Raw genomic sequence first — 107147 nt, forward strand, 5'->3', positions numbered from 1 at the left:
GAACAAATATTACAACAAATATTATGGCTGAACTCAAATGTGCTGGTTGATAAAACACCTGTATTTATGGGAAAGATGTTTGAAAAGGGTATATTGTTCTTAAATTATATTGTGAATAGGAATGGTAGCGCGTGTATGTGACAAATAAAATTTGATTTGATTTAGAGTTATGTCCTTCATGGAGTTATCAGAATTGTACGGAAAGGTCTGCTCAATTCAAGAGTACAACCAATTGATTACAGCATTACCCCAAAAATGGAGGAGGCGGGTGGCAGCGGGAGGAGGTAGGGAACTGGTCTGTCTGCCCAATATAAAGGATCAAAACTGGCGGAGGAATAAAAATAGCATAAATAGGAAAGTATACCAGTTTCATTTGAGGACCAGGATGTTGACAACTGCGCCATACAGATTGAAAAATAGTTGGGAAGAGATTTTTGATGTACCAATTCCATCGTACAGGGTGTATGAGTTGATATATAAAACAACGCAAGATTCAAGACTTCGTGCTTTTCAGCAAAAATTATTGTGTAGATTCTTGCCACCAACAAAATGTTGAATATTTAGTCCCTAGGCAAAAGGTGTGTCAACCCAATTGTAAAGCAGTCTCTTAAAATTTGGAATCAGTTCCGTTTAGCCTTTGGCCTCCGAGGCTTTTCTCTATCAGGCCCAATCAATCAGAACATTTTATTTCCTCCATCTTTGAATGATGGGGCTTTTGGCATCTGGCACTCACTAGGCCTCTCCTCACTAGCCCAATTATTCTTTGATGATACATTTGCCTCTTTTGCTCAGCTACAGGAAAGGTTCAACCTCCCCCAATCCCACTTTTTCCGCTATCTCCAGACTAGGAACTTTATCCGAGCTAACACACCTGAATTTCCCCATAGGCCTGCGAATACAGCTATAGAGAGCATCCTGGAGCTGAACAAGCTCTTTTAGCACTAGACACAGCCTCATTCAATTCAAGGTGGTTCACCGTATCCACTGGTCTGGGGCCAGACTTGGAAGAATATTCTCTGATTTTGATCCTACCTGTGTCAGATGTAAAATTGAACCAGCTACACTGTTGCATATGTTCTGGGGCTGTCATAAACTGTCAGGTTTCTGGGAATTAATATTTAAATGTTTCTCTGATATATATAACACTGTTATAGATCCCTCTCCCCTTACAGCCCTTTTTGGAGTACTGCCCATAGGTACCCCCCTGTCAAGAATCCAGTCGGACACTGTTGCTTATACAACTCTTTTAGCTAGACGGCTAATACTACAGAACTGGAAGATGGCAGCTCCCCCATCTTATAAATATTGGGTGAGAGATGTGTTGTGCTCTCTGAAACTAGAAATGTTTTAATTCAATTCACGTGGGAACCCCAAACTGTTTAATGAGGCTTGGGCTCCATTCCGGTCTTACTTTAAACAGTCCATCCTTTAATGGCACTCCTATTAAAACCAAATAAGTCTGTATTTGACCCCCCTGTGACTTAGGGGTTGGATGAGCATTTCTCTGTGTTTTTTCTGGGGTGGGGGTGGGGGGCATTAAGGTTGATGTGCTTATTGATTGTGACCTGCGGATGCCTTGTTCATCTTGCCCGGGCAGAGACTAAGTGTGAGCTTGTTTTTCCCAGTTATTTTTATTTTTAAATTTTGTTCACGCCTACATAAAATTATTATTATTCATTTTTTATTTTAAAGCATTGTAAACTTTTTATTTCTGGTCCAGTGGATGGTTGGTCTGTGGCCTTGACTGTCTGTGAGTGGTTGCATTTCTCCACCCCATCCCTTGACTGTTTACAGGAACAATGGTGAGGTGTTTGCTCTGTCCCTATACTATAGATTGCCCTTTAACCTTTGTAGCCTTCTGCCTGGTGTGTTTAACTTGTCTAAAGTATGGTATCTTTAAAGCTATTTTTTTATATTTATTTTATGTATTATTTGTATTTTTTCTAGTTGAGTATATTATTTATATTGCTTTGTCTTGTCTGTGTGTGTAAAACTTAATAAACAGAGTTTTCCCCAAAAAATATTTGGGGCTTAAAATCATCGAAGCTCTGCAGATTTTGTTGTGAGGATAGAGAATCAATAGACCATTTATTTTGGTATTGCCCTCAGGTTGCCTGTTTCTGTTTTCAGGTTCAAGAATAGCTGAAAATGCATATCATTGATCTAATATTGACCCTAGAAATAGTACTGTTAGGAGATCTGGAGAGACCGGGTCAGTCAATTACTAATATACTAATATTCTTAGTAAAAGTATTTATCTTCAACTCGCAATCTATGGATTCTATTCGATTAGATAGATTGAAATTGTATGTGTTGCGTAGAAACCTGAAGTGGGTGGCCAGCAGAGATAGATGGGATAGGCTGAGGGAAGCTGAGGGTTGGTATGTGGAATTGGAGACAAGTGGGAGTGGAGTTGCTGTGTGGGAGATAGAATGATGGTCAAAGATAAAAGTTGTAAAAAATAATTTAAAACAAGTCAAAATAAAACATAATAAAAGTACATTTCAATAACACTAAGTGTCAGTGTTTTTACAACTAATGCCGGTTTGCCTGAGGCTGATGCCGTGCAGGTGTTTGTACACATGCATGAACACACACTCTCATTAAAATAAACCCATACAAGAACACACACTTGCCTCCCGGGTGGCGCAGTGGTCTAGGGCACTGCATCGCAGTGCTATGCTGCGCCACCAGAGTCTGGGTTCGCGCCCAGGCTCTGTCGCAGCCGGCCGCGACCGGGAGGTCCGTGGGGCGACGCACAATTGGCTTAGCGTCGTCCGGGTTAGGGAGGGTTTGGCCGGTAGGGATATCCTTGTCTCATCGCGCTCCAGCGACTCCTGTGGCGGGCCGGGCGCAGTGCGCGCTAACTGAGGGGGGCGGGTGCACGGTGTTTCCTCCGACACATTGGTGCGGCTGGCTTCCGGGTTGGAGGCGCGCTGTGTTAAAGAAGCAGTGCGGCCTGGTTGGGTTGTGCTTCGGAGGACGCATGACTTTCGACCTTCGTCTCTCCCGAGCCCGTACGGGAGTTGTAGCGATGAGACAAGATAGTAATTACTAGCGATTGGATACAACGAAAAATTGGGGAGAAAAGGGGATAAAATTTAAAAAAAAAAAAAAAAAAGAACACACACTTACATGTAATCGTGCCAGACATGCACACAAACATATACAGTTGCCATTGCTGTCATGATTTTAGTTGACCTTGATGTCCTTTGTTTAACTTGAGGGACAGCTATTGGGGAACTGTGGGGGGATCTTGGAGGGTTCGTGTTCACGTTTTTTGGCCTCGTGGTAGATCGGTCAACATGCCCTTGAGCAGGGCATTGACCCTGGATGCTTCTGTGTGTCGCTCTGAATGGGAATCTGTTGGATGACTGATATGATGTAGTTGTTGAGCGGCTTCACTGCAAGTATATTGTATGTTTCGAATATTCAATAAAAAATAAAATAAATAAATAAAAGAAACACGAGCAATGGACATTAGACCTGTGGAAATTTGTCCTTTGGTCTGGAGTCCAAATTGGAGATTTTTGGTTCCAACCACACTTAACCAGCATGGCTACCACAGAATTCTGCAGTGATACGCCATCCCATCTGGTTTGGGCTTAGTGGGACTATCATTTGTTTTTCAACAGGACAATGACCCAACACACCTCCAGGCTGTGTAAGGGAGAGTGATGGAGTGCTGCATCAGATGACCTGGCCTCCACAATCACCCAACCTCAACCCAATTGAGATGGTTTGGGATGAGTCGTACCGCAGAGTGAAGAAAAAGCAGCCAACAAGTGCTCAGCATATGTGGGAACTCCTTCAAGACTGTTGGAAAAGCATTCCAGGTGAAGCTGAGAGAATGCCAAGAGTGTGCAAAGCTGTCATCAATGCAAAGGGTGGCTATTTGAAGAATCTTAAATATAAAATATATTTTGATTTGTTTCACACTTTTTTGGTTACTACATGATTCCATATGTGTTATTTCATAGTGTCGATGTCTTCACTATTATTCTACAATGTAGAAAATAGTAAAAATAAAGAAAAACCCTTGAATGAGTAGGTGTTCTAAAACCTTTGACCGGTAGTGTATGAATCCAGAGAGTGTGTTCAAGTTCAAATATAGTGAGAAACAAAAGGTCTATGAATGAAAAACATACAAATTTTTTCTTTCTTCTTTCTCATTGACTATATATTAAAAATTAATTTGTCATAGCAGATGTTTTTGATTACACAGTATACTTTCAATTGAATTTGAATGAAATTATGCAATCATCGATATTCCAGTGCATAAAGGACATCAAAGATTTCTGTCAACTTTTAACTTGACCTCACTTGCCTCTTGAAATGGAGTCTCCAGAGAGTGATGCAGATCATTTTTCATGGTCAGTTAGTCATAGCACTAGAGCTTGAGGCTCTTCTTCATCTCTGTTCTGTTAGTGCTGTATCTCCCTGTTACACTGAGATCATGTAAAAACAGAACATGGTCCCAACCAGCATCACTCCTAACACACCTAATCGACTCAGTAAGAAGTCCTAGCCCTTTGCTAGAATGACCCTGTATTATTTATGACTTTTAAATACAAAGACAGCTTGATCGTTGACAGGTTCTTGTAGATGTATGGTTGAAGTCAGAAGTTTACATACACTTAGGTTGGAGTCATTAAAACTCATTTTTCAACCACTCCACACATTTCTTGTTAACAAACTGTAGCTTTGGCAAGTCGGTTAGGACATCTACTTTGTGCATGACACAAGTAATTTTTCCAACAATTGTTTACAGACAGATAATTTCACTTATAATTCACTGCATCACAATTCCAGTGGGTCAGAAGTTTACATACACTAAGTTGACTGTGCCTTTATACAGCTTGGAAAATTCCAGAAAATGATGTCATGGCTTTAGAAGCTTCTGATAGGCTAATTGACATAATTTGAGTCAATTGGAGGTGTACCTGTGGATGTATTTCAAGGCCTACCTTCAAACTCAGTGCCTCTTTACTTGACATCATGGAAAAATCAAAAGAAAAGAAAATCGAATGTAGTTTGGTGCGAAAAGTGAAAATCAATCCCAGAACAACAGCAAAGGACCTTGTGAAGATGCTGGAGGAAACAGGTACAAATGTATCTATATCCACAGTAAAAAGAGTCCTATATCGACATAACCTGAAAGGCCGCTCAGCAAGGAAGATGCCACTGCTTCAAACCCGCCATATAAAAGCCAGACTACGGTTTGCAACTGTACATGGGGACAAAGATCGTACTTTTTGGAGAAATGTCCTCTGGTCTGATGAAACAAAAATAGAACTGTTTGGCCATAATGACCATCATTATGTTTGGAAGAAAAAGGGGGAGGCTTGCAAGCCGAAGAACACCATCCCAATCGTGAAGCACGGGGTGGCAGCATCATGTTGTGGGGGTGCTTTGCTGCAGGAGGGACTGGTGCACTTCACAAAATAGATGGCATCATGAGGATGGAAAATTATGTGGATATATTGAAACAACATCTCAAGACATCAGTCAGGTAGTTAAAGCTTGGTCGTAAATGGGTCTTCCAAATGAACAATGACCCCAAGCATACTTCCAAAGTTGTGGCAAAATGGCTTAAGAAAAACAAAGTCAAGGTATTGGAGTGGCCATCACAAAGCCCTGACCTCAATCCTATAGAAAATTTGTAGGCAGAACTGAAAAAGCGTGTGCGAGCAAAGAGGCCTACAAACCTGACTCAGTTACACCAGCTCTGTCAGGAGAAATGTGCCAAAATTCACCCAACTTATTGTGGGAAGCTTGTGGAAGGCTACCCGAAACATTTGACCCAAGTTAAACAATTTAAAGGCAATGCTACCAAATACTTCTGACCCACTGGGAATGTGATGAAAGAAATAAAAGCTGAAATAAATCCTTCTCTCAACTATTATTCTGACATTTCATATTCTTAAAAATAAGTGGGGATCCTAACTGACCTAAGACAGGGAATTTTTACTAGGATTAAATGTCAGGATTTGTGAAAAACTGAGTTTAAATGTATTTGGCTAAGGTGTATGTAAACTTCTGACTTCAACTGTAATTCCACACCTCTGAAATTTGACATGTCCTTCTTTAGCAAACAGTATGTCAGATGTTTTGGGATAATGGAAAAATAAAAATCTCAGTGTCTTTGTGACAATTGACAACAAACTGACAATAAATACTTTTAAGACGAGCCAGTCTAGATACTGCAAGCATGTTGTGGTAGGCCTACATACAGGGAGGTCTGGTAGCAACCTACTGCTGTAGGCCTAGTTCTTACAATGGTCTTGACTCAAATCAATAACATGCTTTGATGCTAAAGAGGAAAAACCTATGCCTATAGCCTGTGTAAAGTATTCTCAATGGGCTGTGTGTGGTTTGGAAGGATGGCACTTTAGAGCTATCTCAGGCTATGGTCTACGGAGGTTTATTTGGCATACTTTATGTGACCCATTGAAGGACGTACATTGTGTTGGATCTAGTTTAATTTGATAGGAAATGGTTTAGTATCATCACATTGAAAAACACAGCAATAAAATAATACAGCATAGAAATGCAATGGAAAGTACCTTTTACATACAGTGGAAGGTGGAGTCAAACAGTGTTGAGGTAAGTCCCACACCCTTTCCCGTAAGAGCGTCAGCATGCAGCCATCTTGTGTCTGTATATCCTCAAACCTGAGATGGCCGACACACTGAAGCATCATCTAGTTCTAGTAAACTAGGATGGTTTAACATAATCAAACTGCTGAGTGGGATGCTTTACGTTGAAACATTCTTTGCTTGTTAGCTCACATTCTTTTCATTTAAAAAGTGTTTTTGTTTCGCAAAGACTAGGCTACTGATTTTCTTTTAAACAGTGCCAGTGGATACTAGCTGAAAACTCCTTGACCATAACTACAGTAACAAGCCTACAGGTCCAACCAAGTCATCTTTGATCATATTTTCTCATTTTCTCTCCCCAATGAAAATGTGTTGTGGAATTGTTCAACACTCCCACAGTGTGTTCTGATATGTGTGTGGAGGGGATAACCAAATCAAGTTCAGTTAGTTAATAAGTCTGTGAATGGAAAGTCCCTGATAAGATTCATAAAATGGATCAAACCATCAGTAACATAGGCTACAGTGAAGGATAAACAATGCCACAGTGCCATCTATAGGTAGACTGTAACTCTCCTCACTACTGTTTCAAAGAAATCACATGATGAGTCACTTGATTTTTGGGTGTCTTTGTCGCTCGAGGGTAAAGATTCCTCTAGGACCTAGGTACAGATCTAGGATCCGCTTCCCCTCCCCCAATCCTTAATCATTATTGGGGAAAATGCAAAACTGACCCAAGATCAGCGTCTTAGGGCAACTTCACCCTACTCCGTCTCGGTCATGCTCAATGTAGGAGTTGCCTCTCATCCCAAATCTTGGATCAGATTACCCTACTTCCAATCCTAACATAAAAAATGGGTGGTGAAAAAAATATCTGACACTGTATCAGTGGTTGGTGGAAACTTCTATCGACTCCCTCTGGCAAAGCCAGTTGTTATGTCAACAGAGAACTGGAATTTGGCACATGCACCAGGAAGTAAGATCATCAGAGCAGAAGCCATAGCTTGTTAATCAGATGAAAGTATCAGGTCATGGAATCCGTCTTGTTACCTTGTTTCTCTGCATTCTGCAAACAGTCAGTATATTCTGTGACATTCCGACCCGGGAAGACTGAAAAATAAGATATTTTCTATTCAAAAGTTAGCTGATTTTATCTGTTGAATGGATATATAAAACATATTAGGCAATATTCGAATGGCATTAGAAGTTGAATAGGATCTCTTCATTATAACAAAAAACATGTTTTAGCAATAAAGTCTTTATGGTTCAAATGCTTGCTGTGGTGTTGTGGATGTTATTTCACACATAAAAAAGAAAACATCATGGAATAATGAGTGACTTCTGGGTATGATGCTGTAGGTGACATGAAAACACACCATGGAGGAATTATGATCCAATAGGAGATGAAAGAATTACGATGTCATCAGGCACCAGGCAGAACTGAGAAACATAAGTTGAAATAGAAAGTGCAAGTAAATGTCATTGATTATTGAGATGTTTTAATGGTGATACTAGTGAATAAATAACATTATATATTGTTTATAGTTATATACAATAAATATCTGTGTGATATATATATAGGCCTCACTAATAGCCTACACCAGTTCACAAGTCTTTCTCCATTAGGTAACTGGTCATTCAAATCCTGTCTATGACAGGTCTGGCTGGTCTGCCATGTTTGTTCCCATGGGTGAACTATAATGAGGGTTGTAGATGTGTGTTTTCTTTTTCATACACGTATGATTAGTGATGACAGTAACTGTGCCTTAACAGCCCTGTTGGTGACTGGCCTGAGGGGTCAAAGGTCAAGTAACTAGATGAGAGGACTACAGTATAGCCTACAGTATGTACCAGAGAATGAAGGGGTATGAAGTCCAGTATGTAATATCTGTCCATTCCCAGTAGCAAACACTAGTGAATTAAGTATTTTCAGAACTACATCATGTGACCAGGGTGCATGTTCTGTTTGGCTGCTGATTGAAGCTCCTCAAAGCTCATTGACAACAATATGAAGCACAAACACATTTAGTAAGTTAGCAACCATTTATTTCTGAAATTAAACCGTATATACACATTTATGATTGCAATCCTCCACCCAAGAATTCTATTTATAGAAATTGTAATTACACAAAATATATAAAATAAATAACCTCCTCCAACATAGCCTGAGTGCCAGTCGGTACCTTCAACTGAAATGTGTCTTCCGCATTTAACCCAAGCCCTCTGAAATCAGAGAGTCAACATACTGGCACTCAGGCTACCTCCAATATGTCTGTTATAAAATTGTAAAGATCTGAGAAAATAATTTGTACAGCATTGTTAAGAGTAAAACAACTATACAATGATGTAGCAGAGCATTGCTGGACACCATGGAGTATGTATCACAAAAACCCAGGGATATATTTTGAGGGGATTAAAATGTGGCATCATTTTAGTTTTATCACTAGTTTTACATTGATGTTAACACTTTCCAGGTTTCCATTTTCTGATTGGTATACCTGTGTAGCAGAAAGATAATCCTAAAGCTTGAAGTTATTAATATAGTCTTTATTAAGACAGTAGTGATACTCCTTATTCCAGGGTGTTGACAGTGTGTTACAGCATAACTTAAGGACTTAGTTTGTAACAACTTCAGTGTTACAGGTTAGTAAAAGTGAAAACCATTTTTTCCTGTAGCACCAGTAGCCTAAAATCTGGGTGGAACCAACCAGCAGAGCTTGATTTAAAAAATACAATGTTTTACGTAGCTGAAAGTAAGTTGTATGAATTTCAATCAACCGTTAGGCCCAAAACAGTGTCTCCAGAGAGTGCATGCGGGTTCAAATATAGGGACAAACTAAAGGCCTATAAATGAGCAACGTCAATAATGTTAATTATTATTTATGTCAATATCTATGTCATTACCTCACATGCCTCTCTGAAGTCTAGATTAGAGTATGCTGATTCATTGTCATGGTCATCAGCACTAGAGTTTGAGGTTGTTGTTCATCTCTGTTCTATTCCTCCTTCTGTTAGACTGAGATCATGTATATTAACAGAGCAGTGTCCCAAACAGCATCACACCAGCACGGATATGAGTTTGTAGGTTTCAGTATCAACTTGTCATGAAAACACAGCACGTGTTGCAGGGGAAAATGAGGACAGACATACAGACAAGCAAACTAATGTAAAGCTGTATTTGATCTGAAACAGAAGAGAATGTCTGATGTCATAATGTAATTAAGTCTATGATAGTTATTTGGCGTTAATGCAGAAACATACAGTAAAAGACCACCCCCTCACTGAGAGGACCTAACACTGTTTAGAATGACCAGTATTATGGGCAGACTTGTGAATGAGAAGCCATATCTGCAGCTGTACACAGCCCATCTGTAAATAGCCCATCCAACTACCTACCTCATCCCCATATTGTTTTTATTTGCTTTTTTTTGCTCTTTTGCACATCATCATCTGCACATTTATCACTCCAGTGTTAATTTGCTAAATTGTAATTACTTTGCTACTATTGGCCTATTTATTGCCTTACCTCCTTACTCCATTTCCACACACTGTATATAGATTTGTCTATTGTGTAATTGACTGTACTTTTGTTTATTCCATGTGTAACTCAGTTTTTTGTCGCACTGCTTTGCTTTATCTTGACCAGGTTGCAGTTGTAAATGAGAACTTGTTCTCAACTGGCCTACCTGGTTAAATAAAATTAAAAAAATGTAATCTTGATCTTTGCCAAGTTCATGTAGTTATACTGTAGGCCCCCACATCTAAAATGTACCACAAAGTGTTGACAGGTCATCTTTGGCATATATCAGATTTATTGGGATAAAGGAAAAAGACAAATAGTCTGTGACAATTGACAATAAAGTAATATATTTCTAATCTAAGACAAGCCAGTCTAGATAACCTGCAAGTGTATTGTGGTAGGCCTACATACAGGGAGGTCTTCCAGCAATCTGCTGCTGTAGGTTTAGTTCTTACAATGGCCTTGACTCAAATCAATAACATGGGAGGAGGATGACTTTGATGAGAAAGAGGAGAAACAATGTATTCTTCCTATAGTATTCTCAGAGGACTTGTGGTTTGGGAGGATTGCACAATAGAGCTATCTTAGGTCATGTCTACACTTGACACTTACATGCAACTTCTGCTATCAGAATACGAAGATCACATCGAAAAGACGGGTCTAGACGCACAAAAGTCGCTTTGTGGTCAGATTGTGTTCAGATCTGGCTGACCACTTCAGGAGGTGGTCAGGGATGCATTGAGTGCAGATTACTCCTCAGTCTGGATGAAATCAGGCTACTGATCAGCACTCCTCCCACAAGTCTCCAGAAAACTTATAACGTTGGAGGAAATATGTTCCTAGCGTGTGAGGAACATGTTAGCTGGCCTCATAAATGCTAGCCAGCAAGCTAATATTTAGAAAAAAAACACTTTTTTGTTTGGCTAGAGTTATCCTAACCTGTTTGCAATCCCTTTAGCGTTGCTTGCTAGCTTGCTGGCTAGCTACAGAGGTTAGCTGGCTAGTTAGCTACAGTAGTTAGCTACTGCCATCCGTTGTTGTTGTGTAAGTATGATATTTAGCCTATTCCTGTTATGCTGGTGAATGAGGACCCAAAAGCGACGTAATAGAAACAGAGTCTTTATTCCAGTCTTAAACAAACAATGATTCTCCTGGATATTATCAAAGGTAAATCCAAAACAGGAAACTGAAATCCTCTCGTCAGAAGAGAGGAACGACTGGAGACGCGACCACAGACTGCAGGTCGCTTCAGGAAGGCACAGGCCGTAGCTGACATAGACACCTGCTCACACGCAGCATCTGAAGAAGGCAAAAACACGACAGGGCGGAACAAGGACACAGAACAGCAAACATCAAACAAGAATCCGACAAGGACAGAAGCGGAAGACAGAGGGAGAAATAGGGACTCTAATCAGAGGGTAAAATAGGGGACAGGTGTGAAAGAGTAAATGAGGTAGTTAGGAGAATGGGAAACAGCTGGGAGCAGGAACGGAACGATAGAGAGAGAGAGCGAGAGAGGGAGAGAGGGAGGGGGAGAGAGAGGGATAGAAAGAGGGAAAGAACCTAATAAGACCAGCAGAGGGAAGCACAGGGACAAGACATGATGATCAATGACAAAACATGACAATTCCAGCGTTTGTAGAATGCATACTGTCATTTGAATATAGTGCGGGAAAAGGGAATCCGAACACACTGTGGACACGGTAGACACATTTAAATGTAGTTGTAGAAGCATGACACGTTCTGAATTCCATGATCAGAACTCTATGATCAGAATAATAAATCTCCATGAACTGTCAAGTCTAAACACGGCCTCAGGCTATGGTCCATGGAGGTTTATTTGGCATACTTATGTAACCCATTGAAGGAGGTGCATTGTGTTGGATCCAGCTCCATTTGATAGGAAATGGTTTTATATCATCACATTGAAAAACACAGCAATAAAATAATACAGCATAGAAATGCAATGGTAAGTACCTTGTACATACAGAGGTGGGAGGAGTCAAACAGTGTTGAGGTAAGTCCCACACCCTTTCCAATAAGAGCATCAGTATGCAGCCATCTTGTGTCTGTCTATCCTCAATCATAAGATGGCCAACACACTGAAGCATCATCTAGTTCTAGTAGCCTATACATGGATGGTTTTACATATCCATACTGCTGACTGGGATGCTTTGCATTGATAAATATGATTTGTTTGTTATTGTCATGAACATACAATATTGCTATTCAACAAGGGTTTTTTGTCTCACTCTATGTAAAACGTATATACTAAATGAAATACAGTGGCAGTAGATAATAGATGTAAACTCTTTGACCATGTTGTAAAGTAACTACAGCACTAACCAGGTCTCATGTTATTGTTCACCAATAATTACACATTCTCTACCAGATGGAACCATGTTCTGGAATTCTTGTCCACTCCCACAGTGTGTTCTGGTATGTGTGTTCTGGTATGTGTGTGACGGGAATAACCAAAGCAAGTTCAGTTTGTGAATGGAAGTCCCTGGAAAGAACAATAAAAGGGTCAAAAACCAGCCGCAGCATAGGCTACAGTGAAGGATAAACGATGCCACAGTGCCATCTATATGTAGACTGTAACTCTCCTCACTACTGTTTCAAAGAAATCACATGATGAGTCACTTCACTTTTGGGTGTCTGTCAGGTGAAGTTTCCCCTAGTTAGATCTAGGATGAGCTTCCCCTCCCCCAAAAGGGGTCAATTTTCTACTGAAAAGGCACCTGATTTCTTCTGTTAATTGGATGTGTAAAAGTATTTCAGCAAGATTACATTTTGAATGACATTAGAAGCTTAATAGGATCACTTAATTATATAGAGTGTAACGACCTTGGGTTCTTAGGCGCTGATATCGGCTCTGCCGTTCGAGCATGCTTTTGCGGCAAAGTCGATAGCGCGCTGGACTTCTGGCTAGAAGGTCGAGGGTTCGAGACCAGTTTCGCTGCCTGTTTCATTACAATACTGCATAATTTCTATTCTTTGCCAATACAGCCACCAAATGTTTGCTATGGTGTTATCTTCATTTCACACATAAAACATAATAATGAGTGACTGTTGGGTATGATGCAGTAGATGACATGAAAACACACCAGTGGAGGAATTATGATCCAATAGGAGATGAAAGAATTACAATGTCATCAGGCACCAGGCAGAACTGAGAAACATAAGTTGAAAGAGAAAGTGCAGGTAAATGTCATTGATTATTGAGATGTTTTAATGGTGATACTGATGAATACATTTAATCATAGGGGTTCCTGGGGAGAGGCTTGAGAACCACTGATATGTAGGCATCACTAATGCTTACATAGTCTACACCAGTTCACTAGTCTTTCTCCAGTAGACAACTGGTCATTCAAATCCTGTCTATTACATAGGTCTGCCTTGTCTGCCATGTTTGTTCCCATGAGTGAACTATAACGAGGGTTGTAGTTGTGTGTTTTCTTTTCATACATGTCTGATTAGTGATGACAGTAACTGTGTTGTAACAGCCATGTTGGTGACTGGCCTGAGGGGTCAAAGGTCAAGTAACTAGATGAGCTGTGAGGGCTACAGTATAGCCTGTGTACCAGAGAATGAAGGGGACGGTATCTGATGAGGTGTGATGTCATCAGATAGTAAATCAACCGTATATACAGATTTATGATTGTAATCCTCAACCTAACAGTTACATAGAAAAATAAATCACACAAAATATATTTTTTTAAATAGCCTGGGTACTGTTTCTGCTCTCTTACCAACTCTTTGGCATGATAGCACAAACCTACTGGCACTCAGGCCACCTCCAATGTGTCTGTTATAAAACTGTAACGATATGAGAAAATAATTTGTACAGCATTGTTAAGAATAACGGCTCCGGCCTCCCGGGTGGGGCAGTGGTCTAGGGCACTGCATCGCAGTGCTAACTGCGCCACCAGAGTCTCTGGGTTCGTGCCCAGGCTCTGTCGCAGCCGGCCGCGACCGGGAGGTCCGTGGGGCGACGCACAATTGGCATAGCGTCGTCCGGGGTAGGGAGGGTTTGGCCGGTAGGGATATCCTTGTCTCATCGCGCTCCAGCGACTCCTGTGGCGGGCCGGGCGCAGTGCGCGCCAACCAAGGGGGGCCAGGTACACGGTGTTTCCTCCGACACATTGGTGCGGCTGGCTTCCGGGTTGGAGGCGCGCTGTGTTAAAACAGAATGGATATGTTCAATAAACAAGTAACACACAACAAATAGACAAAGGCAAAACATTGAAAAATGACAAGAGCTGCTATACAATTACTCTATTACCATCTGACAATAGACCATTACCGAAACCGAAACAAGTTCAGAAACAGCAAAAAATAAAATGTATTATTGTGTTTGCCTATATGAGTTGAAGCCACTACTGGTGGGGGACCATCGGTGGAGGATGCTGTTCTTCCTCTCCACGCCTTTTCTGTCATCAGAAAGGTTCTAAATACTTTTACCAGGGAGATCAATTATATTCATTGATATAACAATATTGCACTGTTCCAAACTAACTGAGGAAGTACCTATTGATCTGCACAAGCAGACCAACAGCAGTCCCATTGCCACTTTCCTGCTATGCCCTGAAAATAAAAATGGATGCCTGTAAAAAAATAACTGTTCAGTCATCTGAAATTAATTACATACGTTGCAATTGTATGTTGCTGGAGAATTGCAACATATTGCCTCTCAAGTGTGACACTGACATTTCTGACACAATCCCCAATGGTGTCCAGTGTTGTTTCTAAAACATAAAAACATTGACAGATGTGACAACAAATTCTAATCAATACTGACAATCTATGCTTAGAGAATTGAAACAATGGCGTACCTGTTAGACTGTGCAATACCTTTCAGCCTCTGTTGCAACTTCTGTTGCTGGGGAAAGCCTCTGTGGCAGAGTCCACTAAAACAGAACAGGAAATGTTAGGAACATCACTAGTAGAAGGCTGGACTGTCACAGCCGTTGAAAGAACTGGACCAAGGTGCAGCGTGGTGAGCGTACATTTTCTCTTTATTAGAAAAAAACACAGAACAAAACAATAGACACTACAAAACAAACCGTGAAGCTGAAGGCTAAGTGCCATAAACAAAGTCAACTTCCCACAAAGACAGGTGGGAAAAAGGGCTTCCTAAGTATGGTTCTCAATCAGAGACAACGATAGACAGCTGTCCCTGATTGAGAACCCTACCCGGCCAAAACATAGAAATACAAATAATAGAACGTAGAATACCCACCCCAACTCACACCCTGACCAAACCAAAAGAGAGACATAAAAAGGATCTCTAAGGTCAGGGCGTGACATGGACACTTTTTTCTGATGAAAGATAGTTCATTGCATCCACCGTGGAGCCCAATTTCCTAATATGACCATATTTCCTAGTTGCTTCCGTCGAGTTTTGAAGTGATCACGAAAAAACAGGCCTTATTGTAGGGCGTTTTTCACCCTGCCAGCTCCTATTAGTTCTATTGAGCACTGTGTCACCAACTCACCTTCCGAAAAATCTATTCCCAGATTATTGTTCTACGTCACAATGCCTGCTTCGCTATTGTCGACAATCAGACCTGCTCACATTGTTTATAGTTAAATGTAAACAACAGCAAAAAATCACTCATGGAACTCTGAGGTCGTCACATTGTTTCCTATAGGGGAAATTAAGGCATGTCTGTCTATTTCGCCAAATATCTCGCAATGTGTACATTTAGATCATGAGAATCTCCTCTTTCTAATTATGTAAGTCTGGGCAGCGAGCTCGTTTGTCATCAAATGCTAGTGTCATGACTGTCTTCGTCCTCCTCATCTGACGAGGAGAGGCGAGAAGGATCGGAGGACCAATACGCAGCGAGGTAAGTGTTCGTCATTATTTAATGAAAGAAACTGAACACTACAAAAAACAACAAAGTGACAACCGTGAAGCTAAATAACAATAGTGCTGACACTAACACTACACATAGACAATCACCCACAACCCACAATACAAAACAGGCTACCTAAATATGGTTCCCAATCAGAGACAACGCAAAACACCTGTCTCTGATTGAGAACCATATCAGGCCAAACACATAGAAATAGACAAACCAGACATACAACATAGAATGCCCACTCAGATCACACCCTGACCAAACAAAACATAAAACATACAAAGCAAACTATGGTCAGGGCGTGACAGTTAGTGCCAAAATACTTTTTTCCCTTGGAACGCTGAGCTCCCCCCATTGTTTTCCAATGGAGAGGCATGCCGGTCTATTTCGCCAAATATTTCACAATGTGTATATTTAGATTTTTTTTACGTCGGGCATCATTTTAATCAGGAGAATCTCCTCTTTGTAATTATGTAAGTCTGGGCAGCGAGCTCGTTTGTCATTGATCACTAGACCAGAAATAGTCAGAAGTTTTCATTTTTCCCCCTACTTTCTCATTACGCAGACATAAGCACAGTTGACACCATCGAGGTGCGGATGTTTACTTTCTACACAAGTTGTTTTTTTACAGTTTCGTCCGACGAACAGATTGTAGTGGTAAAATAAAAAGGATACATTTTGTGCCATTTAGGCAAAATTGAATTCTAAGCATCACTCCAGTCAAAACAGGCAAAAGTTTGATTCCATTCATTTGCTATGGGCTTGCGCTAGTGTTCCAGCTTAGCCAAAGTTCTTTTGCCGTTTTTCAGCCTTGGGTGAATTGTGACTCGTTCTATTGTCCAGCCTACAATTCCAAGTGTACTAACATTGCCTCTGGTGCATCTTTTTCCCATGGTGGAGAAGGGCATCAATCAGGAGGTCAATACAATGGGACAGCGACATCCCTTTGGTGACATTCCCAAAGCACCTCAGATACGACCACAGCCTCTCCATCTGCTCCCCATCTGCCAGTCCAGCACCTTCCACATATCTTGTGTTGAATTTCATTTAGAAATAAAAGATCATGTAATACCATGGTAAAAGGGTTATTTGGTTAAAACTTATAAAATTTGAATAAATACCTACTGATCATATTAATGATCATGTTCAAATACCTGACATGGCAAGTCATGTCCATCAGCATGGAAAACTGGCACAATGAATTTGGTCCCAAGCTTCAATTCAGGAAAGTTTCTTTAAAAATGATGGACACAATGTAAATGTAAAATAATATTTTGGGTGAAAACTGCTATTCAAATGTTAAAGTAAACGAGATCTTGAATAAAAAAGGTGAATTACTTGCACATGTGGTTGCATCTTACATACAATGTCATACATGAAGATGAGATTGATGTTCTTGCCTCTCATCCCCTCCTCTCGCAGCAGGTACACTGCATTTGACAAACTACTGAAGAGATGCATCTTTATTTGCATACTAAATTAACCAAACACTGAAAAAAATAATGAAAAAGAAAAAAAACAACTCATTATTACTGCATTCCACCTTTCACCCTTTTTCATGTTCAGGAAGTGAAGCGGTGCTCATGCTCGCAGGAAACTCCCAACACGCCTGTCTCATCGAATTTCGTTGTTTTGGGTTTGGACCTGATCGCGTTGCCTGCTTCAAATCCCTGACAACCCTACATATTTTTTTAAATATCAAGTACAGTACAGGTATAACCTACTTAGCTGCTGCCTGAAGCAGATCAAACACAGTGGTGCCAGGTTCAGTGCCTAAATGGATGTTGCATGAGACATCCAATAATATTACATTCAACATACGCAATACCGACACACCGTCTCCAACCATAAAACCACTGAGTCAAACAGATGAAGTGGAGGGAAAACTGCATAATTTACATTTGAATTAGTAGCAATGTTTGATATCATGAGTTAAAATAATTCTAGATTTCGTTCACATTCCCTTCTAGGGAAGTTGTGCATAAGGTAACAATGCATGTTATCCTTAAAATGCAGTGCATATTACATTCAGGCATTTTGTTACCACTTTACCCCTGTTGGTGGCATGGGCTTACAAATGAATCAATCCACATCAACTTGGTTTGCAAAGTACTTTTCCTCATGTTTTGGTGGCTCATAACTTGATCCAGACAACTTTTTCCAAGGCAAACCAAAAAGCCCATCCACTGCTACCAACACTGTTCAATTGTCCTGTAAAGACATGTCAAATATACTTGGATACAACTTTATAGTTTTTGGACCCCATGAAGAGTAGCTTCTGCTTTGTAACAGATCGTGGGGATCCCAATAAACAAATAAAATGAAAGACTTGAAGTCTGTTAGTCTGTGCAACTTTTTGACAAAAATGTAACAGAGATGTTTCTAATAGATCATTTGTGTTTATAAAAGAGGGACACATCAGAATTGATATTATGCATTGAAGTGTTTTTTGAGGGTGATTAAACATTTAATTGGCCAAAAAAATAAAACAAACCTTGGGAGAGAGTGGCACTGGGTTCCATCTGCAGTTTCTGGGGCCAGATGGCGCAACATATCAAGTTCCGGCATGACAGAACTCCTCATAGGCCTCATTTGTCAGGGCAGAATAAGCAGAGTCACTTAAAGGCACTGATTCATTGCTGCATTCCAACAGAGTAGGACATCAACACTCTGATTCATTACTGCATTCCAACAGAGTAGGACATCAACACTCTGATTCATTACTGCATTCCAACAGAGTAGGACATCAACACTCTGATTCATTACTGCATTCCATCAGAGTAGGACATCAACACTCTGATTCATTGCTGCATTCCATCAGAGTAGGACATCAACTCTCTGATTCATTACTACATTCCATCAGAGTAGGACATCAACACTTTGATTCATTGCTGCATTCCATCAGAGTAGGACATCAACACTCTGATTCATTGCTGCATTCCATCAGAGTAGGACATCAACTCTCTGATTCATTACTGCATTCCATCAGAGTAGGACATCAACACTCTGATTCATTACTGCATTCCATCAGAGTAGGACATCAACACTCTGATTCATTACTACATTCCATCAGAGTAGGACATCAACACTCTGATTCATTACTACATTCCATCAGAGTAGGACATCAACACTCTGATTCATTACTACATTCCATCAGAGTAGGACATCAACACTCTGATTCATTACTACATTCCATCAGAGTAGGACATCAACACTCTGATTCATTACTACATTCCATCAGAGTAGGACATCAACACTCTGATTCATTACTACATTCCATCAGAGTAGGACATCAACACTCTGATTCATTGCTGCATTCCATCAGAGTAGGACATCAACTCTCTGATTCATTACTACATTCCATCAGAGTAGGACATCAACACTCTGATTCATTACTACATTCCATCAGAGTAGGACATCAACACTCTGATTCATTACTACATTCCATCAGAGTAGGACATCAACACTCTGATTCATTACTACATTCCATCAGAGTAGGACATCAACTCTCTGATTCATTACTACATTCCATCAGAGTAGGACATCAACACTCTGATTCATTACTACATTCCATCAGAGTAGGCCATCAACACAGCAAATGCATCTTCACATACAAGTAGCACTTGGTTTCTATGACAGATCCTTTTTTATCAAAACAGAAATTTGGTTATGAACTTTTGCAGACAAAGTAGACACATTATAGAATCAGATTATAAAAGTGGTTACTTAGTGTCCTATGAGGATAATTGAATGACAGGCATATGGCCCTTAGTGAAACAGCACTCTCAAGCTGCAGGCTGGTTATCCGCTTGAGTAGTGAGCAGACAACTTCAGTCTGAGGCTGGTGGGGTGTGCAAGGCCAAAGCATGCACCTGACCAATGACACTGCTTCTGGCTCACACTTGCAGAGCTCTACCCGCACATCATGCACTCAGCCTGAAAAATAGTTAGTCATTAAAAGTTCCATTAGAAAGACACAAATAAACTGTTAACAGAATGGAGCAAAAACTACACATTTTCCATTGCAATTATCAATTGTTTTCTTTGACTTATCTGTGATGCGTAACGGCACAATCCGCAGTCGGGATTTCAGTTTCACAATAAGTCGGGGTCAACAACGTAGAAAGCTTTGCGTTTCACATACAGTAGTAAACATAATCTCCTGTTTCAGTAGCAAGAGGCAACTTGATATACAAGTATAACACCTGGACAGGACGCTAGTCTATCGCAATGCGTTACCCCAAATCTATCTGTTTAATGCAGAGTGCCAAGTAGAGACGCATTGAGTCCTGCTTTTTATAGTCTCTGGCGGTGCTTCATTTGAGCCGGATACTGCCGGAACCTCTCTCGGCATTATTTATTAATTGTTTCACTGCTCGCTCTTAGACATTCTAATAAAAGCGATCAACATTAAATAAAGTTGCCTCGTTATCTCTCCCGCCTGTGTGGTAATCCTTCTGTGTAATCATCCTATCATGCCACACTGATTTCAGAGCACCCCTTGATTGACCTGGGCAGTCTACAGTATGTCATGGTAAGAGCATGTTTTGTATACTCAGTGAATATCATTCGAAAATGAAAACAAAATTGCCTTGAACTTGTCACGTAAGAACAACATTTTGAAAAACACCAAAAATGTTATGTAGAGAAAGGTTTTTGTTTACTGTTAGATATTATTAAACAAATGTCATCAAATACACTCAGAAGTCTACTGTGGTAGAGTGATCACTTATGGCCAACTCTCCGCCCTCAGTGCCATTAGAAAGCAAACGGAAGGGTCCTTTCAAATTGACCATCCTTAAGCGGAAGAGTATTGGTTAAGAGGTTTCAATGATTTAGCCATGGCTAAAAAGCATGACCTGGGGAAAATAAGTAAGTTGTGGGTGAAAATATGTATCAGATAGACAGAGAGACAGATAGAGACAGAGATAGAGAGCAAATACAATTAGTTGATCAGTTTAAGTGTAACTGCAAATAGTACAAATGCTTGGTTTTAAGGTGATGACAGTGATCCTTTGTGGGAGAAACCTCTGCGAAGGCCTCTGACAATGACTATTTAACTAAACTTATGTTTGAGAAATTGGTTTATTTGTCAATTGGGCACATGATCAAACATTGCAAATGATAATTACACGCCAGATCTCCATGTAGTGGACAATGTTTTTGTTTTTATGGGTAGCCACCACACATTCAAGAGCAAAATATTGTCTCAGCCCCACAGTCAGTGAACCGCCATATTATCTCTGTCTTGATCCCACACACAGAGCAGATGGATTTTACTGGGGGGGCCATGTTCTCCACAAGGATTTTGTGCAGCTTTTCCCTCATCTCTCTCCATGCAGCCACTGTTTCCCCTTTTCTCCTCGGAGCACTGGTAGTCTGGGTATCACTCGTAGCCGGACGTAGTCCTCTCTTTGGGCCTGAGGAGGTTCAAAGCTGGAGGTACAGCATTGAGGGACAATGGGCCTCTTTTGCCTCAGAGTCTTGCCTCTCAATGGAATTTCCTTTCCCACAATACATTTGGGCGTTGTTGCATAATTCTGAAACAAAGACAGTTATGAAGAATCAGATAAAATACGTATAGTTGGTCACAAACTCAAGGAAAGCAAGAAGCCAGCAAATGTCCACTTTAAAATAATACTTTCAAAAGGTATTCACCATATGTCTCTGATGTTTCACAAATCATTTGATAAGGATTATGCAACATTTAGGGCAGGGATCATCAACTAGATTCAGCCACGGGCTAATTTTTTCTGAAGCGAATGTTCATGGGGCTGGAACAAAATAAAACGTTAAAACGGGTGGCCTGACTCTCTGTGGTCATTCATAATAAAACGTTAAAACGGGTGGCCTGACTCTCTGTGATCATTCATAATGAAACGTTAAAATGGGTGGCCTGACTCTCTGTGGTCATTCAATATAAAACGTTAAAACGGGTGGCCTGACTCTCTGTGGTCATTCATAATAAAATGTTAAAATGGGTGGCCTCACTCTCTGTGGTCATTCATAATAAAACGTTAAAATTGGTGGCCTCAGTGCTAGCTGTGCCACCAGAGACTCTGGGTTCGAGCCCAGGCTCTGTCGCAGCCGGCCGCGACCGGGAGGTCCATGGGGCGACGCACAATTGGCCCAGCGTCGTCCGGGTTAGGGAGGGTTTGGCCGGCAGGGATATCCTTGTCTCATCGCACACTAGCGACTCCTGTGGCGGGCCGGGCGCAGTGCATGCTGACATGATCGCCAGGTGTACAGTGTTTCCTCCGACACATTGGTGCGGCTGGCTTCCGGGTTGGATGTGCATTGTGTCAAGAAGCAGTGGTTGGGTTGTGTTTCGGAGGACGCATGGCTCTCGACCTTCGCCTCTCCTGAGTCCGTACGGGAGTTGCAGTGATGAGACAAGACTGTAACTACTACCAATTGGATACCACGAAATTGGGGTGAACAAAATGGGTGGCCTGACTCTCTGTGTTCATTCAAAATCCCTAAATTCCCAACCTGACCACATTCCATCATGGGCACCTAATCATCCCCCTCATTCCTAATTGGCAGATATCACTCCTCACCTCTACACCTGATAGTGTGGTAAGCGTTCTGGTCAGGTGATACACATTGATGGTGGATGAGGTGAGTTTCCCCTGACTATGTAAAGCGCTTTGAGGACCTCAGTTGGTAGAAAAGCGCTACTTAAATCCAATCAATTATTATTTATTATTATTATTTGTATATGATCACATACAGTATGTCTCTGTATTATGAATGGGAATATTTGTGAACAGATTTCCAAAATTAACATCACTTGGAGCTGATTTCCTGGTGTTTTAACACTCTTTTATGTCCGAAAATGAAAATTCAACTGGTGTTTTAACACTCGTTCGTATATGTCCGACAATGAAAATTCAACAACAACAAACAACGTCTTGGTCCCATGTTTCATGAGCTGAAATAAAATATCCCATACGCACAAAAAGCATATTTCTCAACAACAAAAAATGGCACCATTTTTTTTACATACCTGTTAGTGAGCATTTCTCATTTGCCAAGATAATCCATCCACATGACAGTTTTGAGGGAGCTTGCAATTGGAATGCTGACCGCAGGAATGTTCACCAGAGCTGTTGCCAGAGAATTTACGTTGTTTTAGAGAATTTGGCAGTACGTCCAACAAGCCTCATAACAGCAGACCACGTGTAACCACGCCAACTCAGGACCTCCACATCCGGCTTCTTCATTTTTGTTCAGAATATACAGTTTTGTATTTTTTATTTATTTTTGCTCAGAAAACTTGGGGGGCCAAATAAAACCACCTTGGATTCAGCGCATCCAGTAGGTGGCAGTAACACATCTGTTTGGGTTGTAGTCCGCTATAAAACCTCACTGGAAGAAGAAGAAAAACCAAGCGAAAGCAAAAAGGGACTTACTAGTAAGTGAATCTGTGCAATAGAAACTCTTGTTTTCGTTGCAAAACCCCCCAATAATAAACACATCCCAACCCCCCTTACCCCATGTAGCCAAGACAGCAAATGGAAGCCTAGTAATGCCAGTTGTTGGGGGGGAGCTAACACAAGCTTGCTCTATGCTGCTAATAGTGAGAAAGGACAACTTCCCGAAAACCCCACAAATTTGAACTTTGGCCTTCTATGACGAACATACGCACTCAGTCTCAGTTGAAATGGTAAAAAATCATAATTGAAAGGGTCGCGTATAACACAGTACACAGTGTGGTTCTGAATCACCATTCAAAGGTAACACATACCTTTTTTAATTTTACCCCCTTTTTTTCTCCCCAATTTCGTGGTATTCAATTGGTAGTTACAGTCTTGTCTCATCGCTGCAACTCCCCTATGGGTTCGAGAGCCGTGTGTCCTCCGAAACACAACCCAACCAAGCCGCACTGCCTCTTGACACAATAGCCACTTAACCCGGAAGCCAGCCGCACCAATGTGTCGGAGGAAACACCGTACACCTGGCAACCGTGTCAGCGTGCACTGCACCCGGCCCGCCACAGGAGTCGCTAGTGTGTGATGGGACAAGGATATCCCTGACAATTCCTGACATTTAATCCAAGTAAAAATTCCCTATCTTACGTTTTTCACCCGTTTACGTTTTTCACATTTTGTTACATTAATCCCTTATCATAAAATGTATTTTTTTTAAATCCCCTCATCAATCTACCCATAATACCCCATAATGACAAAGCAAAAACAGGTTTTTAGATTTTTTTGGCAAAAAAACAAACATTTCCATTAGTATTTAGACCCTTTACTCAGTACTTTGTTGAAGCACCATTGGCAGCGATTACAGACTCGACTCTTCTTGGGTATGACGCTACAAGCGTGGCACTCCTGTATTTGGGGAGTTTCTCCCATTCTTCTCTGCAAATCCTCTCAAACTCTGTCAGGTTGGATGGGGAGCGTCGCTGCACAGCTATTTTCAGGTCTCTCCAGAGATGTTCGTTCGGGTTCAAGTCTGGGCTCTGGCTGTGCCACACAAAGACATTCAGAGACTTGTCCCGAAGCCACTCCTGCGTTATCTTGGCTGTGTGCTAAGGGGTCTTTGTCCTGTTAGAAGGTGAACCTTCGCCCCAGTCTGAGGTCCTGAGCGCTCTGGAGCAGGTTTTCATCAAGGATCTGTCTGTACTCCGTTCATCTTTCCCTCGATCCTGACTAGTGTCCCAGTCCCTGCCGCTGAAAAACATCCCCACGGCATGATGCTGCTACTACCATGCTTCCCTGTAGGGATGGTGCCAGGTTTCCTCCAGACGTGACGCTTGGCATTCAGGCCAAAGAGTTCAATATTGGTTTAATCAGACCAGAGATGTGTGTCATGTGCCTTTTACTGAGGAGTGGCCATAAAAGCTTGATTGGTGGAGTGCTGTAGAGATGGTTGTCCTTCTGGAAGGTTCTCTAATCTCCACAGATGAACTCTGGAGCTCTGTCAGAGTGACCATCGGGTTCTTGGTCACCTCCTTGACCAAAGTCCTTCTCCCCATATTGCTCAGTTTGGCAGGGCGCCCAGCTCTAGGAAGAGTCTTGGTGGTTCCAAACTTCTTCCATTTAAGAATGATGGAGGCCAAGGTGTTCTTGGGAACCTTCAATGCTGCAGAAATGTTGTGGTACCTTTCACCAGACCTGTGCCTCGACACAATCCTGTCTCAGAGCTCTACGGACAATTCCTTTGACCTCATGGCTTGGTTTTTGCTCTGACATACACTGTCAACTGTGGGACCTTATATAGACAGGAGTGTGACTTTCCAAATCATGTCCAATCAATTGAATTTGGACTCCAATCAAGTTGTAGAAACATCTCAAGGATGATCAATGGAAACAGGATGCACCTGAGCTCAATTTCGAGTCTCATAGCAAATGACCCTAATACTTATGTAAATAAGGTATTTCTGTTTATTTAGTTTGAATAGATTTGCTAAAATGTAAAAAAATCTGTTTTTCCTTTGTCATTATGGGGTATTGTGTGTAGATTGATGAGGATTTTTTATTTTATTTAATCCATTTTAAAATAAGGCTGTAACGTAACAACATTTGGAAAAAGTCAAGGGTAATCTTTGATCATATTTTCACATTTTCTCTCCCCAATGAAAATGTGTTCTGGAATTCTTGCCCACTCTCAGTGTGTTCTGGTATGTGCGTGACGGGAATAACCAAAGTGAGTTCAGTTTGTGAATGGAAAGTCCCTGAAAAGAGTCAAAAACCAGCCGCCGCATAGGCTACAGTGAAGGATAAACGATGCCACAGTGCCATCTATATGTAGACTGTAACTCTCCTCACTACTGTTTCAAAGAAATCACATGATCACTTTTGGGTATCTGTCGGTCTGGGGTAAAGATTCCTCTAGTAACAGATATGGGATCAGCTTCCCCTCGTCCATTCCAATACTTAACCATTAGTAGGAAAAATGCAAATCTGACCCAAGATCAGCGTTTTAGGGCAACTTCACCCTACTCCGTCTCGACATCAAAGTAAAAGTTGCCTCACCACAAATCTTGGATCAGATTACCTTATTCCTTCTTGCCATCTTGTTTCTCTAAATTCTGCAAACAATCATGCAACTCTGTGACATTCTAATTCAGGAAGAATGAAAAACAAGCTATTTAATTTTATATTTAAAAGGTAGCAGATTTCACCTGTTGACTGGAAATAGAAGACAGGTAGGGGCTAACTCTTTCATAAAATAATGACCCATCATGTATTAATTCATGCCACTGTACCGAAATCCATGTGACGTTCGTAATTTCGAACAGAAGCAGCCAGCCAGGTATAAACTCTAATGGTGTGCATGTCCCCTGATTCCAGTTTCAAAGAAATCGAGTGATCTTGACAACTCTGGGGCACGTTTGAAATTAACGTCAGTGTTGGTGCACCATCTAGTGTTGAGTGTGCATTTTGCAATGCGTTGACGTCGTCGTATTTCTTTGCGCGGCAAATCATGTTGTGCACGAAGCTCTCTGAGTTTGTAAAACAGTATATTTTTCACAACATGTTTATGCAATTTGTGCCTCATAAAATCAGTGTATTGACTTAACCTAATATTGGACACCGTGATGGTATATCATTATCTATGCCTCGTCTAGCTATGCAAATGTCGGTCTGAAAAATGAAAGTGAAAGCAGTTTCTGCAGGCCACAGGGGAAGGCCGAAGAAAACATAATATTTCTCCATGCGTTAACAACTCCAAACTACACCAGAACAGTCGATAACAAACAGTCGATAACACTGTCGAAGACAACCATGGACAATATTTCAACAATTTACAAGCTATCGTTTCTCGCCTTTACTTGCTTCATACACGGTAAAATGGTCGACTTTTTCTTACTGTATTTCCTTTCAACTCTCCGGCATTTGTGCTGTAGTTTAAAAAATATATATATATTGAAGAATATTGAACATGACTTAATATATGATACAATTTGAAACAACTGCTGCTACCGTATCTACTTAATCTGTATTGATCTGTGATACTTTGTTACTTTGTAGCTTGTATATGCATTGCACTTGGTTGATTAATTTAGATCATTGTGTGAAATGACAAGCACACATAAACAGCCTTACAGCAAATATGTATTCATACGAATGCAATTGTTTTTTAAATTGATTACAGTTCAATAATAGAGATTTACAGTAATAGGGACTTACAATATTTTTGTTTTCACTGTCTGAATACTAAGCATCTCCATTTGCTCTTTTGATTGCCTTTTCATATCTATTCTTACCAAGCTAATCTACAGTAGTTTATCTTCTCACCTATCCACATTGATGGTCTCACATATTCACACAACTTTCTCATCCTTCTCTCTTCCAGTCTATGGGACAAGCTGTCCAGTTCTGGAGTGCTGGTTTGTCCAGGAGAAACCAGGTCGAGGTGGTGGATTCCCTGCTGCAATGATTCAGGAGAAGTCACTACTGTATATCAATACAGACTCAGAAACCAAGTCACAGCAGGAACCATCTGCAGACATCAACCATGATAGAGTCTACTACATCACTGGTCAGTACTTATTATTATACATTATATAGGACAATCTCTTTAGAAATGATGTAGGATTTGAATGACAAACCAGTCGCTGTTAAAGGTGCACTCAGTCAGTTTGGTAAAAAAAAAAAAAAAGTTATTTCATTGAAAGGATAACTTCTATAGACAAATCTCCCTCTCTCTCATCAGACCCAGCAGCCATCCTCTGCAGTTCCTCTCTGCACCCACCAGAGGGCTCAGTCCATAAACCACAGTGTGAGATAAACCCCTTCATGCCCCAGCCCTCCACCGTTCAATGGGCAGTCCCGCTCACTGACTCTGCCCACAGTCCTATCTACCTGCAAGCTGACTGGTACTCTGCAGCCTTGCAGGGCCTTGACGGACAGCTGGGCCTGTCCAGTGTCATGCGTGCTCCCACGGCAACCAAGGAACCCACTGGTAAAGAGCCCTATGATTGAAAAACAATTACATTCTTCTTGAGCAAGGGTTGTTAAAGTCAGATTGTTGTATTTAACCATTACAAGTGTTAAAGATGGACTTCTAATCAAAATTGTATACAGTTACCAACACAACAGTGATAATGACTTATTATTAACCGGGGCTCCCGAGTGGCGCAGCGGTCTAAGTCACTGCATCACTAGTGCTAGAGGTGTCACTACAGACACCCTGGTTCGAATCCAGGCCGTGATTGGGAGTCCCATAGGGCGGCGCTCAATTGGCCCTGTTGTAGGCCGTCATTGTACATAAGAATTTTAGGCCGTCATTGTACATAAGAATTTGTTCTTAACTAATTGAAATGAATTTGTCATATGCCATGAAGAAGTATATAATCCGGTGATGTTTATTACTACGCAATGTCACAGATAAAGTAGTGTGAAAGTTTAATGTCTCTCTCCTACCCCTCTCTCTCCCAGTGGTGCTCAGTGTGTCCAGTCGAACCCCCTTGGTCCGTTCCAGACTCGGGGAACCGGTGGTTCTAGACTGTGGGTTCTGGATGGAGGCCACTTCTCCTCTCTCTGGCTCTGGCTTCGCCGTGGAGTGGCGCTACCAGTTCAGGGGCGATGGACGTCTGGTCCTGGCCTACGACGGAAAGACTGACCGATTTGCCGAGACCAAGGAAAAGGGAGCGGGGCTAGACTTCACGGCTCTGCACGAGACAGGAAATGCATCACTGATCCTGCAGGAAGCTGAAGTGCGCCACACAGGAACCTACATCTGCACGGTGTACTTGCCATATCTCCTGGCTCAGGTGGCAGTGGAGCTGGAGATTGTAGGTGAGGAGAGATGAATACGCTTGATTAGTCTGCCAATACTAAAGCGTTGCAATGTGTAGAATCTCAACCACTATGTATTTACATGTATAGTATAGTCACTGTAATAACTACTGTAACTTTATATACAGTACATTCTTATAATGGTATGTCATGGTCAACTAAATAGCATTAGAAAACATGCCATATATGTGTATCTTACCTCATTCTCTCACTCCTATTTCTTACCTCATTCTCTCACTCCTATTTCTCCCTCTATCTCTCCCAGAGCCTCCGTCCCTCTCCATCTTCCCCTCCCCGCTCCCTCTCTCCGTGCCCGGCCAGGTGGTGAAGGTGCAATGCGAGGCGTCAGGATTCTTCCCCCTCTCCCTGGAGTTCCACTGGGAGTTAACAGGGCCTGACGGTAAGGTCAGGCCCCTGGGTCAAGGCAGCGTGACAGGCCACAGGCAGGGCCCAGACAACACCTACAGCCAGACCACCCGTCTGGAGTTAGACTCAGCCAAGCTGGACCTTGGCCGTGGAGGGGAGGTCACCTGTGTGGCCGTCCATCCTGGAGGCACCCGGCGGGCCAGCGTCACCCTCAATGTCATCGGTGAGAGATAATTTAATAGAGCTGCATTGAGTTGATGGATGTTGCCCCTGGGTTCACTGATTCAGAGCCTGATATTTGTATCCCTGTAAAGGTAAAGGTTAGAATTGGGGTAAGGGAATCTGTGGTTAGGGGCAATTTCTACCTCAAACAATGTTCTTTACATTCCATACATGGGTCCATAAAGCAATAAGGCCCTATGGGGTGTGGTATATGGCCAATATACCACGGCTAAGGGCTGTTCTTAAGCACGACACAATGCAGAGTGCCTGGACACTGCCCTTAGCCGTGGTACATTGGCCATATACCATAAACCCCAGAGGTGCCATATTGCTAATATAAACTGGTTACCAACGCAATAAAAATAAATGTTTTGTCATACCCGTGGTATACGGTACTGATATACCACGGCTGTCAGCCAATCAGCATTCAGGGCTTGAACAGCCCAGGTTATAATTTCTGATATGCAGTTACTTTGATCTGAAAAGTCAAATACATTTGACTTGACACAACACAACTTATCCTGAGTATGTCTTAAATTTACTCTCTATCTCTTCATCCCAATCAGGTGTTAATGGTCCCTCCATTGAAGACTCCATGGCGATGGTTGCCGTGGCCCTGGGGCTCTATGGTTTGATCAAGATCGTCTCCTGGACATTTAACTCTGGTAACTACAATCAGTTTGAACTAAGATACACAAAAAACAATGTTGAAGCCGTGAAGCTACAGTGTGAATTTGGATCTTGCGAATTCATTTGGATCTTGTGTGTCAATCTAATGCTTGACCTTTTCTTGCCTTTATAGGGTCCGATGATACTAACTCACAAGAGAAGGTAATTTCGCTTTCGTAAATGTCATCAGACATATTTTGTAGTTAAGTGTAACTACTATGTGTCTATGTATATTTCCCAGCTAACACTGTCTTGCCCAAATTTGTTTTATCTCAAGCTGTATCCCTCTAGTTAAAACTCCAGCCCCTGGATTATCAATCAATCAAATGTATTTACTATGGATTACTATGTAATATGATGACATTATCTGTTATGTATTAGTGAGTTTTGAATTAGGCCCTTGGATTTCTCCCATTGTCTGTTTTGTTAGTTTACACACGTTGGGCTCATCCTTATCCTCTCAATTACAGAAAGTGAAGTAAATGTGGAAACACCTGGGATTCCCAGGTGAGTGTGTAATGGAACCAACAAAGCTGGAATTTCAGGAATAAAAGTGCACCGTTTGTGGAAGGTTGTGGAAGGTGGTACATGGAAAGAAGATATTGAGTTTCTGACAGCAGTTGACAATGAATGATCTAACAAGTGGTCGGGGAATAAAAATATTTGAATAGGTGACCGATTTAAATATTGACATATTTAAATACGGTTACACAACTGTGAATTCCTCTCTAGAAGAACTCAAGAGACTTGTGCACATGAGCGTATGTACATATGGATATAGATAATTGTGTGTTGTGTTATTAGTGGTTCTATTGGGTTAATTGACCCAGGAATTAAAGATTGAACCCTGTCATTATTTGCTTTTCTATTGATTCTGAAGGTGAATATAAGACAAAATCCTTTCAATTGGAATTAGTAATTCCCTGGAAGTGTGTTTATATATTGTTTTCATTTTGTTTGTTTTGGGTTATATTTAATTTTATCTTGCCTTCTATAGACGGTATATAGGCTATAGTGATTTTTTGTTTTTTGCTATTGATGTTCCTACCACCACATCAGAATTGTTAGATTAGTGTATTTGCCACCAATGAGCAACAGCTTTGAGCAAATGAGGACTATTTGTGATGGGATGTAATAAATTCTTAATCTTCAAAGCAGTTTCCCCGTTGTTGAATGTGTGTTATTTGTCATGTGATAAGTAGATAAGAAGTATTTATCATAAGAAAATCCTAGGATCTTTTGATTAGGGGTGCTTCTACTTCCACACAACTTGACTCAAGGATGTGAATACTTGATGTTTTCCTTGGTCATAACCTAGCTGACTAAACTCAACTCCACGATTTAGAATGGAGTTGAGCGGCGACGAGTGTGTGCATCAAGTTTCAGTCAGTGGATTCTTGTAAAAATGTACATTCTTTAATGCCTACCCTGTACATGTTTGTCCTGTGTCACTGTGTTCTTTTTTGTGTGTGCTGTAATCCATCGTTTTTAATAAAAGTACCGTTTTATGTGATGTCTGTCAAACTGCACCCGTATCCACTGTTTTTCAATGGAGTAGGAAGTTACTTTATGCACTACCACTCCATACTCTTATATATATCATATATTTACTGCTTACTGTGTTTCTGTGCTTTTCATGATTGTAATAGATTGTAAAAATGCATTATAGCCTATGCCTCCCCAGCCAAAACAAAATAATCTAGTTCAATGACTGGTTGCTCCTTCTCTGTTAAAACAATGGCACCCTTGGCAGAGGTCGCGTAAAACACAAATTTTTTTCATCACCAAAAAAAAAAAAAAGCTGATACACAGAACGAACACAGTCACAAGGTAGGCATTAAAGAATGGACATTTTTTACAAGTATAGACTGACAAGTGTAGTCAGCCCAAACTCGTCGCTGCTGGAGTTGAGTTATTGGCCTAGTTTTAACCATATGGTTGTACTCTCAGTTGCAAGGAGCGCAACTGTATTCGCCTAATCACTTACTCCAAATGAAAGACACATATTTTTTATGTTAATGCTATCAATATTTATCGTATGAGCCTCAGAAACACAAAATAACGAATTGGTTTAGGTAAATGCACTATGCAGAAATCGCTCCGCCATTTCATGGTTGCTAAAAATTCTAATAGTTTCAGTTTATGTGATTAAACAAGCAAGTATAATGTAGAAAATCATTTTACCATCTATTCTTAAACCGTTGTGAAATATATTTACCATAACAAAAAATATTGTATTTTCAGCTGTTTGAAGCTGGTGTACAAAACCGAAAGTAAAACACAAAAAAACTTAAGAACGAGAAGCATAGAAATAGCGCACATAGAACAGATCTAGCACTTCTTAAACTTGCTTTCAATGAAGAATGACAGATCCATAACACACATTTATATGTGAATTTGGTCGGGTCGACCAAAAAGTGACATATACAGCTTTAAACAAGCTGACGGGCAAATGTAGACAATTTGGACAAAACACCTGACATGTGAAACTAGAGTAAAGTGAATAGCCAATGATCGACGATGTTACTGAGCGACAACCAACCAACAACCAATGGTAGGCTTGAATGTTCCCGAGCTCTTCGGGGCGAGACATTTCGGTATCAAGCGGGTAAGTTGACTATCATTGTTTTGTCCATAGCTAACTGTCTAACCACGGTCTTAAAATAGTAGCTATATTATATACATCTGCATTTCATACATAAAGCTAGTAAAAGTATTTGTTTACAAGTTGTCTTTGTCATACCCCTACCATTTTACCCGGAGAGATTGGCGCTTTCCTGAGCAGCCAGCTAACATTAGCTTGTTGCTAACTGAGGTTAGCTAGCTAGCCAGCCAACAAGGAAACAACAAACACAACAGTGGTGTTTGGAGTGTTTTTGTAGTAAACAATCTAGTAAATGTGTTGTTTTTTACCTGACAGAAGTTTCGACCAGCTCAAATCTTGTTTAATCAAAAAAATACTTAGTAAATGAACTAGTTAGCAAGAGTCCCAGACGTTAGCCTAGCATGCTAGCTCACGTTACTGTCTGAACTGGCGGGCAGTGTCTGTTTTCGTTGTAGATAAGCCTACAAAATATAAACAATGTTTGTTGTTATAACATTTGTTTTAAATCGTGCTGGTGAAAAGGGACAGGGTGGAGTTTACAATGGATAATAGGTAGCAGTGGTGTTTGTACCTGATACTGTGTAATTTTCGTATTGTAAAAATGGTTGACCATAAATATGATAAAACTTTGAAAGGCATAATCATTGTATTGGATAGACTCACTAAACCAGATGGCATGACAGTGGTATGTTACTTTTGAATTTGCCCAAGGCATCATTTTGACACTGTTGTTTTTGCCTTCCCTCAGCAAAGAATAGTCCCTATCTGATGGCGGTTGCCTCAGCAGCAGTGATGGACAGCATTGTAATCCTTGATGATGATGAAGAGGAGAGGCCTCAACCCTCTTCCTCCACCTCCTCTAAACCCTCAGCCAATCATCGTACTCCCCCCAAAATCCAACAGCCCGCTCCTACTCACATCACCCAATCTCCTTTTGCCACAGTGAAGAAAGAAAGCCATGTTCTTAAAGCAGAGAACCAGAAGCTATTTACTGAGGTAAGAGGGTACATGGATGGATGGTGGAGATGTTTGGTGCAGTCACATTACAAATATGTCAGTGGAGCTGCAACACTGGAAAGCACAACTACGGCTGTGGCTTTGAGTCTTTGCAGGCTATTAGTCCATCGCGATCATGTCAGATCATGGAAATCATAACGAATTTGTGCGTGACCCTTTCGAATTTGGGCCATCCCACATCACTCTTAATCAGTGTTTTTCAAATCCCATAGTTTTGCAGGCTTTGCTCCATCCCAGCACTAACACACCTGATTATAACTAACCTTTAAGCCCATGTATTGAGCAGGTACAAAAGTCTGCACCAACCCTCTGTCCCCCCCAGTGGAAAGATTGAAGAACATTCTTCTAAACCCTTCTCCCTCGTTCACTCCCCTCCTTCGCTTTGTTCAGTTTGTAGAGTACTGCTCGGCCCACACACAGGACTGCCCCGAAGTCATGACCTTCCTGCACGCCAAGCACTCCAAGGCCTCGCCGAGCTTCCTGGCCTCGGTGGAGTTCCGCAACACGCTGGGCCGCTGCCTGACGCGCGCCCAGGCCCGCCGCACCAAGACCTTTGTCTACATCAACGAGCTGTGCACCGTCCTCAAACAGCACTCGGACAAGAGGAGGCAGACTGTCGTGAAGGTGGAGCCTACCGCCGGGGAGAAGAAGGAGATGAAAGAGGAGAGGGAAGAGGAGGCACAGACAGAGGAGCTACCGTCTACCTCGGGGCAGCAGGAAGAGGAGGAGAAGAAGACGAAGAAGGCTTCCCGGAGACAGGTCAGCAGCACCAAGAATGGACAGAGTCCATGACTTCTCTATAGCTTTATTCCTCTTCTGCCCAAAGTGTGCACTTGGTCAACCCTCAAGGGTTTAAAAGCATTGATTTGGTGTAGATTACCGTAATGTTTTGCATCTGATAGTTCATCATAAGGAGCAATGTGCCAGGCATATCTTCATATCTCGCTCTCTCTCTCTCGCTCTCTCAGATTGCGTACCTGGAGAACCTGCTGAAGATGTACAATGATGAGATCCGGCGGCTGCAGGAGAGGGAGCTGAGTGTCAACGAGCTAGAAGAGGAGGACTCCAGCTACATCCAGGAGCACAAGCTCAAACGCAAGGTCAGATCACCGAGGCCTATTGGTTCCAATGGCTCAGTTGGTTTGAGTGTGACGCTTGTAACGCCAGAGCTGTGGGTTTGATTCCTGCTTGAGCCACATACTAAATGTGTTAACTGTACATGACTTTGATAGATAGAAGCCACTGAAGTCCTCTCTCTCCTCTCAGATGATGAAGATCTATGATAAGCTCTGTGAGCTGAAGGGCTGCAGCAGTCTGACAGGCAGAGTGATCGAGCAGAGGATCCAATACAAAGGGACACGCTACCCTGAGGTCAACAGAAAGGTAACCAACACATTGTTTATTGACAACCCAATGCTTTTTGACCACTGCTTATTTATGTTATATAGACTATGGATGAAAATGAGATTTAAAACTAACCCCAGTATGAGATAAAATCGAGGAATAAGAATAAATGGGTAATAAATGCATGAAAACAATAACCATTCAAATTTTATTGGTCGCATGCAGATGTTATTGCGGGTGTAGCGAAATGCTTGTGTTCCTAGCAATTGATTTGGCTGTCCTTAGTGTTTGCTCATGGCGATACAGTACACTCTGACCCCTCCTCCTCCTGCTCTCCCCACCCGCAGATTGAGCGTTTCATCAACAGTCCCGAGGCCCAGCTGAATCCCCCCGACTACACAGACATCCTGCAACATATCCGCCGGGCCAACGAGCGCCACGGCCTCAACCTCAGCAAGAAGCAGCTGACCCAGATCGCCCAGGACGCCTTCCGCGAGACCGGCAACCGCCTGCAGGAGAGGCGCCACCTCGACATGGTCTACAACTTCGGCTCGCACCTCACAGACCTCTACAAGCCCGGTAAGAGAGCGTAATACACACACCTCTACAAGCCTGGTAAGAGAGCGTAATACACACACCTCTACAAGCCCGGTAAGAGAGCGTAATACACACACCTCTACAAGCCTGGTAAGAGAGCGTAATACACACACCTCTACAAGCCCGGTAAGAGAGCGTAATACACACACCTCTACAAGCCTGGTAAGAGAGCGTAATACACACACCTCTACAAGCCCGGTAAGAGAGCGTAATACACACACCTCTACAAGCCTGGTAAGAGAGCGTAATACACAGACCTCTACAAGCCCGGTAAGAGAGCGTAATACACACACCTCTACAAGCCTGGTAAGAGAGCGTAATACACAGACCTCTACAAGCCCGGTAAGAGAGCGTAATACACACACCTCTACAAGCCTGGTAAGAGAGCGTAATACACAGACCTCTACAAGCCCGGTAAGAGAGCGTAATACACAGACCTCTACAAGCCTGGTAAGAGAGCGTAATACACACACCTCTACAAGCCTGGTAAGAGAGCGTAATACACAGACCTCTACAAGCCCGGTAAGAGAGCGTAATACACACACCTCTACAAGCCTGGTAAGAGAGCGTAATACACACACCTCTACAAGCCTGGTAAGAGAGCGTAATACACACACCTCTACAAGCCCGGTAAGAGAGCGTAATACACACACCTCTACAAGCCCGGTAAGAGAGCGTAATACACACACCTCTACAAGCCTGGTAAGAGAGCGTAATACACAGACCTCTACAAGCCTGGTAAGAGAGCGTAATACACACACCTCTACAAGCCTGGTAAGAGAGCGTAATACACACACCTCTACATTCCTGGTAAGAGAGCGTAATACACACACCTCTACAAGCCTGGTAAGAGAGCGTAATACACACACCTCTACAAGCCCGGTAAGAGAGCGTAATACACACACCTCTACAAGCCCGGTAAGAGAGCGTAATACACACACCTCTACATTCCTGGTAAGAGAGCGTAATACACACACCTCTACATTCCTGGTAAGAGAGCGTAATACACAGACCTCTACAAGCCTGGTAAGAGAGCGTAATACACACACCTCTACATTCCTGGTAAGAGAGCGTAATACACAGACCTCTACAAGCCTGGTAAGAGAGCGTAATACACAGACCTCTACAAGCCTGGTAAGAGAGCGTAATACACACACCTCTACATTCCTGGTAAGAGAGCGTAATACACAGACCTCTACAAGCCTGGTAAGAGAGCGTAATACACACACCTCTACATTCCTGGTAAGAGAGCGTAATACACAGACCTCTACAAGCCTGGTAAGAGAGCGTAATACACACACCTCTACAAGCCCGGTAAGAGAGCGTAATACACACACCTCTACAAGCCCGGTAAGAGAGCGTAATACACACACCTCTACATTCCTGGTAAGAGAGCGTAATACACACACCTCTACATTCCTGGTAAGAGAGCGTAATACACACACCTCTACATTCCTGGTAAGAGAGCGTAATACACAGACCTCTACAAGCCTGGTAAGAGAGCGTAATACACACACCTCTACATTCCTGGTAAGAGAGCGTAATACACAGACCTCTACAAGCCTGGTAAGAGAGCGTAATACACACACCTCTACAAGCCTGGTAAGAGAGCGTAATACACACACCTCTACAAGCCCGGTAAGAGAGCGTAATACACACACCTCTATAAGCCTGGTAAGAGAGCGTAATACACACACCTCTACAAGCCCGGTAAGAGAGCGTAATACACACACCTCTACAAGCCTGGTAAGAGAGCGTAATACACAGACCTCTACAAGCCCGGTAAGAGAGCGTAATACACACACCTCTACAAGCCTGGTAAGAGAGCGTAATACACAGACCTCTACAAGCCCGGTAAGAGAGCGTAATACACACACCTCTACAAGCCTGGTAAGAGAGCGTAATACACAGACCTCTACAAGCCCGGTAAGAGAGCGTAATACACACACCTCTACAAGCCTGGTAAGAGAGCGTAATACACAGACCTCTACAAGCCCGGTAAGAGAGCGTAATACACACACCTCTACAAGCCTGGTAAGAGAGCGTAATACACACACCTCTACAAGCCTGGTAAGAGAGCGTAATACACACACCTCTACAAGCCCGGTAAGAGAGCGTAATACACACACCTCTACAAGCCCGGTAAGAGAGCGTAATACACACACCTCTACAAGCCTGGTAAGAGAGCGTAATACACAGACCTCTACAAGCCTGGTAAGAGAGCGTAATACACACACCTCTACAAGCCTGGTAAGAGAGCGTAATACACACACCTCTACATTCCTGGTAAGAGAGCGTAATACACACACCTCTACAAGCCTGGTAAGAGAGCGTAATACACACACCTCTACAAGCCCGGTAAGAGAGCGTAATACACACACCTCTACAAGCCCGGTAAGAGAGCGTAATACACACACCTCTACATTCCTGGTAAGAGAGCGTAATACACACACCTCTACATTCCTGGTAAGAGAGCGTAATACACAGACCTCTACAAGCCTGGTAAGAGAGCGTAATACACACACCTCTACATTCCTGGTAAGAGAGCGTAATACACACACCTCTACAAGCCTGGTAAGAGAGCGTAATACACAGACCTCTACAAGCCTGGTAAGAGAGCGTAATACACACACCTCTACATTCCTGGTAAGAGAGCGTAATACACAGACCTCTACAAGCCTGGTAAGAGAGCGTAATACACAGACCTCTACAAGCCTGGTAAGAGAGCGTAATACACACACCTCTACATTCCTGGTAAGAGAGCGTAATACACAGACCTCTACAAGCCCGGTAAGAGAGCGTAATACACACACCTCTACAAGCCCGGTAAGAGAGCGTAATACACACACCTCTACAAGCCCGGTAAGAGAGCGTAATACACACACCTCTACATTCCTGGTAAGAGAGCGTAATACACACACCTCTACATTCCTGGTAAGAGAGCGTAATACACAGACCTCTACAAGCCTGGTAAGAGAGCGTAATACACACACCTCTACATTCCTGGTAAGAGAGCGTAATACACAGACCTCTACAAGCCTGGTAAGAGAGCGTAATACACACACCTCTACAAGCCTGGTAAGAGAGCGTAATACACAGACCTCTACAAGCCTGGTAAGAGAGCGTAATACACACACCTCTACAAGCCTGGTAAGAGAGCGTAATACACACACCTCTACAAGCCCGGTAAGAGAGCGTAATACACACACCTCTACAAGCCCGGTAAGAGAGCGTAATACACACACATCTACATTCCTGGTAAGAGAGCGTAATACACACACCTCTACAAGCCCGGTAAGAGAGCGTAATACACACACCTCTACAAGCCCGGTAAGAGAGCGTAATACACACACCTCTACAAGCCTGGTAAGAGAGCGTAATACACACACCTCTACAAGCCTGGTAAGAGAGCGTAATACACACACCTCTACAAGCCCGGTAAGAGAGCGTAATACACACACCTCTACATTCCTGGTTGGAGCTGTGTGTATACTTAGGTGCCGATTTAAAATATGTATTGGGATTCTCATGATTCTATATGTATAGCAATTCGATACTGTGATTTATTGCGATTCGATGTTTCCAAACATATTGCTCACCATGGGTGTGTTTGTAAATTCGCTCTGGCTATCTACTCAGATTTCTGAGCACTCTCATCTGAGAGTGCCAGAGCGCAGAATAACTGATGAATTCACGAACGTGGGCAAAAACGCGTAATTATATTGTTGCCAGCAGCACAGTTACAGTCACCAACACTCTGGATAACATGAAAACAGCCTGACCAGCTCTGCTAGGGGGATTAAAATGGTCAGTGAGCTGTTCCCACATTTGTGTCTGGAAGTAGCTAGCCAACGTTAGCCAGTTAACGTGGGTTCTTGACTGGCATTGTGAGGTCAGAACGCTCAGATCAACCCTACTCCTCGGCCAGAGTGTCCAGTGTGCGCTCTGAACGCTCCGAGAGCGAAACGCTCTGAATTTACGAACGCCCTGAGGGCACTCTGGCACTCAAGATTGAATTGACGAACACACCCCCATACACACTAGGGCGGCAGGTAGCCTAGTGGTTAGAGCATTGGGCCAGTAACCGAAAGGTTGCTAGATCGAATCCCAGATCGAATCCCTGACAAGGTAAAAATCTGTTCTGCCCCTGAACTAGGCAGTTAACCCACTGTTCCTAGGCCGTCATTGTAAATAAGAATTTGTTCTTAACTGACTTGCCTAGTTAATTAAAGGTAAAAAATATATATATATATATATATAATGTGTGTATGTGTACTCTCGTATCAACCCTACTCCTATCTATATATGTATGTGTGTGTGTGTACACACCCCATATATATGTCTGCTGCAGAGAGACAAGAGCCATAAATTAGAAAAATTGTGTGTGAAGCTGTGAGAACCTGGTAGTTGACACACAATTACAGAAAGAGTGACACCAGTATGCTGCTTTGTGGATATCAGGTTGGATGTGTGGGAATTATTTAGGAAGATGGACTAAAAAGTCACTAACTCTCTCACCCCCCCCCCCCTTTTTTTCTTTTTCATTTTGTCCACCCATACCAGCCACTGACCCTGCCCTGTTGGACCCCACGTTGGCCCGTAAGCTGCGCTCTAACCGGGAGGTGGCTCTCTCCAGCCTGGAGCAGGTCATCTCCAAATACGCCCTGAAGCAGGACGACACCGAGGAGGAGGAGAGGGCTAAACGGATAGAGAGAGAGAGGCAGAAGAAAGAGGTAGGAGGAGGAGAAAGGTGTTGGAGACCAATTTACATTTTAGAAATGACTGGAGATGACATTTAAAAAATAAATGTTCTGTAATTCTGACCTGTTATAGTCAGCCAATGCTTTTCCACGTCTGCTTTTAAAATACATGGTATTTATTTACATAAATGACTATCTGTCACCACTCACTGACTGTTTTTTCTGTGTGTGTCAACGGAAGGGTCAGTCATCGGCGCTGGAGGCCACCACAGCCGATGACAATCCCCTGAAGAAGGGAGAGGATGGTGAGGGTGAGGAGCAAGCTGAGGAGGAGGAGGATGATGAAGACGACGAGTCGTCTGATCCAGACATCGAGGAGGAGATCCAGGCCAGCAAATCACAAGCAGGGCCAGGTGATGAGGATGATAATTTGCATTTACACAGCACCTTTCTCAAATTCAGTGTTTTAACCCGGTTTATCCTGGTTTCAACTGATTTGGGTTTTCTTTTTTTTCCAGAGGATGATGAGGAGGAGGACAACGAGGTAGAGGCAGCAAACGAGAGTGAGAACGAGGTGGATGGTGGGAGTGACGGAAACCAGGATGGAGGAGAGGAAGAAGAGAACGCTGAGGTGGACAAAGACTCCGTGATAAGCGGAATCAGCCCCATTTCCCGGGGTGACATCCCACGGATCTCCTCCTTAGTCGACGAATCCCCCACAGACAGCCCCAGCCAATCAGAGGCGATGGAGGTAGACAAGGGGAACGACTCACCCAATACCAACCTGACAAATGAGGACATTGTTTCCTCCAATCACATTTCAGCTGTGTCCATAAGCACTAGTGTGGAAACGAAGGACTCCTCAGCCTCCCCCATGGCGGCGAATCAGGTCTCTTTGCCACCGTCACCGGTGCTGATTTCGACCAATGAGGACTCCTGCACGGTCATCACTGAGACGAGGTCAGCGAATTGCAGCCCCAGGCCACCCAGTCCCAGAGACACCTCCAGAGGCAGGAAGAGAAAGAGGAAAGAAGAGGTGAAATCCAGGAAGTCTTACAACGGGGTTCTAAGGCACCACAATGGGAGGTAAGGATGTAGCACCTAAATTAATGATGGGGGAAAAATCTGTGGAGATGCCTATCCATTTTCAAATGTCGAGACTTGAATGAATGAATTCTCTCTGTCCGTATGCAGTGACCGTGACCTCCCTCTGGACATGGACGTGGTGACCAGTAGCCCCCTGCAGGCGGACTCCACCAGGGCAGACACTCCCACCCAGGAGATGGTCACCAGCTCCCAGTCCACCCCGCCTCCCAAGAAAAACAAGGTGAGGGTAAATGACGATTGCTGATGTTTAAGTATCATGACACTATACCTTTTTTTCCACGTATACGCAGCATATCAAACACAGTGCATTCGGAAAGTATTCAGACCCCTTGACTATTTCCACATTTTGTTACGTTACAGCCTTATTCTAAAACAGATTCATGTATTTTTTTTACCCCATCAATCTACACACAATATACTCCATAATGACCAAGCGAAAACAGGTTAATTTAAATAGAAATACCTTATTTACATAAGTATTCAGACCCTTTGCTATGAGACTCAAAATTGAGCTCAGGTGCATCCTGTTTCCATTGATCATCCTTGAGATGTTTCTACAACTTGATTGGAGTCCACCTGTGGTAAATTAAATTGATTGGACATGATTTGGAAAGGCAGACACCTGTCTATATAAGGTCCCACAGTGGACAGTGCATGTCCAGTGTTTCCGCTGCACTCATTTTAAATCATTGCAGCAACAACAACATGGAACATGAACAAATATTTCTGCTGAGGTGCATTTTGAGGATGCTAGAACATTCCACATGTCCTTTTCCTCTGCAAATAAAACAACCCCATAGTAGAACAGCTTATATATATATATATATATATATAAGCTGTTCTACTATATATAAGCTGTTCTACTATATATAAGCTGTTCTACTATATATAAGCTGTTCTACTATATATAAGCTGTTCTACTATATATAAGCTGTTCTACTATATATAAGCTGTTCTACTATATATAAGCTGTTCTACTATATATAAGCTGTTCTACTATATATAAGCTGTTCTACTATATATAAGCTGTTCTACTATATATAAGCTGTTCTACTATATATAAGCTGTTCTACTATATATAAGCTGTTCTACTATATATAAGCTGTTCTACTATATATAAGCTGTTCTACTATATATAAGCTGTTCTACTATATATAAGCTGTTCTACTATATATAAGCTGTTCTACTATATATAAGCTGTTCTACTATATATAAGCTGTTCTACTATATATAAGCTGTTCTACTATATATAAGCTGTTCTACTATATATAAGCTGTTCTACTATATATAAACTGTTCTACTATGGGGTTGTTTTATTTGCAGAGGAAAAGGACATGTGGAATGTTCTAGCATCCTCAAAATGCACCTCAGCAGAAATATTTGTTCATGTTCCATGTTGTTGTTGCTGCAATGATTTAAAATGAGTGCAGCGGAAACACTGGACATGCACTGTCCACTGTGGGACCTTATATAGACAGGTGTCTGCCTTTCCAAATCATGTCCAATCAATTTAATTTACCACAGGTGGACTCCAATCAAGTTGTAGAAATATATATATCACACACACATACATACCTAAATATTCCTCTTGTGGCACATTCATGTTATAAGTGCTATATGGAGGGAAACATGCATTCTGACAAACAGTCAATGCACAACAATTCTTACAATCGCGAAAATAAGTCGTTTTAATGGCTTTTGCTAAAAGAGGGGTTTCCCAGCTTTCCATTCTTACTTTCTTTATTTCTCAACTCCTAAATATGCTTGAACTTTTAAACCCGTAATTTTAAAAAATGTGCATAGGGGAGAGTGGGGCTAAATGTAACACCGGTCAATTGTAGAGTGACTTGGGGTACAACGTATATTTACGTCAAAATAATTTCTCTGGATTGCCTAAAAAAATTGTAATGAGACAGAAAATATTTTGGTTGATCAAGAGTAGTGGAAACCAGGGGGAAAAGGTGACGAAGTGGTTTCTGTGAGAAGTACAGGCAGGGGGCTTATTACCCCGGGTGGCAAGTTACCCCAACAGGTAGACCTACATAATATTCTGTGTTTATGCAAGTTTTTTTGTGGACATACAATTAATCAATATGATAATAACTAGTTAAATGAAAACATTTGAGATCTGGCTAATGATTAGCCCAATAGGGTAAATGCAGGTAGGCAACACCATGCTTCAGCCTACTTTGCTGCATCAGTTGGTCTACAGTTGATAATGTTTATTGCTAATAGCACACCTGATAATATGGACCATGCATAGGCTATATACTGTACATGGCCCAATATGTTAATTATTTTACCAATGTGTTTTTGGGCTAATTTCTGGAGGTGGAAATTCTATTTTAGATGGTGTCAGCATACTTATTTTCATTCATTTTGGAGTAGAATGTCCTTTTTAAAAAGTTACCAGATCTTAGTTCCTCAGTCCGTCTACATAAGAATTATGAGGGACCCCTTCAACCCCCTTCCAACCTTTCCCCCCCCACTGCTACACATTTTTCCAGAGGGAACACTGGCATGTCAGAGCAAAAACCAAGCCATAAGGTAGAAGGAATTGTCCGTAGACATCCGAAACAGGATTGTGTCGAGGCACAGATCTGGGGACGGGTACCAAAAGATTTCTGCAGCATTGAAGGTCCCCAAGAACACAGTGGCCTCCATCATTCTTAAATGGAAGCAGTTTGGAACCACCAGGACTCTTCCTAGAGCTGGCCGCCCGGCCAAACTGAGCAATCAGGTGATAAGGGCCTTGGTCAGGGAGGTGACCAAGGACCCGATGGTCACTCTGACAGAGCTCCAGAGTTCCTCTGTGGAGATGGGAGAACCTTCCAGAAGTACAGTCGTGGCCAAAAGTTTTGAGAATGACACAAATATTTATTTTCACAAAGTCTGCTGCCTCAGTTTGTATGATGGCAATTTGCATATACTCCAGAATGATCAGATGAATTGCAATTAATTGCAAAGTCCCTCTTTGCCATGCAAATTAATTGAATCCCCCAAAAACATTTCCACTGCATTTCAGCCCTGCCACAAAAGGACCAGCTGACATGTCAGTGATTCTCTCGTTAACACAGGTGTGAGTGTTGACGAGAACAAGGCTGGAGATCACTCTGTCATGCTAATTGAGTTCGAATAACAGACTGAAAGCTTCAAAAGGAGGGTGGTGCTTGGAATCATTGTTCTTCCTCTGTCAGCCATGGTTACCTGCAAGGAAACACGTGCCGTCATCATTGCTTTGCACAAAAAGAGCTTCACAGGCATGGATATTGCTGCCAGTAAGATTGCACCTAAATCAACCATTTATCGGATAATCAAGAACTTCAAGGAGAGCGGTTCAATTGTTGTGAAGAAGGCTTCAGGGCGCCCAAGAAAGTCCAGCAAGCGCCAGACCGTCTCCTAAAGTTGATTCAGGTGTGGGATCGGGGCACCACCAGTACAGAGCTTGCTCAGGAATGGCAGCAGGCAGGCGTGAGTGCATCTGCACGCACAGTGAGGCGAAGACTTTTGGAGGATGGCCTGGTGTCAAGAAGGGCAGCAAAGAAGCCACTTCTCTCCAGGAAAAACATCAGGGACAGACTGATATTCTGCAAAAGGTACAGGGATTGGAATGCTGAGGACTGGGGTAAAGTCATTTTCTCTGAATCCCCTTTCCGATTGTTTGGGGCATCTGGAAAAAAGCTTGTCCGGAGAAGACAAGGTGAGCGCTACCATCTGTCCTGTGTCATGCCAACAGTAAACAATCCTGAGACCATTCATGTGTGGGGTTGCTTCTCAGCCAAGGGAGTGGGCTCATTCACAATTTTGCCTAAGAACACAGCCATGAATAAAGAATGGTACCAACACATCCTCCGAGAACAACTTCTCCCAACCATCCAGGAACAGTTTGGTGACGAACAATGCCCTTTACAGCATGATGGAGAACCTTGCCATAAGGCAAAAGTGATAACGAAGTGGCTCGGAGCAAAACATCGATATTTTGGGTCCATGGCCAGGAAACTCCCCAGACCTTAATCCCATTGAGAACTTGTGGTCAACCCTCAAGAGGCGGGTGGACAAACAAAAACCCACAAATTCTGACAAACTCCAAGCATTGATTATGCAAGAATGGGCTGCCATCAGTCAGGATGTGGCCCAGAGGTTAATTGACAGCATGCCAGGGTGGATTGCAGAGGTCTTGAAAAAGAAGGGCTAACAACTGCAAATATTGACTCTTTGCATCAACTTCATGTAATTGTCAATAAAAGACATTGACACTTATGAAATGCTTGTAATTATACTTCAGTATTCCATAGTAACATCTGACAGAAATATCTAAAGACACTGAAGCAGCAAACTTTGTGAAAATTAATATTTGTCATTTTCAAAACTTTTGGCCACGACTGTACAACTCTCTGCAGCACTCCAACAATCAGTCCTTTATGGCAGAGTGGCCAGACAGAAGCCACTCCTCAGTAAAAGAAGCCACTCCTCCTCAGCCCGCTTGGAGTTAGCCAAAATGCACCTAAAGGACTCTCAGAAACAAGATTTTCTGGATGGCACTAAAAATTGTCAAAGACTCCAGCCACCCTAGTCATAGACTGTTTTCTCTGCTACCGCACGGTAAGCGGTACTGGAGTGCCAAGTCTATGTCCAAGAGGCTTCTAAACAGCTTCTACCCCCAAGCCATAAGACTCCTAAACAGCTAATCAGATGGCAACCCAGACTATTTGCATTGCCCCCCCCGTCCTCTATGCTGCTGCTACTCTGTTATTATCTATACATAGTCACTTTAACTCTACATGTACATATTACCTCGACACCGGTGCCCCTGGACATTGACTCTGTACCGGTACCCCTTGTATATAGCCCGCTATTATTTACTGCTGCTGTTTAATTATTTGTTATTCTAATCTTACTTTTTTTAAAGGTATTTTCTTAACTGCATTGTTGGTTAAGGGCTTGTAAGCATTTCACTGTTGTATTCGGCGCTTGTGACATACAATTTGATGAAACCAAGATTGAACTCTTTGGCATGAATGCCAAGCCTCACGTCTGGAGGAAACCTGGCACCATCCCTACGGTGAAGCATGGTGGTGGTAGCATCATACTGTGGGGATGTTTTTCAGCTGCAGGGACTGGGAGACTAGTCAGGATTGAGGGAAAGATGAACGGAGCAAAGTACATAGAGATCCTTGATGAAAACCTGCTCCAGACCTCTCAGAACCTCAGACTGGGGTGAAGGTTCACCTTCCAACAGGACAACGACCCTAAGCACACAGCCAAGACAAAGCAGGAGTGGTTTCGGGACAAGTCTCTGAATGTCCTTGAGTGGCCCAGCCAGAGCCCGGACTTGAACCCTATCTAACATCTCTGGAGAGACCTGAAAATAGCTGTGCACCAACCTAACAGAGCTTGAAAGGCTCTGCAGAGAAGAATGGGAGAAACTCCCCAAATACAGGTGTGCCAAGGTTGTAGCATCATGCCCAAGAAGACTCGAGGCTGTAATCGCTGCCAAAGGTTTTTCAACAAAATCCTAAACATTTCTAAACTTGTTTTTCTTTGTCATTATGGGGTATTGAGGGGGGGGGGGAATTTAATCCATTTTAGAATAAGGCTCTAATGTAACAAAATGTGGGAAAAGTCAATGGATCTGAATACTTTAAATACAGTGCGTGTGTGTGTCATGCTCTTGCTCCACTGCCGTGACATATCACCAAACATTTTTGTGGCGAAGTCACTTGTGTACACTATACAAACCTCTTACCAATCTCCACTTTGTGTCATTTTCAGGTCAACGTGGCAACTCAATGTGACCCGGACGAAGTGATCGTCCTATCGGACTCGGAATGACCTTTGCCCCAACCCTACTGGGTGTTCAGGCTTCCCATTGCTAGCCTGGAACCAGGTCTGTTTATGCTGCACAAACAGATCTGGGACCAGGCCATCCCATTACTGCCTCTTGACTTCCAAACCAGTGCCTGCTAATGTGAACTCTTGAAAATGCACACATTTTCAGACGGGAGAGAGCAAACTTTTCATTACAAATTGAAACTGGCAATGGACGTGGTAGTTTACCACCAGTGTTTACATTTTGTATTTATATGCCAATTTTTGCTCAGCGTCTGGATTGTGTGAGGGAGCAGTATCACGTCAGGTTATTTTTGTATTTTAGCTGTAAAAATGAGTTCAATTAGATATTATTTTAGCTGTTTTTATATTTTTTTTTGTCAATCCTTTTAGGTGGGTGAATGAATGGGTGTCTGTGTTTGTATTCTAGAATGCCGGCAATAGAAGATGAACCAGCGGAACACCGGAGTACTGTATCTTAGATTTTATACAGAGCCGAACCACAACCTACACGTCCAACTGTCAGTGTAATCATCGATAATTTGCTGTGTGGTTGCTGTGTCCACATAGTGCAACTTACTGGCCTGAACAACGCTATTTCTCCCAAGTAGTTACAAGAGCAACTAAGTGGCAGATTGGCCGATTGTGTTCAAGATGCCAAATGAACACAATTGAGCAGATGCATTGACGTAAACGGCCAGGTACAGCTTTGCGTTAACGTGAAATGTAGTGCAGTGTCCTACTTTATGCAGGCATAACCCCCCTGAAGAAATGTTCACATTGACTTTGCAGAAATAGCTGGGTTCATGCTGATGGGTGTTGTTGTAGGGGAAGTCCATCTCGGCATGTAGTAAGCAGGTAGGTGTTTAGGTTGATTTGCATCAAAGGAACGTTCATAACGCCTCTTGCTTGAGACTGCAAACGGTGGTAATGATTTAATCAGACTCATTCTTTTTCAAACCTCCCTAAGACACTTTGATTGGATTCTGTTGTTTTGACCAATTCAAGGTTACGGGGAAGGTCATCTAATTTTCCTTTTAGTACACTGAGAAGCAAAGATCACATTTCCTTTTAAATAAACTTTGATAATAAATGAAAGTGCTTTGTGGTAACTCATTTAAAGCAATTAGGTAAGTTGTCCTTGCAAACAGCACCACATTCAGTTGCCCAACGTTGAACATGGCAGATAGATATGCCATGAATAAAGCCGACGTGATTACTAATTCTACATGTCAGAGATGCATGTTTGTTCTACATACCATATTTCTATCTGAACGTTCCAAAACGTCCCACTGAACTCTCCACAGGTGTTTTGTGGGTAAAGGCATAGAAAAACATGAATTGTACATTTGGAAATGCGAAAACAGATTACAGAAATGAACTTTATACTTTTTATTTGATTTAACTTGGCAAGTCAATTAAGAACAAATTCTTATTTACAATGACGGCCGACCAAGAGGCAGAAGGCCTCCTGTGGGGATGGTGAATAAAAAAATGTAGGACGAAACACCACAACGCTACATAGAGACCTAAGATGACAACACAACGTGGTAGCAAAATGACAACACTTGGTACAAACACGAAGGACAAGGTAGAGGCAACACATCACGCAAAGCAGCCACAAGAGTCAGTAAGTGTGTCCATGACTGAGTCTGAATGTAGAGATTGAGATAAAACTGTCCAGTTTGGGGTTTTTGCATCTCGTTGCAGTCACTAGCTGCAGCGAACTGAAAAGAGGAGCGACCCTGGGATGTGTGCTTTGGGGACCTAGATCCAACCCTTTTTTTCCCCTTCCATTTTTGCCAAAAATGACGTACCCAAATTTAACAGAATGTGACTGGCAGAACGGGTGCTGTATGTGGAGGATGAGGGTTGCAGTAGGTATCTGAGGGGAGTGAGACTTAAGAGGGTTTTATAAATAAGCATCAGTGATGTGTCCTATAAGGAGCCTTAGTGGCAAATCGGATGGCCAAATGGTAAAGAACATCTAGCCTCGGGAGCACCTTTACCTGACAATCTATAAATTACGTCTTCCTAATCTAGCATGGGTAGGATGGTCATCTGAATCAGGGTTAGTTTGGCAGCTGGGGTGAAAGAGGAGCAATTACGATAGAGGAAACCAAGTCTAGATTGAACCTTAGCCTGCAGCTTGGACATGTGCTGGGAGAAGGATAGTGTACTGTCTAGCCATACTCCAAAGTACTTGTATGAGGTGACTACCTCAAGCTCTAAACCCTCAGAGGTAGTAATCACACCTGTGGGGAGAGGGGCATTCTTCTTACCGAACCACATGACCTTTGTTTTGGAGGTGCTCAGAACAAGGTTAAGGGCAGAGTAAGCTTGCTGGACACAAAGCTTTGTTGTAGAGCGTTCAACATAAAATCTGTGGCGGGGCCAGTTTAGTACAAGACTGTATAAAGACAATTGAAGGCCTTTAAGAAAAGTTGTGATGTTTTTTTTGTAACATAGATCACACATTGGAACCAGGTATTTTATTTAGCCTTTTGATAAAGATCACATTGATGTACTTGGCCTATAGTAACAATGTCTAAGAAAGACTTGCGCCTCGCTCACACCGACTGCGTCATTGTGTTTTGGTACACCAGAAGTACATTAATTTCCAATGGAACACTGCGTTTGCCTTGCAACATGGCAGTTGCAGTGCGTTCTGTGGTGGATACGTTGGATTTATCAAACGTACGCATAAAATGGTATGCGTAGAAGGCTTGACAGACATAGAAGGTGAATGTTGAACTTTTGTTGCACACATCCAGACGATCCTGCGCAATGACGCTGTAGGTGTGATCGGAGCATTAGGCAACAACTCCGGTTCCACACGCATGTGCAACAACAATCGTGTTTAATATAAAATAATATGTAACCCAAAATATGCACTATTCAGAAGTTAAACAGTATATTTCAGACCTAGTGTACAGTAGCAACAAGCTTTCTACATTTTTCCTCACAATTTTCCCTTTATGAAAAAAAAGGTATTTATCCTGCCATAAAGATGACAACTGGATACTGTCTGTTAAGTGTCATACAATAGTACAGACTTTAAGATCAACTGATGAAAAGGTGTTACATGAAGTTGAATCCTTTGATTATGTGATGTAAATGCTATGAAATGCAGCCAGGCAAGTTATTGAACAGTCCTCTATTGAAACCATAGTGTAAAGTCTTGAAACAGTCCATGGAATTCCTTTTCAATCTCACAAATAGCAGCCAACTTGAGTATTAAGAGGGAGTCAATACAAAACTCACTATTGACCAAAAGCACTTTATCTCTATAAACAGTGGGGTTTGAAATTGACACCCTTGATGAAGAGCAAAAATGACTGTATAAAATATTTCAAATACTGAGCTATATTATATGCTAAAACAATGCTAAGAGAAATACATTTTGTTTAGTCATATTTTTTCCCCCTCAAAAGGTAGGGGTAAAAATAGACACCCCTGTTTTTGATACCTAACCATGTGAGGATTATGACATTGAGCCTTTTTAAACACGTTTTATGAGATTGGAGAACACATTGGGAGGGATCTTAGACCATTCCTTCATACAGAATCTTTCCAGGTCCTTAGTCTGCGTTTATGGACTGCCCTTTTCTGTCTGGAGACAGATGGCCATTGCAAAATGTTGAATGGCCTATTAACCATTTCTTTGTGGATTTTGATGTGTACTTGGGGTTATCGTCTCACTGGAAGATCCAGTTGCGGCGAAGTTTCCTCCTCCTGGCCAAAATGTCCTGGTACTGTTTCAAGCTCAACTCTGTCTCCGGATTTGAAACCCAATTGAAGAGAGCAGTCCATAAGCGCAGACAAAGGATATCAAGGATGTGGAATAGTTTTGTATGGAGGAATGTTCTAAAAATCCCTACCAAAGTGTTCAACAACTAATAAAACATTTTAGAAAAAGTCTCCGTGCAGTTATCCTCACAAGGTGAGGTATTGAAAAAAGGGGTGTCAATCATTTTACCTCTGTTTCTGAGAAGAAAATCTTTCTCTGAGAAATTGTATTTGTATAAAATAATATTTCCAATTTTCTTTTGCATACAATATAGCTCAGTACTTACATTTATACAGTCATTTTTTTAATCAAGGGTGTCTAGTTTCAGATCCTACACCCACTATGTTCTAGTAAGGCAGTCAAATTAAGTATATAAATTAGTGTTAAATAGTTCAATATTCCCTATTTGATAAATCTAAACATAAATATCTTTCATTATATACACTTAGTTTAAGCTCACTTCAAATGCAATTTCCTCAACTGCTGCAATCATGACATTCTACCACATGATTTAACAGATAAGCACACAAAGACTAAAAGCGACAAGTCTTTCTCCTGAATAAAAACATCATAGCCACAACCTTCATAGAAGGTAAAACCCTGGTAAAAACATACAGAATCCTGGTGGATACAGCTTTGTTGAGCCAGCCGACTGTTAATAGTACTCAATGTCTCTCAAGGCATGCATTGGAATTTGGCAGTTTGAGTAAGGAATGATCCGTAAGGAACCCAAGTGTCAGACTAATGCTTTGTTGTCTACGATCAATATTAATGAGGATGACTTGTAAACACACTATACACTGTATAGTTTTGCACCTATCATAATGGTAGCAATTAGTAAGTGATATAATAGGATATATTTACAGTAATACTGTACTATAGCACTGGAATTGGACAGTGAACACATCACCCGTGTGGAAGGGCATCCTGTGAAACAAGACCACAGTACTGGTCCCGTGTGGCTCAGTTGGTAGAGCATGGCGCTTGCAACGCCAGGGTTGTGGGTTCATTCCCCACGGGGGGACCAGGATGAATATGTATGAACTTTCCAATTTGTAAGTCGCTCTGGATAAGAGCGTCTGCTAAATGACTTAAATGTAATGTAAATGTACTGCAAGGCTCTTCTTCACAGACACTTACTTGAAATGCACTCATTCCCTGGCAGAACAAAGCTTAGAATATTGTAGAACACATCACTTACAACAGCAACTTTCCTCTATTTCTAGTTTAGATTTTGCCAAAAGCGTTGTTGCGGAGTCATTGTCTCTTAATTTTTGGTTTTCTTAGACACAGCATGTGCCACAAAACAGTCATACAGAGAATAACCTTGACATGTAAGAGTACGCTGAACTGTACAATGGTCCCTAGCCATTTTCCAAGAGGGTCACTTTCCAGAGGTCATTGGAATACCTCTCCAAAGCCCCCTTGTCTTAAAACACTCACATGGTGTTCACCCGTTTGGTCAAGTGACACTAGTATCATTATCACCAACCTCACACACTTCCTCCTCACACCCACCTTGGCTGACCCCCAGACCAAACACAGAACCTTGACCCTGCAACACGCTTGGAGAGTTGACCCCTAAGCGCGCTCCTGCACCGACCATGGTCAGGCACGAGACGGCATTGCTGCTGCTACCTGTACTGGAATGATGTGGCGACAAGACAGAGATCCCAGTCCTGCAACCAACGGCATCTTGACCGGCCTCGCTGGCCGAGAGGGGGAGATGCTGAGGGGAGACGCCATCAGTGCGGTCGGACCCTCCCCCATCCTCGCTCCTGCCAGCCGCCCCGCCACGTCCCTCGCAGTGGGAGCGGTGCCGCATGTAGCTGTCGCGCCACATGAACTTCTTGCCGCAGCCGTGGCAGTCGTAGGGCTTGAGCCCCGTGTGGGTCTTCATGTGCTCCGTCAGGTGGTGCTTCATCTTGAACTTCTTGGCGCAGACGGGGCAGTTGAAAGGCCGCAGGTCCAGGTGCATGTTGATGTGGCGGTCACGCATGCTCTTGTGGGTGAAGGTCTTTCCACAGTGGCACATGAACACCTTCCCTGAACCCCCGCCACCACCACCCCCGTCCAGTCCATCTATGCCACCGCCCAAACCCCCCTGTGCTGACAAATGGACCGCTCCATGCTCTAAGTTTGTCCCTTTAAATGGTGCCCCAGCCATACCACCTCCTATTCCTATGGGTTGAGAGGAGTCTAAAGAGGATTGGCTGTACATGAGGATCTGGTTGCCTTGCATGTCTATGGGAAAGAGCTGAGCTCTAGCAGCAGCAGCAGACTGGACTTGGCCGAGTAGGGCAGAAACGACTCTGCCACCACTCTGACCAGCGCTGTCATGAAGGTGCTGTGGGGGAGTCTGGTCCATCAAACCACTGTCAAACTTGAGGTAGTCTTCAGAAGACTGGCAGTAATCCATCTATGAGAAAAAGGGATTCAGTTTGGTAACGATCCAAAAATACAGAAACTGACAGTTGTCCTCCTGATAAGTTAGAATGGTAAGTAGCCACATACACAGACAAACATTTCGCATCAAGGGTTTGACTAACCTGTGTCTCCATCTCATGGTCCGCTCTGCTCCTCAGCTCTCCAGACAGAGTCCTGACGTTGGATATGTTGAACGTCCTCTCCCTCTCCCTCAACATTTCCAACTCTCTCTCCTCTTCCTCATCTGGCCCTTCCTCCCCTGACACCACAATCAGGTCATCGTCCTGGGGTCCCTCCGTCTTCACCACCACCCACTGCTTCCGGGGCATGATGCTGGGCTGGCTGTAGGTGGGTCGCTTCTGGAGAGGGGAGGCGTCCCCGTCTTGGTAGGACGACACTCCGAAGCGGTCGCTGACTCCAACCTCTTGGTCCGAGACAGAGGTTGTCCGTTTCCTCCTGCTGCTCCCTTGCTTCCTATGGTACATGAGCTCTTCTTCCTCTTCTTCATCCTCCTCTTCGATCAGGAAGGCCTCCTCGGCCCCAGAAGGGGTGCAGTAGCTGGGAGTGGCGTTCACGCCTTCCTGCCCTGCAGCTCCAGCTGCCGCTGCTCCCCCTCCGGAGTTGACATCTCTGGGGCTGAAGTAGTTGGTGCTGCTGGGAGACTGGCTCTCACTCAGGGACGGACGGCTGGGAGGGTGAGGGGCTGCCTGGGTGTTGCTTCCACCTGCTAGGGAGCTTTCACTGCTACTGCATCTAGGGTTCCCCTGCACTCCTCCAATGACCCCCTGGGATGCGCTACCCACCACCCGCCCCTCTTTGAGGAGCTCTGTGCACTTGTCCACGATGTGCCACATCTGCAGCACGCTGCCCACGGTGAGGTAGTTGACGATGTCTTCGCGGAGCATGCGCAGCTGGCCCGTGTAGGCGCAGCTCAGGACACTCTCGAACGCCAGCAGGTCCATGACGGCAGGGATGGAGACAGTGGACATGTTCTTCAAGAGCACCTGGGGGGGGGGGGGGACGACGACAGTTAATGATGGCTGGCGACATTCCAATGCACAGAATCAAGGTTATCGATGTAAGCTCTCACTTCAGTGCAGCAAGTTGCATAGTGCCATAGGCCTTGGATGAAAACTATCAGAGGCCGTTACAGAGTTAAACTAAGTTCAGTCTGGCTCTGCAACGCGCCAGCAAGCAGAACAAGACACACACCTGGTCGTGAAAGTAGGGTGAGGATGCAGCTAGCACGCAGCGGTGGGCCTTGAACACCTTCCCCTGGACCTGGATGGAGAGGTCACAGAGCTGGCCCTCCTCGCGCTGCCGATTCAGGCTGTCCAGTACAGACGCCTGGGAGCTGGGGAAGCACACCTGAACCACCGAGCCAGAGGGGACACCTGAGCTGCTACAGCCCTGCCCCATTGACAGAGAATGCATCTAGGCATTTGAAGAGATGGAAAGTTAAGTTTGTGACAGAATAATTCAAAGGACACGTTATATCAAGTGGTGGATGAATGTTGTATGTCCTTTCATTTACCTACAAGTAGGCAACAGTTTTCCTGAGATTGACCCTTTATTAGTGCTTATTAATGCCTACCACAAAACATTGTTCAACCACATTCCCAAAACAGTAATATGAAATTGCCCTAGGTGGTCAATCAACCAATCAAAACACATTTTTAATGTAAGTTAAGCTTTACAAATCACAACCATTCTTTCTTATAATGCATTGACTCAAATTTCTCTGAATGACAGACAGACACTACCTTGAGATTCAAAAACATTTATTAACATTTTGTTGGGGAAATGTTACAGCCTACAGATTGGTTCAATAAATCAAAGAAAGAAACTGTCAGTTGCCAATTAATAAACGTGATGAGTAGTAGTCTTTATTTTGTCACATGTATAGCAAAATAACAGATAGCAATGCAATTAGTTAGCACGGGCTTGCAGTCAGTCAATTATTCTAACCAGCTAGCATTTGTTGCCAATCTAGTTAGCTAGTAGCAAAGCAAGCTGGTGTGTAAACAGTCTGCGCCGGTGGACATGCGTTGAAAATGCAGTGTTGGGAGTTTCTCTCATTACAAAGCATAGTACTTTTCAAGCTCTTAATCATGAGAGCATCATTTAGCTACAACTAAAAACTGCCTTCAATGTCTATCTACGGGTAGCTAGCTAACATTAGCTTGCAAGCTAAACACAACTTACCGTTTTAGAATGTGCACCTTTGAAACAATTATGTCAAGCCAGACTCTATACCGACAAGCTACCCTCTCTCCGTTGTTTACATATACATTTCCAATTGTATGATTTGTTTTCCATCATGTTTTGCATACAACCCATCATGCGCCGCCTTTGAAGAAATGCCAGACGACTAAAAAAGTAGTAGGGTTGTTTCGACTACCGACTAGACACTGGAGATAGCATAGCAACCAAGCTAATTCGACCTCTTGTGAATGGCTATGCGAAATTGCTGGATATTGGCGGGAATTGGAACACACTGTCGTACATGTCAATCCAGAGAATCCCAAACATGCTCTATGGGTGACATGTCTGGTGACTATGCAGGACATGGAAGAACTGGGACATTTTCAGCTTCCAGGAATTGTGTAGAGATCCTTGCGACATGGGGCCGTGCATTATCATGCTGAAACATGAGGTGATGGCGGCAGATGAATGGCACGAAAATGGGCCTCCGGATCTCTTCACGGTATCTCTGTGCATTAAAATTGCCATCAATAAAATGCAATTATGTTTGTTGTCCATAGTTTATGCCTGCCCATACCATAACCCCACCACCATGGGGCACTCTGTTCACAACGTTGACATCAGCAAACCAACAGCTCTGGTGGACATTCCTACAGTCAACATGCCAATTGCACGCTCCCTCAACTTGAGACATCTGTAGCATTGTGTTGTTTCAAAACTGCACATTTTAGATTGATCTTTTATTGTACCCAGTACAAGGTGCACCTGTGTAATGACAATGCTGTTTAGTCAGTTTATTGAGATGCCAAACCCGTCAAGTGGATGGATTATCTTGGCAAAGAAGAAATGTTCATTAACAGGGATGTAAACAAATTTGTGCCCAACATTTGAGAGAAATCAGCTTTTTGTGCAAATGGAACATTTCTATGATCTTTATTTCAGCTCCTGAAACATGGGACCAACACTTTACATGTTGCGTTTATATTTTTGTTGTGTATATAATGAGATGCTCATATCTCTGCCCTAGGCGGGAAGGCATGCGGCAAATTTAGGTCTGCATATTAAGCCCATAGAAACGCATTGGGCTTATTCTGAACATACTTAGCGGAGAGTGAGCGCTCTCACTTCGCCTCTTCCTCTCTGATTAAATTGTATTTCAGTTTAACCTCTGCAACAGATCTGGAAGGTAACATTATCAGACCAAATAACCATTCTCCTTAACAGGGGAGAATTTAGCATGTAAATCTTGGTGGGGCAAACAATAAATGTTATGCATGCCAGCAAAGCCACAACACAACACTAAACAATACATTAATTGCCGTGACAAACAGTGCCCACAAACTGTTAGGGCCTACATAAAGCTGTCCCAACAGCAGAGCTTTCTTTTCAGCACCATGGAGTGAATCCTTACACCTGGCTATCAGCGGAGCCTTGTCTGGCAGCGAAACCGTTCATTCAGCCTCATTTACTGCCTTTTTGAAAAACATAGCTGATATGGCTGATTGATTTAAACAAATGTGGTTTCTACTAACAATTGAGATGTACAAACTTTGGCATAAGGGAACGACGAGCTGATAAGAGGCAATCCGTAATTCCGATTAAGACATTAATGAGCGCGCTAGGACGGACGTAGTCAATATAACTATTTGTTCAGCTTTTGAAATCTACAGCGACAGAATTCAGAACATGGCCCATCCTTACAGTATTCTCCCTGTACACCAAGTCAGAACCGTAGGATAAATAAATGGGGGCATATAAGCAGACTATGAAAGCTCTTACAATATTCAATGATTACATTTCTCTTAAACTGGCTATAGGCTACATGTGCAACATCAAGTCAGAACAGTAGGCTAAATTATTAAGGTGATGCACATGGACTACTAACAGCTTACTACACAACATACACTAAGTATTACTTTCTTGGCTACAGTATACATATCGCCCTGACATATTACATAATTTATGCAGCAGTATACACAACATTTTTGGAATCACCTTGTGCTGTGCTCACTTGAACAGGTGGTGCTGCAGTCCTTCTTGTGGGCTCTAGAAAGAGGCCCGAAATCCCGAGTTGGAATTTCGACTTGGATGACCATTAAATTATTTCCCGTATTTTCCCAGTCAGAGCTAGTTTTATCCAAGGTCCCAGTAGTCTTGAACTCACTGAAGTCTGTGATTTCCCAGTTCTGGAGGTTCCAGTTGTTTTGAACAACGCAGAAGTCATGCTGGATTGACAGCTTGGCCAATGTATTCAAACTTTTATGGCCCATGTCGTTACCCCCTTTTTCGTGATATCGAATTGGTAGTTCCGATCTTGTCTCATCGCTGCTACTCCCTATGGACGAGCTGATAAGAGGCAATCCGTAATTCCGATTAAGACATTAATGATTAAGACAGTCCATATGACGTAGTCCTGTGGACTGGGCAATGGTCGAGAGCCAAGCCGCACTGCTTGCTTAACCCGGAAGCATGTCAGAGGAAACACTGTCAAACTGACGATTAAAGTCAGCCTGCAGGTGCCCGACCCGCCACAAGGAGTCGCTAGAGCACAATGAGACAAGGAAATTCCTGCCAGACAAATCCTCCCCTAACCCAATTGTGCGCTTCACAGCATGGGATCAAACCTCGGGCTGCAGTGGTGCCTTAGCACTCATTGTTGAATTTGCGATTTCCAACTTGTTGTAATGTTCACGTCCAATGGCCGATACGTTTTATCTATAATTTATCTTATGACAAGGTTTTGGCAGTAGATTGCTGACTCGATCCATGACTGCTTATCTAGCTTACTAAGATTTGAAAGTATGATGTTGACATCAGTCCAATCAAAGCTACTGTAGATATAAAACTTGATTTGACCTGTGGCGAATGACTTTGAGACTTTTTGGATGGTCAACTCTAATGTAAGTCTACAGCAGCACCCAAGAGCTCTACATGTAGATGTTTTACACCAACGTAGTGGTGTTCCCATGAGTGACAGAACACTGAGCCAATCACGGCGCAACTAACATTACCAACCCCTACACCGCGTATTTTCCAATGGCTGCCCCACCACCACAGAAAGCACTCAAATAGGCTAAAACACCTGCATTTTGAAGCTGCCTTAGACAAGAAAGCAAAAGAGATACCATGTTTGTATGCAGATTTATTAAAAATGTTTTTCTTTTATTTTTTATACTTAAAACAGAATTTTTCAGCAAACTGTGGGCAAACAAAAAAAAGGTGGGTAAACTGTTTATCCCTACACTACTGACAACATCCATCTATGATTAAGTACAAGACAAACAAGACTTAAAAAATGAGCTTTTATTGATCATTGTATATCTGATCCAATTGATTAAAAATGAATAATATAAAATGAAACCACCAATACAAGGGCATATGTCTAAAAACCACAATGTACAGACACCACATTAATTTCTCTCCACAGGATGCACATTTACTTCCGGTTAGCTGATGCTGTGCCAATAACACAATCATTCACCTGCAACAGAATTTTAAAAAAAAATGTCATTGTTATTCAGATATTTAAACAAAATATGCACAGCACTAATATGAACAAGTACCAGAGTGAACTGTATGTTGTTTAAAAAAATGTAATAATGTGTGAGGTCACTGACCTTGCTGGCAAACCGCAGAGAGTTCAGCGTCTCCGGGAAGCTGTCTGCCTCTGGGGAAATGTTGACAAACATCAAGCTAGAAGAGCAGAGACAGAAGGTTACATACTTTGATCTGCTCATAATCACAACCATACAACTAAAAGTCAAATAAAAAAAAGACTAATCTGCGCACAAATCCCATTCAAACTTCGCTCATAACCCAATTTACGTCTTGCTGTTTCCTCCGAGGCAGCTTTGGAGAAGGTACGTCAGCTTTGAGTTTCTGTACGGGATAAAGCTCTCCTGGAATAGAGACAAAGAGTGGGAGGGGTAAGCGAACGCAATCAAGCTATAACTTACAAAGCACCCGTGGCTCCATAAGCAAGCCACCAGTCTAGAGGCATTGGACTGCAAACATATACCTTATTAGCCAAGGCAGCAATAACAATCCCAAGGTTGGTCAAGGAGCCGTTGATGGCTGTCATCTCCTTGAAGCGGTCCCCTTGGGATTGGCTCTTCTGCACCCGCTCACTGCCAGCCAGGTCCACCAAACACAGAGAGGCTGCAGACAGACACAGAAACACAGGTCAGAATTCTCATACCAGAACGGAATCAGACAACAGGATTATCATTTGATCTAATTTAACATCTCAGCCTGTGTGGTTGCAGATGTACAAAACGCAGACAACACAATTACATTTGCACTTGACATCTCTCCCGGAGTTCTCGCCCTCAATGTCAAGCTGGAACACCGAGTGCGAGCGGGAGGAGTGGTCGTTCATGTTGGTCCGGGCTGTGGATCGGTTCTGGTTGGCCAGTGCGATCAGGTTGCAGACCTGGATGGACATTTGGTCAAAATGGACACATTATATTATTTTATAGGATAGGGGATACTTTATTGCAGAGGGATTTGAACCACCCATACAGGTTTATCAGACAACTGCTCTCCTCCCTGTGTTTGACATGTAGGACAATTCAGGTCCTAAATGGGCAATTTTTTATTTATTTTTAAACAAGAGGCTACTTCGCATCATTCCTTTACTGTAGCACTATTGAGGTAATTATTATGCACTAACTGGTATGCATTTGTACATACCTATACTTTAATTCTACACAATTCGCTGTCTCTATGGATGAGTGCCATCTAAATGACTTAAAGGTCAACATAGCGAAATGATGTTGCCTCAAGCAGCACCGCAAATATTGCAGTGAGCAAGATGCACAACTTTACTTTCTACATCTAGGTCATAATGCTGAGTCTACCTTTAAATCTAAAACATACAAATAAAATGAAAATCGAACCTTAGTTAAATTTAGGATAATATGAATGTTGAAATGCCCACCTCATCCTCAGAGTTGACCTTCTGGTAGGTCAGATTGGTGACAGTGACCTCGTTGTTGGCGCTTTTGCGAATCTCATGCTCCGGTCTCTTGTTGGCCTTGCCAGTGTAGAGGAGATCACGCAGAGTTTCATTGTAGATCTCAACGAAACTGGCAGTAAATGTAAACTGGGAGGGGGGGAAATGTACCGGAATCCGGTCAAAAAAATGTTTTTGTTTTTTTTGCAAGTATCATGCATTTACACAAGCTTTAACTCATTCCACTTAAATACCAAATGGGAAATATACAGTATCATCTGATCTGAAAACCAGAAACACATCAATACAGCAAATGTCAAATCAACATGTTCAAATTCCCTGTTCACTATACTAGAAATGTCCAGCTGTAGGGACAGTTACCACTCATTCAGATGAAAACCAATGGCGTCATCGGTACCTTCCATCCCTGCTCCCGCAGTTTCTTGGAGGCCTGGAAGATCTGCTGCACGGCCCGGGGGATGACCCCACGCATGTCCTCCATCTCACCACCCTCCATGGTGTAGGTTTTGCCACTGCCCGTCTGGCCGTAAGCGAAGCAGCAGACGTTGTAGCCGTCCAGGGCTGACTGCACCAGGAGGGAAATCTCCTCAAACACATCCTTCTGAGGGATGGAGGGCCCAAACACCCGGTCAAAGCTGAAGTTGTAGCTCTTTTGGGTGTCTCCGGAGCGCCCTATGTGAGACTACGTGGGAATGGGGAAGTGATGATTTGTTTGCAATCTTTGACATTTAAGAATAGAGTAAGATTAGAGGTCCACACTGAAAAACATACAATTACCTAAACAATGATTATAGTGACCCATTTCATGACTGTGCTTCAGGTGTGTGATTGTTACCTCTTCAGTCTTGGCCAGTGTGAGAGCCTTGTTGTCGTGGGCAGGGAGCTGAATATGGTCACTCTGCCCGCCGGCCTGCAGGGGGCGCACTCTGCAGAAAACTCTGATGTTTCCCTATAGAAATAAGACAGCGGTCAGTCTTGTTAGTGTGAGATGATCAATGCAACTTTATGCTCCTCCGCCATGAGCTACAAATGGACAGGGGCCTAGCTAACGAGAGCATACAGTTTGTTTGAAGCAGAAAAATAAAAAACTAATTCAATAGGCTCCAGAGAATAAAATTATGCAATACAATCATATCTTCAGGGAATTGAGCATTCCCCCTACTGAAAGACCCCCTTGCCTTGAGCTCTTGGATTGTGTTGTGGAGCCCCCTGCGCTCCATCTCTCCACAGTGAATCTCGTCTGTCTGGCGGGCCACAGTCTCCTCCAAGTTGCGGACAGTGTCCTGGGTCTCCCTCAGGGTGGTCTGGCAACGGGAGAGAGTGGAGGCCTGCACAGAGAGCTGGGTCTGGTAGAAAGAGAGAAGTCAGACACCGATGCACTAAAAACAAAAAAATCTTGGACTGCAACAGGGGCTGGTGACAAGCTGTAATGGCAGTGGGTTTGAGTGAGGCTGGGCCAAAGGGCTATGCCAGACCTCCTTAGATATTACTGACCAAGGAGCAGAGGCACGTTAGAAAACCAGCTATACTCCATTCATCTCATGTCACAGCAGTCAAGGTGATCCGTTGTCACAATGAGTAGGCCTGCATGCCATTTCACTTCTTGTGTGGGAGAACATGTCCTACCTGCACACTGTGAAGCTCAGCCTCCAGACTCTCCCTCAAGCCCAGAAGGACTTTGTGCTCCTCAGTGAGGTTGCATAAGATCTTCTCCTGGGAGGCCTTCTCACTGGACACAATGGTCAGCTGCTCTTTGACACCAGACAGGGCAGCCAGCTCCAGTTCATACTGGCTGCAACACAGTAAAAATGGGTACAAATGACAAACACCAGAAGGACAAAAAGAGTAACATGTAGTGATACCATCAAGTTACTATTACACCACTACTGGCTAAATGTATGCATAAAGTTGACTAGTATTGGACTCAAGGCAGGCAAGAAATCATGTCAGCTTTAGGCCCACTTGTTTTGCTAACGCAACACTCTCCTTTGATGTTCCTTATGCAAAATAAATCACTCTTTCCTATGTGGTTACAATGCCCTTTCCCATGCCACTACACCCATTTTCACATAGTAGTCGACCCTATGCATGTTCCTTGGTACTCTGTACCTGAGCTGTGTGTGGAGCTCTTGTAGGTCTGAAGTCATCTGTGCTTCCTTCTGCCTGCTTTTAGCTACAGACTCCTTCAGGCTCTCGTTCTCCTGGGCCACCGTTTTGACTTTGCTCTGGTAATTGGAAATCTTGCCCTCCATGTCCGTAACTTTTCCCTTCAGGTCCCATGCAGGCCGCCGTGAACCCCCAACAGCTGCTATTGGTGCTAGGGAAACACATTCAACACTCATGTTTTAAGATATGGAAGAGAATGTTTGTGGATACAACATACAGAAAATGTGATTAAGGAAGGACCCTGTGATTGAAAAGGGACTTGGGTACCTACCTGCTTTAGCAACAGAGGCAATGGGCGGCTTCTGAAACCCTATTCGGGGTTAAATATATATATATTTAAAAAAAGACAACAATGTGAAGAAATATTACCAAACAACAAACTTACAAGGCTAGCTATTAATATCACATGTATACATATTTCTCAGCATCACAGCATCTCACCTCTAGAGGGACCAGCAGCTATAGTGGCTGCTCCTGTATGCCGAATCAATTTGGCTGCTAAGAAAGAGGGAAGGAGAGAGAGGGTTATAAAATACAAATAAATACTGGTAATACAGAAAGACAGAGCTAAAACTATTAAAAACAAGAGGATGACATTGGCCAATCCAGTCGTTGAAGTGTTTGAGGACACTCACCAACAGCTCGCTTTGGTGGAAGGGGCCTCTTTGTTCCCATTGCACTTGCGGTCTGTCTCATCTTTGGGTCTGAATCAATTCTTCTCATCTTTTTCTAAAGAAAAAAAAAAAAAACATTTACTCCTGGCAATTAAGGATAGATTGGAAACAAAAGGACACGTCTAACGTGTGTTTGTGGTGCATTTCTAAAGGAATTGAACATGTCCGTCATCACTGTCTGTATTAGTTTTGCAAAAGGTTTTTACACACCTGAGCAGGTTGTTGGTCTGAGCAGTTTATACTCTCACTGCTGCTAGCGGAGAGAACCCTTTTACCAGACATGACTGGTAGTCGGGAGGTGTTCTGCAGAGGTTAGTGAAGGAAAAATCATCTAACTTTACAAAGTGACAACAGATTGTGGCAGGCAGTCCATTTAGCTGCATGTTATTTTTCTGCACCTGTCAATAGAGAAAGAGACTAAACTAACTAGTTCCTGGCTTAAGCTTGTTTATATCCAAAACCACCCTATTCAGATTGGTAGCTTACGTTAGGTTGATAGTTAGCTAGCTAGTTATATCAGAGTCCCACTCACCTCTTTATTCATATGGCTTGAATGTGTACCTGAAACAGAGGGAGCAACATGTAAGGCTAACCATAAATACATCAATGGCATGACATAGGCTAGCTAAAAAGAAAATAACATTGGCCAGTTTGCAAGTGGAATGGTGGGTAGAATTAAACTTAACTTAGTAAAGGTTGTAGCTAGAAAGCCATTCTTTAGTTGTGTGAATAAACCAATAGCAAGTTAGTAGGAGTGTAGCTAAAATTAACTGGCTTAGCTAACTACTGTACTGTTAACTATCCAACCAACCTAACGTTAGCTAGGTAACGTTACTAACGTTACCGTAAAAGTTAACACACCCAGCAAGTTGGGGTAACGGCAAACCCATAGCAGGAAAAACAAAATTCAAACAGACATTCATTTGAACCACTCTTCGTAATTACAAACATATAAACAAAACATTTCACACATTTTAGTTTATTATTATTTACTTACCAATACGCGCATTCACACTTGTTTCGCTGCAGACACAACAGCCGTTTGAATTTCAAATTGAAATGTTTTGGTGGCGCTTTACACCGTCCAACGTAATTGGCTGACCATAGACCAATCAGGTTATAGGAAACAACATCCCGCCTTCTTTTTTGCCTTACTACCCAATCAAATTTAAATTAGTAATTTGGGGGATGTACAATTTTCCGTAATTCCATCCTTGGAACCCTGATACAGAAAATCCATTGATCAGTCGTGGTGGGATCATTGAAATTAAATATCGAATGAGCAGATTTAATATGAATCTTGAGTCAGATACAGTCACGATGGAATATCTGGAATTGAGAGATAAGAAAAACGAACACATTTAATTGTTATGTAAACCAGTTTTTTTATTCTCTGTTTGAATTCATTAAAATCTAACCCTTTTTCCCCGAGAAATATTTCCACAACACATTGGCAAATTATATATTTTTTATGAATTATGATGATTATCAAATAAATGTTGTATTTGTCAAATGCGCTGAATACAACAGTGAAATGCTTACTTACAAGGCCTTAACCAACAATGCTTTAAGAAGTTAAGAAAAAAAACGTGTTAAGTAAAAAATAGATGAGTAAAAAAAATAAAAGTAACAAATAATTAAACAGCAGCAGTAAAATAACAATAGCAATAGCGAGGCTATATACAGGGGTTACCAGTACAGAGTCAATGTGCAGGGGCACCCGGTTAGTCGAGGGATTATGATGATGATGATTACTATTATTATTATGTTATAGATTAAATACATAAATTCTAAACATTTTCACATTCATCAAAACCTACTGTTCCTAAAATACACTGTTCTCTCATCATATACTGTTCCCTGTCAAATACTGTTCACCCGTGATGTTACCCCATCCGATACTATGGGTTGAGGTCTTTTGGCGAAGGTGGTTTTGCATTTAGATGGGTTTAGTGATATTTTGCTGGCTTGGACCCATGTATCCCAGGCTATTTCAATCAAATGTATTTATATAGCCCTTCGTACATCAGCTAATATCTTGAAGTGCTGTACAGAAACCCAGCCTAAAACCCCAAACAGCAAGCAATGCAGGTGTAGAAGCACGGTGGCTAGGAAAAACTACCTAGAAAGGCCAAAACCTAGGAAGAAACCTAGAGAGGAACTAGGCTATGAGGGGTGGCCAGTCCTCTTCTGGCTGTGCCGGGTGGAGATTATAACAGAACATGGCCAAGATGTTCAAATGTTCATAAATGACCAGCATGGTCAAATAATAATAATCACAGAAGTTATCGAGGGTGTAGCAAGTCAGCACCTCAGGAGTAAATTTCAGTTGGCTTTTCATAGCCGATCATTAAGAGTATCTCTACCGCTCCTGCTATTCAGGGTTGTCTGGTGCGTGGTAATGTCTGAGCAGGAATGAAGTAGGTTTAAGGCCATCATGTCCAGCTGTTGTTCACGTCACATGTAGCAATGTCAATGATGGCCATGATGGGGGAAAAACAGTAGGCCTATGTGATGGGAAAGCAATATCTGATAGGGAACAGTATATTGTTGCGATGGTGGTTTAAAGTTGTTTAACCCAATAGCACGATGAGTAGGGTGTTTTCCTTTCACACCAGAGACCAGGGTTTGCTTCCTGATCTTTCCGTTCACTACACTGGTGTCAGAAGGAACACACAGCTCGGGATGTAAGGGGGCTGAGGTTAGGGAAAGCAAGGGGATGTAGCTTCCCGTTTGGAGAGGGCAGTGTAGCGTTCTGTGCTACATTACAATTCCTACCAAATGGAAGACCAGGGTATTCATGCCAGAGACCAGGGTGCACCTCCTGCTCCCTCCGTTCGCTACAATATGAGGGAACAATATATCAATCAAATTCAATCAAATGTATTTATAAAGCCCTTTTTACATCAGCCGATGTCACAAAGTGCTGTACCCAGCCTAAGACCCCAAACAGCAAGCAATGCAGATGTAGAAGCACAGTGGCTAGGAAAAACTCTCTAGAAAGGCCAGAACCTAGGAAGAAACCTAGAGAGGAACCAGGCTCTGAGGGGTTGCCTGTCCTCTTCTGGCTGTGCCGGGCGGAGATTATAACAGAACATGGCCAAACGTTCCTAGATGACCAGCAGGGTCAGATAATAATAATCACAGTGGTTGTAGAGGGTGCAACAGGTCAGGACCTCAGGAGTAAATGTCAGTTGGCTTTTCATAGACGATCATTCACAGATAGAGACAGCAGGTGCGGTAGAGAGAGAGTCCAAAACGTATATGATGGGGGAGCATCATTTATAAATAAAAAAATATTGCACTTTTCTGTAAATAAGACCAGGGAAACCAGTTTGGAAACCCCTTTCTTTGCCTGTACTGTGGTATACCTTTATCAGCCATCATCGATAGTGGAAGGCTACCAGCAATAACAAGTATATTCCATATTATCATCAATTCATCTAAATATATGATCACATTAATTTAAATAGTTCTATACGTTCCCAAAGACCGGAAATCAATTTCTCGGCACCGGAAGTGTAGAGCGGAGCAGACCCACAAGAGGGAAAAAGAAAAAAATCGAGGGGAAAAAAATCGGAGAATCTGAGGGTTTGGGCGGATTTGGACTGAGTTTCCGAACTGTCCCAACCCGAGGGAGCCCCGGGGTTGAGAGGGAATCGCCAACACCGGTAATTAACATCGAGTTATTACTCAATCGTTAATTATTTCTGTTTGACAGAGCAACTCATATGAGCTGCTACTCCCCTCTGTCTGGATAGCCGGAAGTCTACATGAAATTGCGTCTCGCACAGGGGCATTGGCGTCGACGTTTTTTTCTCGTTTTTTTATTTTTTATTCTCACAGTGTGACGAACAGGGAGAGGGATGGAGGCGTAGGGGTTGTGACATTGTTGTTTTCAAGCGGAAGTTTATTTGTTTATTGTCGACTTAAAAATAGGCCGCATAGTAGCCAGCTAGCTAACAATACTGAAATTAATGGAGGCAAGTTAGCTACTGTAGCTAGCTAACCTCAAGGAGCTAGGTAGCTTCTACGTTAGCTAACTAGCTCAGATTTCACTCATCTGTTGTTGCTAGCTATCAATAGTAGTCTATCACGCTTGCCACCATACTGTTAGCTAAAATAAAGGGTAGACGAGTGTTTTATTGTAGGTAGTGGTGGCTATCCCGTTGGCTGGCAAGCTGTCTTATGTGTGCCCTGGCCTGGGATAGGAAATACTATAACTTAACATAACTCAATATTCCCCATCAGAATTGTTAGCAGACACGTCTCTGTTTCTGGTGTATTGAGTTACAAAGCTCCAATAAATAACTTCCCCGTTATACACCTAACGTTAGCGGGATGGTTTTCAATGACAGACTTGCCATTGTTCCTTGCTATTTGTAGTGCCCACTCCTGCCATGTAACTCAGTGAGAGAAGCTAGCCAATAGGTTTCAGGGAGTTGCATTGCATTTTAAAATATTTCAGCTAAATATTCTATTATGCATTCAATACAATGTATCCATATTTTTTTGTTATGATCTCATCTGTAGACTGCTAGAGGTTATAAGTAGCCATTGATGAAACATTCTTTCTGTACATCCCCGCTACTGCGCTCTGCATGCATTTATTTGTATGTAAACACTAATGTGCCATTTACAATCCTGACCAACAACGACACTCTGTCCGGGGGCAATGGAGACTTGCAATCAATATGGCTCACACTTTTCTATCTTTAGTTAAATCTATTGGCAGTGGACAAAATGCATGCCAGTGAAGAAAACAGTGTTAGCTCAGCATTTGTATCGTTCAACGTCCCCCATTCCCTTGAGCAAAACTCTTAATTTCTTTTACTCAACTTCTTGGATATGCTTAGCAGTTGCGAGAGATCAAGAACTTTGGCCAGACATCAGTTGAGATGGGCATGGTCTCGTTTCGACTGACGACGCAGGGCGAGCAGGTGTTTATAAGCTATGTTGCTTTTCAATTACAGAAATAATGGAAGATTCCCATTTCAACTCATCATACTTTTGGTCTCCCGTTCCCACAGTACAAGGACAGGTAGAAACCTTATTACTGGACCTTATCTTGAAATGTACATGGTGGTGTCGCAAATAAATAAATAATACATGTTAGTTAACGCTAACAAATAATGAGTTTGCACCTTAGGTGAGGATGGCAAAACATCAAATTCACTGTAATACATATGTAAGTAACAAAACAACGGGCCTCCCCAAATGATCACTTCTGCCCCTCCTCTCTTCCACTTCCCTTATCAACCTCTACCACCGCTACTCATTTCCTTTTGGCATCTCACCCCATTCTCTCTATTGCCTGTCTTTCTCTTTTCCACCCCTCCTTTACGATCCACTACCCCTCCACTATAGATTGAAAACGCCATGTTCCTGAACAAGATGAAGGAGCAGTTGGGTCCGGACAATAAGGGTTCTCCGTCTTTCTCTCACTCCTCGCACTATCCCGCCGCCGTGCTCACCATGGACACGGGAGGCCGGGTGGTGCCCAAACAGGAAGGTGGAGTCGGTGGCGTCCAACTGAACGCCTTAGGCGGTCACCTGCACCAGCCGCACACCTCACAGAATATCACGGTGGTGCCCGTCCAGTCCACGGGCATCATGACGGCAGGTGAGTAAACAAGACACGCTGCCAGTGTCAGTTTGTCTGGCTGTCCTCTGTGGTTGTTCTATGCGTGCCTCCTCCCTGTTTCTGTCTGGTCTAATCATGTTATATATTCAAAGATACAGAAAGAACCAACGTAAACGTCCTCAGTATTTCATTGTGTGTGTAATGTGTGCCTCGGCTCTCCCTGGGAGGGGTGTGGTGCAGTCAGGTCACCGTCTCTCTCTCCCTCTCAGCGGGGCTAGTGATAACCACTCCCCAAGGCACCCTGGTCTCTCAACCCACCTCCACACAATCTTTCGTGCCCGGACCCCCTGCCAACACCATGATAGTGTCCGCACTACACCCCACAAACACAGGTAAAACCTCCACCGCATTCCCCCGTTCCCCAAAACCCGTTCCTCAAAACCCGCACTGTGATAGGTTGTGTGCCTGAGTGGCTTGCAAACCTTTCCTGGCTTATCAACAAGCAAAGCAGACTCACTGGCACACACTCACATACAGACATACATTCATTTGAGCATTTGTTTGTATTTTATTTCATCCCGTTGTTGATATGGGCTGACCCAGCAAAGGTGGAACCACCTTCTAGTCTTTTTTTTTTTTTTTATCACAAACTTCAACCCTCAACACTCACAGACATGCATTACACGCACACACACAAACACACAGTAACACACACATTGCTGCTTGAGCTAACCCCGGCAACACGCTGCCAGCAGCCAGCCACTAACCCTTGACCTGATCCAGCCACCCCAACCTCTGCGGTGAGAGAGAGAGGGAGCGAGCCGGGTAGTGAGCTCCGTGTGTTGAGTGTGTTCTCCTCTTCTCTCGGTTTCTGTCAGAGAGCAGCCAGCACTCCTCTCTCTACTTCTACAGCCACAGTGAGTACCCAGCTCCATCTCCCCTCCACCCTGCCTCACCTAGCCTACTACTTCCTCCCCATATGCCATCATCCATCCCTACTGCTTAGCAGTAAAGCATCTGCAGCCTTAGCCTATGGCCAGTCCTGTGGTTGTGTTTACCTGCACTCTGGACTGTTTGAAGCCAGGTTTGGATGTGCAGTTGAGTTGCTTTTTAAATGACTTTTCTGTGCTGAGATAATGTAAGGCAGAGGTTCCCAAACGGTTTTGGCCCGCGACCCCATTTTGATCTCTTTTTTTTGTTGTTGTATAATATTTTAATTGGGGCTATGACAAATCAGTCTGACAGTAAGGAAGTATGGTTTGAAGTGACTGACATGTATCAGAAAGGTATTGGGAAGTTCAGAAGACCATCAGGCAATAATTGTATATATATATATATTTTTTTTACCTTTATTTAACTAGGCAAGTCAGTTAAGAACAAATTCTTATTTTCAATGACGGTCTAGGAACAGTGGGTTAACTGCCTTGTTCAGGGGCAGAACGACAGATTTGTACCTTGTCAGCTCGGGGATTCGATCTTGCAACCTTTCGGTTACTAGTCCAACGCTCTAACCACTAGACTACGCTGCCGCCCCACTATGATCTTCTGTGTAGAAAGGATTTAGTGTCTGGTCCCGTCCTCTCTATCCTAATGACTGCTGCGCGGCATGTGGGCATTATAGAGGGAAACGTCAGACACATCCACACGTGGAGTCTTATCTTTCAGTGACGGGGTCATAATATGTTGCAGCTAAAACCATTCAAAAGATAAAGCCATATGTGTAGGAAGAAAACAGAAACCTCTCCTGTTTATTACAACCACATCTAGCGGCTACCAGAGGTCACTGACGTAACCCCGGGTTCTATGAACCAAGCGCACCTCTGAACCAAGCGCGACCCCATTTTCAAATCAGGCGACCCCTAGTTTGGGAAACGCTGCAGTAAGCCCTGTCATAAGCTACGAAGAAAATGTATAAAATGTCTTCAAATGTGTAGGATGCATGGATGTAGTGTTTTACTGAAGACTGTATTTAAGCTCACACTATAAATTGCACAACATATGAAGATGATCAAATCTGGGACCTGTGGATGGTCCAATAGTTATATGAGTTATATTGACTCCAAAAACCCAATCTGAATGTCGAAGAATATGATCTGATGCCCTCCCACTAATGGTCCAAGGAAGTTATCTGGAGGACCAAAGGAATGTTCTGGAGTACGCTGCTATGTTCTCTGGTGGTGCAGTTCTATCCATGAATGTGATCATCCAAAAGTTGATAAATCTTTGTCTTGGAATAACATCCAAAACATACAAACTACAGTATCTGGCCCATTCAAAAAAGCGAAATCAATTTTGTTTAGTTATGTAGCTGTGCAACACTGTCCAAATAGGCAGTTGAGTTTAACCAATTCTTTTTTTGCAGCGATGAAGTCTGTCAGGTGTTCCAGTATATGAAGAGATTAAAATGCCTCTGTGTTGTGGGGTGATTTACCACTCACGTGTTGTTGCTTTCACCATTGCATACCAGGAGAGACCGCTTTGGATGTTACTCACCAAGCAGAGAGGCCCATGGGATATGTTGTGTGCTTTTTGGTCTCTTTTAATCAGAGCTTTATTCCTCTCCCCTTCCCTCCCTCCATCCTTCCTTTCCCCATCCCGTTTTTATGTCCCTGTTTCAGACAAGAAAGAGGATTTGGTCATCCCTCCTGTTGTCATGCCAACGCCCGGGAAGCGTGGCAGGAAGAAGAAGTCGATGATGCAGAGGGCTGGCGCCAACCTCCCCCCAGGAAGTGATGCGCTGATTCTGGCACACCTGGCTGCTGGGGGGCAGGTGATTTGAGATTTTAAGTGATGTCACATAAGAACTAACATGCTGACTACCCGGGCACGCGCCATCACGTACATGTTGATTTTGTCCATCCACACCAGACACGGTCAGGACACGCAGGTTGAAATATCAAAACGAACAAAACTCATTTGAGGACAGGTCGAAACACATTAACATTCATGGACATTTAGCTAGCTAGCTTGCTGTTGCTGCTATTTTGTCCTGGGATATAAACACTGGGTTGTTATTCTACATTAAATGTACATGGTCCTTTTTTTTTGCTGGATCTTTGTAGAATTTTGACTGATTTTGATTCACACAAAATCGTGTGTTCTCTACTCCAACAATTCATCCACAGATTAAAGGGGAAACCTAGTTAGTTTCTAGTAATTTCTGTGGATTTTATATGGCGGTTGGCAACCAACTTTAAGGTGCCTTACTGCAACCAACTGGACTGGAGTGTGGACCTCGTTCATCTTTCAATCACCCACGTGGGTATATGCTCCTAAGAACCAATGACGAGATGGGGGAGGCAGGACTTACAGCCTCTATAGAAGTTATCTTCAGTATTACGTGGGGGTTAGATCACTGCATCTCCCCAGTCAATCCATAGTGATCAAATGTGTTAAGGCTACATATTGTAGTGTCATTACTTCAGGATTAGTGAAGCAAAGCGTTGTTTATTAAACAAACAACATTGTTTTGTCTTTGTTTATAGCACCACACTGCCGACCATTATGACTTATCAAATGATGAGGATGAGCATGGGAACAAAGATGGGACCAAATCATACAGGTAGATTACAGGCTTTGTGTTTACATACTTTTTAGTCCTTAACACTCATCATTTGTTATCCAAGTTGACCCTAGATTTTTCTTCCCCATTCAACATATCCTCATCTCTGAACAGTATATCTCTGTTTCGCTCGTTTTCCATCACTTACCATTCTCTCTTACCCATCCTCCAGGTGCCGCATGTGTGCGGTGACGTTCTTCAGCAAGTCGGACATGCAGATCCACGCCAAGTCTCACACGGAGGCCAAGCCGCACAAGTGCCCCCACTGCTCCAAGTCGTTTGCCAACTCCAGCTACCTGTCCCAGCACATCCGCATCCACAGCGGGGCCAAGCCCTACACCTGCTCCTTCTGCCAGAAAACATTCAGGCAGCTCAGTCACTTACAGCAGCACACACGGTACTGCTGCCTCCCTGGCGTGTATGTGTGTGAGTGTGTGTGTGGTGGTTGATTTCAGGGAATAGGTGACTGCAGAATATAGACTATCACACAAGATTGAAGGATTGTTAGTAAAGACAATCACTATCACTACAAATTCAGTGCTGTGATACCAATGTACTTATCTATATTTGGCTTTGAATTTGACCATTACAATATGAATAACCACTCTGCATTAGATACATAGGGTTTTATTGCGACAAATCAAATGAGACAGTATTGCTCCCAATAATACTGATTACAAAACCTCTTATTGTACTACATCTATGACCGCAGGTTTAGAGTAAACAAGCCCAATAACTACATCTATGACCGCAGGTTTAGAATAAACAAGCCCAATAAAACTACATCTATGACCGCAGGTTTAGAACAAACAAGCCCAATAAAACTACATATATGACCGCAGGTTTAGAATAAACAAGCCCAATAAAACTACATCTATGACCGCAGGTTTAGAACAAACAAGCCCATTAACTATATCTATGACCGCAGGCTTAGAATAAACAAGCCCATTAACTATATCTATGACCGCAGGCTTAGAATAAACAAGCCCATTAACTACATCTATGACCGCAGGTTTAGAACAAACAAGCCCATTAACTATATCTATGACCGCAGGCTTAGAATAAACAAGCCCATTAACTACATCTATGACCGCAGGTTTAGAACAAACAAGCCCATTAACTATATCTATGACCGCAGGCTTAGAATAAACAAGCCCATTAACTATATCTATGACCGCAGGTTTAGAATAAACAAACCCAATATTTATATTTCTGGTGATGTTTGACAAAGCAGCACCACCACCTTTTTTTCTCTGTCGAAATGTCTCAGTTAGTGACCCTTTTATAAGGAGAGTGTGTGCTGTTTCTCTGTTGCCAAGTGTTGTATCTGCGCTGTTTGCTGTCTTGGAGGCTATGTTTTTTATGTGTGGTTTGCAGAATACTTTGGGAATTCAAGTCGCTTATGTTATTGGCAAACAGAATCTGAGAAAGTTGTTTTGATGCGTTTGGTAAACTAGAAATAGTACAGGTCCAAGAATCGATCCCTGTGGAACACCACATTTGATCTGAAGGGGGTGAGTTAACTCCTTTTAAAGTGACAGATTGCATTCTAACCTTTTAGATACCCGGACAACCACAGCAAAGACTAATAAGTTACGTTCATCCTTGGGGAAAGGATGCAATTTTGGGTAAACTATACCAGAAACAGCTTCATAATGTAAAAAAATTCTGTCAGACAAGTGATCTGTACATTTAGCTATCCTACGACCACAACTTTCCATACTGATTTCTTCATTTTCTTTCCCTGACACTTTCAGTTCTATCTGTTCTGTCATCTCTTCAACTAGTCTTTGGTTTCTTGAACGTTTATGAGGAATTGAATGAATGGCTTTTCCCTTACTCCCCCTCCTACCCTCACCATGCTGTTAGAGTGAAGTGCACCCTTTGCTTTCTCTATTAGGCTACATATCCTCCCTCACACGCCCCTCTCGATGTTTCGCCTTAGGTTTCAAGATAAAGACACAAGAGCTTGCCTTCACTCAAATTCTTTAGCAGTAGGCCTCTGTAGAATGACCCCAGAACATCAGTAGCACACCATAGGTGGAGAGACAGAGAGAGAAAGAGAGAGAAAGGAAAGGGGTGCTGTGCCTGCTGTCTGTTTTCCTACTGTGTTTCGCAACTCAGACACAGCAACAACCAAAAAGTGCACACTGTCAATCAATCTGCGCTAAAACTTGATTTGGGGGGGATTTGATTATGATTTGATCTCTGGATCATTCGTCGCTGATTTGATACATTATCAATCTCTCTCTCCTTTTCTCTCTCTCCATCTCCCCATCCCCTTGTTAGAAACCACACTGAGGGCAAACCGCACAAGTGTCCCCACTGCTCCAAATCGTTCGCCAACTCCAGCTACCTGGCCCAGCACATCCGCATCCACAGCGGGGCCAAGCCCTACACCTGCTCCTTCTGCCAGAAAACATTCAGGCAGCTCAGTCACTTACAGCAGCACCACAGGTAAACACTACTAAACAGGGACAGTGGGCAGTCACGTCAGCGCACACCCTCTAGTTCCATCTACTCCTCTTTTCTTCTAATTGGTTCCCTCTCACTCATTGTGTCTCACATCCACTTATTAGTTAAAAACTCCCCTAATCCCCACAGACTTCTTTAATAAAAGCGTTCAGCCTATATTTGTGTAATTAAAAGTCTCAATACATGTTCTGGGGCCTCCCTCATGTCAGCATGGGTTTGGACATGAGGCTGTAGACAATGTGCATATCACCTACACTTTGACCTGTAGGCTTTTTATTTATGTAGCCTACATGAATATTATTCCAATGTTGACCTCTCCCATCCAATTTTGATCAGAGTAATTGTTTGATATTGGGATAAAAAATAAAAAAATGTTTTTTATACTTTGTTTTTATTGAGGAACACAAAGAAAGTACAAATAAAGTAAAGTAAAAGAACAACAAAAAAGATCTGGCAGTTACAGTGCACATCATACCTTCATCATCGTATCATCATATTAGTTACATTGACATCTTTTAATTAGACCTTTTTCAAGTACGAAACCCATTTTTCCCAGTGTTCCTGACCTCTCCTGTGAGTTCTTAAAGCAAAGGTCATACGCTCCATGTGGTGTATTTCTTCTACAATGTCTATCCATTGTGTCACTGTGGGAGGGTCTTTTTGTAGCCATTTCCTGGTGAAAGCCTTTTACTGGATCTTTTATTTTACTTATTTATTTAACCTTTATTTAACTAGGCAAGTCAGTTAAGAACAAATTCTTATTTTCAATGACGGCCTAGGAACAGTGGGTTAACTGCCTGTTCAGGGGCAGAACGACAGATTTGTACCTTGTCAGCTCAGGGATTCGATCTTGCAACCTTTCGGTTACTAGTCCAACACTCTAACCACTAGGCTACGCTGCCGCCCCCTTCAAGAGATATTGGGATTTTTTTCTTTATTTGTCCATTCGGACAGTTTAAATATATATTCTTCGTGTCCGACAACTTGTCCCGGACAAGAGGACAAGCATTAATGTCGAACCCTGTTTTTGCTCATTCAATCATAGATCTGAAAGGACTGGTTGGATGTACCAGGAAGCAATATGGTGGAAACTCTTATCTATGAAGGGCCATCAAGAAATCTCTATGGATAGTTTGTTTGATTTGGGATTGGATGTCTCTCTTTCCATCGTTCCTGTCAGTTCCTTGGAGTGAGTGACGCTGTAACGGAAGTAGTCAGGCTACTGGGGTTTGTGGGAGCTGTAGTTCATTACAGACTGTGTTTCACTTCCGTAGGATCCACACTGGGGACCGACCTTACAAGTGCATCCATCCTGGCTGTGAGAAAGCGTTCACACAGCTGTCCAACTTGCAGGTAGGCCTACTACATCTCAACATCCAATTCACAAGTCCAACGGATCTTACTCAACGGACACTAATCATCTCAATTTACATTTATTTGGTTGTACGTTTCTCATCGCAAAACGTCGCTTAGCTCTAAAATCGTTACGTACAGTTAATAACAGAAGCGTAATGATGTGATGACATCATAGTCAAAAATAATCCTAATGTATTAACTCTTTCATGGCTTCCCCCAGTCTCACCGCCGGCAGCACAACAAAGACAAGCCGTACAAGTGCCACAACTGCAACCGCGGTTACACAGACGCGGCCAGTCTGGAGGTGCACCTGTCCACTCACACGGTCAAACACGCCAAGCTCTACTCCTGTGGCCTGTGCAACCGCGCCTACACCTCGGTACGCCTGCCAATCACCCTAGAACTCCTCCCTCTACCCTCCTCCTCAAACGACATATAGTCCCCACCCCTTAAAGTGTCACACCCACTTTTGCTTTCTAGGTGCAAGGCCTCCACTTGCGAGAGGGGCCTGTTGCATGGAAGGGATGCTCAGCAATGTTATCATTTAGGGGAGGGGCTAGGGAATTGTGAGGGTGGAGACTAATTCATTGTATGTACTTCTTTCAGTAACTGCAGTATTAGATTACTTGAATGACTACTTCAGGTAATTAACTGTAAGTTGGTTGGTAGTGAAAACAGTTGAATAACAAGTACAAGCAGTAGTCTGGCTTGATGGTAACCTATAGGGTTGTATAGGACTGTACAGGTAGGCTTTGGCTATGTAGTTAAAAACAGTTCCCCCCCCTCCACTGTAGTTTATATACACTCGGCCTATATTTCCTCCCAGTCATTTGCATAGACTACATATTACTGAGTTTGTATGTACACTACCGTTCAAAAGTTTGGGGTCACTTAGAAATGTCCTTGTTTTTGAAAGAAAAGCAAAAAAAATTGTCCATTAAAATAGCATCAAATTGATCAGAAATACAGTGTAGACATTGCTAATGTTGTAAATGACTATTGTAGCTGGAAACAGCTGATATTTAATGGAATAGCTACAAAGGCGTACAGAGGCCCATTATCAGCAACCATCACTCCGGGATGCTGGCCCTTTTCTTTCAAAAACAAGGACATTTCTAAGTGACCCCAAACGTTTGAACGGTAGTGTATGTGCTGCCGAGCCCTTGCATTTTGTTCCCAAGACCCACTGCATGGTAATTGTTCACTGCACTGTCCACCTCGCTCACCCTCTTTCTCTCCTCTCCTCCAGGAGACCTACCTGATGAAACACATGCGGAAGCACAACCCTGACCCCCTCACAGTGGCGGCTGCCGTCGCCGCCCAGCAGGCCCAGGGTCACACTCCTGGAGGAGCGGGCAGGGGGAGGGGTCGTGGCAGAGGAGGCGGTGGTCCCGGAGGGGCGGGTCAGAACCCAGGGCAGAACCAGCCCCAGAACCCCAACAACCCTCAGCAAGGCAGCTACCCGCAGACGGAGGGTGTGCCGTGCCCCTTCGACCTGCACCAGTACAAGACGGTCAGTGTCACCGACCTGTCGGCCCATAAGGACCTCTGCCTGACCGTGTCCACCTCAGCCATTCAGGTGGAGCACATGAACTCATAGAGCGAGAGGATGGACAGAGGGGAGGATGGAGAGGGAGGGAAGGAGCGGAGGCTGGTGTCACTTTTTAAATGGGAGGATGGGCTCATTGTAATGGCTGAAATGGAACGTGTGTCAAGCACATTAAATGTGTTTGAAACCAGCTATTTCAATGAGGCAGTCCACTGATTTCTCCTCCCACCAGCCTCCACTGGGAGGGAGAAAGTACTAAGTAAAAACTACACTGCCTTGGGGTTGGCGAAGGAATGAATGGAAGAATGAGGTTTGGCGATGCAAGATCCAATCAGAGAATAAGGAAAGGAGGGCGTGAAGGGACTACCTGAGATGAAGAGGAAGCATGGGATATGTAGTCCAGTATTGAATGAAGAGATGATATATGAATGGTTCAAAGAATGCACTTAAAGGAGAAGACATCGAAAAGGGAGAGAGAGAACAAAAAATGGGGGGGGGGGTCTGATATAAAGAAGGCACTTGGTCAATCTCGTATTTTTTCGGTTTCTCATCGTTTCATTTATTTGTTGTATGTATATTATCATATGTATGTATTTTTCTACCAACAGTGGAATGTGTTAACGAACGGCGTGGGAAAGCAAAAAGATTGTGCAAGGAATGTGAGTGAGAAGAAACATCTAGAAACAGCAGATTTTGTATTTAAGAAGGATAATTTTCTATATTCCCCAACTCATTTTTGCAAAGCAAGGGGTGATGGGGAGAAAGGCGCATCGTGTTGAAACATTAAAATGGCTGTCAGGTACTGTTAACAAGTTTTTTTTAAGTTTAGTTTTTTAAACCTTTCATACTGAATATTACATTATTCTTATTGTATCAATGTTATCCTCATTATTATCAATTGGAAGATACTGTAATCTATGTAGATATATATAGAAATGATTTTTTTCATTCAAAAAAAGGGAATGATGTACTTCTACTCTCTGCCTCTGTAAAGTAAACCAGAAAACAAAATAACTCCAAAAGTAACGAATCGTTGACATGTATTTCTAACCCGTCCAATCACAGAGCTCTATTCTGCTCCCTCTATTTATTGAGCAGGCTCGTGATTGGCCGGTTATCTTATGTATACTCCTTGTACTTCGTTATGTGTCTTTTGAAATAACACAGTTCTCAATATTCTTATTAGTGTCGTTATTATTGCTCCTAATACTGTTATTAACTACCCTTATGCTACACTCGCTGTATCTGCATAGTACACATTCATCTGAAGAGACTGTTTCTCTTTGTAAGGACAATAAAGTGAGACAGTCGGAGATGACAAGCTTGCTGTCAGATTCTCCTTTTACTGCATGCAGACATGCTGTGGAAAGTCAGTTTGGAGGTATTGTATCAATGTACAGTACATAGGTCAATTATACATTAAAATAATTTAAATATTATGTTGTATGTTGGAATGGTTCGCTAGGTGATTGTGTTTGGGACATTAATTTGCCATAACCTATGCCATGCCCATTTCACGACCTTCACACACACACACCAAAGAAGACGAGGGTAGTGGTTTTGGAATCAAAGGAATGATGTATTTGATATCATTTAAGTGTATACATTTCCTACAAACTACAAGGTTCTTCATGACACCAGTGCACAGCAATTTGAAAACAATAGAGACACATTTACATTTTGGCAAGTCCTCAAAAACAAAGTAAACAACACACTATTCTAATATAACTCTAGTAAAATGAAATCAGTCCTGGATACAATCTACTCGCCATGGAATTCATCCCATTCTGTTCATTAAATGTACATTAAGTAACTTTTTCCCAAGCTTTATTTGGTTTTCACTGAAATAAGCTCAATATAGAATAAGAAGGATATATAATAAGCAACTATTGATATTATTTCTTGGTAAAAAAAAGGGACAACCGTGAAAATAGATGATATCCTGGTTAAAGTAAGATACATCACAGGTTTCTGTTAGTAAGGATAAGGATGTTTGATTACTCTGGTCTTCTGATACAACTGAATGGAACCCCAGGCCAACACGCTGAGCTCAAAAGGCCCTTCATAAATGAAGATAAATGTGACAACTTGACATAACAAAATCATATGTTTCAAATCAGGTTTTTTTTTATCTTTGTGTACAGTATAAAATGTTTCAAGCTAAATTGAACAAAACATTGTATAATACTTCACTAAAATGGGTACAGTAGTAGTATTTCAACAATAATTACATCTAAAATATTCCCATACTTTGCCCCTTTGGCCATATTTGGAACCTCTGGTTCAGTTCCTGGTTTGGTTACTGAGCTATAACAGTAGTACCTCTTCGGACACATGCATTCAGGCTCCTGACAAATCATCATACTGAAAAACACACTTAAATATAACAAATGTCTCGTGTTTCACATAAATAAATAAAATGAAGGGAGAAAATGATCAAAATCGGACATCAGTTGATAAGAGGGAGCTTGTGTGGCGACGGTGAGGTAGAGGGTGACAGTGTGTGGAGATAAGGCAAGTTAGTTGTCAACCTCACTTCCTATACTGAGTCAGTCGTTTCATTAGACCCTACAATGCCATGAGACACACAGGGCTTGCAAGCTATGCTATCTGACTTATTTCCCTTGAACATACTGATCTGAGGCATTGATTGAACGATAAGATAAGATAGTACTTTATTAATCCCCCAGAGGGGAAATTTGATTGCACCAGCCAATACATACAGTGATGAGGAATGACCGCTTGCCTTTCCTCTGGTGAAATGCAATGTCATGACATATGTGCCATGTACTCATTACTTGTATATCATACTATTATGTACTAGCAGTTACGTCTATTAGTAGTACAATACAACACAGCTAGCTTTAGTTAAGGCTACGAAAGGTTCTCAAATAGATAACCTGCTTTCAGAAGTCCTTTTTACATATGACACCTCCTCTCTTTTTACTTCTGATGACAATCACTTTTTTCTAACTTAAAATTCCTCCCCTTATCATTCATTACCACAGCTACTATTTCTGTTGATCTGAGGACCACCTTAATAACAACGTAGCTTCAATGCTAACAGTACATCTCAATGAGCATCAATAGTACAACTTCACATTATGTAGTGTCAGGCAGAAGTGCAAATTCCATGATTATAACGTCAAATTACCGTTTTGACAGCTATAACAGAGCAGTAAACCAGTCCCCTAGCACTCTGGACAAAATGAATACAAGTCACATCTGTGAGAGCTGCTACATAATCTGCTTGACCTTTCAAAAGACTAGCGATTAAATAGGATCCTTCAGTATGCGAGACACAGGCAATACAACGAAAACATCAAAAACACGTAAGTTACGTGTTGTAACAGTGAATGTAGACACACATCAATGGGAAAGCACACATTTCGCAGATAGAAATCCATAATACATAGAAAAACAACAGCTAAATTGACTGTCTTATTTCACACTACTTCTCCCAAGAGCCTTTGCAGGTATAGATTAGAATAATGGATACTTTGAATGGTTCATATTTTGCACATTCAGTGTTACTCAAACTTAGTACGAACAGAGCCATGACATTTCTCTCTTAACCAATTACATTTCGTCAGACTAAAACGACAACCAGTAACACTAAAAACAATGAAAGACAAACATAGCTTTGGTCAGGTCACCTTTGCTTCTGATAAGTAAGACTGAGCGCTGAGAATAAGAATACTGGGTGGAGGATTTGACTGCGTTTACATTGAACTCGCCAGGTAAGATGCACTTAGGGTTTGGCAGCAAGGCAGTGGACACAGCCAGTTATGAAGGAGGGAATCAAGGGACAAATATACACGCAAAGAGGTAAAAGGTGAGCTAGGCAGAGAAAGGGGTATTAAGGCACATGGAAAGAAGAGGGGCTTGATAGAAGGGTAGATACTAGATACAGCACAGTGCCCTCTGTAACTATTGGGACAGTGAATCATTTTCTCTTATTTTGACTCTATACTTCGAAAGTAGTAAAACGTTTCGTATTGGTTTCCATATTCATAGCACGCAATGACTACATCAAGCTTGTGACCCTACGAATTTGTTGGATGAATTTGTTGTTTGTTTTGGTTTCAGATTATTTTGTGCCCAATAGAAAGGAACGGTAAATAATGTATTGTGTCATTTTGGAGTCACTTTTATTGTAAATAAGAATAGAATATGTTTCTAAACACTTCTACATTAATGTGGATACTACCATGATTAGGGATAATCCTGAATGAATCTTGAATAATGATGAGTGAGAAAGTTACAGAAACACAAATATAATAACCCCCCAAAATGCTAACCTCCCCTGTTATTGTAAAGGTGAGAGGTTGTCATGTCTTGGGGATATGACATTTGTGCGTCTGTAACTTTCTCACTTTCTCAGGATTATCCCTAATCATGGTAGCATCCACATCAATGTAGAAGTGTTTAGAAACATATTCTATTCTAATTTACAATAAAAGTGACTCCAAAATGACACAACACATAATTTACCATTCATTTCTATTGGGAACAAAATAATCTGAAACACAACCAAAACAAAATAACAAATACATCCAACAAATGTGTATAGTCAGCTTGATCTAGTCATATGGGACCAAATACTAAACCTTATAGTACTTTAATACATATATAAGTGAATTTGTCCCATGAGGGGACTATGTACAAAGGTTCTGCAATTTCTAAACGGTTCACCCGATATGGATGAAAATCTGACAGTTTGCACATTAACCTCAGTCATTGTTTGATTTCAAATCCAAACTTTTGGAGAATAGAGCCAAAAGAAGATGAAATGCTTCACTGTCCCAATAATTACGGAGGGCACCATATGTTTTTTGGCATAACATACTTGAGGAGAGAGTTAAAGGCTGTGGTAGTAGGCAGGGTTGTGAAATAGGTCTGCCTGATCACCGGAGTCCTCAGCCCATATGAGTTGTCACCTAGAGAATGGAAGGACAGGTTGAGAGAGAGGGAGATGGAGAGAGAGACAGAGAGCGAGAGGGTGTGGGGGGGGGATATGGAGAAAGAGAGAAAATGAAGTCTTAGCATAGAACACCAACAGGAGCAGCGATTCACAAAGTTGGATCAGTGAATTAGCCAACTAGGTTTACTAACATTACGAACAATACTAACCGGAAATTTGCATGATATACTATCTTGTACTTGATGCTTATGGTGACCATATTAACCTTTAGCATTCTTTATCAACCGTAGAATGAAGAGTTATACATATAGATCTGTGTTTGTCACAGTTATCTGGCAAGTTATTTATTTTTCCTATTCTGTAAAATATAACTCTGGATCAGGGGCGGCAGGTTGCCTAGTGGTTAGAGCGCTGGGCCAGTAACCGAAAGGTCGCTGGTTGGAATACCTGAGCTGACAAAGGGAAAAATCGGCCCATGTGCCGGTGAGTAAGGCATTTAGCCCCAATTTACCCCACGGGCACCGTACTACTATGGCTGACTCTGCAAAACAACACATTTCACTGCACCTATCCGGTGTATGTGACAATAAAACTATATTATGTGAGGGTAACCACTGGTTCATTAATTGGAGACCTACTGAGAAAACTGTTGTTTGGACAAATAACAGTCCTCTTGTTATATAATACGTCACACATCGTTGGTTAGGCTGTCTCACCTGTGAGATGTTGACTCCCGTCAGTTTCTCCACGGTCGCTGGAAGGCGGGTCATGATGTCTAGCACCTCTCCTGTGAGCTTGGCCGCACCCACCTCCGCACCCCCGCTGGAAATCAGGGTGATCTTCTGAGCCTGCGCCAGAGGCCTGCTGATCTCTTCCGCCATCTAGAGGAGGGCAGAGAACATTCAGTTATTCGCCCAGTTTCTCTGCCCAAAAGCTCACCCCAGTGACGAGTGATCAGATGTTGGACTCCATAACGATGTGTAATTTTGTATTCAAACTAACTTTATACGAGTTTTATGACTTTTTCATGCAAATTTTCAATTCAATGCATGATTTACGCAATATTTAAATGCGCACATCTCAAATGATGATTCCACCCTAAGTGTGTATTTGAGCTCTATGTCTTGAAAGGTTTTCTCACTAGTGGTAGTTGCTCCAGCAGCATGTCCACCATGGCTCCCTCCTTGTACTGCTGGAAGGCTTCGGCCTTCTTGGCCATCTGCTCTGCCTCGGCTCTCCCCTTCGCCTCCACGGCAAAGGCCTCCGCATCTCCCTTAATCTGAGAGAGAGAACATTTTTGAAGGTTATATTTTATTATTATGACACACTATGTTGTTACGGCTTCTTTAGGTGTGACTTATCATAAGTTAACTGCAGGATTTAGTAGTATTGATTGAACAAGCTCAAAGACTTGAGTGTGGTAAACATGGCCTTCTCTTACTGTTAAAGTGCTCTCTGCTTATACGAGTCCCAGACACAAGAATGAACTGCTTTTAGGGTTATAACAAGCTTGGAACAGTAACAGTCTGATAGTAACAATGTACTTTTGCTTTTCAGAATCTGTCTGGAACAATGTGATACTTATAGACACACTCACCCTAATGGACTCTGCCTCAGCCTCAGCCTCCATAATGAGCTGTGCACTGTGGGGGAAAAAAACAAACATTTATTTACACCTTGTTTGGCCTGTTAGGTGTACAGTATAAAGTACATAGTACATATTGAGTATAGTTTGTATATTTGTTTGTCTGTCTCGTACTCCATGGAACGCATTAATATCTAGTATATTTTCATTGTCTATGCAGTAAATTGTTCACAAAATGCTATATATAATTTGTGAAAGGTCATTTTGAGACCTGTGGCTGGTACGAGGGTTGGGGCGATATTTGGGGAGAGCTCTTCTACGATATGCTACTTCAAATATCGCAATATCCGATATAACTGTTTTGCGCCATTAATGACTAGATATTTCCAGACGAGGCAATTTAAAAAAACTTATTTACGATATTAAAGTCACATTCTAATTAAATAACCTTAGTAAAGCAAAACAAAAAGGCTTTGTTAATTAATTTAGACTTAATTTTTAACATATTGATACAGCCTAACTGATAAAACTGCACCATTTTGATTAGAAAAGTTCAAATAGAGTATAGGAGGGGCGGGGTGCGTCACTTGGAAGGATATGTCACTTGGAATGGTGCATCACTTGGAGGGGTGCGTCACTTGGAAGGATATGTCATTTGGAGAGGTGCGTCACTTGGAGAGGTGCGTCACTTGGAGGGGTGCGTCACTTGGAGGGGTGCGTCACTTGGAGGGGTACGTCACTTGGAGGAGTGCGTCACTTGGAGGGGTGCGTCACTTGGAATGTTGCATCACTTGGAATGGTGCATCACTTGGAAGGGTGTGTCACTTGGAGGGGTGCGTCACTTGGAGGGGTGCGTCACTTGGAAGGATATGTCACTTGGAGAGGTGCGTCACTTGGAGGGGTGCGTCACTTGGAGGGGTGCGTCACTTGGAGGGGTGCGTCACTTGGAGGGGTGCGTCACTTGGAGGGGTGCGTCACTTGGAGGGGTGCGTCACTTGGAAGGATGCATCACTTGGAGGGGTGCGTCACTTGAGTGGGTTGAGTCACAGACGTGATCTTCCTGTCCGGTTTTGCGTCCCCCTCGGGCTTGTGCGGTGGAGGAGATCTCTGTGGTCTATACTCAGCCTTGTCTCAGGGTAGTAAGTTAGTGGCCTGTTGATATCCCTCTAGTGGTGTGGGGGCTATGCTTTGGAAAAGTGGGTGGGGTTATATCCTGCCTGGTTGGTCCTGTCCGGGGGTATCATCTGACGGGGCCACAGTGTCCCCCGACCCCCCCTGTTTCAGCATCCAGTGTCTATGCTGCAATAGTCTATGTTGCGGGGGCTAGGGTCAGTCTTATTTGTTATATCTGGTGTAATTCTCCTGTCTTATCTGGTGTCCTGCGTGAATTTAAGTATGCTCCCTTTAATTCTCTCTCTCCATCCCCTCCCGAGGACCTGAGCCCTAGGATCATGTCTCAGGACTACCTGGTCTGATGACTCCTGGCTGTCCCCAGTCCACCTGGTCATGCTGCTGCTCCAGTTTCAACTGTTCTGCCTGCGGCTATGGAACCCTGACCTGTTCACCGGACGTGCTACCTTGTCCCAGACCTGCTGTTTCCCTCTCTCTCTCTCTCTCTCGCTCTCGAACCTGCTGTCTCGACCTCTGAATGCTCGACTATGAAAAGCCAAATGACATTTACTCCTGAGATACAGACCTGTTGCACCCTCTACAACCACTGTGATTATTATTTGACCCTGCTGGTCATTTATGAACGTTCAAACATCTTGACAAACAATCTGGCCTTAATGGCCATATATTGTTATAATGTCCCCCGGCATAGCCAGAAGAGGACTGGCCAGACCCTCAGAGCCTTGTTTCCTCTCTAGGTTTCTTCCTAGGCTCCTGACTTTCCAGGGAGTTTTTCCTAGCCACCGTGCTTCTACATCTGCATTGCTTGCCATTTGGGGTTTTAGGCTGGGTTTCTATATAAGCACTTTGTGACATCTGCGGATGTAAAAAGGGCTTTATAAATACATTTGATTTGATATAGTCTTGCACATCACGATATATATCGTCTTGCATACCACGACGTTCGATTTAATCATATATCGGCCCAACCCTATCTGGTACTCACCGCCGGGCCTCGGCCAGCTTCTCCATTTGGTATCTCGTGGCCTCAGCAGGCTTCTTCACCTTGGCCTCCAGCTCCTTCTCCTTGCGGGTGATCTCCTGCTGCTGGAGCATGATCTGCTGAGAGCGCTCCACCACCTGGACCTGCATCTTCTCCTCCTCGATGCGCTGCTTGGTCTTGGCCACCTGACGGGGAGGGTTCAAATGGTAAGCCCAAGATCTCAGTAGTACTCTCTATGACCATTTCTTTGTGTTTTACTTTTTCGTTGCTTTGTTTCAATTGGTTTAGTGAGCTGCTTTCCGTACGTTGTGATTTTGACAACAATCAAACAACAAGATTGGGCGTGCTATACAATACATCCAAGTATTAGTGCAATATTATGGACATACCTGTAGCTGGTAGGCCATCTCAGACTCTGCCTTCTTGGTGTTGACCTCGATGTCGTAGGATGCTTTCTTCAGCTCATAGTCCCTCTGAGCCATGGCCATCTGGATCTCATTGACGTGCTGGGCTGAGATCTTCTCCTGCTTGGCATGGGCCTCCTACAGAGAGAGAGAGAGAGAACCCCAGGGAGTATAAAAAAGGAACAAGGAGAGATTGGAGAAGGAAAGGTTCAGGTGGAGTACGAGAAAAGAGAAAAGCAAGAACGGATAGGGAAAACCAAGCGAAGGAACGTGATGGAGAACTCAGAAATAAACAAGAGAAAGGGACAGGATAAAGGGCGCAAGAAGAGAAGAAGGTAGAAAGAAGGAGAGAGCAGAGAGAAGGGACAGGTGGCTCACCCTGATCACAGCATCCCTCTTGAACTGGGCCTCTCCGATGCGGGCGTCTTTCTGCACCTGGGCGGTCCTGGACTTCCCCAGGGAGTGGAGGTAGTCCTGAACCACAGAGAGGAAGAGAACAACATTGGTTACTTTTTAGTTTAGGGTCCATTATTTATCCAGCATTGGAGTAGTTGCAAGAATGGAGTCTCCATTGAAAGAAGAGCGAGAAAGCACACCTGGTCGTCGTGAACGTCTTTGAGCGTGTAGCTGACCACGCTGATGCCCATGTTGAACAGGTCGGACGAGGCCACCTTGAACACCTCCTCTGAGAACTTCTTACGTTCCCTATAGATCTCCTGGAGGGGGTGAAATAACTGAGTTCGTACCGATGTTGATATGCTTGTGTTTAGTGTAATTGTCATGACAGTAAAAAGTTGCCGTGTTCCCGCTCCATCGTGTTACTATGTACAAGTTGTTGAACACATAGCCAGACAGAGATATCCATATGACTATGGTTCTGATGTATATACAACTGTTGCATGTGTTGTTTGTTATCGTCTGTTTGTTGTGGTTATGTAACAAGACAGTTCTACTGTGTGATGTGCTGACTATGGTACATACAAAAATACCCTCAAATAAAAGGTGACATTCTGTACTGTCGCCTCATATGAATTATTTGATCTCAAATCCAAAATGCTGGAGTATAGAGCCAAATCAAAAGTTTTAGCTTCACTGTCCAAATAAATACGTGGGGGAGTGTGTCTCTGGCCATAGCTCTTGGCTTTGGTCATGGCTTTACTGCATTGAAATGAGTGAGCAGCTATAATGTGCTTGTAATGCCCGGGGTGTCGTAGATGAAAGGAGTCAAACGCAGGAGACAGAGAGTTCAGAGTAGCGTTCCAAATTTAATTCCCCACACGGGTGAAAACACGACGCTACTCTAAAACAAATGCTTCACCACAAACAAAGTGAGAAACACGAATAAACACAAACCAACGAACACGTACCCTGACACACAAGAATGTACAGACTGTACACACAACAATCCCGCACACCCAGCAGGCCGGGCTGCTGGGTAATAAAGCCCCACAAATCACCCTAACAACAAACAGGTGTCAATAATCAACAAAAAGGGAGGGGGAGGAAAAGTCAGTAGCAGTTAGTAGGCCGGTGACGACGACCGCCGAGCGCCACCCGAACAGGAAGGGGAGCCACCTTCGGTGGGAGTCGTTACAGTGCTGTTTATTTATCTACAACTCTGTCTGTAACTGTGGATGTGGCCAGTAAGGGTGCTGTCCAGTTTACCTCATGTAACCATGAAGAAGGCAAATAGTGCCGAAATGTTTCTATGTTGCACTAAAACGAGTGAACTGCTATAATGTAGCCTGGTCCCTGATCTGTTTGTGACATCTTGCAAAACAGTTGTTTTACAACGGGTTGGTCAAAACAAGCGTTGTGATTGGGTAGTCGGCGGTACTCGGCTTCATCTTGTACCTACGACCGCAGCACAGCTGTGCTAAAAAAGTCAAAACCCACGGCCCCTCGTGTTGTCAAGTTTACCTCCACAGTCAGGTGGGCGATGATGGCCCTCTGGTGGCCCTCCAGCGTCTCCAGGGCGATTTGGGCGATCTCGCCCTCCGACTTCCCCATGAACTGTCACGTTCCTGACCTATTTCTGTTAGTTTGTTGTATGTGTTAGTTGGTCAGGACGTGAGTTTGGGTGGGCATTCTATGTTTTCTGTTTCTATGTTGGTTTAAGGGTTGCCTGGTATGGCTCTCAATTAGAGGCAGGTGTTTGGCGTTTCCTCTAATTGAGAGTCATATTTAGGTAGGTTGTTTCACAGTGTTCGTTGTGGGTGGTTGTCTCCTGTGTCAGTGTTTGTCGCACCATACGGGACTGTTCGGTTTGTTTGTACATCGTTCTTTTTGTGTAGTCTATTTTCCCTGTTCGTGCGTTCTTCGTGTTATATGTAAGTTCGTATAGTTCAGGTCTGTCTACGTTTTCGTTTCGTTATTTTGTTAATTATTCAAGTGTTTTCGTTTCGTGTTTATTCCGTCTTGTTTAATTAAAATATGTCATTTCACAACGCTGCGCCTTGGTTCAATCACTACTCCTCCTCTTCGGTTGAAGAGGAGGAGGACTACCGTTACAGAACCACCCACCAAATAACCAGAACCAAGCAGCGGTGTAACGGGAGGAACGGACAGCGCACGAAGCAGGATTTATGGTCTTGGGAGGAGATCATGGAAGGAAAAGGACCATGGGCTAAAGTGGAGGGGAATCGCCGCCCATGGGAACAGCTGGAGGCAGCTCGGAGAGCGGAGGAAACGGGAGAGAGGAACCGGCATTATGAGGGGACGCGTCTGGCACGGAAGCCCGAAAAGCCCGTGAGTACTACCCAAAAATTTCTTGGGGGGGGGCTAAGAGGTAGGAGACCTGCGCCCACTTCTCAGGCTAACCGTGGAGAGCGGGAGTACGGGCAGACACCGTGTTACGCAGTAGAGCGCACGGTGTCTCCTGTACGTGTGCATAGCCCAGTGCGGGTTATTCCACCTCCCCGCACTGGTAGGGCTAGATTGGGCATTGAGCCAAATGTCATGAAGCCGGCCCTTCATATCTGGCCACCAGTACGTCTCCTCGGGCCGGCTTACATGGCACCAGCCTTACGCATGGTGTCCCCGGTTCGCCTACATAGCCCGGTGCGGGTTATTCCACCTCCCCGCACTGGTCGGGCGACGGGGAGCATTCAACCAGGTAAGGTTGGGCAGGCTCAATGCTCAAGGGAGCCAGTACGCTTGCACGGTCCGGTATTTCCGGCACTACCTCCCCGCCCCAGCCCAGTACCACCAGTGCCTACACTACGCACCAGGCTTCCAGTGCGTCTCCAGAGCCCTGTTCCTCCTCCACGCACTCTCCCTATGGTGCGTGTCTCCAGCCCAGTGCCTCCAGTTCCGGCACCACGCACTAAGCCACCTGTGCGTCTCCAGAGCCCTGTACACACTGTTCCTTCTCCCCGTACCCGTCCTGATGTGCGTGCCCTCAGCCCGGTGCCACCAGTGCCGGTACCACGCACCAGGCAAATAGTACGTTTTGAGAGTCCAGTGTGCCCTGTCCCTGCTCCCCGCACTAGGCTTGAAGTGCGTGTCTCCAGTCCGGTGCCTCCAGGTCCGGCACCACGCACCAGGCCTACAGTGCGTCTCAGCCGGCCAGAGTCTGCCGTCTGCCCAACGGCGCCTGAACTGTCCGTCTGCCAAGCGCCGCATGAACTGCCCGTCTGCCATGAGCCTGCAAAGCCGCCCGTCTGCCATGAGCCTACAGAGCCTTGCGCCAGACTGGAGCCGCTAGAGCCTTCCGCCAGACAGGAGCAGCCAAAGCCTTCCGCCAGACAGGATCAGTCTGAGCCATCCGTCTCCGCAGCGCCATCTGAGCCATCCGTCTCCCCAGCGCCATCTGAGCCATCCGTCTCCTCAGCGCCATCTGAGCCATCCGTCTCCCCAGCGCCGTCTGAGCCATCCGTCTGTCCCGAGCCATTAGAGCCGCCCGTCTGTCCCGAGCCGTCAGAGCCGTTAGTCAGTCAGGAGCCGCTAGAGCCATTCGCCAGACAGGATCTGCCAGAGCCGCCAACCAGACAGGATCTGCCAGAGCCGCCAACCAGACAGGATCTGCCAGAGCCGCCAACCAGACAGGATCTGCCAGAGCCGCCAACCAGACAGGATCTGCCAGAGCCGCCAACCAGACAGGATCTGCCAGAGCCGCCAGCGTGCCATGAGCGTCCAGAGCTGTCAGCTTGCCATGAGCGTCCAGAGCCGTCAGCCAGCCATGAGCGTCCAGAGCCGTCAGCGAGCCATGAGCGTCCAGAGCCGTCAGCCAGCCATGAGCGTCCAGAGCCGTCAGCCAGCCATGAGCGTCCAGAGCCGTCAGCCAGCCATGAGCGTCCAGAGCCGTCAGCCAGTCATGAGCTGCCCCTCAGCCCAGAGCGGCCATTAATCCAGAACTGCCCCTCTGTCCAGAGCTGTCTCTCTGTCCGGAGCTGCCTTTCAGTCCGGAGTTGCCCCTCTATCCTGAGCTACCTCTTTATCCTGAGCTACCTCTCTATCTACCTCTCTATTCTCACCTACCTCTATGTCCTGAGCTACCTTGTTCCGGAGCTGTCCCTTTATTTTGTGTTGCCTATATTAGGTGGGTGGAAGAGAGGGGTGGTCATTCTGAGGGGGATTAGCAAGCTGGGATTGACTATGGTGGGGTGGGGACCTCGTCCTGAGCCTGAGCCACCACCGTGGTCAGATGCCCACCCAGACCCTCCCCTAAACTTTGTGCTGGTGCGCCCGGTGTTCGCACCTTAAGGGGGGGGTTATGTCACGTTCCTGACCTATTTCTGTTAGTTTGTTGTATGTGTTAGTTGGTCAGGACGTGAGTTTGGGTGGGCATTCTATGTTTTCTGTTTCTATGTTGGTTTAAGGGTTGCCTGGTATGGCTCTCAATTAGAGGCAGGTGTTTGGCGTTTCCTCTAATTGAGAGTCATATTTAGGTAGGTTGTTTCACAGTGTTCGTTGTGGGTGGTTGTCTCCTGTGTCAGTGTTTGTCGCACCATACGGGACTGTTCGGTTTGTTTGTACATCGTTCTTTTTGTGTAGTCTATTTTCCCTGTTCGTGCGTTCTTCGTGTTATATGTAAGTTCGTATAGTTCAGGTCTGTCTACGTTTTCGTTTCGTTATTTTGTTAATTATTCAAGTGTTTTCGTTTCGTGTTTATTCCGTCTTGTTTAATTAAAATATGTCATTTCACAACGCTGCGCCTTGGTTCAATCACTACTCCTCCTCTTCGGTTGAAGAGGAGGAGGACTACCGTTACATGAACATCTGACAGGCTGCGGCCAGCATCTGCTTGTTCTGCCCCTGGATCTTCATCTGGACAAAGGAGGGAACACATAATAGCATATTAACATTTAAAAATGTTTTTAAACAGAAAACGAAAATGGGCATTTCTGAGCAAGTTCAGGTAGTTTTAGTCTGTTTTTGGGTGATTAATGAACACAACTCAAGTGTGCACAGTGCTAAACAAACAGAAGCATCTGCTGTACACTACCCAGCTATACAGACGTAGTAGCTGTATTAACACTCCAACAGGCAAGGTTACTCTGTCCTGTCCATAGCACAAGAGAATTTAATGCCAGTGCATAAATGAATGATATAAGCAAGTTTTAATGATCTACTTAATACCTACTTAATCAAAGAGAGCCCTTACACTTGTGTTCAAAACTAGGGTGTCTAAACATGTTTAAATGACTGGTGATATGACAGAATAGTGTACTTACATTGGCTCAGGAAGAAATGGAGACGGAGACAGACGGAGAGACTAACCTGGGCAATGCCAGTGACCGAGATGGGAACCCCACGGCGGGTGTAGACTTTATCACTCTTCACGTTCAGCGTCAGAGTGTTCAGGGAGATCCTGGGCGAGAGGAAAGGAGGGAGAGATATAGTCATTCCACAATGTCGTAGTATGATATCCCAAAACAATGGCAGATGGCTATACATGGCCAGATTATTACCGTGTGTGTGTGCAGATATGACCAGGAGAAGAGACATTCCCTCTGGATCTTCTGAAAACAAGGAAGCACAAACACTCTGCCTCCAGCAATCATTACTGGAGGAGAACGGAGGCACCCTGGGAAACAGAGAGCGAGAGAGAGAGAGAGAGAGAGAGTGAGGGGGGATGGTGAGATACACATGAGAGTATTATTACCATCCTACTGCTCTTTAATTTTACATGTTTACACTGTTTCCCAACCCTGGACCTCGAGTAACCCTGGACAAGCACACTTGATTCAACTTGTCAACTAATCATCAAGCCCTCAATGAGTTGAACAAGGTGTGTTTGTCAAGGGCTACAACTGAACTGTGCACTAGGGGTACTGGAGGACCAGGGTTGGGAAACACTGGGTTAGAGAATGGCCCTGACACCACCATAGCCTCATTTGGACCACACATGTAGAACATGTTTTTCTTCCTCAGATGCTGTAAAGACAAACAAAAACAACACACACACACAATTTAATTAAACAATTTTATATACCAAGCTCTAATCCTAGGCAGTGGGCCTGACAGTGGGTTACTTGAGAGCCTTACATTGGCCTATTGCTTAAGCATTTGTAATTCATCAGTCATGCTTGACAGCATGAAATCTATACAGTTGGCCTAATAATAACAATTTGATACAGCTGCTGTAAGTAACTAAATGTTACTACATGTTTAATATATTCTATTAAGATTTCATCTGAATCTGAGCAGATAGCCAGTATTACAACTATTGTAACATTCCCCATGAAAATCCAAGGGGTCAGGAGACATCACTTGCAGTTAATTGAATCAGCGTAAATGTTGCGCAGCATCTGTATCACGATCACACCCAGGACATTTTGCTGATTAAGCGCATAGAACGACACGCCCATGTACTGTATCAACAAATGTATCAACACACATGCAAATAAGATTTAAATAAAACATGCAGGGGTGTGTTAACAATGATACAAATGTATCATTTTTGCCAGACCCCACTGATGTTTATTTATGTTGCAAACCGAGATGCATCAAATCAGTCTAAAGATTAGTCAAAATATGTCCGATCACTTACCAATTTGACAGAATGAACTAATGCAGAATGCAAATGTATAGATGCGTTGCAACAATACTGTTTTTGGCTCTCAAAATACAGCAGTGTTATTCTTGCTATCGTCTGTCCAATATATGTATGTATATATGAAGCTTCTGTCCGTTATAGCTCTTCCCGTCAAAAGCGTCTATCCATCGTCTCACGCCCATTGCTAAATGTGCTGTCGCCATCTTGTGGTGCGGTGGTGAATTGGATTTCATTCAATGATCAGTGTGAAATACTTTTGCATTTAGGATACACAATCGAATTACTTAGCTATATCAACAAAGTTATTGACTTTATGCAATTTAGTTGCCTTTTGTTCTTTGTTGTGTCAGTACCTCATTAGATGGATGTGGAGGCATCATGCCTATTTGAAAGCGAGGATGTGTGTGTGTGTGTGTGTGTGTGTGTGTGTGTGTGTGTGTGTGTGTGTGTGTGTGTGTGTGTGTGTGTGTGTGTGTGTGTGTGTGTGTGTGTGTGTGTGTGTGTGTGTGTGTGTGTGTGTGTGTGTGTGTGTGTGTGTGTGTGTGTGCGTGCGTGCGTGCGTGCGTGCGTGCGTGCGTGCGTGCGTGCGTGCGTGCGTGCGTGCGTGCGTGCGTGCGTGCGTGCGTGCGTCAAATTGCCTACCCATAGCCTCTCATTCTGATGGCAACCCAACTTCTTTCAAGTGAGGCCAGTCTGCTGTGATCTGAGTCATGGCACCAATGTGACAGGTTGTACTTGAATGTTTTGCTTCATGCAACCACCCCATTGAATGATTGGCTTAAGGATCGGACCCTTTTTTTAAATGTTCGCCTAAAATGACATACCCAAATCTAACTGCCTGTAGCTCAGGACCTGAAGCAAGGATATGCATATTCTTGACACCATTTGAAAGGAAGTACTTTGAAGTTTGTGGAAATGTGAAATTAATGTAGGAGAATATAACACATTAGATCTGGTAAAAGATAATACAAATGTTCCATCATCTTTGAAATGCAGTAGAAAGGCCATAATATAATATTGCAGTTTAGGCGCAATTTAGATTTTGGCCACTAGATGGCAGCAGTGTGTGTGCAAAGTTTCAGATTGATCCAGTGGAGCATTGCAATACTGCACAATGTGCCGAATTGGTCAATTAATACATTTTCAAGTACATTTTAGAGAACATACAGAAATTATATGGTACTACAAAATTTAAGTTTACACACTCCCAGGAATGTCATATATGATGGATCATTAGCTTATACACTAACTTTCACACATCTAGATGGCCGGGCGGGGTGGGTGTGGAGCCAAAGACAGCAGGGGTTCAAACTGTAGAACCCAGTTACTACATTTGAATATAAACATTGATTTTATCAAACTATGCTACATTTTATCTCTGGGACCCTCGGGATGACAAATCAGAGTAAGATTACTGAATGTAAGTACATTATTTACCTTCAGATGTGAATGTATCAAACCAGTTGCCATGATAAAGGTTTTTGTTGTCGTGCACTCTCCTCAAACAATAGCATGGTATTTTTTCACTGTCATAGCTACTGTAAATTTGACACTGCAGTTAGATTAACAAGAATTTAAGCTTTCTGCCCATATAAGACATGTATATGTCCTGGAAAGTGTGCTGTTACTTACAGCATCATTAAAACATATTTGTTTTAAACTCATATTTTGGATGATGAACATATTTGCATTTATTGTAGTAAGGTTATCAATATGTCAGTGATTTGTCTTGGCTGATCTGATTTCAAGTAATATTACTGTACATAATATCCCCTTTTAGTTTTTTTATTATAGGGACTGTTTTCACATCTAATAGGGGGAGAATTATTATCCAACAAAATATTTTTGCATTAATAGCCAATTCTATAGGAGTCTTACAGGACGCATGGCAGGAAAGTCATACATTAGATGCTGATTCCATGGCCTGCTCCAACAGGACAGTGATGACAGGACGGGACGCGGCACTCCCTCTCTACTTCCGGCCCCTTTCATTACGGCAGAGAAACCCCTTAGATTTTCTTTCCTCAGCCAATCAAGATTGGGTTTCCGAAGACCGTGACCAATCATTAGGGCAAGCCTCGGTTTGGGCACGGTCCAGACTTATAAATTCTTTGTCCCGCCTTGCTCAAAGGTGGCATCCAAATACTTCACAGTGGTCAGTGTGTTAACTGTGTGGCCATAACAACACTCCACTTCTTCGCTTGTATTTTCTATTATAACTATCATACAGAATGAGGGAAATCGTGCACATTCAGGCCGGCCAGTGTGGTAACCAGATTGGGGCCAAGGTAAGAATCTTGAAAACTGAAATGAACAAGGCTTACATTTAGGAATTAATCAATAATGCATTGTACCATTTGTTGGTTCTCGAGACAAAAAGTTGTATTCTAGGCTATGTGTATTTTAAGTCGAAATGTTCCACTTAGCCGAAATGATAAACATTCAATGCAGAATTTTCCGTTATGGTTTCTTTTCTAACATGAGGTGGCCATTTAAAGTTATCTCAATTGAAAAAGAGTACCGGAAAGAATATCCATTTTGTTGTCCCCTTTTCAGTCCTGTTGTAAAACTTCTACTTCGTTTTGTTCTTTATGGGATATAAATGTATAATTTGTCAATGTGAACTAGTCGTAGAAGAAAGCTAAACTGGAAGAACGATGACAGTTCTTTTATTATAGTGAGATAACGGGTCTATCGAGACATGAATTCGCTGGGCGTGTGGCTGTGTCCCTCTGCCTGGCCTCTCTCTGCCACGCTCATTGTTTTGTGTCTGGAATAGCCTTCTCTTCAACGGACTACGAAAAACAGATGTCTAAAACGAAGACTTTAAAACACAAATGATAAAACAACTAAAAAGACACTTAGGCCTACAGTTATGACACTGGCAAAAACTATAGCTTCATATAGTTCACCCCCCCGCGTTTACAGATGTTGATGCACAAATTTAGCATTTTTGAGACAATTTAGTTTTTTTTGTGGTTTGCCGAGTCAAGGTTTCCTATAATTTTAGTCTCAGTATTCCCTTGCATTACACATTTACATACGGAACGTTACTTACGTTAAAGTCAAACTTTAAAAGAGTAATGGGCTTTTTACGACAGAAACGCATGCCCTGTTGCGCATTTATACGCCGGCTCTTGGCTGAGTGCGCATAATAGACCAGTAAAATAAACCATTATTAACGCTATGATAGTCATTTCACAATGGCGATTTAAGTTGAAAAGCGGGGACACTATAACCGTTGTCTTGTTGGAGCTGAATAAACGTCCTTTGTGAAAAAAAGGGGGAAGTTGCTGAAGCAGGCAGGAGAGAGGAACGAATGCCAACAACTGTGATTCTGGGCGAGGGGGAGGGATATGAACAAGCGGTAGACTATCAGAGCTGATGACGTCATTTAAATGACTAACTCTTATGATAAAGAGCCGAGCTAACACTTTAGAGTAGCCTATATGTTTCTATCCTCAACTTAATTATTTTACACAACACCATTTGGGAACACCACCATGGAGGGTCGAGTGGGCCAGTGAAATGTAATCAACGTAATTTAATATCCACAAGGCCTCAATTACTCTCTTTAAATATGCTGTCTATACCGGTTCGCTAGATAAGTCTATTCAGCCCTACCGTTTGTGGTGGATGGAAACGGAGTGTGTCACTAGCCTAATTTGGTAGCCCTAACTTGTTGATGTGTTAAATGAGAATTTGTATTAGCACAGTGAACAAGAATTGTCCGTTTCACTAATCTTTCTTGTTATTGAGAGGGGTTAAAGAATGGATTTCAAAGTGGAGTGAAAGATCAAGAGGTGTATGATATCACACAGTGTCCTCTCTCTCCATTTCAGAATGGGGTCAGTCGAGTTCGTGTGACAGTCTGTGCCACTTCCTTAACGAGGTTTCGCCTTAACGTCTCACCCCATCAATCTGTCCCAGTAGTCTAATTCCTCTGGGATGGTTATACTTTGCCTGCTTATGTGGTAGCCTACAGAGTGCTGCTTCTCTCTTAGCCACTTATAATGAATCTTCATGGATGGTCCTTATTCTAGTATAATGTCTTGTGACTGCGAAGGTAATTATTTATTGGATTTGCCTCAGGAGGGATGGAACTGAGGGATGTTTCTGAGCCAATGCCGACATCTGCTTTCTACACTCCCTGAGAGAATTCGACAGCAATTTTTCACCCATGTGATACCTGGGAAGTCAAGAGCACACATCTGTGCCAGGATAGACAATGCCACTGGGAGACATTTCGAATAGTTTTGGAATTATGTAACGTATTGAATATCCATATGGTTCAACTTAACATAATAGTTTGTCTTGCATGATATTTTGTAAGTGATGTGTTTGTAGATGATACCTTATATGGTATGGTATATGGCCATGTTCATCTTTACAGCAATAGCCATTTTTTTCATTACATTTCTAATGTAATAATATAGTAACAACAACCAAATATACATTACCAGTTCAGCTTCCCAACCACTTGACCTCACACCACCCCACAAGTGAATGGGCTATTACATTACGTTGGTAGTTCAGCCACTTAGTGCAACCTGCACTTTAGGAGTGCTGGCCTGTGTCAATTCAAGCATCTTGTTGACTTTTATCGATCTGACCTCTTTAGTTCTGGGAGGTGATCAGCGATGAACATGGCATCGACCCAACAGGCTCCTACCATGGAGACAGCGACCTGCAGCTGGACAGGATCAGTGTCTACTACAACGAGGCTTCAGGTAGCACATCTCCACCCTCTACAGTTACAAAGAACCTTTCAACAGAAGAATGTCTTTGGTGCTTACACAGACATGTACATACAGTACCAGTCAAACGTTTTGGACAACACCTACTCATTCAGGGGTCCTTCTTTATTTTTACCTGTTTTCGAAATTGTGGAATAATTGTGAAGACATCAAAACTATGAAATAACACATATGGAATCATGTAGTAACCAAAAAAGTGAAACAAATCAAAATATATTTTATATTTGAGATTCTTCAAAGTAGCCACCCTTTGCCTTGACGACAGCTTTGCACACTCTTGGCATTCTCTCAACCAGCTTCATGAGGTAGCCACCTGGAATGCATTTCAATTAACAGGTGTGCCTTGTTAAAAGTTAATTTGTGGAATTTATTTCCCTCTTAATGTGTTTGAGCCAATCAGTTGTGTTTTGACAAGGTAGGGGTGGTATACAGATAGCCCTATTTGGTAAAAGACCAAGTCCATATTATTGCAATAAACAGCTCAAATAAGCAAAGAGAAACAACGGTCCATCATTACTTTAAGACGTGAAGGTCAGTCAATCAGGAACATTTCAAGAACTTTTCAAGTTTCTTCAAGTGCAGTCGCAAAAACCATCAATCGCTATGATGAAACTGGCTCTCACGAGGACCGCCACAGGAAAGGAAGACCCAGAGTTACCTCTGCTGCAGAGGATAAGTTCATTAGAGTTAACTGCACCTAAGATTGCAGCCCAAATAAATGCTTCACAGAGTTCAAGTAATAGACACATCTCAACATCAACTGTTCAGAGGAGACTGCGTGAATCAGGCCTTCATGGTCAAATTGCTGCAAAGAAACCATTACTAATGGACACCAATTAGAAGAAGAGACTTGCTTTTGCCAAGAAACACGAGTAATGAACATTAGACCGGTGGAAATCTTTTCTTTGGTCTGATGGGTCCAAATTTTAGATTTTTGTTTCCAACCGCCGTGTCTTTGTGAGACGCAGAGTAGGTGAACGGATGATCTCCGCATGTGTGGTTCCAACTGTGAAGCATGGAGGAGGAGGTGTGGGGGTGCTTTGCTGGTGGCACTGTCAGTTATTTATTTAGAATTCAAGGCACACTTAACCAGCATGGCTACTACAGCATTCTGCAGCGATACGCCATCCCATCTGGTTTGCCCTTAGTGGGACTATCATTTGTTTTTCAACAGAACAATGACCCAACACCCCTCCAGGCTGAGTAAGGGCTATTTGACCAAGAAGGAGAGTGATGGAGTGCTGCATCAGATGACCTGGCCTCCACACTCACCCGACTTCAACCCAATTGAGATGGTTTGGGATGAGTTGAACCGCAGAGTGAAAGAAAAGCAGCCAACATGTGCTCAACGTATGTGGGAACTGCTTCAAGACTGTTGGAAAAGCATTCCAGGTGAAGCTGGTTGAGAGAATGCCAAGAGTGTGCAAAGCTGTCATCAAGGCAAAGGGTGGCTACTTTGAAGAATGTAAAATATATTTTGATTTGTTTAACACTTTTTTTGGTTACTACATGATCCGTATGTGTTATTTAATAGTTTTGATGTCTTCACTATTATTCTACAATGTAGAAAATAGTAAAAATAAAGACAAAACCCTTGAATGAGTAGATGTGTCAAACCTTTTGACTGGTACTGTATATGCAAACATACGTATATATACATTTATTCTATTGGAATTGAGATTCATTTAAATTATATCCATAACGTAATGGGTGAAAATGTCAACATGGCAAGGGATACTGAATAGGATCACTCAATTCGTGGACTAATGGAGGTGTACAGGACGTGATATATTTTGTCCTCCCCCTGGTGGACAGACAGGAGCTCTACTCCCCTTGACATCATATATCCCATTGTTCCCTGCAGTATTGAGCTGGTGTGTGTCTCTCTATCTTTGTCTCTCTTGGAGGTGGCAAGTATGTACCCAGAGCGGTCCTAGTGGACCTGGAGCCCGGCACCATGGATTCTGTCAGATCCGGACCGTTCGGGCAGATCTTCAGACCAGACAACTTTGTGTTTGGTAAGGAATGAGATGGGTTTGAGTTTAGCACTGCTTGGAAACGTATGGGACATATCACTTTTAGTTAGCACATAGGGAAATGAAACTGAGTGATAAAAATACATATTATGAAACAGTCCTGTCATTTTTTAAGTAAAATAGGGTTTGAGGTGTTCTCCTCTCTTGACCCTTTCTCCTTCAAATGACCCTCCTTTCCTCCTATTTTTCTAGGTCAAAGCGGTGCAGGAAACAACTGGGCCAAGGGCCACTACACTGAGGGAGCAGAGTTGGTGGACTCGGTCCTGGATGTGGTGAGGAAAGAGGCTGAGAGCTGCGACTGCCTCCAGGGCTTCCAGCTCACCCACTCCCTGGGTGGGGGCACTGGCTCTGGCATGGGCACCCTGCTCATCAGCAAGATCCGTGAAGAGTACCCCGACCGCATCATGAACACCTTCAGCGTGGTGCCCTCCCCTAAAGTGTCGGACACTGTGGTGGAGCCCTACAACGCCACCCTCTCGGTTCACCAACTTGTAGAGAACACAGACGAGACCTTCTGCATTGACAATGAGGCTCTCTACGACATCTGCTTCCGGACCCTCAAACTCACCACGCCGACTTACGGAGACCTCAACCACCTGGTGTCGGCCACCATGAGCGGAGTGACCACCTGCCTGCGTTTCCCCGGCCAGCTCAACGCCGACCTCCGTAAATTGGCTGTCAACATGGTGCCTTTCCCCCGTCTCCACTTCTTCATCCCCGGCTTCGCCCCCCTCACCAGCAGGGGGAGCCAGCAGTACCGTGCCCTCACCGTTCCGGAGCTCACCCAGCAAGTGTTCGACGCCAAGAACATGATGGCCGCATGTGACCCGCGTCACGGTCGCTACCTCACTGTCGCCGCTGTCTTCCGTGGCCGAATGTCCATGAAGGAGGTGGACGAGCAGATGCTCAACGTCCAGAACAAGAACAGCAGCTACTTCGTTGAATGGATCCCCAACAACGTCAAGACCGCTGTCTGTGACATCCCACCCCGCGGCCTCAAAATGGCCGTCACCTTCATCGGCAACAGCACGGCCATCCAGGAGCTGTTCAAGCGCATCTCTGAGCAGTTCACCGCCATGTTCCGCCGCAAGGCCTTCCTCCATTGGTACACCGGAGAGGGCATGGACGAGATGGAGTTCACTGAGGCGGAGAGCAACATGAACGACCTGGTGTCTGAGTACCAGCAGTACCAGGACGCCACCGCTGAGGAGGAAGGTGAGTTTGAGGAGGAGGCTGAGGAGGATGCTTAAAGACGGAGTGAAGCAACACGAGCGAGGTGGAAGAATGAAAAAGAGTCCTACGGAAAGCCGGAAAAGTGCCAAAAGAAAACCGGAGAAATACTATAGAACGTAGCTGAGAAGAGGAGGGGCCCAATTGCACACCCAGAAATGGAGGATCAAATCTGAAAATGGCTGAAATGGCTCGAGTAGAATAGAATGACAGAAGAATGTGACTGGACAAGGGAGAATGAATGTAAGTAAGAGGAGGAGAGGAGTGACAAGCAGCATTATGAACAAATAAACCGGACACAGTCTGCATTCCATTTACTGTAACACCATTTAATAAATAAGTACGTTAAGAAACAAAATTGTTGAAAGAAAGTTAAAGAAGAAGCCTGTGCCTATGACAAGATTGTTCCTGTTATTTTCAGTCTTTTGTTGCCATGATTTTGCATTTAATCATGTCACAAATAAATGTGAATGTGACCACATAAGCACTACAGGACCTCTAACCCCACAGTTCTGATTTTGAGACTATGGTTATTAACTTATAGCCTGGTCCCAGATCTGTTTGTGTTGTCTTGCCACCAACTTCTATGGTCATTGCCACGTCATTGGCAAACAGATCTGGGATCAGACTAATTAACTTCTGAACGGGGGCTTGATTCTGGCCTGACTTTAATGAAGGTGTCTGTGCCACCTGGAGCCGCCCTCCCCCGGACGCCAACCAACGTCTGTGAATACAGGATGACACAGACAAAGATGGGATGAAATGAATCAATGGATTTAGTTTAAAAGTGCCAATGGAGCTTTATAGCAGACAACAATATCATGGCAATGACCAGTGAACATGTGTTGAGTTCTACCATTATTATCAATCTCAATGATGGTTGAACTGGAACATAATGGGGAGAGGTCCATGAATTTTATTCCATTTGACCATAGCAAGGTTTTGAAACAAGATTATCTGAAGGAACCTCTGCAAATGTGTGTGTACAGAACATTTTAGTAAACGTTTACATTTTTAACCACTATTCACATAGATGTCATTGTTATTTTAGGTCCAAGCCAGGTTATATGTCCAAACCCGGCTATAGTGTCAGGTATTGTTGACATCTGTACTGCACTATGAAGGGATGAAACTGCAACTCTCTTGTATGTGTTTTCTTTGTTTTTTCTATTCTGATTATTATAAAAATGATCTCTGAGAAAGTGAAAGGCAAGGTGCCCCTGGGGAGAAATAAAAAGGCCTTTTTAGAAAACCTCTCTTGTGTTATTATTGGAAAATAATATTGTGGTATAATGAAGCAATAATACATTCACAATGAAACTATTGCAAACATTTACTGTAACACCCTTGCATTTAGAAAATCAGTTAAATAGAAACAAATATTAAATCAATAAACTGTTGGGCAAAGGCAAAAAAATATCCTTTGGGTGTTTAGGCTATTTGTAAAACGAGATTATAAAAGAATATGAATAGGCACTTGAAAACAGCAAATAAACCCAAATGATCTTCCAAAATATTGCTACCTTGTCTAACGCACTAGAATATGTAGATTCCTCTGCCTGGGTCTGTGATGAAATTCATAAGGGCATAAGCAGTGACAGACACATCAAATTCTATCTGTCAGATCATGCTCCGTAAACAACAGGTTTGGAATTGGAGAATCCCTTGGCTCTTCTTGTGTTAGTACAAACTCAGAGAAGGGGAGGAGGGAAAAAAGAGTAAAAACAGATAAATGAAAAACGAATTAGGTCATGAATGTAGGGCCATTTTGAATTTGTTTAAATCATCAGCCACCACTGTAACTAAGTAGATTCCTCTGCCTGGGTCTGTGAAACTAACCTGCCTATAAGTGTGATATTGCAACCTACAGGATATCTAAAGCTGTAAAACTATATATTTTTAAACATTTGTTGGTATAAAACAGTTATATTTGTTCTTTTTTTAATCAAACATCAAGGCAAACAAGATGTGAAGTCGTAATAAGCAAGGGACAATCAACGATGGGGTATGCGTTCTCTGGAACATAATGTATGGAACACGTACCATGGCGATATTTTAACAAACGTAATCTAGAAATCTGTTATTTTGCAGGTAGAAATGTGTTCAACATTCACTGAAGTAGCTAGCAAGTTTACTAAATAGCAACAGTAGTAGTTCCCTTGGTAACCAAACAAATAGACTTGCTAGTTTAGCTAACCAAACCATCAATCCTAGCTTGCTATTTATGAAAATCGAATTCAACAAAGCCAATAATGTTTTCAATTCAACTATTGTTTTCAAAAGCAGCTCAAACATAGAACATGTAAGAACTATAGCCATTGAATTCTACCGTGTAAAGATAGGCCTACTGTGCATTATTTAAGCAAAAAGTCCCGAGAGGGTGTGGTATATATACCACGGATAATAAGGACTGTTCTTAAGCGACACACAACCCTGAGGGCCTGGATACAGGCCTTAGCCGTGGTATATTGGCCAATTACCACAAACCCCCGAGTTGCCTTATTGCTATTATAAACTGGTTACCAACGTAATTAGAGAAGTTCAAATAAATGTTTTGTCACATCCCTGGTATATTTTTATTTGATTTATTGAACCTTTATTTAACTAGGCAAGTCAATTAAGAACAAATTCTTATTTACAATGACGGCCTACAAAAAGGCAAAAGGCCTCCTGCGGCAAGAGAGACAACACAACACTACATAAGACAACAACATAGCAAGGCAGCAACACATGACAACACTTAACATCCTCCAAAATGGCGTAGCAGTCAGACGTGTGTTTTGTCTTGTCCCGTCCTGTGTAAATATCGTTTTCCTCGTATTTTTCGAATATATTTTAATCTCACTTTCCATCTACGGACTGAATATAGTCTCCTGCAACCCGCCTCACCCAATGTGGTACGGATTTGCTATTTTTATACTTTTTAACCGGAACCCTAGCTAGTAGTCAGTTAGCCACTGCTAGCGGTCTTCACCGTTAACTCGGACACCAGCCAGCCTCAGCTCGGTCAATACCTTGCAAGTCTGCACAGCGCGATATCAACCCAGAGCATATCAGACTGCTTTTTCTCTACCACATCTCCGGATTCCTACTGCAAGCTCTGAACCTTTACACCGGATCATCGCAGCTAGCTAGCTGCAATCCGAGTGGCTACTCCTGGCTAACGTCTCTGTCCCGAAGCAAGTGTAACGGATGTGAAATAGCTAGCTAGTTAGCGGTGGTGCGCGCTAAAAGCGTTTCAATCCGTTACGTCACTCGCTTTGAGACCTTGAAGTAGTGGTTCCGCTTGCTCTGCAACGCACTAGACGACCAGTTCTTATAGCCTTTAGCCGTACCCTTATCCTACTCCTCCTCTGTTCCTCCTATTCCCCAGGCACTCTCATTTGTTGACTTTTGTAACCGTAAAAGTCTTGGTTTCATGCATGTTAACATCAGAAGCCTCCTACCTAAGTTTGTTTTATTCACTGCTTTAGCACACTCCGCCAACTCTGATGTCCTAGCCATGTCTGAATCCTGGCTTAGGAAGGCCACCAAAAATCCTGAAATGTCCATCCCCAACTACAACATTTCCCGCCAAGATAGAACTGCCAAAGGGGGTAGAGTTGCAATCTACTGCAGAGATAGCCTGCAGAGTTCTGTCATACTATCCAGGTCTGTGCCCAAACAATTCGAGCTTCTACTTTTAAAGATCCACCTTTCCAGAAAGAAGTCTCTCACCGTTGCCGCTTGTTATAGACCCCCCTCAGCCCCCAGCTGTGCCCTGGACACCATATGTGAATTGATTGCTCCCCATCTATCTTCAGAGTTCGTACTGTTAGGTGACCCAAACTGGGATATGCGTAACACTCCAGCCATCCTATAATCTAAGCTAGATGCCCTCAATCTCACACAAATGATCAAGGACCCTACCAGGTACAACCCTAAATCCGTAACCATGGGTACCTCTTAGATATCATCCTGACCAACTTGACCTCTAAATACAACTCTGCTGTCTTCAATCAGGATCCCAGCGATCACTGCCTCATTGCCTGCGTCCGTAATGGGTCACTGTCAAACGCTCCCTAAAACACTTCAGTGAGCAGGCCTTTCTAATCGACCTGGCCCGGGTATCCTGGAAGAAAATTGACCTCATCCCGTCAGTAGAGGATGCCTGGTTGCTCTTTAAAAGTGCTTTCCTCACCATTTTAAATAAGCATGCCCCATTCAAAAAATGTAGAACTAAGAACAGATATAGCCCTTGATTCACCCCAGACTTGACTGCCCTTGACCAGCACAAAAACATCCTATGGAGTTATGCATTAGCATCGAATAGCCCACTGCACTGAGGCTAGGAAACACTGTCACCACAGATAAATCTACAATAATCGATCATTTCAATAAGCATTTTTCTACGGCTGGCCAGGCTTTCCACCTGGCTACCCCTACCTGGCCAACAGCTCTGCACCCCCTGCAGCAACTTGCCCAAGCCCCCCCGCTTCTCCTTCACCCAAATCCAGACAGCTGATGTTCTGAAAGAGCTGCAAAATCTGGATCCCTACAAATCAGCTGGGCTAGACAATCTGGACCCTCTCTTTCTAAAATGATCTGCCGAAATTGTTGCAACCCCTATTACTAGCCTGTTCAACCTCTCTTTCGTATCGTCTGAGATCCCCTAAGATTGGAAAGCTGCCATGGTCATCCCCCTATTCAAAGGGGGAGACACTCTAGACCCAAACTGTTATAGACCTATATCCATCCTGCCCTGCCTTTCTAAAATCTTCGAAAGCCAAGTTAACAAACAGATCACCGACCATTTTGAATCCCACCATACCTTCTCCACTATGCAATCTGGTTTCCGAGCTGGTCATGGGTGCACCTCAGCCACGCTCAAGGTCCTAAACGATATCATAACCGGCATCGATAAAAGACAGTACTGTGCAGCCGTCTTCATTGACCTGGCCAAGGCTTTCAACTCTGTCAATCACCGCATTCTTATCGGCAGACTCAATAGCCTTGGTTTCTCAAATGACTGCCTCGCCAGGTTCATCAACTACTTCTCAGATAGAGTTCAGTGTGTCAAATCGGAGGGCCTGTTGTCCGGACCTCTGGCACTCTATGGGGGTGCCACAGGGTTCAATTCTCTGGCTGACTCTTTCCTCTGT

At 43.2% G+C, this 107147-nt stretch overlaps 6 protein-coding genes and 1 pseudogene across 14 annotated transcripts; 4 read left to right on the forward strand and 3 right to left on the reverse strand.

Moving 5' to 3' along the window:
• The first annotated feature begins 26403 nt into the window (after positions 1–26403).
• Positions 26404–31155, forward strand: LOC120022571 (tapasin-like). The gene is made up of 8 exons (XM_038966528.1): positions 26404–26783; positions 27294–27479; positions 27654–27902; positions 28379–28738; positions 29004–29327; positions 29893–29991; positions 30129–30157; positions 30466–31155. Exons 1-8 carry the CDS (start codon positions 26723–26725, stop codon positions 30475–30477), a joined length of 1320 nt encoding a protein of 439 aa, XP_038822456.1. The 5' UTR covers positions 26404–26722; the 3' UTR covers positions 30478–31155.
• A 1396-nt stretch (positions 31156–32551) lies between these two features.
• On the forward strand, positions 32552–48286 carry LOC120022705 (death domain-associated protein 6-like). 2 transcript variants are annotated; one of them, XR_005472626.1, is made up of 12 exons: positions 32552–32603; positions 33349–33596; positions 34008–34376; positions 34586–34717; positions 34884–35000; positions 35309–35540; positions 40122–40291; positions 40500–40671; positions 40777–41344; positions 41453–41585; positions 47138–47252; positions 47625–48286. XR_005472626.1 is itself a non-coding variant. In XM_038966690.1 (11 exons), exons 2-11 carry the CDS (start codon positions 33369–33371, stop codon positions 47195–47197), a joined length of 2181 nt encoding a protein of 726 aa, XP_038822618.1. In that variant the 5' UTR covers positions 32552–32603; positions 33349–33368; the 3' UTR covers positions 47198–48286. The 2 variants fall into 2 exon arrangements, 1 of the variants encoding a protein (XP_038822618.1); XM_038966690.1 differs by having other exon boundaries at positions 47138–48286.
• Positions 48287–52446: 4160 nt separating this feature from the next.
• On the reverse strand, positions 52447–54845 carry LOC120022336 (zinc finger and BTB domain-containing protein 22-like). The gene is made up of 3 exons (XM_038966229.1): positions 54624–54845; positions 53534–54415; positions 52447–53403 (listed from the first exon to the last, which is right to left on the reverse strand). The coding sequence occupies exons 1-3, from the start codon at positions 54843–54845 to the stop codon at positions 52447–52449; spliced, it is 2061 nt and encodes a 686-aa protein (XP_038822157.1).
• A 4059-nt stretch (positions 54846–58904) lies between these two features.
• Positions 58905–64505, reverse strand: kifc1 (kinesin family member C1). Of its 2 annotated transcripts, none has more exons than XM_038966113.1 (17): positions 64429–64505; positions 63964–63992; positions 63642–63734; positions 63393–63486; positions 63199–63252; positions 63029–63067; positions 62701–62908; positions 62218–62383; positions 61770–61937; positions 61427–61540; positions 60989–61273; positions 60556–60720; positions 59910–60048; positions 59635–59774; positions 59442–59515; positions 59234–59309; positions 58905–59097 (listed from the first exon to the last, which is right to left on the reverse strand). In XM_038966113.1, the coding sequence occupies exons 2-17, from the start codon at positions 63973–63975 to the stop codon at positions 59053–59055; spliced, it is 1872 nt and encodes a 623-aa protein (XP_038822041.1). In that variant the 5' UTR covers positions 63976–63992; positions 64429–64505; the 3' UTR covers positions 58905–59052. The 2 variants fall into 2 exon arrangements, with proteins under 2 accessions (XP_038822041.1, XP_038822040.1); XM_038966112.1 differs by having other exon boundaries at positions 63199–63255.
• A 2457-nt stretch (positions 64506–66962) lies between these two features.
• On the forward strand, positions 66963–79278 carry LOC120022486 (zinc finger protein 384-like). Of its 5 annotated transcripts, XM_038966408.1 has the most exons (12): positions 66963–67102; positions 68405–68472; positions 68799–69054; positions 69285–69407; positions 69894–69932; positions 71634–71785; positions 72501–72577; positions 72750–72974; positions 74867–75034; positions 76327–76405; positions 76629–76787; positions 77658–79278. In XM_038966408.1, the coding sequence occupies exons 2-12, from the start codon at positions 68410–68412 to the stop codon at positions 78006–78008; spliced, it is 1692 nt and encodes a 563-aa protein (XP_038822336.1). In that variant the 5' UTR covers positions 66963–67102; positions 68405–68409; the 3' UTR covers positions 78009–79278. The 5 variants fall into 5 exon arrangements, with proteins under 5 accessions (XP_038822336.1, XP_038822340.1, XP_038822337.1 ...); XM_038966412.1 differs by lacking the exon at positions 74867–75034; XM_038966409.1 differs by lacking the exon at positions 69894–69932.
• A 4378-nt stretch (positions 79279–83656) lies between these two features.
• On the reverse strand, positions 83657–93343 carry LOC120022730 (annotated as a pseudogene).
• A 2781-nt stretch (positions 93344–96124) lies between these two features.
• On the forward strand, positions 96125–103260 carry LOC120022105 (tubulin beta chain). Of its 3 annotated transcripts, none has more exons than XM_038965934.1 (4): positions 96125–96271; positions 98605–98713; positions 100645–100758; positions 100969–103260. In XM_038965934.1, exons 1-4 carry the CDS (start codon positions 96215–96217, stop codon positions 102024–102026), a joined length of 1338 nt encoding a protein of 445 aa, XP_038821862.1. In that variant the 5' UTR covers positions 96125–96214; the 3' UTR covers positions 102027–103260. The 3 variants fall into 3 exon arrangements, with proteins under 3 accessions (XP_038821862.1, XP_038821863.1, XP_038821864.1); XM_038965935.1 differs by having other exon boundaries at positions 100648–100758; XM_038965936.1 differs by lacking the exon at positions 96125–96271 and having other exon boundaries at positions 98603–98713; positions 100605–100758.
• Positions 103261–107147: the final 3887 nt, after the last annotated feature.

The sequence above is a fragment of the Salvelinus namaycush genome, chromosome 27 (assembly GCF_016432855.1).
Source record: "Salvelinus namaycush isolate Seneca chromosome 27, SaNama_1.0, whole genome shotgun sequence".
In the NCBI taxonomy this organism is placed as follows: domain Eukaryota; kingdom Metazoa; phylum Chordata; class Actinopteri; order Salmoniformes; family Salmonidae; genus Salvelinus; species Salvelinus namaycush.

Coding starts and splice junctions, on each gene's coding strand:
- LOC120022571 (XM_038966528.1), top strand. CDS start 26,723: ATGGACAATATTTCAACAATTTACAAGCTATCGTTTCTCGCCTTTACT. Junction 26,784..27,293: donor CTTTACTTGCTTCATACACG/GTAAAATGGTCG, acceptor TCTCTCTTCCAG/TCTATGGGACAAGCTGTCCA. Junction 29,328..29,892: donor CGTCACCCTCAATGTCATCG/GTGAGAGATAAT, acceptor CATCCCAATCAG/GTGTTAATGGTCCCTCCATT.
- LOC120022705 (XM_038966690.1), top strand. CDS start 33,369: ATGGCGGTTGCCTCAGCAGCAGTGATGGACAGCATTGTAATCCTTGAT. Junction 40,672..40,776: donor CAAATCACAAGCAGGGCCAG/GTGATGAGGATG, acceptor TTTTTTTTCCAG/AGGATGATGAGGAGGAGGAC. Junction 41,345..41,452: donor CTAAGGCACCACAATGGGAG/GTAAGGATGTAG, acceptor GTCCGTATGCAG/TGACCGTGACCTCCCTCTGG.
- LOC120022336 (XM_038966229.1), bottom strand. CDS start 54,845: ATGCATTCTCTGTCAATGGGGCAGGGCTGTAGCAGCTCAGGTGTCCCC. Junction 54,416..54,623: donor CACCCTACTTTCACGACCAG/GTGTGTGTCTTG, acceptor CCCCCCCCCCAG/GTGCTCTTGAAGAACATGTC. Junction 53,404..53,533: donor ACCATGAGATGGAGACACAG/GTTAGTCAAACC, acceptor TTTTTCTCATAG/ATGGATTACTGCCAGTCTTC.
- kifc1 (XM_038966112.1), bottom strand. Junction 60,721..60,988: donor TGCGGGAGCAGGGATGGAAG/GTACCGATGACG, acceptor CCCCCCTCCCAG/TTTACATTTACTGCCAGTTT. Junction 59,516..59,634: donor TTGCTGCCTTGGCTAATAAG/GTATATGTTTGC, acceptor TCTCTATTCCAG/GAGAGCTTTATCCCGTACAG.
- LOC120022486 (XM_038966408.1), top strand. CDS start 68,410: ATGGAAGATTCCCATTTCAACTCATCATACTTTTGGTCTCCCGTTCCC. Junction 71,786..72,500: donor ACCTGGCTGCTGGGGGGCAG/GTGATTTGAGAT, acceptor CTTTGTTTATAG/CACCACACTGCCGACCATTA. Junction 76,406..76,628: donor CACAGCTGTCCAACTTGCAG/GTAGGCCTACTA, acceptor GGCTTCCCCCAG/TCTCACCGCCGGCAGCACAA.
- LOC120022105 (XM_038965934.1), top strand. CDS start 96,215: ATGAGGGAAATCGTGCACATTCAGGCCGGCCAGTGTGGTAACCAGATT. Junction 96,272..98,604: donor GTAACCAGATTGGGGCCAAG/GTAAGAATCTTG, acceptor TGACCTCTTTAG/TTCTGGGAGGTGATCAGCGA. Junction 98,714..100,644: donor CTACTACAACGAGGCTTCAG/GTAGCACATCTC, acceptor TTGTCTCTCTTG/GAGGTGGCAAGTATGTACCC.